Raw genomic sequence first — 142,869 nt, 5'->3', positions numbered from 1 at the left:
ATACCCTTTATGAACCAATCAGGTGGTGGTTCCTTCAGCCCTGCACATAGTGTATATTCCAACCATATGAGCGCTTGATATGTACCGGATACTACAGGAACAAATCGAAATTCATAAGAGCCGTTGCGATGATCTATTTTACGGACCAGACTCGATGCGGAGTAGGGTCCTTTGATTTGGACACGCCAGTGGTCACCTCCAGATTGCTTCAAATCAGCTTTTTTGTTTTGTGTTTGAAGTGTTATAATACTGAATTGGTACACAGGCTTGATGACTAGATTGTGAACGATCCCACGAGTTGGATCAGTGTGATTGGCAAGTTGAAACCATGGTAACGCCTCTTTAGATAACCAGTTGAAATCAGGACAAATTTCTTCATATCGGTGATAATCGACACGCCATTGGTTCCACTCTTCCCAATATCTTGCTGAAGCTTGACTCGATGTTGGTACATGAGATGTGAATATGTTAACCACTCTTGAAACACGTGGAAATTTGTCTGCAGGTAAAACATAACTAAGGAAAACGTAGCTCAAGATTGGACATATTAGACAAGGTAAAACATATTTTGTGGGTGGTAACAATTTTTTCATATTGGTCGAGCGACAACAATGAAATAAACTAGAACAAAGGAGGGTCATATCAGTCTTATCTAAATTTGTGCATTTGCACTTTATACACGATACGCATTCCCTATATCAAAATAAATTTCAGGGATGCACGCAATAAAATTGATCAGATAAGTGACGTAATGTAAAGCACAAGTTGCGGATCGTGTTGTGCCTATTTTTTGATTCGTACTCTTTTAACAATGAAATACTCATGTGCTTTTGATTCAATTTCTTACCATTAAAGTTTGCGTTTTAAGAACAATGCTGAAAATGAGTAAACATGATCAAAGGTCTTGTTAGACGATAACATTCGGTAACATTTTTGTGTAACATTTTCTAAAAATAGCAAATGTTGTACAAAATGTTACTGTGTAACATCGATTAACATTCAGAAACATTCAAATGTTAACGAATGTTACGCGCAGATAGCAAATCAAAAAAAAATGATTTGCTCTCGATGGTTAACATTTTGAATCAAAGGATGCCGCCATTTAAAGGGAATTTAAAAGGATACTTCAAGTGCGCACGTGTTTTTTCGCCGATTTTTCTCTCTTTTTCTCTCTTTTTCTCTCTTTTTCTCTCTTTTTTAATAAAAAAAATCAAATGTTACACACAAAATGTTTGCGTGTAACATATGTTAACATTTCTTGAGCACATTTTTGAAATCTTCTATTTTTAGAAATGTTAGCAAATGTTACACAAAAATGTTACCGTCTAACAAGACCTTAAATCATGAAACCAAAACAGAGCAGTTTTGTTGTCTGTTATTCTAAAAAAACTTCGGTTCGGCCATTACAGATCAAAATGGTTTCACTCAACTATTTTCATCGGAACGGAACTGCTCCGTTTTGTAAACTCCAAAACGTTCCGAAATCAGGATGAACACTTCCTTTCCGTGGAAAACATCATACCGGAGCGACATGAAACGCTAACATCGATTTCATGGTCTTAAACTAAAAATGTTGGATTTAGAATTCGACCAGTAGGCTGCAATGACGGGGCAAGGACCCTCTCGGATATGTTTAGATATAGGGGAAAGTTTATCGTGTACAAGATTCCCGTCCAAGAGCTATTCGTGGGTAATCTCTTTGTGTGAGATCTACTTTACCGAACAGGCCGAGTGAACGTTACGCTTTCTGTGTGTCTTTACTCAAAGCTCTAGTTTAGACGGTCCACTTTTCGCCCTGCCTATTCTAATTGTGGATAAAAGCTGGCAGAAAGTTGGCTGTCTAAAGTCAATGCGTTGCCCTCTTTTGACGTCGATGCAATGACTTCTTTCAATCTTTTTCAAGCAAAGATTTTAACTCCCGACTGTCTGTCCCCTTTTTGCCTACTCTAACAATCAGAAAAGGCAGGTCATAAAGTCGGCCGTCTAAACTAGAACAAAGGAGGGTCATATCAGTCTTATCTAAATTTGTGCATTTGCACTTTATACACGATACGCATTCCCTATATCAAAATCAATTTCAGGGATGCACGCAATAAAATTGATCAGATAATTGACGTAATGTAAAGCACAAGACAAGAAAGGTGCGGATCGTGTTGTGCCTATTTTTTGTCTTAGAAGTTTTTGTAAACGTTTTATTTGCTCAAGTCTGGTTGTAGGTGAATAGTGACCGCTTACAGCAAAAGCTAATTACCCAAGAGCTAGACCTAAACTGTATGCTGACCAAATCAACTATCTTTCCAACCGTCTACTTACCTTTATAGCTTTTTCACATACTTTAGTGGGATAAACTTTCGCGGGGATTAAATTTCGCGGTTGGGCCTATCCGCGAAATTCAAAAGTTTCGCGGAGACTTAATTTCGCGGGTGGCACTATTTGGTGTCAATATTTTCACGATTTTTTTACTTTCACTGTCAAATCATACATGTTGGTTGTTGATATACACATTATTTGCGCCTCTTTGATGCAAGTAACCATTCAAAAAGTATTTATTTGACATATTTTGAGTTTTGTTTAGAAATATTTCGCGGAGTATTGAAAAGATATAAAATCAATTTTCGTATTTCATTTGATATTTTCATTTCCTATGCTTTCCAATGTGTATCCAAATTATTATTGATAAAAACTTACTATAGAAGAACGTGTTTTACATTTTTTAAAGTGAAAAGCCTTCTACTAAAATCAGGATTTCTATTTAATATTTTGATGCGCTGACCGCATGCAATATAATATAATCTTTTATAAAATTTTCGTTTCCTGGAGACCGTGATAGTCTTGTTGATCTCCATCTTGTATAAAATAATGTAGAGAAATAACTTATTTTATTGATTTTTCCCCCGTTTTTGGTAGTTCGCGATTCTATCAGTTAATGTCACCATTTCATTTCATTATAATATTTTAGTCTGGTTCAGCTTCAGTTTTCACCAAAAGCCACACACAGGTGGTGGTGGTGTCAACAAAAGTCATGCCTATCCACTTACTAACTCTCCACAGAGTCAAAAGGTTAATAAAACCATTATATGAGCTTTAAGCCTATAATAAAAGTGCGTCGGGCCAACAAAAATGAGAAATTTCGTATCACCTAGCCTGCGTTCGTTCATAAAATAAAAGATATGGAACACAGCCTTGTTGATGTTTCAACACCTGCTGAACGTTGACCGATTTGATTTGGTTGTCGTCGAAGTGGACCCAACCAAACGGGTTGCCATGGTGAACGCATGCGGTATAATGGCCGCCCGCTGCATGTTTGCCATGATGATAAACAACTAAAAGAGACGGAATAAATTAAGTTATTTTTTTAATTACATCTTTCAGTATTAGGATTATTTTCTCATGTCAATATGCAGTGATTGTTTTGAGATCTGTTGAGATCTCTACCTAATTTTGTCACCGTATAAATTAAAAAAAAAGCAAGTTAAATAGAATATAAACGCTATAAAAAGGTAAGTTTGACGACACTTCAAGTCTTGTTGGTAGGACCTTATTGCACTAGAGGTTTATTCACGACTTTCAAAAATCATTCGAGACTCACCTGAACATAACTTATAATTTCTAGCAGCTGAAGGTATTTTACTCTTGGCGTTGACAGAAAGGATATCTGAAGATAGAAAATGGAAACAAGTTTGTATTTTTGAAAGTATAAATTCAAATGAGATTTGATACAGTAGAGCCAGTCTTTTCAGCCATATCTGATAAGCTTTTTGAGTAACATGAATAAAAAAATTACTGCTAATATCTAAAGTTTTAGTAGGGGATGGGGTGGTCAAAAATTTCAATTTTTGTCAGAAAGTAGTAACTCTGATCAAGATAAATCTTTTGTCTTCAATCACGATCACGCAAATCAGCAAAAAAAATGGACGATCACGCATCCCTTTGATAAAGCTCAAATCACGTATCACGGCTCAAAAATACTTCAAATCACGATCACGTTTTGACCTCTCATCTCGCAATCACGAAGAAAAAATTTCCAAATCACGTAATCACGCTGCAAAAAAGTCCCCATTACGTCATCGCGAAAACCGCTTGGGGGGGGGGGCTCGCTACTTCTTTCTTCAGTTTTTTCTTTTCAAGATTGGCAGACATTTTTTTCTAAGCTAAAAAAGTAAATTTTTGACCTAAACAGTCCATTTTTCCAAAAAGGTTAAAAATTTCTAAAAATGTGGGTTACTTCCTTTGGTCAGAAAGGGGTAGAGTTTAAAGCTTGCGTTGTATAAGGTACCTATATTCTGTAGGACACTCTTAATGTAACTGAGATGCAATTTCGTGTCCTTATAAACCCTATCAATGACTAACTCTCTGGAACTCGAAATCGGGTAATTTAACTGATTTAAGGTTCCCTGTGAGCATTTGAAGAGAGCGGATCATATGATTGCCGCTCAGGCTACATGTTCTTTATAAGCACAACGTTTATAAGCATACCGAGACGTAGAATTGGTGAATAAATAAGCATATCATTAGGGTATCAGAGAGCTTTGGTCATTGGTCATGGGTTGTGTACTCGGGAAGGTTCATTTTTCTTTTCTATTTATATGCATTTAATTTATAAGCATTTAACGAGCATAATTTAAGCTTGATTCCAATACATAGCTGAAGCATAAATAGAGCCTGTTTTCCAAAAAATATGCTTATAAATAAAAGAACATAAACTGTAAACTAACGTAGACGACAGGTAAGATGAAACGATGGATGCCTGGCTATTTTTTTGACAACACTTTTAATTAGATATCCTTGAATAAACTAAATAAATCATATCTCGCCATGACTGCGACCCGGTATAGTTGATGCAGATTGAATAGAACAATATCATCAATGGAGAGAAATTTACAATATTTATGTTTTCAAACGGAATATGATAAATATTAATCGCGGTATAAGAGAGAATTAGGGTCACATAGAGATTTCATTCTGACAGAACTGAAAATTTTGCAAAACAGTAAGTTTTTTCATGAAGAACATGCGAGAAGCCAAGAAAGCTACAACAATTCAATAGTTTACACTGAAGATGAGCAAAACCAAACCAACACACAATCAGAGGGAAAATTATGAAAATGGTGAGTGCTAAAATGCATGAGCTAAGGAAAGGCTCATTTTTCAATTCAAAAACACTGGAAGGATCACTTTGAGAGTGTCAATTCACCTTTCAACACTAATGCTTTTGAGGGGACTGGTAACGAAAATAAAAGGAAATTTTTTCTCGACGGTGGTGTTGAAAGCACAGGTGTAGGAACGCTCTTGTGAAAAATGTAAGAAAACGTCAATATATTAAAGTTATTCAAATGCTAAAAGAAGTTTGCACTCTACCGCGGAGACTTTGGAAAAGGCCTCTAGAATATTGGCAGGAAGTTGCTTTGTTTGATTTATTTGTATTGTAGCCTAAAAATGCCGTGCGCCGAGAACAAATATTCCTTGTAAATTCATTACCAGCCCCCCTAAAGAGCCGACCGCGCCGCTAATGGTTTATAGAAGTAGGTTATGTTCAGATTAAAACTGGTTATAATGAACTTAGCAATTAGAAGGAAAGACGGCCGTTGTTTTCATATTTATCATTCTTTTTAAATTTTACCCTTCAAGGTCTAAACAGACTTGTTTTTCGTCTAAAAGCAACTTTGTATTTTTTTTAGATTTGGATTCAACAAACGACAGGCCAGTTATTGCTATATTAGCACAACCAGATCGCACAGAGGGAAGCAAACGTTCGTACATCGCTGCGTCCTATGTCAAATTTGTCGAAGCGAGCGGAGCACAGGTAGCGCCAGTCCCCGTTGGAACATCTGATGAACATGTCGATCAAATATTTGATAGTGTAAATGGGGTCTTATTCCCGGGTGGCAGTATGGGTTGGGATGAAGAAAGCCCTGGTTATTATCGACACGCGATACGATTTTGGAATAACGCAAAGATGGCGAATGATCGCGGCGATCATTTCCCGATCTTGGGAATCTGTCTTGGGTTGGAGACGATGTGTGTTATTCAAGCCGGTAAAAATCCGAAAATTCTAAGCAACGAATATGAAACAAAAGATGTTGCCTTGCCTTTGGATTTCCGGAAGGACCTGAAAGAAAGCCGGATGTTTAGGGATTGTCCGGAAGACATTCTGACAGCTCTGGTAATGGAAGAAATCACATACAACAGCCACACTTTCGGTGTGTCGATTGAAGATTATGAGGAACATGCATATTTGAACGAATTTTTCGACTTGCTTTCAACAAATACGGATTCCAATGGCAGAACTTTTCTCTCCACTGTGGAAGGTATATACTTATCTTTGTTTTTGAATTAGAGATTTCATATTACAACAACCGCCGAAAGAGGAAAACTTTCCATTGATTTTTATCGCGAACAATTTCCTAAGGAAAATATAAACTTCTTCACGTTTAAATCATTATCAAGTTTGTACGTTGTACACGACAGCAAATGCTGCCCGAAAAGAGCTTTGTTTTGTATCAGCTGTTATAATCAAAATGGTACGATTTGGTACATCCGTGTCACGTCCCCGCTGGGACAAACTTTACACACCCTTACAATTTTAGTCCCATCCAACATCCTCGGAAATCTTTTTCTCATAGTAAGGTATTTACTTTAATGTATTTTTCTCAACTCTAGCCAGGAATTATCCATTCTATGGTGTACAGTGGCATCCAGAGAAGAGCGTTTTCGAGTTCCAAAACAAAGAAAAGAGAAACATTCCGCACACAACAAAGGCTGTCCGAGCAGCGCAACACGTAGCTAACTTTTTTGTCGGACAAGCCAAGAAAAGCAAACATCGATTCTTGAGCGAACAAAAGCTACAAGAACTATTGATTTATAATCATCAGACGGAATACACGGGAAAGACTGACGGAAAATTGAAAAATTTCGAGCAGTGTTACTTTTTTGGCTGAATAGCACGCACTTTTTAAACTATATCCGTTTGATTATTCGTTAGGTAGATTGTAGGGTAATTTTGGAAAGATATTTAATAATATGAAATTTAGAAAAGAACGAAAGAAATATTATGGAGAATTTGTAAGATTTAGACCCTGAAATCACAAAATGTTAATGAAGTCAAGCTCGTTATTGGTGTCACCTCTGCTTTAGATGCTTTAGGTAGGGATATGATCAGAGAATGGGAGTCCCTGAGAACGATGATTTGAAAAAAGTTTTGATACCTTTAGAAATTTCCAACTGCACAGGGATATCGAGAGGCTTGTGAAGCTTCTGACAACCACCTTGTCGATCGAATACGAAATATTTCAAATGGAAAATCAAGATCAGCGGTAGCTCCTCTAATGACGTGCGTCGAGATGCCTCCACCTGCGTTGTAAAGATATTTTAGAAAAGTATACATGAAAAAATATGAAAACATATGGAACAGAGGTAGACTTGAGAAATTTTTAAGGGACTAAGAATTTCCTTTGAATTATAGAAAGATTCGGATAACGGTGAGTTTTGTTTACGACTTTCAAGCTGAAGGGGGGCTAGCAATATTTTAGTTCGAATCACAGACGAAAATTCGAATAATAGATAGAGGTTAGAAGAATCCCTTCGAAGAAGGGTTAGTTGACTGTATTGAAAAAATCTCCAAATGATGCTAAGCGTTTTGGGGGTTAAGCAGTCCCATGACATTCAATTGATAAATAAATAAAGTCCTTTATGATGCGGAACAAATGCGGTACAAATAATTTCAAAGCAAACACAGGAATGCTATCGGACATTTTGATAAGTTCAGTGTTCAAAAGTAGAGTTTTTCGCTAAGTTTTTGGTCGAAATGCCATTCCAATGAACCGGACTGAGACAATAGAAGTTTGCACCATGACATTGTGTAGAAGTGACCAAACAAGCATGAAATATCAAAAGTGTTTACAAAAGGATAGAATGTCTATACCTCAGTATTGGTCGTTGTACAAGTAAAGCCTTGTAAATTTTCTTTAACAAAGTAAGCCTCCAGGGCGTCTTTTAATGACCAAATTTTGTCACCCTAAATATGAGTAAAATATCGATGCATTATTAGTCTAACCTCATAACAGGTCATCCATTCTAAACACACCACGCTCTGCACAAAAGGGATTTGGCGAATGTGATGATCTGACCTGGTTACAAAACATTCTAAACCGATTGGTAGTGTGAAGGTTTCGATCACAGACTGTTTCTGTTTCTATTTCTATTTGATTGAGTCACAGGAGACTTAGAGGCCCATTTTCGCAACTATAGACGCTTTCAATTAGCGCCCCGTCAGCAACTTGAACTGACTACCCAATTCCCCTCACATGGCATGGGTTGACCCGGGCGAAGGTTTATTCACTTGCCAAGTGAACCGCTGCGAGTGGGAATCGAACCTCAGTCGCCTGTGCAGCAACTAAGGTTAATGACCACTATAACATAGCGTCCTTGCTCCGCAATGGACTGTGTTCAAATCCCAAGCACTTCCAAAGTATCAGAGTTTCGAGCAGTATCAGAATCTGCTTGTTTTTGAGTATGTATCTCTTATCGGTTCTAAAATTTTGAGTAATTTGTGCATGAAATATGTATACAATATCTTATAGACAGAAAGAGTCAATCTTTTAACGTGGATTAGTCTAGTAATCTAGGACTTTTAGACAGTCTTGATGATTGTTTTCGCGGGTCCATATCCAGATGTCTTGGCTATTTTTTAACCATCTTGACCGTAAAACACTCTTACTTGTATATCAAGTTGCAGGGTGAAGAAGGGTTGTAGTGTAGTGGATTCTTTCTTGCCCTTTTGGTGGACGGAGGAACGAAGCACACCGCCAAAAACGTGTTTGATTAAAGACTCCTCTATAACAGCCTGAAAAAAGATCGAAATGCAGTGATAATAGTAATATACATATTCACTCGACATGTAGCTATATACCAATGTATTGGCTCTCTTTAAGACAAATCATATTTGTATTTAAGTCACGAAATAACAAGAAACTGGTTATCGAAGTAAATTTAAATTCAAAATTTGAGGTATCAAAGGTATCAAAATTTGAGGTATCAAATCTATCAAAATTTGAGGTATCAAATCTATCAAAATTTGAGGTATCAAATCTATCAAAATTTGAGGTATCAAATCTATCAAAATTTAAGACCGCTTGAAGTATCAATATCAATATCAAATCATCAACATAAAATCTATAAGAAGCTATCCACCTTTCTTAAAGTTGAAGATTTATTTTTCTTTCCAACTTGTTCCCAGGACTCTTCTTGGTCCTCGTCTACAGGCTTTTCAGCCTCGTTATCAGAATGGTGTGCAGTACCACCATTGAGTATTTGGTTGGAGGTATCCTCTCGGTTAGTGATGAGTTTCTTCAGGTCCACTAACTCGTCGTGAATACCATTCAATAAGAATGATAAAAACTCTTCTGCATCCTCTTGTCGACCCTATAAAGAAACAATTTGCCTGAGTAATCAAAGCTCATTTTCTTTATTTTCAGTATAAGTCACAACTTAGGTATTTTCATAATGCTTCACTTTTCCTTTATTCTATTTTTTATCTGTTCGTCTGTGAAATCCCCCAGGGATATAATTTTAAGCTGCCTAAAAACTAATGTTTTTTTCAGAGCATGTTATACTATCATTAAGTGAGTAGGAGATGATTATCATTGGATTAGATTTTTGATGAGGAAATAACAAATTAGCTTTCTTCAAACTCTCAAAGTTCAACGCAAAAATATTGATATTGATAAATACTATGATTGATACTAATATTGAGTCCTTTTAAATTTCTAACTGAGTTGAATCTGTACAAAATGATACTTTTGGAGCTTTTGGATACTTTTCTTTACCTTCTCAGAAAGAGTAGTCTTCAGAACCAGGAGAACATCGTAAACACATTTCGGTTCAAATGCGGTACCAGCCCTTAAATCGTCAGATTGCTTATCAAGAGATATCTTTGGGTTGATTGGTTCGAACTCATTGAAAAAAGGTGATCCTAAAAATGATAAAAAAAATTTCATTCCAGAGATTATTCATAATATCTTGTCAGTCACTTTTTTATTCTGCTACTGGCAGTTTCATGCCATTTTCGTGACAATCTTCAGATCGTTCATAATATCTTGTAAACTTTGGTAATCTTTTAAACTTATCAGTTTCATCGGCATACTTGTTCAATATTGAAAAAGGCTGCAACTTTGGCTGGGTTGCAGCCTTTTTCAATATTGAACAAGTATGCCGGTGAAACTGATAAGTTGAATAAAACGGCTTTCTGTTATTTCTAATTTCACCTAAAGCCATAAATGCACACTTGCAAGTTTATATCTCATCAGACCAATTAATCATTTGGTAGAAAGAGAAAATAAATTTTATGATTTAAAATTTTATGCAGAAGTATAACTTTTAACTTTTAAATGAAGACAAATCGAATGCAAGAAAAACTTACATGCTATCTGTGAGAGGTGTCGAAGTGGAATGTGCGTTTGTATTCATGAATATTTTGAGAAATTTATAAAAGTGAGTGATAGCAGGAATGCCAAGTAAGGCTTGAAGCGTTGTATTGATATAACACCAGTTACCACGATTTACCAAACCACGCAGTTGAAGTTGATGACGTTTGAAATTTGGAGAAAACTCAGCGATACTTTCTAAAAAGTTAAAAAAAAAAAAATGTTCAATACTGTATTGCCAAACATACATCTTTTCAAGTGCACTTTCCACCTCCTCTGGACCTTCTTATATGACCCGCCATTATTAATTTTCGAAAGTGCTTTCAACTGTCAAAATAAGAGTCACCTATTGTACCTGATTGTACTCTTAATAGCCCGACCGAAGTCTATAATTGCATTATTTTTGGGGTAGTTAGAGGTACAATTTCCACCCCATGCAATAAGTTCCCCTTGTTTTTTAAATTTGAAGGTTTTTCCAAGCATCCCCCATTTATTAGGCACCCGAGACAGGAAAAGCCAGTATAGGAAAATACATCTCTCTTGGAATTTACAAAAGGTCCAAATTTAGTAATGGCAACCATTGCAACTCAAAATGGACTTAGACAAACCTATACTCTACATATTTAAATTGCTTCAATCAATCTGGATTAATAACAGGATAACTTAAGGATTATTAATAACGAACCTGCAAGTTTTAACGCTCTGTCATCATTAGCCATTGAGATAAGTGAAACAGATTGGTCATTCTTTTTAGCTGTATTTTCTTTTGCTTGTTCCTCTTGGATGGATAAGATACCAGGTGCATCAGTTTTTCCATTTCCGGTAGAAGCAACATTGGAGTTTGTTTTTGGTGCTGATCCGCTGAAAAGGGATGCCCAAGAGGATGGTTTTTTCTCTTCTATGAGAGGTTGTGGTTGCTGAGTCGCTGTCTTTATTTTTGTGTCTTGTGAAGCAGGTACGGATTGTGTTTCTAAAGATTTTTCTTTCAAATCAATCTGCTCCATATAACTGAAAGTGTGTTTGCTTCCTACAAGGGAATAGAAAAGAAAATTAATTTTGAATACAATAAACTGTATAAAGAAGTGATACTGTAGCTAAAAAAAATCCAAATATAATTTTACTTTATCAAAGTTATGGAATTACAACTCCCTGATACGTCTCTCAAATATAAAACCAACTAGGAAAACACACCCAAACTCTGACGAAAATATTAATAGTTACCTTCTTCCACCCAGCATTTTGTGGCATTGAATGTATCACAAAGAAACTATATAAAATAAAAGGTATAAAATTATGCAAACATTTCAGACAGATTGAAGAAAAAAATTTTTATTTCTTTATGTCATCGTCCTTTGATCTAGGTCTTTAAAGACCTAGGTCGGAAATTCTTTATGTACAAAAAAACTTTTACAGAGATAACTCATTGGATAAGAAGTTAAAAGTCCTCTTGTGGTTCCCAAAATGTCCAAAAAGGTTTTAATACATGTATACTAAAATACCACTGAGGTCTTCTGAGGTTGGTGGGGTATTGCCTCCCACCTGTAATGTTGTTAATTTGTTTTGAGCAATTATTGGGCTTTTCCAGAAAAAATACCCCCACTGTTGAGGATATTGATTTTTCGAAGTATCGAACCCCCTGGATATCCTACTTTATTAGTAAAGACTGGTTATCCACTCTTAAAGATATGCTTAACTCCCTGGATATCCTCTCTTATTGAGATGCTTACCCCTGGATATTGTATTTTTTATTTGAAAAGACACTTTACCCCCCTGGATATCCGCTCCATTGTAGATATTTAACCCCCTCCACTCCACTCTACTCCACTTTTGAACAAAAATTGTTAAATCCCTGGATATCCGATATCCTCAACAGGGGGTGCACAGACTATTGGATTTTACAGCAAGGTTCACAGTCTATGAATATAGCTTTGGGCGTTCTTTAGTTTTCAAGAGGGATCACTTTGAAATAATCAAAAAAAGAAAAGAAGATACCTCAACTCCAGTAGCTTTTACACCATTGTAAGAAAAATATTCACTTGCGTCTACAGTTGAAAAGTTACCAAATGTTACATTCTAAAAAATAAAAATTTAAAATTTATATAATCAAAGATAAGAAATTGGTTGTAAGAAAAATGTTAGGCCTATCAGGCGATTTTTCATCCCCTTTTATTCATAGAATTATATTTCACAGGTCTATATCGACCTCTACTTTTAGCCAGGGGTTTTTCCAAGCACCAAGCACTTCTTTATACTTTCAAATTGAGTTTTTAACAAAGGTATAGGCCGCGATATCCAGCTGAAGGTTGGATAACAGAGGCTGGGGGCCTTGAGCCCACCCCCCCTGTGAGTCCAGGGCAAGTTCAGGGGGCAAAGCCCCCAAAAGCTTAGCATATTGAAAAAAAAACTACATAAAATGATGTAAAAACTGCTGCAAATGATAAAAAACTCCACTAGGCAATTACTTTTTTATTTTCTGGTTTACGGAATCGCCGACGTTTTTTTTGCAAAATAAAATAAAAATAAAATTGGACTTTACAAATATTTTATTTATTTATGATCTTCCGACCTTGTACTGGACAGCCATAAAAAGGAAACTTTATAGAAAATTACATTTATAAAAGCAAGAAGGGCAAGTAAAAGGGAGGGTCAGTGTGTCCAGGTCTTACTACTAATAACGTTCTTTAAAGTATAGATGTAAGTCTTCTCAAAACATATTTTTTTAATTTTCTCCAACATTAAAGTTTGAAAAGAGCAATTTTATTTTTATTTTTTTTCCATCCTCCGGTCCAAAAGATCATCTTTGAATGTCCGTAAACCAGAAAATAAAAAAGTAATTGCCCTAGAATTATATAAAACTTTTCAAAAGACACTCAAAAAGAGTGTGATTTTTCAAAAAGCTGAGCAAATTTTGTCTCAACTGGCACTTTCAATCAGCTAAAGTTGAAAAATTTATCAATGATCAAAGTTAATTAAATTACTGAAAATATCTAAATCACAGCTCTTTTTAAATGAAAAGATGATGAAAAATTTCACATTTTGGAAAATTAAAAAATGAACTACAATTTTACAAATGATGGAATCACTATTAGCAAAATAGGATAAAAGAAATACCAAAAAAGGAAATGGTGCTTCTAAACCAGCACTCCACTTAATTGAATGAGCTACTGTAATGAAAAATATAGATCTGTACCAAAACAATAAAAAAATAGGTTCCAAATAAGATGTTTCTAAAGATAGATATGGGTTTCATTTATTTTAATCATTTTAATGGGTTTAAAAAAGGGGAGAGAGGAGAGACTAAACCTACCCAAAAAAAAGGCATAGGCCTCATAACTGACTATGAGGATCACAGCGCATAAAAATAAATTACTAAATTTGATCTTTTACTTTTTTTCTTGTAAGGCAATTACTTTTTTATTTTCTGGTTTATGGACATTACAAGGAGAAGTTTTGGACAGGAGGATGAAAAAAAATTAAAAAAAAATTGATGTTTTAAATTTTTTTTATTTTCTTTTTAAAAATCTGAAACCGGAGGAAATAATAAATAAAATATTATGAAATTTCCTAAAGTATCGATTTTTTAGATTTAAAGACAAAAGAATAAAGTGCAACGTGTCGTTATAGATAGAGTCTATGGATAAAAAACACTTAAAATAAACTGAAACATAAAAATGCACACACAAAGACTGATAAATGTGTATATGTAAGACTGGCATAGGTTCCCATTTAGGGCTCACCCTTAGGTTCCCTCATCCAAGTTTTCTGGTATGCCTATTTTCATATCTACTCTTTAATTTTAACAATCACATATAAAAGACTTTAAATAAAAGTGATTACAAAAGAAAGAAAAAAACGAAGAAAATCCATTGTGTACACAAAGAGTTAATATAATTTAGTTTGTTTTTTGTGGATAGGGAAATTCCATGTGGAAAGTCCCTAACATTAAGGGAAGGATCAAAGTATCTTTACCGTAAACCAATAAATGTATTTATTGAAAAAAATTATTTGCCTAAAAGAAAATAATAAACTCTTTCAAATTGAAAGGGGATGAAAAACTTCAATCTGTCAATCATTTTCTCAAGCGAAGAGTAGGGGAAGCGATTCTAGCTTTACGATAGTGCCGCGGTAAATCAATGGATAGTATTCAATTATCATTATCCCTTTATTTTCATTCCTAGCACTTTTGCAAAAAATAGGAAAAATAGAAAAGTTGTATTTTTTACTGCTCTATTCACATACTGAATTTGAAAGATCTTTGAAAGAAATATTTATGTAGTCCAGCCATAGAAACAATGATAGAGCCATGCATAATTACTGTATCATGCATATTGTAATAATTATGCATGGTTCATTGTTTTTCTGCTGGACTACATAATTATTCAGCAGGGTGGCCTCTTTGAAAACGACCCTCAACATGGCCCGAGAATTCTCGGGCCTCTTCGGGCCATGTTCGGGCCGAGAGACCCTATCAATTCTTTTGGCCCGAACTTGACCCGAATCATTCGGGCCACGTTCGGGCTTTGACTTAAGACGTAAACTGTTCAACCTATACCTTTGTGCCTGTGTCAGATGATTCCATTGATTAATCCAGCTTGTCCAGTCATAATGAAATTAAAACGTGAAAATGACGTTGAAAATGTGTGAAAATGTTAATTTTAATTTATTTCGTCGCGTTTCATCCAGTTCATCTTGCTAAATAAATTTAACAAACTCCTCGTGGACCATGCTTCAAAGTTTAAAACCAGGACCAGTTTAATAGCAAATATTTGGGCGATTCTACTCAAATTTGTACATTGTCCTTTCCGCAACAGTTTTTGATATAGCTATTCAAGGAGACGATCTGGCAGGGGTTTTATTGGCTTAAAGCTTCTACTTTACATGTGCCCCCATGGGAAATTCAGTTTTAGTTGGCACCTGGACCGTCATTTTCAAAAATTTGAGTCCAAAGTTGAAAAAAGCCAATTTTTGGCATTTTTTCAAAAAAGTGCCCTTTGAACTGAGCCTGAAATGTACCATTTATAAAGGGTTCTATCATTACAGTGACTTGATTTCATACTCTAAAGGTATGGGGAGGGTAAATTTTTATATGATTTTTTTTCCTTCTTTGCTTCTAATAAAATCATATGGTATTATACTTCAGGTTTCATTTATGGCTCCAAATTTTGTCCTTTCCGCAACACTTTTGTTGTTTGAGTCAGAAAATTGTTTCTACTGTTGCTATTCCACCCAAAACAGGTTTTTTTTAAAAGCTCTTCTATCTAGCATTGACAGAATCTTTTTTAATTTTAAAAGGATGCTGTACTTGATCTAGAATTCATACATCTTTGGATGTCAATAAGCCATGGTCCCAAAATCTGTCCTTTCCGCAACGCTAAACATTTGTAAACAATTTTTTTTCCATGGGGTGTCGGGGCTTGAATTCTTTATTCAGTTTGCTAGCATTCTTATAAAGAAATTATTTTTATAAGTTTGGTTTCTGAATGTTTGTGTTGTTGTCCACAAGTAATCAAGGTTCAAACATGATGTCCTTTCCGCAACACTAATGTCCTTTCCGCAACACTTTTTTAAAACTGAATTTCTGAGTTAGTTTGGTATGTTTTTTCGATGTATTTAGGTTTTTTGGACTACTTTTAGTCCTTCCAATGTTATTCTTTTAATTTTTAACTTTTCATGAAGACATTGCATTGCTTTCTGATTTGTAAACATTCAATTTTGAATGGAAAACGTTTGGCGTGCAGAGATAACTTTTTGTAAACAATCAAATATGAAATTTGATGTTGTGATGATAGTTCATTTTCTAAAGGTTTTAGCCTAACACAAATTGTTTCATATTTAAAAGTGTATCTTTTTCTTTAGATTAGATATAATAGTAAAATGGGTAAAACTAGCACAGAGAGATCAAGAGAAAAAAGAGCAATTATTTATCAGAACTAAAGGCTACATGGAAAGTTAAAGGATCAAGATCGCAAAAGAAAGAATGCTGCAAACAGAAAGGCAGCTTAAGACAGAAAATCTAACGAGAATGAAGTTGTTTAAGGTTGTTAGGGTTAGGGTTAGGGTTGGCAAAGAAAAACTATAGAGCAAAACAGAAAGAGTTGAAAAGGTTGCAAACCAGAACTGATAACACTTTTTTCCACTTCACAAAAATCTATTGTTAAGAATAAGATGAGACGCTTGAGAAGATCTTATGAAAAAAATAATACAAGCACCGGTGAACAGTCATCTTCATCAAATAATGAACACTCCTCTTCTTCAACAAGCTCCAGTACCCAAAATGAAGCTGTAGAGCCCAAGTCCATCTCAGAAGAAGAAAGTAAAATCTAAACTGGTGCATGATGGTCTCCCAGTTGGGCTTTAACACCAAAACGAGGCAAGAGCTTGGGGTAAATCTTTTGAACGTTTCATTTAACTCAGAAAAGGAAGCTTTAACTGAGTTACAAGAACTAGTAAGAAAGTTTTTTCTACGAGATGATGTCTCACGTATGTGTACGGATACAAAAAAATGAAGAAAAACCCTGCAGATCCCGACAAGATCCTGTCCCTCAGATATCATTTGTGTTCAATTTCTTCATTATTTGAGAAATTCAAGGCTGAAAACTCCACCGAGTGCAGTTTATCATATTTTTCACAAAATTGCCCTTTCAATGTGGTGAAGCCTAACCCAAACGATTGGGGAACCTGTCTTTGTGTAATGTGCTTGAATCCCAAAATAAAACTTGAGGCACTAAGCAAATTCACAAAACGCACTGACATAAGATGGAATGACACTATGGATTATCGCAATATTGATGAGCTTGTCAGAAAAGTTAAGGATCTTAACTTCAGTGCGCCTATTACATTTTCAGAATGGCAGAAAATTGAAACCACGAAGAAAAAAAAAAGAAGGTTAAACCAAATTCAAAAAAAGACTTCTAAACGAATTGAAAATAATGCATGACCACAAGTCTCGTGTTCACTCGCAATACAAAGCATTTAAACTTGCAAGAGAAGAGGCCCAATCTAAGTCTGACGTTATCACCATTCAGCTCGATTGGTCAGAAAATGCCAAAATGCGACAAAGCCGTGAAGAAAAGTCAGCGTATTATCATGAAGATACAGTTTGCCTTCACCCAATGTACATATGGTTCGAAATAAGCAGATATTCTCGTTGCGCCATCAGTGATTGCACTGACCATAAAGCTCCTGCAGTCATGACAAGCATTCCACCAATTCTTGATGAACTAGTGAAGACTGGTGCTAAGAAAATAAACTTTATTTCTGATTCGCCAACATCTCAGTACAGAAACAGAACCATGTGCTGGTTATTACATTCATATTCTGAATAATAAAAATTGATATTAAATGGATTTGGCTTGAAAGTGGACATGGTAAAGGTATCCCAGATGGCATTGGGGCAACAGTAAAGAAAGCTCTTAAGGACATCTTATCATTCAATCCAGACCAACCAGTCTACACCGTTCACGATCTTCTTATTCTGTGTAACCTTGAAGAGTCTGTTCCCTCTAATTTTTGTCCTTTCCGCAACATTATTTGAGAACTAATTTATTTTATTTAGGAATACATAAAAAGTCATACTTATGATTTTTAAGCATTTTAAAAGTGTAAAATTGAATACTAAATACTTTAAACCATGAATAATTGCTTTCTTGACAGTTTTTGAAAACAGTTGCATACTTAAAATTTCAGATTATGTCCTTTCCGCAACAGTTTGGTAAATTTTGATAGTGATAAGTAGTTTTAAGAGCAGAAAACAGTTGTTCTAAGTTGGTAACCAAGCTGGTCTTTATTTTGACCCAGTCTTGATGTTCCCCATTCAACAGGAAATTTTAAATGAGCTAAACTTGGTTTCAATAATTTCTTAACAAAAATTGATGACTCTACGAGAATGGTAAGGAAAGACTTAAAATTATCAGAAATCTTTGGGGCAGACTTCAGATTCAAGTAAGACAATACTATAACTAACTTTTTAGGGCAAAATATTAGTTCCTAAACCAATTTGAAATTTGGCATTTTGGTACCCTGTTGCGGAAAGGACATGTACAACTTTGAGTAGAATCGCCCATTTAAGTGAAATCAAGTTTTTCTAGAGAAAATATTGAAAAAATGCAGTCCTGAAATTACACGCGGGTTTAAATCATGATTTCAAAAGTTAGCCCGCGTGAGGCCCGAAAACTCGGGCCATCCTCGGGCTTTATGCACATTCCAATAAAAGTTTTGGCCCGAGAATTCTCGGGCCATGTCGAGGGTCGTCTTTGAAAAAAGGTCTATAATTATGTACTCCAGCATAAAAACAATGATACAGCCATGCATAATTACTGTATCATGCATATTTTAAAAATTATGCATGGCTGTATCATTTTTTTTATGCCGGAGTACATAATTATTCAACATGGCTGCCTCTTTAAAAAATAGTCGAACGTGCGCAACGCACTGGGCTCAACTTCAGTGGCTTCAAATTATTCATAGGCCCAATTGTAGACCACCAGATATTTACCCAATGAACAAGTGTGCCAAATTTCAACCAAATCCGACCATTTTGGAGGGCTGTAGGCTGCTTCAAAGCTTTAGCCTCGTTTTGGTAAAAAACTCGTCCCCAGGCCCCAAAAATCTAAATTTTTGAAAAATGCAAAAAGCACCCCCAGATATTCACCCAAGGAACAAGTGTGCAAAATTTCAGCCAGATCGAACAATTTTTGAAATCTCCAGGCTGCCCCAAAATTTTAGCCTCGTTTTGGCGAAAAACTCGTCCCCAGGCCCCAAAAATCAAAATTTTTGAAAAATGAAAAAAACACCCCCAGATATTCACCCAAGGAACAAGTGTGCAAAATTTCAGCCAGATCGAACAATTTTTGAAATCTCCAGGCTGCCCCAAAATTTTAGCCTCGTTTTGGCGAAAAACTCGTCCCCAGGCCCCAAAAATCAAAATTTTTGAAAAATGAAAAAAACACCCCCAGATATTCACCCAAGGAACAAGTGTGCAAAATTTCAGCCAGATCGAACAATTTTTGAAGTCTCCAGGCTGCCCCAAAATTTTAGCCTCGTTTTGGCGAAAAACTCGTCCCCAGACCCCAAAAATCAAAAATTTTGAAAAATGAAAAAAACACCCCCAGATATTCACCCAAGGAACTAGTGTGCAAAATTTCAGCCAAATCGAACAATTTTTGAAGTCTCCAGGCTGCCCCAAAGTTTTAGCCTCGTTTTGGCGAAAACTCGTCCCCTGGCCCCAAAAATCAAAAATTTTGAAAAATGAAAAAAACACCCCCAGATATTCACCCAAGGAACAAGTGTGCCAAATTTCAGCCCAATCGGACCATTTTTGAAGTCTCCAGCCTGCCCCAAAGTTTTAGCCTCGTTTTGGCGAAAAACTCGTCCCCAGGCCCCAAAAATCAAAATTTTCAAAAAAAGAAAAAAACACCCCCAGATATTCACCCAAGGAACAAGTGTGCAAAATTTCAGCCAAATCCAAGCATTTTTGAAGTCTACAGGCTGCCCTAAAGTTTTTGTGACAGACAGACAGACACACACACACACACACAGACAGACATTGTCAGATTGTAGCTCAACTGAAGTTGAGAATGGTCTATTGGTCAATCATTTGCTCCAGACCCCCGCGCTCGATAGGATCGATCATCGGAACGGCTCGATGACGGATCGATATGTGATCGATGGATTACTTATCGATCCGGATAGGAGATCGATGGAAGATTCAGCCATTAAAAAGTCTTGAGTATCGATCCTTCGTTGATCCATTATCGAGCTAGTATTTCAATCGAGTATATCGATTCGTCATCGATCATTAATCGATTCGTCATCGATCGTTAATCGATTCGTCATCGATTATAAATCGATTATGCATCGATTATAAATCGATTATAAATCGATTATAAATCGATTATACATCGATTATAAATCGATTATGCATCGATTATAAATCGATTATGCATCGATTATAAATCGATTATGCATCGATTATGCATCGATTATAAATCGATTATGCATCGATTATAAATCAATTATGCATCGATTATAAATCGATTATGCATCTATCATGTATCGATCATGTATCGATCATACATCGAGCCCGTAAATCCTCGAATAAGCTTATTAAATTTTTCAGGCTCTAAGGGGGGGGCGCAACCTCGTTCCCAGGGCCCGATTCTCACTTTTTTATAACTTTGATGGTCGTTTCGAATCGCCCTGGCAAAAAAGGATTGAGATTCGCTGACGTCAGCCTTTAAATAATCTATTTTTAATTTTTTAACTGGTAAAAACTAATACGGTCCAAAAATTTGTCCCGTCCGCAACGGCACAAAAAGTCTTAATTTCTCTTTTTTTGAGACAACTTTAATGTTCTAGCTGTATCAAGCCAATGAACTATAGGGAACCACATGCTTTTAGCAGCAGTATCATTTTCTTGACTTTACATGTACTAGCTATGAGTGCCTGATGCGGACAGGACATTGTACTATTTTTCTGCAATTCACCCAACTACACTTTTACCATAAATCACATTTATTCTTTACAGACTGACCATATTTGTATATATCAGATTGGCCAAAATTTTCAAACCCCCTTTATTATTTTAAAACAAACATGTTGGATTATGTCCTTACAAAAGTACAGTCCCACACCAACACAACAACCAAAAATTCAGTTGCAATTTTAATGAAAATGCTGGGCAGGGGATAAACAATAAAATTGTATAGTGGATACACAATAAAATTGTATAGTCAACAGGAAGCTTTTCCACATCAAACATTATAAAGAAAAAGACCTACCCAGTCTTTAGTACAAAAATAACAAGATAACATTTTTGACATTTCATTACATATTGACTGAAAGTTCGAAAACTGTTTTGTTTTTTAGCAGGCAGACAGTCAGCACTTCACATCGATTTACATATAGACGCCCACAAGAAAAAAATGCTGACTCTGTCATAATTTACCGTGTCGGCGAATAACAATAGATCAAAGGGAATACTAATGTTGTTTGCCAGGGCGATTTGCTACATCCTATATAAAAAGCAAATCGTCATGGGGACGAGGTTGGGGGGGCGCTTATTATATTAGGTACCCGAGAGTACCATATCGGCCATTTTTAAGCCGGCCCCCTCCGCTTTTTTAAGTTCGGAGCTAGGGCTCAGGCGAAATTCCGTAATCTAAACCTTCCAGCAGATGTTGAAAGTTTCCCCGACCTTTTCCCAGAGCTTTCTTCTTAGCGTGGGAAAGAAAATTTCTACATCGGGTGCCAGATAAGTACCGATAAGTAAATCCGGTTTGACGCCATTAGATCGATATGGATCGATAGACCTTTTCGCCTTTGCGTCCGCCATATTGAATTGTATGCAAAAATTATGGTTGCCGAATTGCCGTGGTGAAATTCCCTTAGAAAGTATGCAAAACATATGCAAAAAGAAAGTATTAAATAAAAACTTACATGCATAATTGGCATTATATTAAAGTGTAATCTTGTAGAAGAAAGATTAAATTTGCTTCTCTTGAAAACTAGAAACAATTATATTCGCTCATCTCTTAGAACAAGCACTTCAAAAGACCATAACATTAGACAGAATCTCAAACTGAAAAATCACCCGCGAAGGTAAAAAACAATCCTTATTCGGCTGACGGCAAATTATTCTCCTGGGAATAGAGCCGCCAAATGATCAAATCAAAACATTGATAAAGTGTGACGTCATAATTACTGCTTTCAGTTTGCGTGTTTTGAAAGTTTGATGTGTGTACTCCGTCTTCGTGGAATTTCTTAATGGCATGAAAACAGAATATGCAATGTCTTTAAGAACAAATTCCTAAAAGGCTTTTGTTGTTCTGTAAATATTTCCTTTTGGATTAAGAAATTCCATCTTTTATTGTTCTAATGATTATAATATTTATTTATAAGATGCTTTGTTGTCTTTTTAATCTTTGTGTAAACTTGCATATGTTTTGCATACATTCCAACTAAATCCAACCACGGCAATTCGGCAACCATAATTTTTGCATACAATTCAATATGGCGGACGCAAAGGCGAAAAGGTCTATTAATCAATATAAAAAACGGTCGATATTTTGATTGGATCGATAGAGGTGTCGATAGGTAATCGATAGGTGTCGATAGGTAATCGATAGCGAGAAAGATCGATTAATATTAGAGCTCGATTTTTAGAAAGAGTCGATAGGGTCGATATAAAGATCGATGATAGATCGATGATAGATCGATAACTAATCATAAGCTTAAAAAAATCTTGAGTATCGATCCTCTATCGATCTCCTATCCGGATCGATAAGTAATCCATCGATCACATATCGATCCGTCATCGAGCCATTCCGATGATCGATCCTATCGAGCGCGGGGGTCTGGTTTGCTTGCTGAAAGTTTGAAAAAGTTTTTCCGACGCAAAAAATTTTTTCAGCCAATTAAAAGCACAGTGTGCTTTTATTTACTATGTTTGCTACATTCTCTAGGCTAAAAAAAAGTGAATAGACACGAACGCCATTTTTTAATGAGTGTTGTTATGATCTTTTTTACTGTGGCCAATGTTCCTAACTGTATTTATTATTAACTATCCATATCTTCATTCAAACTCATCTCTGACTAACTGATTATCTATCTGACTATGGTTATAACTAGAAAGGGAAAGGTGTCATTTGTTTTATTTATACCTTGCACTGCTGTGATTCAAGACCATCTTCAAGATTTTGTTTATTATGTTCTTTCCTAGAATTTTGTTGTGAAAAATTGTCCACCATGTTTGCCTTTGAAGCTCAGAGCTTCATTAATTCGAAAGTATTTCTTTGTGCAGATCCATCGATGAGAAGATGTGTCCAAATAATATAAATAACAATGTTTGAGACTCTGAAAAACGTTATGAAAGTTCTGTTGCACGCTCGCGATACGACGCCATCTTGGTTTTGGAAGAAATGGAACTTCTCGGAAAAGTCAATTTCAAAGAGGGGAGCTTTGTAAACAACTTTGTAAAGTGATATCTAATGTATAATCTCTCAATTGAAGCAAATGATTTTCTCTTAGATCAAAATGAGCGCAAATTTTGCATAGAATAAAGATTTTGGGAAAATAATCAGGAGCAGTTGTAATTATGCTTCATGAAATTAAGTATATTTACCCCCTGAAATTTGAGTATGTTACATTCTCCGTGCTGTGTGGCTTCCCCTCCCAAAGACCACGGAGACCAACAAACCTCAAGGTTCCGAGCATCGCACGTAGTAAACATCAAAAAAAGAAGCTGACTCTGCACGATCTTGCATTTTGGACTCTTCTGCTCTTGATGCTTTTGAAGGAAGGAACACTTTTTAAAGTTTTTCCAAACCTAAACCGATAGCCACTGATAAGAAAAATTTTAAGAAGCTGATACACTAAACATCACAAGAGAAAATGGCCAAAACATACAAACTTGAAGAAGTTGCAAAACATAATGATGGGCGGTCAACTTGGATGGTCATTCACAACAAAGTTTACGATGTAACTAAATTCCTTGAAGAGGTATATTTCCATCTTAATTTTACTCCTTATAATGGCTTAACAATAATTGAAACCTTCAACTATAGTGTAAAACTTGTGTTTAATGGGAGATTCGCCGTCATTCTGGGTAAAGCAAATCCCATGACTATTCATATTGGGCCATTATTCCAGAATTTGTCTGTAGCAGGGGGCAGACGACACAGCACAGGATTTCCGAGGGCAAAAGTTTTCACCAAAATTCGAAAATTCTAAGGGGAGAGAAGAAAATGTATGAATTTCCAAGGCAATTGAATTTAAAAAGGCAAAAAGAGTGGAATTTCCAATGCATTTTGCAAAAGTACATCGATTTTCATCGGATATTCCGACCACCACTGGAAAAGAAAAATAATTATCGAGGCGTAACTAAAATAAGTTTTTTTTATCTTCTAGCATCCAGGAGGAGAAGAAGTTTTGTTAGAGTTAGCAGGTAGGTCAAAGATAAAGCTCAGTATCACTCAAATAAAATTATGAGCACGAGTCTGGTAATGTCACCCAAAAAGGTGAAAAATTTTGGAAAAAATAAAGTTTTGAATTTCAGTTTTATTCCTGGATAATTTTTTTATTAATGACCTCAATTTTCAGAAAACATAAGTATCAGGGCTTAATCAAACTAGTTTGGTCCAGAAATTTGACCTAGAGTAGTTATAATCAGACAAATTTGGCAAAAAACTCTTTGTAGTTTACACTTCATTTGAGATAAAATATGCATAATCTAATGCTTGTCTTAGATTTCAGTTCATGGCTAATATATTAAGCTGCATTGGAAAGCAATTTTTACCGTCCAGTATAGCATATTTTTCAAATTATGACACTTTTTTCAAAAGAAAATCGAAAATACTAAAAAATATTCCCATAAAGTTTGACTTCATGAAAAGAAAACTGGCTATGGTCAGGTAATTTTATTCTAGATTTGAAGGACTCATCATAAGCCTTCCAAAAAACCAAAAGTTTTCTATAATTCAGTTATTCAATAAAAAATTAGAAAATGAAACCTTGTTGGTTGCGGACATAACTTTTTGTTAAATTTGGTTTAAAATAAGCAATAAACATTAAATTGAGTTTATATTTGGCTTTTAATACTTTGCTGTACTTGAACCAAAACTTAATCATTGAAATTTGTTGTCTTGAAAGATCTTTGTAACTATGATTTCCTGAAAATTGAAGATTCATTTGTAAAAGAGAATCCAATCATATAAAATCTTTTGTTAAAATCTTTTCTTAAAAGTTAAGATTCGAGCTTGACATCAACTGTTGTACATCTTCATAATCATTAAATATGATTTTTCCTTGAGAGTCACTCAACTTTTTCGATAGAAAGGATTAAATGTATAATAATGCTGTGTTGCGGACATAACTTTTTTTCTTCCAGGGTAGAACCATAGGACATTATACATCATTTATTTAAAATTTTGGAGTGTCTTTTTCTATTGCCAAAATTTAAGGAATATTATAGAGACTAAATCAATATAAAACCAAAAGATTTGGTTTGGTTTAATGTCAGTTATTACATGTTTTTCTTCGAAAAGAACAAAAGAAGACTTATTAATGATATTAGAGCTTTCTCATATTTCTAATAGAAGAACGACCCTAGAGGACACAAAAAAATTGAAAAAAAGCAAGGAAATGCATGGTTTTTACAAATGTAACTCTTTACCGTATTGCCAATGTGTTAGCATAACTGCTTTAAGAGGGTTAAAAATCTGATAAATACTTTAAATAGTTATGTCCGCAACATACAATTTGCTACAGAATATGACTCTGTTTTGAACTATTGGAGCAATTCTAACCAGTCTGTAAGTGAATGTGTAGTAGGTTATGTTGTGTGAACACTACAAAATGAATTTAACATGCAAATTAATGCATGATTTATCCTTTATTCAAGCTCGTAGGCTCAGAACCATCATTTTCAAAGAAATAAAAAGGTTATTTTTCTGTTAAAATTTTCATTTTGGACCTCAACTTGGCATCAGAGTATTTGTTTTCTATTTCTAATAGCCTAAGCACTACTTCCATATGATAAAACATCATGCCAGCTTGCAAAAACACTTTATCAGCAACATTTTTAGATGAAATAGTTATGTCCGCAACATGAAATACATATGATATGAGGTGGAAAAACTGAAATCTTGCCAATGGATAATTATCAGACTTTTTTCTGTTTTTTTCCAACTTAAAATGACCTCAAATGCAATAATTTGTCAAAATAACCTAAAAATGATGTTTGGGGGCTGAAAAAACTTCATGAATTGTTGCGGACATAACTTTTTGTTGCGGACATAACTAATTTTTGGAGAAACTGTTTTGTTTCACCGTCTCCCAACAAATAGCCTTTGAGACTTCAAATTTGTATAAAATGACCCCAAATATGACCCTTGATATAGAAAAATGATTCCGCTGAGTAAGGATAACTCCTTTGAAAATTTAAAGGATAAAATAATGTGCGGACATAACTCAAAATTGTGAACGGAAATCATACCCTGTTCACTTCAAAATGGATTATTTTTCAATGAAGGACAACTGGTATTTTAGTGTTACTTGGTTTGGTTCTCTAATGGATGGGAAGGGTTAAAAATCAAATAACTATAGATATTAACACTTTCACTTCTCTAGAAAATCAAATGTGTGCGGACATAACTTTGTGAACGGAAAAATTTATGTCCGCAACTTTTTGCATTTATTCTGGGAAAAACTTCATTTTGAAAAATCTTTTTGTAGATTTTGTTTTTATATCCATTGGCTGTAATAAAAACAAAAATCAAGTATGATCAGAGATGATTGGCCTAGATTATTAACTAATGAATTTAGACAATTTGCTAAAAACCTTATTTTCCGTTCACATTTTGATGTAAAAAGCTGTCCTGAAAAAATTGCGTACTTTGTAAAGTGAAAAAAATGACTATTTAAGCTTGCCAGTATCAAGACTGATAAAAAACATCAGCTTGTATCATTATTACATGCACCTAGATTTTTCACTGGGGCCTTAAAGTTGAAAAGTTGACAAAACCGAAAATGGGTGACATTAGCAGACTCATGCTCTTATTTATTTGATAACATTAAAAAACAAAAAAAAGCTGAAAGAGCAGAAATTTTACCTTTGTGAAAATAAATACAAACAAATTCTTCGAAATCAGATTCAGCGTAAAATATATTGTAAGCTTGCCATTTTTGGCAAAAAGTTTTTGAATATATTTTAATGCTTTTATACTATATAGGTCAGGATGGCACTGAACAATTTGAAGATGTGGGTCATTCTACCGATGCTAGAAGTTTGTTAGATGATCATTACATTGGTGATTTGCATGAGGTGGGAATGTCTTGGATATTTAAAAAAAGGTCTATTCGTTTCAGAGCCACTTTTAAAACTAATTTTAGGTTTTTCACCAATAGGATTCAAGTTTATGGTATACAGTATATGATATCCTTACAACTTTTTATTTTTATAGGATGATGTTGTAAAAGAAGCTACACCTAAAAAGACTCAGGTGAAAATCTTTATTCTGAAAATACTTTACAGTGAAAAGCTCAAAACAACTTTAAGATTCTGCTGTAGAGATCTCTTCAGATTTAACTTTTTATGGGATAAAATTTCAGATTTTGCGGAATGGAAATTAAGAAAGTCCCTATCCACAAAATATTATTAAACAAAACTTAAAAAAACGTCAAAGTAAGGCAAAAATAAAAAAATGTAGTGTTTCCGGAAACCGGCCGGGTGAAAAATATAAATCTTCTGACCCGGCCGCAGACTATGGGTTCATCATAAAGAAAATCGAGTTGACCGTTCAAACTATCAAACATTGTTTAGCTAGATATTCCCGCTTGTAAATCAAGTTCCTTAGTAGTTGATACATTAGTATTCAGGGCTTACTTCTTACTGTTTGTACATAAAAGTTATCTTTAAAGTTCTATTTCAATGATCTTAAGTGATTAAAAATAGCAACAAAAAGTTTTTTTCCGGCCGGTTGCATGAGAGCTTTTTTCCTTCACCTGCATCCTGGGAACACTACATCTTTCTATTTTCGCCTAACTGTATACTTTTTAAATGTTTGGCATCAAAGAAACGCTAATAATGCGTATGTATTTCAACAACTAACATGCAAGGTTTGGCTGGGCAGTAAAAGGCACAGGATTGTGAAAATATTGTCTCCCAACAGTGAAATTTGCAAAATTAAGTCTCCGTGAAAGATTATCCCATTAAAATACCATGGTAGTTATAAATAAAGCAGTATATATTTGTGAGATTTTTTGAAATTACGAATCCGCTGATTTCTTCATTTTTTTAGGTCACAACATCAGACAGCGAGGGAAGGTATCCAACATTTAGTTTTAATTTCTAACCACAATTAAGAGCTTACAATTAATTTACTGTACAATTTTACACAATTCACAATAATGATAATTATTTTGATGCCCTGCATACAGTGTGTCCCAAAAAAGTTGACAAGTTTTTATATAAATTAAAATCCTCATGGTTTATGTGTAATTTTATGACTTGTATACTTGATATTTCATCTTGGGACTTGATATTCATTGACAAGAAAATTTTAGTCTTATTTCAATTATTTTAAGCTAGATAATGAGTTTTTTACTTAATATAAAAATATTTCTACTTTTTTGGGGCACGCTGTATTCGAGAGAAATTTGAATAAAATCTACTAATCAATGTAACAAATTGAAAGTTCGAACAAGTTTAAAAAGATATATTTCTCCTTTTTTAACAGTGGATGTACCTTATCGTGAAAACACATGCTTCTGTATTCACCCCTTGTTTTATTGTATTCGCCAAACGTTCAGAAATTTATTGACATATGCACTAAAAACAGTCAACCAAGTTAAAAAACTGTCCAGTGAATCCAAAAATCATCCGTTTCATTTTCAGTACTTCATCGAATTGGTTGCTAATGGTTTCCGTAATGGTAGTAGGGGTTGCTATTGGATGTTTCCTCTACATGCAATCTACAAAAAGCTGATCTTTCATAACAGACGTTTTTGGATCGGTTAGATACGTAGAAAAGTATTAGAATGGTGTGTAAATTATGGAATTGATATGGTGACAATAATTCCAGGTGCCTTTAAAAAAGCACGAGACCAATGGTAAAATGACATTTTCTAATTTTGAAGTTATAAGCACATAAAATTTTCTCTTTTACTAATTATTGTAATATAAACTTAGGAAATCTTTCCTTCTTGTAGCACAAACATCTATCTTCGACTTAATCTTTGCATAAGTCCTCATTTCTTTGAACCATCCATATTTTATTTTAGTGTTAGGCCTTAATAATAAACTTTCATTATTTTTATTTAGACGGTAATTTTTTATTATTTTTGTTATTGTTATAATTTAAAATGCTAGGCAATTGTAGCTGGATATAGTAAAAATTAGAATCAATTCATTTTTAAAATATAATGTCAAATTATTTAATGATGGAATTAAATTTGATATTTTAAAATTTTATCCTGAACAATTCAAAATAAACGTTTCAGTAAAGCTATGTTATATGGAAATTAAAGTGTAATTTTTTATAAATATATTTCCAGCGGCATCATCAAAGTAAGATAACAGGGTACAGTTCTACATATCGGACATTTTTGGTTAAATATTTATCTTCTCGAAATAAACTATTTTACAAATTACTATAAGAAATGAAATAGCATATTAAAAATACTACATACATAGAAGGAAAAACATAACGACTAAGTCGGTCTAAAGGGTGTCCAGATTTCGCGTCTTTCTGTACATCATTTTGTCCAGATTTGTAATCAGTTTCTTTTGTATTAAGAAGAGTCGAACCATTTTCTTCTGTGTCATTCAATTCGATATTTTGAATGTTGCGTCTCGAGCCTTTAAAAATCTGAAGGATAAGTTCATTTTCGTTTTTAAGAAAACTTGTCCGAAGGCCCCAGAAATAACACATTTCGGAAGTTCTTAAAAAAAACCTACAAGTACCTTAAATGAGCACTGGCCTAAGGGATCGAAATGAGCTAAAGAAACACGCGACAGTGCGCAAAATTTTTTCAGCTTTCAGGATACGTTCTTATGAATACATTTTAAAGGAAGAAATTTTTTTGCCAAATTTTGACCTAGATAATCTAGAATTTGGTTTTCAACATAAAAATTAAATTTGGCGGTTGTAGGAAATTTAGGGTCAATAATGATCCCTAAATATCCTACAACCGCCAAATTTGATTTTTTCGGCCGTCCGCCATATTAAATTCCCGCCTTTAATGTATACGATGTATTTTTTACTCTAAAGAATAATTTGTGGGCAAAGTAACAGTTAGAGTTATGTATTTGCTTGAAGATTCAAAATAAAATGCTTGTTTCAACTATTCAACTTTGAATTTTTGCGTCGTACATTTCACAATCACATCGCAAATGACGAAATGCGATACGTTAATTCAATCCCTGGACCTTGACGGCCGACGGGGATGTGCAAAAAGTCGACCTTGTCAGATTTCAATGTTTGGTAAATTTGGAACCCTGTCAGAACGAAAATACCAAATTCCCATTTGAACAAAAATGACTAAAAGCAGACGAAAAATTGGAAAAGTTTTTGTGAGATACACATTCTGAAATTTAGTTAAATCAAATTTTTGGAAAAAAACGAAAATTTAAAAAAAGAAGAAAAAAATCGTGTTGGACGGTATTGGATGAAGTTTGATCGCCATCAAACATTTCATCCAACATTTGCGTTATCTGATATTCCAATGGCGTATTCGCAGCCGCCCACGCTAAAGCTCTAAAGGAGCGGACCAATATACCATCGGAGACCTATAGTAGTCATCGTTTGATGTACCGCATCACAGTCGTGTCTAGCTGTCCTTATACTTTTTGATTGACTATCGGTTGCACCCGATTGAATTTAGCATGAAAATCTCTGCTGCCTGAGAAACCTTACAGAAAAATGAAAAATGGTAACCCAAAGGTTCCAGATGTTAAAATTTTCCCAACCTTCAGAGCTTTAGCGTGTCGGAAGAAAATTTCTACATCGAGTACCAGATAAACATTTGCGGCGAGATCAAAGAAACTCTCTCGTTGAATTGTGTAATTTTTCGTGTTGGATTGGTTTGGTGGTACTTTTTTCTTTATTTTTTTGAATTTTCATTTTTTTCCAAGTCATGTCGGATGAAATGTTGGATCGGCCTTGATTTTTGCTTCATCCAACGCAAGTTTTTCCATCAAACATTTCATCCAATATTTGAAAATCATGTTGGATGAAATGTTGGACTGGTTTGCCCTGGCCTTAACAAAAAGAACATTTAGTGAAAAATAACACCTTTTTATTATATTTTCAAATTTTCAACCAAATCCGATAATTATAGACTAAAACCAGTACTCAACCTCGTCCCCGTGTATCCCAGGCTTTATTTACGTTACTGATTGACGCCAGAGAATATTATCTAGCGCCATCAGTAAGCATAAAAAAGCTGATAATGCGCAGGGAACGAGGTTGACCAGTACCAGTACAAAGAGGAAGAAAATTCCGTTTATTTTGCTTGTTTGCCAAGATCGTACTCATTTTTTTTTTTGACAAAAACTTACAAATTGAAATATAATACCTTTGACAAATTGGGTGTTTGAATGGCAGCGATGTATTCCAGCATGACGGTCAAAATGAAAGTGATATTGACCAGCAGATAAACCTCGATTGCTGTCGTGTACGGAACCTTCGTATACATCGCACTTGCTCCTAAAAGTGAAAGTATTTCTATTGTCTGTGGAAATTTAGTAACTCACACTTGGTCCTAAACGTAAAAGAAAATTTATGATTCCATCGTGCAATGGAGTCTGCATAACTAAAACACGTACGGGAAAGACACACATTTGTTCGAGTTGAGGAAATTTCGAGTTATGGAGTAAGGGTTACCGTAACTTGGTCTAATGTCGACATCCCTTATCTAATTCCGACACCCTTTTTATCAGCTGAAATTGATAGAAAGGTTGAAACTGTTTTTCTTGGCTTAGTGGTCACAGAGGAATAATCCTTTTTCCATCAGTGACTCAAACTCTCATATTATTCCTGTCTCTAAAGAAGGGTGTCGGAATTAGACGAGAGATGTCGATACTAGACCAACTTACGGTATAAGGTATTGCTAACTGTGGGGACAATAAGATTTGTTCAAGTTAAAGAGACTCCATTGTATTCGCACAAGTGATAAAATAATAAGTTAAAACTTTGAAATATAAGAGACAAACGATTTAAAACTCAGAGTTAAAATCTATTCGTCTAACCTAATTTAGAGCGCTTCCAAAATACTTGTGGTTATAAGATTTCGTGGGAATTTCCCTTTTGTCTCAAATATTATGGCCAGGATTGTAGGTACAAATATTTAGAAACATTCAAAAGTGTTATGTGTTATAATTTCTTGAAGGTGACTTGAACAGCTTTTTTAAAGTAATGTTTTCAATAGCCGAAATTTGAAGTGTTTGGCAGGAATTATAGAAATTCTGTTTGTCATTAATATGCGAAAGAGTATCATTTTAGAGCAAAAACCTTCCCAAATTTATCAACGCCAACAGAATAGTTCAACACTTGAATTTACCTTGTAAGATGAAAGCACTTGCCAAGAAATTCGTAACGATGATACCAACTCGAGCAGGATAAGTGTTGACAGGTAACCAGAACGTACCCCAAGTCATAATCACCAGAAATGAACTTGGAACGTACGAACGAAAGATGTAGTAAGAGACAGTTCGTTCCACGTGTAAGTATATGTGGAGTAGTTGGAAGAACTCTGAATGAGAAGCAATAAAAGAAATCAGTCAGTCTTTGAAATACTTTGTCCGGTGTTTATACAAAGATAGGTGCTGGGTATGTGCAGACGGTAAAGGTCGTTTTTAACCTTCTCAAAGCCTCTCAAAGTATTACAAAAAACAGCACAAAGTAAAAAATAGTTTTTCACAAGGTCGGGGTTTTCCTTTTTTGATCTCTTAGCGACCGTAGTGCAGTGGTAGAGCATCCGGCTACGGTTCGCAAGGTTGTGGGTTCAACCCCCAGCCGGGTCATACCAAAGATTTCCAAAATGGTACTTGATGCCTCTCTGCTTGATGCTCAGCAACTAAGAGAAGGATCAAGGGTAAGTGGAGAAATCCAAGGAGAAAGAGTGGCGCCCTCCCCTACTTTCGGGTAGATAGCTATCGAAAGAGGAGCCTTCGGGTCGCCTCCGACTGCGGTCGCAGACTTACTTACTTTTTGATCTCATTGAGAGTACGAAAGTAAGTAAGAAATCTCTCCAAAGTTAGACAGCTTTCAAAAATTTTCTGTCAGGGTCATTTTTTTGCTGATTTTGTCACTTTAAAGGTCGTTTCCCTTAAGCCACGTCCACACATTCCCAAAGTTCTCCAACCCTAGTACTCCCAGAGCTTTGGTTTGTTGTTTGTTTGTTGAAGAGATATCGCACTTACAATCCAAAAGTTCCCCGAACAATCAAACACGCCGGTGTTGCATTTTAAGGAGTAACGGCCGAGTAGTCAAGACGTCAGCGTCTAAAACCAGGAATTCCCGGTTCGAGCCCCGCTTCGCTTCCGTTCAGTTCGAAGATAGCCGAGCCGACTGGCCGTGGACCCCGTGAAAACAATCGAATCACTGTCTCTAGAAATTGGGGCCTTCAATTTAAAAGTACTCGGGTAAATTAATGCGTGTCCAAATTTTCGTTAATTCTTCGGACCCATCGTCACCCCTCCTAGCATAATAAATTATACCTTTAAAGAAGCGCATTACGATGTAGAACATGAAAATCGGTGTTACTTAAATTTAGGCTTTGCCAATTTTGCGAAAAACCGCAAAAACCAAAAAATGCTAACGTCAGCAAAACTTGTTTTTTAAATAACTCCAGTTTGCCTAATGGTATGAACATGAAATTTGGACCAAAGCTGCACATTATTAAAAGGATCATTATGAAAAAAGATTTTTTTGAAATTTTGCTGATGTCTGCACTTTATTGCAAATTTTCGTATTTTGCTGATTTCTGCTGACGTCAGCAAAATTTGAAAAAAATGATTATGCAAAAATGTTTTTATTACTGATATGCAACTTTGGTCCAAATTTCATGTTTATACCATTAGCCAAACTGGAGTTATTTAAAAAACAAGTTTTGCTGACGTCAGCATTTTTTGGTTTTTGCGGTTTTTCGCAAAATTGGCAAAACCTAAATTTAAGTAACACCGATTTTCATGTTCTACATAGTAATGCGCTTCTTTAAAGGTATAATTTATTATGCTAGGAGGGGTGACGATGGGTCCGAAGAATTAACGAAAATTTGGACACGCATTAATTTACGATTTACCCAAGTAAAAAAGTACGAAAGCCTCAACCTCGTTCCCTGTGCATTATCAGCTTTTTGATGCTAACTGATAGCGCTAGATAATTCTCTGGCGTCAATCAAATAACGTAAATAAAGCCTGGGATACACGGGGACGAGGTTGCAAAAACAACATCCTTACCACCAGTCATATAATTTGTCACATCAGAGGAAGCATCAATGCTGGTCAATTTGTAGCCTTCAACTTGAATGTTTTCTGGTTTATATTCAATGGGTGCTTGGTGCCAAGAAATGTTCAACTCGTTACCTTGGTATGCGTCTGTAGAAGATTCAAGAAAAAAATTTAACTTGTACACAACCTTGGATAAACGTTTTTTTATATAAGATCAACCAAAATTTTTGACGCCTTCAGCCGTTCTTAACTTTTTGAATTTAAAGCCTCAAAATGTTCTTATTTTCATCATTTTGTGAGTATTTTTATCCATTTTCCTAAGAAATCGGGTGTTTTGGAGTCCGCAAAGTCTTAAAATGTTCTTAACTTGTTCTAAACATTTTGGCCATCGAAGCTTTATGTTCTTATATAGTTTGTTCTTATAAAAGAAAATATGAATTGAAATAAAAAAGACTTACAGCTCTCCATAGAAAGGGCACATGTTTGGTGATCCATCGGATAATTCTGTAGATTCATGTTACACGAACAAATTGAACTTATTCTATTGTAAAAAAAGTGTAAAGCTGACTCTCTCTAATTCGATCTTCAAGGGAGCAAAAAAATTATCCGAATTAAAGAAAAGTTCGATTTACAGAGAATAAGTTACATGTTTTTTTTTATAAGCAAGTGTCTGCCCCTTGGTCAGGCTATCGTGTAAGCTTAAGTTCTCAAGCATCCAAGCATAGCTTATGCTTATTACATGCTTATGAATCATGATTATGATTCACCTTGAGCTAAGTTTTAGTGAAATTTTGGGAGCAGTGGAATGTAGGAAACCACGGAAAGTCTATTTTTTTACTTGACCTCTACCAAACCTTTTTAAATCGATAAAAATGACAACTTGAAAAATATTCCAGGCTGACATATATGCTTATGTTATAGTTAGGAATTTTGCAAATCTGAGCCTTCATATGCTTATAAGCGTTATGCTTATAAAAAAAAATGTAAATTTTCTCCAGCTGAGGGAGCCAATATTCTAGTTCGAATTACAGAGAGACACAAGTATCAGATTCGAATTAGAGTGAGTTAACTGTAATTTATAAAATGTAAAATTAATTATAGTCCCCTCTTTCGTACGCTCATAAAGGAGGTTCGAAAAATTGTTCAACTTTATGGAGAGATTGCATCATTTGTAGAGTTTAGAGTTTCTGAACTGAAGGGGCAAAAAACTGTATTTGTGTTTTGGATGGAATTTCAATTTTGATCTGGTAAAACCAACGACGATACTAGGTCGACAGTTTCAGTCAATTTAACCAGAATCAGTATATCAAATTGATGTAACTTTTCGAAACAAAGGAATGATTTGTTAAAAACATCGAGTGAGTACAGACCTATGAAAGATTTTCTTTCTAAAGTTGAATTTTCTTTTTCATAAGCGGTATCTCATGAGGCCTCCCTGTCAAGCTTTTGTTTTGTAAAGATCATACCATATGTATCAAAATGATAACCCGAGCTACGAAAATTTTCAATGATGTGGCTCCCATAAAAAAACATACAAATGTGTATTTCAATTTTTATTTTAGAGTTCTGTTCTCTCGCATCTCTTACCTTGCGCTCATGTAAACGTTACCATCATGATTTATAGTTGTTCGAATGGATTGTTGAAACGATTGGTGCATCTTGACTTCTTTCGAATTCCGAACAAACAAATCCGGTAACCAAATCAAATCTTTTGGATTTCCTCCAAACGTTATCTTCCCTGACAGAAAAAATTAGATAGTCTGTCGGAAACCTTTGACACGTAGTTCCTGAATTCGATCTTTCTGCAAAGTCTTCAGGAACGGCTTGGGTCAGCAGGGCAGACCGAACATACAGTTTTCTGTGATCATAATTTGATAGCTTAAAAAATGTCGAGAAAACAATTATTTCGACGCTGAAATTTGGGAATTCTAAATATCACGTCTAAAGATATGGATGTTTTAGAAATGAAAAGACGGGCATTTTTTCAACAAAAAGTTCACACTGTGATTGTGTCACTTCTGAGCGTTACGAGAAGGGGTGTGTAGGTGTTATCTGACTCTCCCGCCAACAGTACAGGATGTCCCGGAAAAAAGTCCTATCTTAGAACACTACACGTTTTTTTTTAAGAAACTAGTTTTACCAAGCAGCCTCAATGTTTCTTAAGAAATCGACCTTTTGAGCCTTAAATGTTTCTTACATGTTTCTAAACTTTTTGAAAAAATCAGCCACATGGAAGGCTGGATTGGAAGGTTCTTAAGAAAAACCGAATTAAAAAATGTTATTTTCTCTTCTCAGCCTCAGCATGTTTCTTAAATGTTTCTTAGTTTTTAGGCATTCTGAGCCTCATGTTTCTTAAAAGTGTGTTTCTTGAAGAAGAAAAAAAACGTGTACTACAAGTAGAAACATTTTTGTAGTCATTTTCTGACATACGATTTTTTTCCGGTGTCACAGGAAATAAGTACTCCCCGAAAAAAGTACTCCCCAGTACTTATTTCCCAGGAGATAAGTACTCCCCAGTACAAATTTCCTAGGAGATAGGTACTCCTAGGGGTACTTATTTCCTAGGAAATTCGTACCCTCCTCAGGAAAAAAGTACCCCCTGTTCTCAACTTCAGTCGAGCTACAATCTGACAATGTAGTATGTCCTAAATCTTTGGGGTAGCCTGGAGACTTCAAAAATGGTCGGATTTGGCTGAAATTTTGCACGCTTGATCCTTGGGTGAATATCTGGGGGTGTTTATTTCATCTTTTGAAAACTTTGATTTTTGGGGCCTAGGGACGAGTTTTTCGCCAAAACGAGGCTAAAACTTTGGGGCAGCCTGGAGACGTCGAAAATGGTTGGATTTTGCTGAAATTTGGCACACTTGTTCCTTGGTGTGTTTGTATGTTCATTTTTTTTCAAAATTTTGATTTTCGGGGCCTGGGGACGATAGTTTATTTGAGCCCAGTGTGGTTCGCACGTTCGGCTATTTACTACATTTTTTGAGATTATACCTTAATTTTAATGACTAGATCAGCAGATATTTTAATCTTAATATCGTGAATTATCAAGAATTTTTGCTGACTCAGCAGTTTTTTGGTGTTTTTATCGACCTAAAAGGCGAGAGATCGAGACAAATTCTAGAAAACCACACAATTTTGAATACTATTAAGTCAGGACTATCCGATTGGATAAATTGCGATGGATAGATTGCGTCATCGGAAATTACCACAAATGTCGATTTCTTTATGCCTAAAACTAGCCATTTCTTGGCACCACGTGGTCGAAATCTTAAAAGTGACCCCGTTTTCTTTATCTATTCTCCAGACTAAATCCGTTGGAAGCATCAAATATATCATTTTCAGAATTCAAAAGATCTTTAGTAAAGGTAGAGGAAGGGGGCTTGATGACTTTTGTCGAGTATATAAAATTTTGAATAATAGTTATTAAAGTGCAATGCAGAGTCTTCTTTTTTTCAGATTCTGCAGGAAATATAAGTACTCCCTTACTGGGGGTACAAATTTCCCAGAGGGGGTATCAATTTCCTAGGAAAAAAGTACTGGGGAGTATGTTTTTCCTGGGAAAAATGTACTCCGGGAGTACTTTTTTCCAGGGAGTACTTATTTTTCGTTACACCGGGACACCCTGTATGAAAGAAACGACTTAGAGCCAGATTTTTTAGCTAGCATACTAGACTAATAAACTTGAAAAATGAATCTTACTGAAGGAAGAAATAGGCCTTTTCATAAATAATTTGAGTACATCGACTGCCTCTTTTTGAAACCATAACCAAGGTGATCAGATCCCTTGAGGCGCCAAGTGCTATGTTTTAAATAGAGCCAACTACGTTTGAAGAACTCATCAGGGAATCAATTAACATAGCAATATTTTGAAAACGAGGCAAGCGTTGCTCGTGACGTAGTTTATGAAAAGGCTCATAACTCAAAAGGTTGGCAGAACCCAGGGGGGGGTGGCTACTCGATTTCGAAACGACAGTATGTTCCGCGCAAAATCTGCTTTTCAAAATCGTACTCTTATTACAGTGCATTTTTGGATGCTGAAAAACCCCACCCTTAAGCGCAGCACATGACGTAGGCCAGATCATATGAGTGACACCCCTCCCGGGTAGCAGAATGCCTGCTAAATTTGAATTTTAAGCCAAGGGTCGCCACTTTAACATCGTGAAACTATCATATCGAAATTTAAACATAATGAAGTATAGAGGTCCGAAAGGCTAAAATGCCGAAACCTAAAAGCTTGCATTGTACAAGGCTCTTGCAAAATTAGGTCAAAGTTCGAAAAAACCTTTTATACGCCTACTTTCTAGAAAGGTAAAATGTGGGTCGAGACTCGGCTGTTGTTTGTTTGTTTCTTTTTTTCCCTTTTTTTATAAACTAGGCCATAGAATATACTTACAATGAAATTGAAGTTTGAAATTTTTAATGAAAAACATAACAGTTGACGCTCTCGCATTCGATTTTCAAGGGAAATTTTCATGAAATAACAGAACGTATCGAATGGTAGAGCATTATTTTTGAGAATATTCCTATTCGACGGTAACTTTCAATACTACATGTTTTTTTTATAAGCAAGTGTCTGCCCCTTGGTCAGGCTATCGTGTATGCTTAAGTTTTCAAAGCATCCAAGCATAGCTTATGCATATTACATGCTTATGAATCATGATTATGATTCACCCTATGCTTATAAGCGTTATGCTTATAAAATAACATGTATATCGAATAATAGTACGTGCCGAAGAGTAGAACTTCGAATTAAAGAGCATCATCAAATGTACCTTTTCTTAAATAAAAAATACAGTTGACTCTCGCTAATTCGAACTCGAACGGGAAATCAAATCTGCTCGAATTACAGAGAGAATTCAATTACAATTTCAATTACAAATAAATTTCGAATTAAAGAAAGTACTATTTTAAGAGGGTTTCTCTTTGACGGGGACTGGGAATATGCTCGGATTATAGGAAGGTTTTAATAATAGAAGTTCGAGTGAGCGAGGGTATACTGTAATAATGTACCTTTTTCAGGGAAGACAAGCCGCTCATCCACCCACCATTGTCGCAAGTAATAATCCAATCTGAAGGTCTGGAAAGGAAAAAAAAGGGGGCCGTTTACTCTAACAATGTTGAACTTCTTCAGCTTATACAAAGACTGCCTCGTTTTGAAACCATTACCACGGTGATTAAATCCATTCAGTCTTCAAGTGATACTTTTATAAAAGAGTATATTTCTTGCCCCTTGGTCAGGCTCGTGTATGCATAACTTATGCTTATGATTCACTCCGAGCCAAGATTTTAGTGAAATTTCAGAAATTTTGTAAAAATCTGTTCAGATTTCGGGAGCAATGGAATCTAGGAAACCGTGGAATGTCTTTTTTTACTTAACCTAGATAAAAAATGACAATTTGAAAAAGATTTCAGGCTGACATATATGCTTATGTTATGCTTAGGAATTCTGCAAATCTGAGCCTTCATATGCTTATAAAAAAAACATGTAACAATATTTTGGAAAACGAGGTAAGCGTTGCTCTTGACCTTGACGTAATTTATGAAAAGAACTATTCTCGTTAGAAAGAAGGAGGTTCGAAAGAAGGAACTTCGTGTGAATTGCCCCAAATGTTTTCCTCTAATGGGAAAGTGACCTTACTATTAAAAGGTCGCAAGAGAGTAAAAGAACCGAAGATTCCCTTAATGATAGGTTTTTTAAATCCGTTCCCGACAGGCATAGACGTCAATGTTATGTAGAAAATAAGTTTATACTTCAATTCGATAATTTGGTTGATCTCTAAATTTAACTTTATCCACTGTTGTTCATATTCTCATCAAAAGTGACCCTTATCCTAAATTTTCTTTCGGAAAAAAAGTTTTTTCCATATAAGGTTAAGGTAAGGTTTGTTCTTCGTGTTGTTAGACGAGATGATCGAAAAAAAGGCTTGTAGACCAGATGGCTTACCCTAAAGTATAATACCATATACGTTAAAAAAGAAATGGAAAAATCGATGTTTATTTCGGAAAGCGCTAAGCGACTTATAAAAGTATCTGTTTCTCTAGCTGATTATTTTGTTGTTGTAAAACACAAGAGTTTTGACCCCACGCAACAGAAAAGTTTAACAGGAGGATTGAAGGATTTGAGACTCAAAAGATTTTGAGAGCCTGTACTTGTTGTAGTATACTTTTTTTGCTCAGAATTTCATGCTCCATCGGATGATAACAATCATTTCTGTTGAATTCGACTTTTAAAAATGGTCAATTTTTTACTCATTTTGGGGGTTAAGAGTTTTAGTTTTGCCTACAACGTCAGTTATTTTGGAAAAAAAAACTTTTTCCAGGCCTAATTCGCGGGCCCCTCTCAAAAAAGTTTCAAAATCCTATCTACTTTCGAACAAATCACATGTATTTGAGTCCCACGAAAGGTGCTACGAATCCTAAGGGTTTGCCCCCCCTACTATATCGGGTCTGTTAATAGAGATGAGGATGAAATGGATTTGATTAGGTAGCTTCTCGAAAAAGGGACTTCTGCTGGAAAAAAGTTTTCTGTTTTTTCCCTTGTCTTCTTAATTTTCCTACTTAGATTCTCTATAGCTCTCCACTAATCAAGCAGAATCTTGGAAAATTTAGCAAAGTTCGACCATTTTCAGGGGTTTTACTGTGTTTTTGGTAGGCTGGCGAATAAAAAAATTAACTCTAGCGATTTCTAGATTCTAGGCCGGCAAATTCTTAGCAAGTGCAGTGTATTGATTAGCGTAAATATGTACTTGAGGCGGCGAACCGAAATTTTCAAACGGCGAATTGTAATTTTTTTGGTGCCTTGGACCGGCGAAATTCGCCGTTCAACGGGCCCTACATTTTAATTTGGATAATACCCCTCAAAGACAAAAAACAGGGGTAACTGTCGGACGGAATTTCATACACGATACGCATCACTTTTATCAAAATCAAACGAAAAAACGAAAAAACTGACAAACGAAAAAACAAATCACTTACAAAATCTTTTTCGTTGATTGGACCAACTGCTACCACTGATATTTGAACTTCCAAATCGAGTGTCCCATCTTTTAGATGTAAAAATAAATTAAAGCTTAGAGTAAGCTTAGTTAAATTAGCTCATTTTATTCCGAATTAAAAGACTTTGAAAAAATAACACCAGATATCAACTAGGATTTCTACATCAATTAGCTCATTAACACAGTTAGGGCGTGTCTAGATTTTTTAGAAACAGAAATATCCCGAATCCGCGATTCACTTATGGATTTTTAGATAACCTATACCTTAAGGTCTCAGGACCCGGTTGTGACGTAATTAAATATTAACCTAAAAAATAATCATCAAAGAAAGTGTGAATTATGACGTCATCAAATTATGACGTCATAAATCGTAAAAAAACTCTCTAAGTACACGTTGAATCTTTGTCAAATTTGGACCAAAGATGCATCTTAATGAACCGAAATTCAATCGCACAATCCTTTTCCTCTTAATTCAAAAGTCGTGAAAGTTATTACTTGTTCTTTGTAATTGAGTGTAATTTGCGTGCAAGCGTAATAAACGCAAAGGGTGATGGGGTTGAATTTCAGTCAAACTAAAAAATCAATGTCTATTTTTAGATTCGCGACGGTATGCTATTCGATCAAAGTATTACGTCATGATTACAATTTCTTTAATTATAGATTTTGGGGGTGATATTTAATTAGGTAACAACCTGAGTCATAAACTTCAACATATAGAGGTACTTTAGAGCCCTAAGTGGATATCTGAATGGCTTCTATTGGTAGCGAAAACTTAGGGTAAACTGTTAGGTTTTTGAGACTTGCCCTAAGTCACTCGAGAGAACACGTGATTTGGTGGAAGCCTGTAATTTAGACAAGATCGATATCAACGTTCGTTCCCCGCGTATTATTGGCTTTTTGATGCTTACTGATAGCGTCAGATAATTTCTTCTGGTGTCTTATCAGTAACGTAAATAAAGCCTGGAATACACGGGAAAACAAGTCTCAAAGTGTGCAAATTTCACGACCGAAGTAAGAGGAAATAAGCTACACATGCCTCATTAGAGATAAGCATAAAAAGTTTGATTATTCTATGAGGACTACAGTTCTCCGCCACAGTTATTTTCAAATAAATTTTAGTTTTTCCTCAAAAATATACCTACTTCTGCCAAACGGTTTGACTCTTTTATCATATGATGTTTTTAGAATCTTCGTCAAAGAACTTGAAGCGACTCCGTCATCTGGAATATAAAAGAAAATGTGTCAGTGTTTTAGTGTTCTAGTGTGTTAGTTTCAACACCCCGGGGGCACCTAGGTAAGCAAAGGGCACGGTTGTGCGCCGCTTTTTTACCCTGGAAGTACATGTGAGGGTTGGAAAAATCAGAAAATTATTCACACTTAGGGTCAGAAGATTAGGAACAAACTAGAACAAGGACATAAAGCTCTGACGGCAAAAATATCAAGAGAGAACATTTTAAAGTTTTGCAGATTTAAAACGACCAAATTTATTTTAAAAATTGCACAAAAACGCTCTTAAAATGGTAAAATTAGGGACATTTTTAGAGTCAAACCTCAAAAAAATTAAGAACACCCGAAGGCTTCAGAAGAATTTTGGAGTAATGTAGTAGCGTAGTGTAGTAATTCTCCTGTTCAAAAGATCTGGTTTTATCAGAAAGATAAAAAAATAGGTATAAGATCACCTCCATTTGTTGATAACACTTTGCAAGCAAAAATGAACCAAGAAAATAATTCGAAGTACAACATTGTAATATTCTTGCAAATCAATGAATGGTGAAGAACTAAGAAAAGTTGTTATAGATCCAATGTTTTGAAATAAAGGAAAGTTAGACGAGAGACAACTTCAAATATTATTTTGGTTTCCCACTTTGACTCTATCAAAAACAATCTTTATAAAAAATTCAAATTCCCAATTCCGAAATTTTAAAATGTTGATATATAGCATGAGAAAATTATTTTTTAATTAAAATCTCCATAGTCAAAAAAGAGCAATCAACAGGCAAACAAATTATAGCAATTAAAGTTTAGACTGATTTATTCTTAAGTTCCAAAACCACTTCACTGTTTGAACATAAATGTGCGACCGCGTTTAGCCGTTTTAAGGAGTGTTTCAGAGACAATATTTTTCCGATCTTTAGTTCAAGTTAAGTTTAGTCCCTTTTATCAAATTCATATCGATTCATCCCTTTTTTATTTTTAAATTATTTTATTACTATCCTCGTGATAAGAAAAACAGGTCTAATTTCTTCATTTTATTTAAAAGATTGTGTTCGTTTGAGAAAATTAAACGAAATAATCTACAAACCCAAAAAAATTTTAATCATAATCAGGAATTCTAATCTGCCGAATTCTCCCTTTATGAAGACTTTGAAATAGTAATTAGGAAATTAATCCAAATTTTTAGGGTGAATAATTATGGCAACTATAGGATATTTGAAGAAAAAAAAATCGAAAATAATTTGAATTGGTCAACCAGGTCAGCCGACACAACAAAAAATTTCTATAAAGCTATATCGGCCGTTAAATTTAAAAACCTTTTGCCTGGGTTATAATGTATTTATTTGTGACTTAAATTTTCCCTAAGAATCGCAATCCAAAACTCCCCCCACCCACCAAAAGAAAATCCAGACAATTTTCAATAAAAAAATTTCCATCGATGATAATATTTCAAAATTTAAAAATCATTTGTGATGATGTATATACATTTTTGGTTTTTGTTTATGGAATAGATAGATTTTGAAAATAAAGCAACTACTCTCGGGTACCTAATAGCCGGGGGGTGGGTTGAAATACGCGGGGGGGGGGGGGTTGTAAAAATCTCAAAACTTAATATGTGGGGGAGGGTTGGAATAAAAATGTCCTGGGCGGAAAATTTTTGAAAAGGAGGCTACTACCTTAAAGGAAGAAATTTTGGCGGGAATTTAATTTGGCGGATGGCCAAAAAACTAAATTTGGCGGTCGCTTAAAAATTTAACCTTAAGATGGCGTCAAAACAGCGAAAAAATAGCAAAAACACCTTAAAAGAGATCATATTTTCAAAATGTTTAATTTGGCGGGAATTTAATTTGGCGGGAATTTAATTTGGCGGATGGCGGAAAAAGAAATTTTGGCGGGAACTTAATTTGGCGGATTTCAGTCAAATCCGCCAAATTTTCTTTCCGCCAAAATTTCTTCATTTAAGGTACAGTAAAATTAGGACAAAAGAGGGAGCTTTCAAAAACATTCTCCCAATTAATAAGCGGGGAGGGGAGGTTGGAAGAAGAATGTCCTGGGTGGAAAATTTTCGAAAAATTAATTAGCGGGGGGGGCGGCTATTAGGTACCCGAGAGTAAATGTTTCTACGAGAATTATGTTATCACTTTATACATATTTCCTGTCAATTGTAGCCTCACAATCTCGTTAAGATTTATCAATTGTCAGAAACCAGAGGGGGAGGTAAGACAATTAAAGGTTACGGGTATGTGTAGACAATAAGGATGCCTTTCTGCAACCTGAAAGATTAGTCCCGCCAAGGGTTGGAAAAATAAGAAAATTCAACTTTTTGCTCCTTTAAAAATAAAAATTTGGTCAAATTAGCCTCAATAAGGATCGTACAATTCACAAAATTTGACTAATTTCATTCATTTAAGTCCCGCTAAGACTCCGAGGATCGAAAGTCGGTCTCGCAACGCTACCCACGGGCTCAGGTCATAACTGAAAAAAAATGAGTTTGTTTTTTCCTACTATCAAAAGGAAAGGTGGAAGGCGTGGGTAAGAAGCTCAAGGTGTTACACTAATGTTTTCCATTCGGTAAACAGAACCGAAAAAGTTCAAAAACACAATGTATATTGTATTAAGGGAGTACTTAAATGTGGTAAGATTTGTGAGAGGAGATCTGAATAAAATCAGGTTATGAAACTTTCAGTGAAAAAATAATATATGTTTTATGATAATAAAGTGCCAAGTTTTTACCTTTTAATGTGGGGGATGGTGTTTTAATATATCTGGTCTTTCAAGAAAGGGATACAAGAAGCTGTGAAAAATTTTAAGATCCGTTATCAATTCCAAAGAGGAGATTGGAAACCTGTGAATATACAAAAACAACAATGTATAATATACAATGATAATAATATAATAATTGAACAATATTAGTATTACACGTTTTTTTTTTTATTAGAACACCTAAAATTTGGCTGAGCCTGGATGTGCTTATTTTTTTAGCAATTTTCAGCCTAAAATGTTCTTAAATGTGTTCTTAATTTTTCAGACAACTCTAAATCGACAATATGATACAAAATAAAGAGCACTTAAATTTGGCAAAATTTGGACAATATTTGACTCTCGACTTTTGAAGATCCACCCCTAAATTCGGTTAAAACTGCTTAAAAAGAGGAAAAAATTGTAGTTTCTTGTCATTTTTTTCAAACTGAGGCTGGGCATGTTCTTAAGATGTTCTTAATTTTTCGACGAATTTCAGCCTATATGTTCTTATAAACTAGGTTCTAATAAAAAAAAACGTGTATAATGAAATAAATATTAAAAATCCGATAAAGAGGCGCAAAAGAAGTGGATGAAAAACAATCCGACCTACATGTTTTTTTTATAAGAACAAACTATACTGTATAAGAACGTAAGGCTTCGATGGCCAAAATGCTAAGAACAAGTTATGAACATTTCAAGGCTTTGTGGACTCTAAAACACCTAATTTCTTAGGAAAATGAGCAAAAACTCACAAAATGGTGAAAATAAGAACATTATAAGAACTTTCTTAGGCTCGAAGCCCGAAAAGTTAAAAACATCTGAAGGCTTCAAAAATTTTGGATGTTCTTATAAAAAAAACCTGTAATATTAAAAATACGATAAAGAAGCACAAAAGAAGTGGGTTGAAAAATAAATCCCGACCTACGCTCTATTTCTATTTTATCCGTGTAAAGGAATGTGTAAAAATTTCGATTAATTTTTAATATATTATTTTTTGGAACAGGTTAGATAACCAAGGACAGGATCCAAACAAAAGAATAAACGGAATAATATACACGTTTTTTATAAGAACAAAATATAGAAGAACTTCGGTGGCCGAAAAATTAAAAACTGGTTGAGAAAATTTAAAGGCGATATAACTCTATCATTATCAAATCAATCCTATAACACCCGATTTCTTAGGAGAATGGACAAAATACCTCACAAAATGGTAAAAATCAGAACATGTTTAGAACATTTTTGACGCTTGAAACTCAAAAAGATTAGAACATCCCGAAGGCTTCAAGAATTTTCAAAGATATTCTTTTAAAAAACGTGTATTCTTTATAAGTTTAAAAAGATTCATAAGCATATGAAAGACGTTTTTTTTATTAGAACACCTAAAATTTGGCTGAACCTGGATGTGCTTATTTTTTAGCAATTTTCAGCCTAAAATGTTTTAAATGCGTTCTTAATATTCTTCAGACCACTCTCAATCGACAATATCATGCAAAATAAAGAGCACTTAAAATTGGTAAAATTGGGACACTATTTGACTCTCAATTTTAGAAAATCCATCCCTAAGTTCATTTAAAACTGCTGGAAAAGAGGAAAAATTGTAGTTTCTTGTAATTTTTTCCAAACTAAGGCTGGGCATGTTCTTACGGTGTTCTTAAATGTTCTCATAAACTGGGTTCTAATTAAAAACGTGTATCGCACTTTGTTTCAGAAACCCTAACTAAAAAGGGGGGTTTTTAAGGGTTTAAGGAGGTACTCGATTCTGACATTTGTTTGATTTTTCCGCCGATTTTCGTGAATTGTCAAATTGAGAGACAAAATTCCGCTTCTTAAAATTTCTTTCAAATTCAGCATCAGCCTTTTTTCTAAACTGTTTTTATTTTTTGAGATAATTTTTTAAAAGCTCATTGTTCTTTTAAAATGTTTCTCCCAAATAAAGAGTATACAAGTTTTTTTATAAGAACAAACTATAGAATATAAGGTTTCGATGGCTAAAAGAACAGGTTTAGAACATTTTATGGCTTTGGGGACTCTTTAGAACTTAAAAAGTTAAGAGCATCGAAAGGAGATGTCTTGGAGTTTTTACAAGATACTTAACTAATTGGTCATTTAAAGTGATAGAGATGACGCGTTCTTTAGAAAAAGTAATAAGATTCTTTTATTACATCTTAACGACCAACCAAATCAAATAAGAGCTTGTAAAAACTCCAGCTTGTCCCCATCGAAAGAGGCTTCAAAATGTTGGATATTCTTATAAAAAAACGTGTATCTTGAATAAAAATGGTACATCCTTTCTACCCTGAGCCAAGAAGACTGAATCTGAATCAGTAACAGAAATGTCATCAAAAATGATAAGGTGAAAATCAGGTATAAAGAAATAAAGTCTAAAATGACTCATAACAGGCTTTTCCATTTAAAATCCCCCTGTATGGGGAAAAACCTTTTAAGGTCAAAAATAATTCTTGAAAATGTGTGGATACACTCTGGAAAAAAAACTCTTGGAAAATCATTCCTCATACCTTAAAGTTACTGTGAACGGTCTAAAATCAGTTTTTTACACCCTGGAAGGTTTAGAATAACATTTTACCCCCAAGAAAAATTAAAAACTTTTCCTTAGACCCCCTCGAAATTCTTCTTCGGATTATCCCCTGGAAATATTCGTCCACTCCCCTGTATGGAGATAAAATGGAATGCCCCAATAGCAATAGGAAAAAAGCACAATTCGACTAAAAAAATAAAAAGAGCGGAGCCTTGATAAAAAGATTTACTACAAGTCTTCTTCTCCAAGCAAGTGTAATAATTCTTTGGTTCCCCGTGCATGTTCGAGTTATGGAGACTATTTGGAGATTATTTTTTTATCATTTTTATGAGTAAAAATTTACAGTCCTGTGGAGTGAAAGAACTTAAACAGCTAAAACAAAGGTTAAATTAAAGGACCTCCAAGCTCCAAGGTAGGTCCAAAATGACAAAAATGGCAAAAATAGACCTAAAAATGGGAAATTAAAAAATTGCTGAAAAAGCAGCAGTTTGGTTAGAAAAAAATAATGGTTTAAAATAAAAGCAACCAAATATTAGGCTCATTTAAGGGGACAAATTTACACGTTTTTTTTTATTAGAACACCTAAAATTTGGCTGAGCCTGGATGTTCTTATTTTTTTAGCAATTTTCAGCCTGAAATGTTCTTAGATGCGTTCTTAAATTTTCAGACTACTCTAAAAAGACTACGCAAAATAAAGAGAACTTAGAATTGGTAAAATTTGACAAAGGAGTTTTTTCCGGGACACCCTGTATAGTCACTCAAGAAGCTAGAAGTAGTGCTATAGCAGCTTTTTGTGCGGGGGGAGGCGTACGAGGGTCCTGGACACCGAAATACCGACAATTTCTCACAAAATCACCGCAATACCGAAACATTTTTTACGAAGTACCGACACCGACATTTTTCAGTTTTTTTTTCAAAATTCTAATATGAGATAAGAGGATAAGAGGAATCTGAGAAATAGCCCTTGATTTAGTACCGTTTCTCCGACGTTTTAAGCAAAATTACCGTATCACCGATTGAAAATTTAATATTTTCCGTCACCGAAAAGCATCTCAAACACCGAAATACCGACGCAAAAAAGGTCAATACCGACACACCGACAAACAGGTACACGCCCCCCCCCCTTTCACAGGTATCGTCGTTTTAGATTCTAAAATATGATTTATTTATTGAGGCTCCAAAAAGGAATCCAATCTTTAAAAGCCAAACGATGTCTTCTAACATTACATCATGGACCCGACAGCTGATTGGTTGTAAGTGACGTATTGACTGATTTTAAGTCACTTGCAACCAACCAGATGTTAGGTCCGTGGAAGATATTGCAATGGTGCATATCATGAATAATTTTGAATGTTCATTTCACAAGTTTGTAAAACTTCGCGAAAAATTAAACCACAATTTCCTCATGCGTGTAATATATCCGTGAAAAATCAAACACCAGTCAAATGGCAAATTAGTCTTTCTTAACTAATTACGTCAGTATTCATAATCAATATCTTTGAGCAACAATTATCATTATTTTTTCCTTCTTTCTTTTACTTTTCCTGTTAATGAAATACTTGTGAATATCTGAGGAGTATCAGGTTTTAGAAATACCATGAACGATGATTCGTTCGTTCGTTCGTTCGTTCGTTCGTTCGTTCGTTCGTTCGTTCGTTCGTTCGTTCGTTCGTTCGTTCGTTCGTTCGTTCGTTCGTTCGTTCGTTCGTTCGTTCGTTCGTTCGTTCGTTCGTTCGTTCGTTCGTTCGTTCGTTCGTTCGTTCGTTCGTTCGTTTCGTTCGTTCGTTCGTTCGTTCGTTCGTTCGTTCGTTCGTTCGTTCGTTCGTTCGTTCGTTGAATTTTCACTCATTTGTTCACACCACTAACTGCAGTAAAAACTTAACTGAAAGTTTTGATCTTCAAAATGTAACTTCAGTGGTAAATTTAAAACCTAATAAGCATTTGAACTCCGCTCTTTTAAATAAAAAAGCCTAAACAGGATGTACCTCCGCAAGGTTCCCCCTTTATCAAAGCTGATAGGGTATCTTCATTTACACCCCTGTGTCACAGATCCGCTGGGACCACTGGAAAATCTGGCAAAAATTTCGTCCCAGTAGGAAAATACCCCGGAATTTTAGCCCCACTGGGAAATTGACTTATATTTCATCCCCACTCGAAATTAAATGTTTGAAAAATTGCACTCCAAAACCATCCCCACTGGATTTTTTTACCTTTGAACAATAGAATTTCTATCCCCATTGGGATTTCAATAAAACATTTTTATCCTCACTGAGGAAAAAAGTTCCACCGGGGCTGTGAGACAGGGGTGTTCATTTGCAGATTTCAGGAAATGGCTCTGCTACAGGGTTTTTCGTCTTTACCCCCCCCCACCTTCTTTTTCGATAATTTTGGGAATTTTTTTCGGGAATCTAACAGGTTCCAACACTCAAATGACATTGGTCAAAATTCCACAACAAAGGTTGTAAAAGGATTTCAACCCCGAATACAAACAAGAAGTCGTCGTCGGACAAATTAGAATAAAAACCGAAAATAGATAATATGAACGTACCACTAGCTATCTATAGATAGGTTAATTTTTTCAATCTTCCCAAAAACTGTATTAATATCGAAAACGAGTACTTTTCATATAGTAAGAAGTCTCTCTAATCCGAAAACACAATTTAAAGAATGCATCATATATTAGGTAAGAAAAATTTAAGCGTGGCTCGATTTTTTGGATTTAGAAATTCAGTCCCAAAGCTTATCGAAAAATTTGGATTTAGAGTGCGTCAAATCAAGGAACTTTAATGAAACTTATCTCTTTTATTTAAGTTTCTTGGTCAAAAGTATGGTTCTACAATGGTATGAAAATACATGCTTCTGAGACAGCAATTGTTTAAATCAGTATTTAAAATATAAGGAGGCTGTTCAAACGATTTTGAAAAAATGAAACCAGGAAAGTTCTTTGTTTTTTATACAAGGAAGTAAAAACTGAAGGAAAACTCGATTTACTTATCAAAATTATTTGAACAGCTTAAGCAGTGATAGCCCACAGGCATACAAACAAAAAATATAGTTTGCTTAAGTATTGCGTCCGCCCAGCCACTTCAAAACTATATTTCGGAGAAAAATGATAATCGATATTTAAAAAGAGAAATGTTTTAATAACTACGGGGTTTTATAAACATCGAAAAAAGGAAAAAGAAACCGAAAACCAAACAACATGAAGATTCAAAAGAAGGATCTAAAAATTTGAAAAATTATAGCCCAGCGTCTATTCCGTCAGTAAATTTTGAAAGATTGACCTCGACTTTTCTTTTTTTGGCATTTTGAGCTTAAAATCGGTGTCACGGTGTCGAAGAAAAGGCCGTGGTCGTCTGGTACAGGCAAATTTCGCACGCCCTGCTCGAGGACTGATCATAGGGAGCGGTTAAATTACCATCCCCCTTTCATAATAAACTCCCAAGAGTATAAATAAAGCAGGTGATAAAAAAACCTTTAAGCCTTTCCTTGCACTGAGTTTAAAACTAAATATTCAGGTGTTCTTATAGTCTAGCTATCGCTAACGTTAACTCTCTCTAATTCGAACCTTTATTACTCGAATCTTTCTGTAATTCGAACTAAATTCACATTTAGCCAAGAAATACTCTCTATAATCCGAATATTTCTATTCGAAGAAAATTCTTGGTTCCTTGACGATCGAATTAGAGAGAGAGGGAGTTAACTGTGTATGGTTTATCTGTTTGGGATGAGATGGAGTTTTTACTTCAAAAGCTTCTAATGAAGTATGTAAGTGAAAGTTGACATTTGGTTAGTAAATTTGCGGTTTTCAAAATACGCGCCTTTTTATAAGAACCAGTAAACTTCAGTTTTAAGAGACTTTTATACAAATTTTCAACCTCGTATTCTAACAAAATTGTTTCTTATAAAAAAGTGTGAGTGAGAACGTTTTCGAAGAAGAAGTACGGAAGAAAAAAAAACGTTAATCTTCTTGCAATAAAAATGCCTTATTCTATTACAGATTTCATATAAATAATTTATCAAGTTTAATTCTTTCGTGTAGTATTTGCTATTACTACTGAGGTATTCGTCCATGTAATCTACCTAGGTTAAAAACACACAAAAATGCCTAAATTTGGACTTAAAAAGACAAGTCTAACCTCATGACCAATACATTACAAACTGGTGTCTAATTAATTCTATAAGTCTTAATTTCACCGATAAAGCAGTAAAAGTAGTAGATTTGCTTTAATGTTTGACCAGAGGAAAAGTAATAATAGAAATTGCACGGATGGGCTCTTGCAGAAACTTTTTGTACGTGGGGGGGGGGGGGGGGTGTGGAGGATATATTAGATATTTTGTCCGGGAGGGGTGTAATTAAAAATCGGCAAAATGTGCCATTTTTTTTAGGGGCAAACTTGCTTTGATTAGGGGTGATTTTGAATGTCCGGGGGGTCAACTGATGCTAGTCCGGGGGGGTCAAAATTCACAATGTCCGGGAGGTAAATTTCCAAAAAATGTTATATCCTCCACTTTTTTTCTGAAAGAGCCCAACTCCATGTCAATTCACAAGATCTTGAGCAAATTTAGCCAATCTTGCCAATTCTTAAAATTATTTCTTAATTTTTTAAACCAAATTTTAGCCTTATGAAATGGATTCTAATAAAATTTCTTACCATATCAAAACAGCCAAACAGGAAAAAAAAATCCCCCAAATTAAACACAAATGGTGTATTAACATAAAGGAGTGTCAACTCCACCCACCATTTTAATTCGAGAGAAAAAAAACAAAAAGTCGAAAAACTGGAACAGCCAATCAAAATGAACAATGTTTTGTTTCATTGTTATATACACAAAAAAAAAAAAAACAACAATACAAAAACTATTACATTATAATATTCGTGTGAGAGAGTATCATCATCAAAACAATAAGAAAGCTAATATATTCATTATTTATGAGAACATTATGTTTATAGTCTTTTCGAATAAAAAAAAAACATTAGACAATACATGTAAAAGTGCGGCGGAATAAGTAAGAAAAAAATATCATTTAAGATTGTAGTTTATGCCGTTAAGATTTAGTTCATAAAAAGCGATTCAAGTAATCGGACGATCATTCATCGACTTAACTTGATTTAAATAATCGCGCACTGTACCAGAATTTTGTAACTGACAATATACAAAATGGCTACATCAAAAACCGAAGAAATTGCACTGCGTTTATGGAAGCTGAAGTCATCGACATTGGAGCTTGACATTATGAGGAAATACCCTGCCGCAAATGCCATGAGAGCCCCATCATCGGATGATGATGTTTCAATGAGCGATGTAAGCCCTGTTAGTGAGATACCATCTAGGAAACCGATGTTCCCTGGAAGAGGAAGATGCCAGTCAAATACTGGAGGGTGCCAATCACCTACCTCTAGTATTGAGGAGGAAGCTAGCAGCAGATCAACAAGAAAGAGTAGCGAGACTCAACAAGGGAAGAAGGAGGATGTCAAACCAACTCAATCTTACATTGCTCTGATCGCGACTGCCATCTTGAAGTCCAAAGACAAACGGTTGGTACTATCAGACATTTATAAATACATCTTAGACAATTATTCATATTTTCAAAGCCAAGATAAAAGTTGGAGAAACAGTATCAGACACAATTTATCCTTGAACGAATGTTTCATCAAAGTGGGACGTAGCGAACAAGGGAAAGGACACTACTGGGCTATCCATCCAGCAAATTATGACGATTTCTCGCAGGGAGATTTCCGTCGCCGACGTGCTCGGAGACGAGTCCGCCGTAGCTTCATGGATACGCACCCGTACACTGGATATCCACTACGCCCGTATTCTGGAATTAGCCGTCCTGCTCAAGGATACACGGAGCGCGAGTTGAGTGAGTATCCCGCTTCTAGATACTTACATGACGAGCCTACTACTATGTACCGATCACAGTTTTACAGAACGCAAAAACCGAACTTCGACAGTCTGTTCACATGCTGGAAATATCAACCTTCAAAATATCAAACTTTCGATAAAGTGAAAATCGATAAAAAACCGATTAACGCCGTGTCACCGAGAACAGCACCGAGTATGAACGAAGATGAGATGCAAGTACCAAGCCCGACGACTTTGAAACGACAGTCTCCGAAATCTGCCGCGTTTAGTATTGAAAATATTCTCGGTAATAAACTAAAGAGCAACAATGAGAACAGTCAGACGAAGAAAGAAACAATAAAGAATAAAATGAATTCTATGTATAGCTTTCCATTTTATCAACCCGTTCGGGGTTTGCCAATGGAAACACGGGACTTAGATTTATATTTACCAAAGAGACTATCGCATTCAGTTTGAAAAGATTTTGTGAAATAGTAATATTAAACTTAATATAAAACGATATTGTACATAGAACATTTTAAAGAAGACATTTTAAATAGTAGTAGAGTTAACGTTTGAGTTTATCATAATTTTAAACAAACATTTATTTTTCAGTTTCCTTTTTTTGTCAAAATTTTTAAAAATTTAAAATTAATTTATATAAATTTAAAAGACGATACAAACACATTTGAAATCAGATAATTTGTATTCACTTTATATAAAATCGTACACAGAAGGTGAAGAATGGGTCTCCAGGATTTATATACAATCAATTCTCTCTCTAATTCGAACCTCTATTATTCGAATCTTTCTGTAATTCGAACAAAAATATTGGTCTCCTCAGCTGGTAATACTGAAATACTTTCCTTAATTCGAATATTTCTCTAATTCGAAGAAATATTTTGATCCCTTTGAAATCGAATTAGAGAGTCTACTGTACTATTATTATTCGAACAATCTCTATTAAAATAGTAAATGATGTACTTCTCATGTACCTGAGGTCATGTGACCTTAAGACTATGCTATGATTCATAAAAACTAAATTGTTGCATTTGAATAATCTTTTTCTTGCTCCTCCATGTCCTAGAGTGTCTCTAGAAAAGCACTTCAGACCAAAATTTTACATAATTAACCCTTTAATAGTACCTTATACCAAAATTAGAGCACATAATTGAAAAGTTTCTAAAAGACAGACACTTTTGATTAGCGGACACTAACCCTATTCCCCGCCCGAACCCTATTCCCCGATGATGTTTGCTAATTGGAGGTTCCACTGTGGCCCATTTCTCTGAAAAATCACTAAGAAAAAAATGAACAGGATTGAGAAGCTCCCATTTGTCTAATTTCGGAAGTTGTCCTGATTTTTTTTAAACAAGCTACGATTTTAAGCTCCCCCAGGGTCTACCTGACATCAATGTATGAAATTTGTTTTAAAAAGCGTTTATCCCACAAAAAAAAGCAATAAAATGTTTCAATTATCCCTAAAATAGTTAAATCTCAGACCCCATGGTATAAATGCTTGCAAGAAATATTTGCATGAGTAGTGTGGGAAAAGGACATGATGATAAATTCGAAATTAGCCTCATTAAAAAAATCGTATCTAAATTAGTACGGTTTATTGCAGTATGAAGGTATATTAACCTAATTAGTAGGCTTCTGGTCATCCTCTAGCGAAAAAAGTTTCTCATATAGGAAGTATATCTATAGAGGTCTGCGATTCAGGCTACCTAATTAGGAAAACTTTGTTGCAAAAGATCTTAGTTAAGAGAACTGAAGACAGAAATGGAAACATTATAAAAAAGATTTAGCTGACAGAAATGAAAACAGAAAACATAAACCGGCTTAAAAATGGTACACTGCTACTATGAAGAATTAAAGTCGGAAAAACTTATGTTAAGACTTCGAACTAAATTTGGTAAAAAAAATTAAGAAAAAAGGGTATGTTTTTTTGTCACAAATTCCCATTAAATATTTAGATCATTTTTAGCATCTGATGTTAGGATAGGGTGTGGGTATGTGTTAAGAGCTGGTGTTTACTTCTATACGCCGACTCGAAAAGTTGGATGCGGAAGAATCTACAAAATACAAAACATAACACGCGCTACTTAGCATATTACATATCATTATGGTTGTTCGCTTTTTTATAAGAACAATCTGAAAACAGCACCAAGCCTGGAATTGCTAAACTTTAAGAAAATCAAGGTTTAAATCAGGTATAAAAACGCCTCAATCAAGAAAATGTATCCATAACTATCTGGTGTTTAGGTTAAATTCCCACTCTCGGGTACCTAATAGCATAAAAATGTCCTCGGTTGGAAAATTTCGAAAAAGAGGCTAATACGGAAGAATTAGGACAAAAGAGGGAACTTTCAAAAACAATTTCCCAAAAATTACTAGGTGGGGGGGGGGTGGAATAAGAATGGAAAATTTTTGAAAAATTAATTAGCGAGGAGACGGGTATTAGGTACCTGAGAGTAAGAAAGAGAGGTGAACGCTTGTTTTATGTACATTTTGGCTGAGTCTGAGATTGTTCTTAAATTTCTATAGCTCCAAACAATAGAGCTATTGTTCTGATGAAGTTTATTTTGAGACAGTAGGTAGGTGTTCTTGTAAAATGGTTCTTATAAATAAAAAAGCGACGTATAAGAGCAACATTTCAGGTGTTATAATAAAGATTTAGGTTAACTAAGAAGAAATAGATAGTGACATACTTTTGCCCGAAAAAGAGCAAGTTTTGGTATAAAGTTTAGCATATTAAAATGTTCTCTAGAACATGAAAAAAAATTCCATTGCATGGGGACATACATATGTTTTTGATGGCGTTAAAAATCATTAATAATGCACTTTCGGTATTTATACAAGTTAATCAAGAAAAGATTTTTCAAAAAACACCTAGATAATTATAAGGGTGCTTCATTTTTCTTCGATCAGGAAAAAAAATGGTTGTTTTGAAGTGAAAATAACAATGCAAAAATAGTGTGAACGTTGGTTTGCTATCATGTATACAGTTACTGTATGAAACTAAGAGGAATGCGGGGGACAAGTAAGCTGTGAAACTCAGTTAAAAATCAGATATATTTTTTTCTCATGAGGCGAAAATAAAAAAATGTAGTGTTTCCGGAATGCAGGTGAAGGTAAAAAGTTCTCATGCGGTTAGCCGAAACAAATTTTTTGTTGCTATTTTTGATAACTATAAGATCATTGAAATAGAACTTTAAAGATAACTTTTATGTACAAACAGTATGAAGTAAGCCCTGAATACTAATGTATTAACTACTAACGAACGAAACTTGATTTAAAAGCGGGAATATCTAACCAACCGACCTTTGATAGTTTGAGCGGTCAACTTGATTTTCTTTATGATGAACCATATAGATGAACCCATAGTCTGCGGCCGGGTTAGAAAATTCTATTTTTTTCACCCGGTCGGTTTCCGGAAACACTACATTTGTTTTATTTTCGCCTGATGGAGATTTTTTTTATTTCTTTTATTTTAAGCAAAACTCAGCCTAATTCACTTAACGGGGTTTAGGGTAATAAACAATAAACACGTGTAACCTTTTGTTTCAGTAGAAAAATATCAATTTAAAATATTTAACGCCCGTATCACCCTTATCAAGAAAACAAGCAAAATAAGGTACTAAATAAAATACTCGATTAAGTAAACTTGATTATTATACTCTATTTTTATATTAGAACCAGTAATAAGGTTCGGTTGTTGTTATTCTTTGGCAATTTAAGTTTAAAATTGTTCTTATCTTGTTCTGAATTCTTGAATTTTCTTGAAATTTCTAATTCACCCTATTTCGAAATTCTTGAGAAAAATTAAAAAAAACTCGGGTTATTACAAAAAAATACCGAAAACCGTACGAAAAAGACCGTTCGATAAGATTTTGGGTTGATTGTTATCAAATCGGACCTTTAAGTCGAATATCAAAAAATTTCAATAAGTAGAAAACTTAAGGAAGGGTTTAGAAATAGGGAAAGTTCCAATATTCATTTTTCAAAGAAGGATTCCTTTGTTAGTTAAGTTGTTAAATTTCTTTCAAAAACTATGAAATCTTTCTTAGTTCAGTATAACACTTTTTAGGAAAATTATGATCGATTTTGAAATTCAATTTACTAATATATCCTTAGAAAACTGATACATAGGGAAGTATTAATCAAAAGAAGGAGAAAAAAACGAAATGAAATGTGTCATAAAAATGGGCAGTAGTTTGTTACAGCTCCGATAAACAAAAGGCGTTTATATGTTACCGTATTAAGCCCGCCTTACTGAGAGTATTATCACGCGCAAAACGTTATATGAACGTCAATAAGACGTTTACATCACATCGAAAAAGTGTGTAAACAATTAATAATGTTTGAGAAACAAATCAAATGAATCAATATTAGGATATCCTCTCTCGTACATACTATTATTAGGCTATTATCAAAACAAAAGCCGTATCCCCGCCTAAATTACGCTACATTCGATCAAAGTGGTGAAATTCACGCAAAACTTATACATTACTTTTTATAACAACTCTCTCCTACGTAGAAGCAGGAGTACTAAGCTTAAACATTTTTTATATAAGAACAAACTATATAAGAACATAAGTCCTCGATGGCCAAAATGTTAAGAACAAGTTAAGAACATTTTAAGGCTTTAGGGACTCTTAAAACACCCAATTTCTTGGGAAAATGGACAAAATTGCTCAATAAATGGTGGTAAAAATTGTAGATGCTCTAATAAAAAAAACATGTATGATTCAAAAAATTTTAAGCTGAAAATCAGCTTGGAAAAAATGTATGAACGAAGGAGAGAATAATGTGAAGAGTTTGTATATTAACAGACAAATCCCTTCACTCCATATACAAATTAAAAGAGGCGGGACAAATTTCATCAAAATTTCCTTGTAATACAATTGCCCCAATTAAATTATATTACATTATTATCTTAATACCCGAATCAATATCATGTTATCTTTTATAATGTGTAATTGTGTTAAAATAAATGGGCATGTTATAATTTCGATTTGGACAATTTTGATTGTTTAGAATAAAAAGGTGTCAAAAATGTCTGATACAAAACCGTAATGGTTAGTAGACACAAAACAATGTTGCTAATATGTTTTTTTCCAGCATCAAATATAAAATAGTAAAAACATATTTCATGTTTGACAAGGGGCGGGTTAAACGCCCTATTGTGAATTTCATGTTATTTAACTTATGTGAAAACAAGTTCATTAAAATTTTTCTTCATTTCCTATATGTATACATAATGATGAAAGCGTGTCTGAGATTTATTAGCAAAAAAAGTTATATTGTACTGACCTTTGATAATTACTTGATTGGTGTCCTGCCAAATATTTTCTTTCGTAATCTTTCACACCACTCATGAAGATTTGATGATAGATTGATATTAGATACTGGGAAATTCATAATGACAACCTGGAAAACCGAGAAAAAAATGTGCCAGTTTACTGATTCCAATTGAGTTACAATTGATACACGCTTTTTTTTATAAGAATAGTGTTTTTCAAATTCGTCATGAATATTCTTAGCTTTTTGGGAAGAATAATCCTGAAATATTCTTAGGATATTCTATTCTTAGGTTTGGAACCAAACTCAGCCAAAAACTAACATGCAATACATACCTCAAGCAAAAGATTTGGCATTTTTGTGGAACCTTTCAGCATTGCTGGGGAATAATTGGCAATTTAATGGTAAAATGCTCTAAAAATGACATTCTTAGGTTCAGTTACTAAATTCCATGATGGTGGTATTCTTACCATATTCTTAATTTTTTCGCCAATTTCATCATGAATTTTCTTATAAAGTATATTCTTATAAAAAAACGTGTGATCGGTCGAGATAATTGATTACTACTCTGGACGACCGAACCAACCAACTACACGAGCCAAAATAATTCAGTGGAATTTCAAATTTCATTTCTAGACTAGGAAATTTTTATAAGAGCACCCTCCTAGCAGACCCAAAGTTCACGCATTTCGCGCAAATCCGATTTTTCAGAGTATCGGAAAATCTTTCAAAAGGAATGGGGAAACATGAAGATCGGGAAATTGATAGTTATAAAATATGAAAGAAAGAAATTACAAAGATACCTTAAAATTTGCGTTTGATGAGGTTTTCACGACATCTTTTCCCAATTCCATTCTATTATTGTGTTGGTCAATTAAATCTTATTCTATTTATGCTGAAAATTTGAGAAAAAGAAGTTATTTCATTTCATCGGACTAAATGCTTCTCATTTTCAATCCGTCTTCATTTCAAATGGGAATACTCTTTTTTTAAGGAAAATATATATTTTTTGAACATTGTCAGGAACAATGCACAGATGGGTTCTATACGTTTTCTGAAAGAAAAAAAAACAAACAGTAAAATACATTATTCTTGAAAAGATACTTTTTCCAGATCACATTTAAAGGTTTTTTTTTACGCAAGTATTCCCGTTTCATATCAGACACATATTTCATATCAGGACAGTGTCTGCCTATTGTTATATTACCTGATACAAGCAAAAAAAAATTTCTCTTTTCCTTTTTCTGACCAATCTTACTCCACATCCGAGTCAATCCAATGCGGAAAAAGCTTGTGAATTAAAATTGATGAGTAAGAAGTAAACGATATCACTCTTATTTAAAAAAAACCTTTAAGATTAAAGAGTGAACTTGACAGTGTATCTGAAGTTTCGAGCACCTCAGCCCCAAAAGACTATTTCATACCCTCTGGACTACAGGGGCAATAAGATGACCAGCAAAAAAAAACAATGGAAAACAAAAGAAAAACTTTGTATTATTTTATTTTTATTATTATGTCGTAAATGACAAATAAATATATTCATTTTGAAGCTCAAAAAATACTATTGTCTATCTAAAAATGTAGTTGTTGTTATATTTTTTAAGATAAAGTTTATAAACTTAAAAGTTTCTAGAAATTTCTTCATTCTACCTAAAAGTTTAAAAAAGACTGTAAGATGAAAAGTAAAAATTCCTTCTCTGGTAGCATAAAAAAAGGCTTCAGGCTAAGAGGACACGTACTTATTTGGCTTTAGAAAATGGCATTTTCTCTAAAAATACTTGCATTGATATCAATTTTGAAATTTGATTAGAGTGTGCAAAAGTTTTGAAACATTTTAAAATTCACATGATGAATATAAAACTTTCGGACGAGGCTCAATAAAGAGTGGCGATCTAGCAGTGAAGAATATTATGGAAAATCTCTTATTGTATCCAGCAAAAAAAGTAAATTTAACTAGCTAATGAGTTCAGGAAAAGGAATAAAAATATTCTCGTGATAATGGATTTTAGGTGGAAGTTGTCGAAAGAGTAAAAATGAGAAAAATTTCCTAAAATATAAAATACCATACCAACCTCATTCCCAAATTAGGTAAAGAACTCTTCAGAAAGGTTAATAAAATAGATAGTAAAAAGTAAAAACATCGTTTTACCTTTGCTCAAAAAAAAATGTTTTAAGCCTTTTTTTTTCACACTTGCAGATGCTGCTTTACCCATAATTCTTTTCAGCATAAAAGAGTTACATATTTGGAGGAGTAAGCAAATTTATCCATGCAAATACGTGAATGTCATTATCCAACTTATCTAAAAAAAGATAAAGGAAATATTAACATCCGTTAATGCCATCATTTATCAAACACCAAATAAAAATGAGTTTCAAACAGGGGGGGGTCGGTAGTAAAATCTCAGACATAATGACGTTTACTACGGTGGTGGTGTTACGAAAAGTTTTTACTACCCAGGGTAGTTGAATACTAAAATGGGTGGTATCTATGTGTTAAATATTGAAAAAATTTTACTACCTGGGTAGTTAAAACTGGCAAATTAATTTTTTGGATAACTTTTCTGAAAAAATCTGAAAATTTTTATAATTTGAAAACATTTTCTGTTGGAAAGTTGTTTGTTGCAAACAAAAGATTGTTGTTTGCTCAGGTTTGCTGCAAACAAAAGGTTCTCGAAATTTTTTGTCAATATAAAAAAGACTTTAATTCTAAGGGCAAAACATTAATTTTTGCACTAAGTGAGAAATCTGTCACAGAAATAATCATTTTTTAGCTTTTTTTTAAAATCAGTCCGAAAAGCATCCAAAAAATAGGTGGTCTCAATGACAAATTATCCCAAAAACTTTTACTACCAGGGTAGTAAAATACCTCTTCCAAGAGTCCGGGTGGTGATAAATAAAAATTCGATTTACTACTCATTATACATCTAAGATTTTACTACCGACCCCCCCCCCTGTTTCAAAGGTATTGTATATCCAGGATATCTATACTGTGAAGATTGACTTCAAAACTTCGAAGGGGCTAGATCCGAAACTCAAGGATTTCAAAACACGTAACATGTGTGTTTTTCAAACAAAATTTGTAAATGTGGAGCAAACTTAAGGATTCACTATTTCTTGCTTGACAAAGGTTGAAGATTCATCTCTAGTCTCTGTGACTGTGAAGCCCCTCAGTCTCTACCCCTTCCATTTTTTGAAGTTAAAGGAAGGATAAATTCTCACACTTTTCTTTAAAAACCTCGCCTCCTTTATAGCCCTTTCCTTCCGATGCTCCCTTCCTTCTTTTCGTAATTTTTAGCAAGGCTTTGGCTTAAGGGGACGTGAATCTTGCTGCTGGCCTTAAAAGGCCTCCTAGGAAATCTCACAATTTGCTCTCTTATTTCTAAAGCAGTCTAAGTCTTTGACTCTCCCCCATTCTAAAACGCCTAAGTTCAGGCTTCTCGCCCGATTCTAAAGTTCATCACCCATATTTTATGACAGTGCCACGTCATACACCCTTAATGAGGCCTATAGAGAGTTGATGTCAGTGAAAAAAAAGCTTACTAAAAAAACAGCAAAAGCAGTGAAAAGTCCCTCTTTGACTAGCTCTTGTATACCACCAAACTCGTCTTCGTCAATTTTACTTTGTCTACTCACATATAGGAAGACTATTGCACAATTGATAACAAAAAACCTACGCAAAAAATAAAGAAAATATTATAGAAGACAATAGGAAATTTTATATTCATTTGACGAAATGTCTTTTTTTGAGTTTTACTGAAGGAGTACTTTGGTTGAGAAGAACAATAATTATAGATTTTTCAAGTCCCCATAAAAAAGAAAAAAATATCGCAAAATTTTGTTACATTTACAAACGTTCTTCTTTACGAAGATTTTTTAGTCAGACAGTTTAATGAAGTTTAAGCTTTATTTTCATCACCTTTAAAAAAACTCATAGGTGTTCTGACACCTGACATCAATAAAATGTTTTTTTTTTTTAAATGAGCACGTTTTTTGAAGTTATTTTCAAAAGATTAGATTGTGATGATTTAAAATCTCTTAAACGAGTTTGGACACATTCGTCGAAGAAACTATATATTTTGCTCATGAGTATACATTTTTGTTTTATTAGACAAATTTTATGAAAATAAATAACCTCAATAATACAAAAAAACAAGAACAAGATAAGAACAAAACCTGGACCTGGAATGGTTCAAATGGTTGGTTGAAACGACGATCAGACGAATGAACAGGATAAGAACAATCCGAACCTCGTCAAAGAATTAAGAATTTTTTTAAAGGCAAAAAAGGGCAGTTTTTTTTTAGAAAAAGTACAAAACCATTTTAAATTTAATAAAAGCATATAATACTTACAAAGCTAATCCAAGTATTCCTGTTAAAGGGATAACTCCCCATGCCAATCCGTTGAAAAGAGCAAAAATTTGTCGTACCCAGTAAATGACATCTAAAAATGAATCCTGCAATGAAAAGAATTTAATGAGAATGTTACAAGAAATCCCAGGAGAATAATGATACTGATTGATGCAATTCCCGACTGTGGAATTATTTGTTGTTACCAGCCTTCTTATAAGCTTCTTATAATAACTTAAGTAAAATCATGCACATATTATATTTTATATTATAAAACACTAGAGGTAACAACTCTATGACTCCATTACTATTTTAAATTTAATCTGTGAAATTACCTTATCCTCCCAGTTGGAGTCTGTTGTTAAAGATTTTTTTATTATACTTGAAACACTTGGTTTATCCTCTGTTTCAACATTCCCATTTGTTCTTCGACGACTCATTTTGATTATTATTCTATATTTATTTTTTGTCTCTTATTCTGAAAATGAGAGAAAACATGAGTATCATTCAATGCATCAAGAGAATGTAGAATAATTATTTCACTGATTCACTGGAGATTGCCATCCTGTATGGCATGAAACTTTGAGTATGACAGAAATCAACGTTTTCTTTACTCAAAGCAGTAGATTGACCATTACAGGATAAAAATTCGAATGCCTTGCATAAGTTCACTACTCCCTTATTAGTGAACTGATAAGAAGAAAAAATTGTCAGTTTTCCAAACTGGAAATTAGAAAAAGGTATATATATTATAACTTCATCAGGGTTCACGAAAAAAAGATTAAAGAATACAATAAAAGCAAAATTATAATTCAATTTTACAAAATATAACCTATATCAACTTTCTCTTTGATGCAAAATACAGTTTCCATGGCAAAGACCAATGCTTTCTATTAAAAGCAGGATTGTTTATATCAAAGTTAGTTTTTTGTAAGTGATTCAAAAACTGTTCACACGTGATATGGGGTAAGAAAACATTTTTAATTTCTTTGGAAGCTACAGTATCTTTCATGTAATTCTTCATACCGTCAATATGTAACGAAGCTTGGCTTGCAAGATCAAACATAATTTCAGAAAGCTGTTCTTGTTTCTGTCCTCTCAATATATCTTCTTGTGAAATGTCATGTTTAACACATAACTCAGTTGGCAGAATAACAGAACCTTGTTTTATGTAATATGGTGATGCCTTGATTAGTGTTATAAGTGAATTGGCAATCCCCAGATGACTTGCTGCATAGTAAATGTCATTATTTGTAACTTGGAGACTCTCAAGGATTAAATAATATAAAGAAGATACAGCATATTCCCCGTAATCTTCCTTATCATCCAAAGACATGAATGCTGCATTGTTCAAATATCGTTCCCTGACATCGACAACACGCTGAAACCATTTTTCTGATAACCATTGTTTTTCGAGACACAATGCAAGTAAGATTGTAACTGGATGATTGGGAGGTTGACCTTGAAATGTACTTTTGATATTGTGCCGCCAAAACTCAATCCTCATTTTTGCAGTCTCTTGAGTTGAGGTGGATTCTTGAATTTGAGCTATTTCAATATTGAAAGCTCTGACTGTGAACCCAACATGCTGAGATAAGCCTTGAAGCAAAGCTGTTGCCAAATAATTATCATAATCTCTAGATTTAACAAGTTTTTGGCAATACTCTAAGTGTTTATTTGGTTTGTGACTAGTAGTGGAAAATGAAAAGCTGTAATATTGCTTTAAAAACATTCTTGAAATTCTTTTCAAATGAAATCTGTTCATGTTTTACAGTAAACTATAATGAAGTTCAAAAAAGATAATGAGTTAATTTGAAATACCTTACTTAAATCTATCTGAGGTTTGTGATCTATCCTCATAAAAGAAACAGCCTCTACTAGTTGAAGTAAATACGACTCCCCAAAAGCAAGTACCTGAAACAACTGGTCCAGACCGGTCGGCCGAAAAGCTGTAAAATACCGTCAACTGCTCTAACTTGGGACTATCTGACAAAACATGGGATGGAAATTCGGCCACCATTTCACCGAACCTCCAAAGTCATTTGATTTGAGTTAATAAACCAACTGCCCCAAGACCGACCTATGCGTTTGCCGGCGCCGAAAGAATAAAAACATTTTTGGAAGCTTTATTCCAGTTTATTCACAGGAATTTTCCACCTTTTTTGAGTTCTTTCTTTTAATACAAAGATAAAATTGATACCAATTATGTTCAATTATTGATCTGCATTACAAATAATGTTTTATGAGAGCAGATGAGAGAACTTAAAAATTTCAAAATATAATGGAGATAATAATCCAACCGGTTTGCAGAATTGTGTTGTTATCTCCACAGTCATAAAAACAGAGATATATACCGACCGCATGCATTTGAAAAAAGAGGGGCCCTATAGTGAAATCCAAGGACTGTGGTGACAGACCACCATTACCAGGAAATCGGGTAACTTGCATCAGTGGAGGGAAATGTGCATAGTTTGATACTTTCATGTATCCTTTTAAGTTGACAGAAAAGTTTGATGCCATTGAGAAATTTGAGACTTACAAACGAACAAAAGAGAAGAAGATACGAGATTTTCTAACAGAATTTGACAAAAGATATTATAATATAAGATATATTAACTATCCAGATGATCTGCTAGCATATCGGCTTCTAAAAGCTGCCAATCTTGACAATTCTCATGAAAGACTCATAAAAGCAAAATTAATGGATTTAGTTTACAAAGATGTGAGACAAACGTTGTTACTAAAAGAGGTAACGAGTGGTAACGAGTGGTAACGAGTGGTAACGATGTGGTAACGAGTGGTAACGAGGTGGTAACGAGGTGGTAACGAGTGGTAACGATGTGGTAACGAGGTAACGAGTGGTAACCAGTTGAAAACGGTGGCCCTAAGTCTCCAAATTTGAATTTCTCGATTCTGGTGGTTTTGCAACAGATGCCGATGGCTCTTGAGGTTCTGCAGCAGGACCTGGCAGATCTGGTGAATATGCAGTAGGAATTGGAGATTTAGGCGTATGTTATAGTGGAGTTGATGGATCTGGTGAATGTGATGGTAAAGTTGGTTGTTTGGGTGAATGAAATGGTGGAATTGATGGTTCTGGTGAATGTGAATCAAAGATTGATGGTTCTGGAGGTTCTGCATCAGGAGTTGGCGGTTCTGGGGAATGTGCATCAGGAGTTGGTGATTCTGGTGAATGTGCAGCAGGAGTTGGTGGTTCTGGTGAATGTGCAGCAGGAGTTGGTGGTTCTGATGAATGCACTGGTGGAGTTAGTGGTTCTGGTGAATGTACAGCAGGAGTTGGTGGTTCTGGTGAATATACATCAGGAGTTGGTGGTTCTGGTGAATGTACAGCAGGAGTTGGTGCTTCTGGTGAATGTACAGCAGGAGTTGGTGCTTCTGGTGAATGTACAGCAGGAGTTGGTGGTTCTGGTGAATGTGCAGCAGGAGTTGGTGGTTCTGATGAATCCAATTTTGGAGTTGGTGATTTTGGTGAATGTGCATCAGGAGTCGATGCTTCTGGTGAATGTACAGCAGGAGTTGGTGGTTCTGGTGAATGTACAGCAGGACTTGGTGGTTCTGGTGAAGGCAATGGTGGAGTTGGTGGTTCTGGTGAATGTACAGCAGGAGTTGATGGTTCTGGTGAATGTACAGCAGGAGTTGGTGCTTCTGGTGAATGTACAGCAGGAGTTGGTGGTTCTGGTGAATGTAAAGCAGGAGTTGGCGATTCTGGTGAATGTTCAGCAGGAGTTGGTGGTTCTGGTGAATGCAATGGTGGAGTTGGTGGTCCTGGTGAATGTGCAGCAGGAGTTGGTGGTTCTGGTGAATGCAATGGTGGAGTTGGTGGTTCTGGTGAATGTGCAGCAAGATTTGGTGGTTCTGATGAATCCAATGGTGGAGTTGGTGATTTTGGTGAATGTGCATCAGGAGTCGATGCTTCTGGTGAATGTACAGCAGGAGTTGGTGATTCTGGTGAATGTACAGCAGGAGTTGGTGATTCTGGTGAATGTGCAGCAGGAGTTGGTGTTTTTGGTGAATGTACAGCAGGAGTTGGTGGTTCTGGCGAATGTACAGCAGGAGTTGGTGGTTCTGGTGAATGCAATGGTGGAGTTGTTGGTTCTGGTGAATGTAAAGCAGGAGTTGGTGGTTCTGGTGAATGTACAGCAGGAGTTGGTGATTCTGGTGAATGTGCAGCAGGAGTTGGTGATTCTTGTGAATGTGCAGCAGGAGTTGGTGTTTTTGGTGAATGTACAGCAGGAGTTGGTGGTTCTGGCGAATGTACAGCAGGAGTTGGTGGTTCTGGTGAATGCAATGGTGGAGTTGGTGGTTCTGGTGAATGTAAAGCAGGAGTTGGTGATTTTGGTGAATGTACAGCAGGAGTTGGTGGTTCTGGTGAATGTACAGCAGGAGTTGGTGATTCTGGTGAATGCGCAGCAGGAGTTGGTGGTTCTGGTGAATGCAATGGTGGAGTTGGTGGTTCTGGTGAATGTAAAGCAGGAGTTGGTGGTTCTGGTGAATGTACAGCAGGAGTTGGTGATTCTGGTGAATGTGCAGCAGGAGTTGGTGGTTCTGGTGAATGTACAGCAGGAGTTGGTTATTTATGGTGAATGTGCAGCAGGAGTTATTGTTTTTTCCTTCCTTCATTCATTCATCCATTTTATACATAAAATACGCCAATACGAAGAAAACAAATATAGTTATTCAAAGAAGTCGTTCTATTCTTTTAAATAATTAATGATTTTTTCTTCAAGTTAAAAAAAAAGGATGCTTCGATGATTTGCACATTACATTTACAATTATACACCTCAGAACACCCCTTAGTTTATGCTCCAGTGGAAGAAATAAACACAGTGCATTCAAATACAAAACTTTAGAAGCCACTGTGTTGGGTTAAATTGTTTTTTTTTCTAGATAGGTCAGAAACTTTTTTTGCTTTTTCGTCATTATTTGAGAATTTATTTGTTTTACCACTGGGATTGGGATTGAAACAGCATCCAATTTTTCAATGGTTTGACCATTTTGCCAAATGACGTAAATCAAATGGGACTTTGTTTCAGGAATATTTCCACTAGAGTGGGCGATGGGAAAGATTCTCGGTCAAATGGACAAAAGCGTATAAGATAACAAAGAGGTCATGCAGCGTCAGACAATTTTCGGAAAATTAACAAGGGGGCGTTTATTTGGAACCTAAGAGTAAGCTCAAAGTCTTCAATTAATAATGTACATTTACCAGAACCATTAACTTCACCATCACATTTTCCAGAACCATTAAATCCACCATTGCATTCACCAGATCCATCAACTCCTAATGCACATTCAACAGAATAATCAACTCCACCATCACATTCACCGTCCCCACCATCCCCACCATTGCATTCACGAGAATGACCATCCCCACCATTGCATTCACCAGATCCATCAACATCAGCATTATATTCACCAGAATCATCAACTCCACTATCCCATTCACCAGAACCACCAACTCCTGCTGTACATTCACCAGAAGCATCGACTCCTGATGCACATTCACCAAAATCACCAACTCCACCATTGGATTCATCAGAACCACCAACTCCACCATTGCATTCACCAGAACCACCAACTCCTGCTGCACATTCACCAGAATTACCAACTCCTGATGCACATTCCCCAGAATCGCCAACTCCTGATGCAGAACCTCCAGAACCATCAATCTTTGATTCACATTCACCAGAACCATCAATTCCACCATTTCATTCACCCAAACAACCAACTTTACCATCACATTCACCAGATCCATCAACTCCACTATAACATACGCCTAAATCTCCAATTCCTACTGCACATTCACCAGATCTGCCAGGTCCTGCTGCAGAACCTCAAGAGCCATCAGCATCTGTTGCAAAACCACCAGAATCGAGAAATTCAAATTTGGAGACTAAGGGCCACCGTTTTCAACTGGTTACCACTCGTTACCTCGTTACCACATCGTTACCACTCGTTACCACCTCGTTACCACTCGTTACCACATCGTTACCACTCGTTACCACTCGTTACCACTCGTTACCTCTTTTAGTAACAACGGAGACAAAAGCTAATAAAAGTTTTTGCAGAAGAGTCTATCGAAGGAGATTTAGAAAGCAGTATGTCTTCTGTAAAAATCAAGTCAGAGCCTGCGTTTCATACAAATGAGGCCCACCCAGACGGTTACCAACCAACATCATCAGATGAAGAAGGTGTGTATTATGTTAAACGTAATTACAACCAAAGATTTTCCTCATCAAAATTCAATAAAAAAGGAAATAATTGGCGCCAGGAGAAACCTGCTGTTCGAACTAAGGCAGATTATTCGAGAAAACCTGGCAAAAATCCACTTGACAAGAATGGCCGTGTTTCTAGATGTGTGATATGTGAAAGCGTATACCATTGGCAACAAGACTGCCAAGAGAAACAAAATGATACGTACTTGGTACAACATGAAATCGTCCTTCATAATGAAAGCAACAAACCAGGTCAACTGGTCAACTGATGTTTAAAAACATCTAGTATCAGAAACTTGGAATTGTGGCTTGCTCGATTGCGGTGCCAGCAAGACGGTTTGTGGAGATGTTTGGCTTGAACAATATGTCAACTCTTTATCTGATGAAAAAAAGAGAGAGGTAAAGCATCATCACAGTAAAAGCCTATATCGCTTCCGAGACGGAGAACAAGTCCAGGCTTGTAGAAGAGTCTCAATCCCTGCTATTATTGGCAACACAAAGGTCACGATAAACACAGACGTCATACCAAAGGACTTAGTTGTTACTATCAAAATCATTCATGAAAAGAGCTGACATGATCCTGGATTTTCAGAATGACAGTGCAAATGCATTGGGGGAAACTGTTCACCTAGCAAAAACTTCAAGTGGACATGATACCATTCCTCTGACCAAACCACGTCAAATAATTGCTTCAATAGACAAGCCTTTTGAATGTAATTTTGTTTTCATTTGGAAAGAGGACAAAAACATGTCCTCGATTGCTGAAAAACTTCACCGGCAGTTTGCTCACCCATCTCTCAACCAAATCTTGTCTCTTATCAATAAAGCAGGGGCACCATGGAGTAACAACAAGAAGTGGATATCAGAAATTAAAAGAGTAGACAAGGAATGTACAACATGCCAAATCTACAGAAGATCACCACCTCGTCCTGTTGTTGCCATGGCATCAAAATTTCTCGAAACAGTTGCCATGGACTTGAAATTCTACGATAAGAAAATAATTCTCCATCTTATCGATATGTGTACTCGCTTGTCAGCTGCAATGACTATAAAGGATAAAAATCCAACCACAGTTATTGAGGCAATACTAAAAACGTGGATATCGGTCTATGGCTCATGTGAGAAGTTCCTCGTGGATAATGCAATGGAGGTGAGTTTGCAAATGAGGAATTAATCAATCTAGCAGAACAGTTTGGAATCACGATAAAAACTACTGCGGCTGAATCTCCCTGGTCAAATGGCATTGTAGAAAGACATAATCAAACACTTTCCAACATGCTCGATAAAGTACTAAACTATACAAAGTGCAGCTTTAAAATTGCCCTTTATTGGTGTGTAAATTGCAAAGAATTCACTGCATAACGCACATGGATTTACCCCATACCAATTATCCATTAGAACGAATCCACAGTTGCCTTCACTAATGGATGATAAAGCACCAGCTTTATCAGGGAAACCAGCCACACAAATGATGAAAGAAAACCTTGAAGTACTTCACAAAGCAAGAGAAGCCTTTATTGCAAGCGAACACTCAGAGAGGATACGTCGCGCTTTAGCCCACAACATTAGGACTTCAGGAGAAATCAAGTACCTTACAGGAGATCGTGTATACTACAAGAGAAATGATAGTAAGGAATGGAAGGGTCCTGGAACTGTGCTTGGTCAGGATGGTCAGCAAATTCTATTCAAACATGGGAACGTTACTATGTTCGTGTTCATCCTTGTTGCGCTAAATTGGTACATGAAAACGACAAACCTATTCATTCAGAGGAGAAAACGGAAACAGAGACAACCAGTACCACTGAAGAAAGACTCCCAAGATTTAACATTCCAAACGTGAGCCATCAATCATCAGAAGAATCAGAATCAGACGTAGAAGATTCTCTAACACCCATCAATAATGATCCACCAACTACACCTACCCAGCAATTACAAACTCAATCCACTTCAGTTGAGACACACAATCCTCCTCAAAAGGAACAACTGAAACTGAAACCGACTTTGTCTCAAGTATAAAGACAACGATGGAGAGTGGCAAAAGGCCGGTATCCTTTCAAGGGCAGGAAAAGTTGGGGGAAAGCATGAAGGCTGGTTTAATGTAGAGACAGAAACTGGGATGAAGAGATCAATAAACTTTGCAAAGATCAAAGACATTGAAATTGATAAAGGTCCCGAAGAAGTTACTCTGATTACCAACAATGATGAAATACTCAAAGCAAGATCAAAGGAGCTGCAATCATGGATTGACAACTCAGTATACACTGAATAACCATCAGCCTAAGATGGGTGGTAACACCAAAATTAGTTGATGGACAACCTCCAGTCAGGCAAATACTTTTTTATTTATCGGTTTACGGATCCGCCGACATTATTTTTGCCAAAATAAAAAAAATAAAAAATAGAGATTTCAAAAACTTTCATTTACTTTTTCTCCTCCAACCTTAAAAAAAGAAGAAAGAAATAAAAAAAACCTTTACTTAAACAGGAAAACAAAAGAAAAGAAGAGAAAGAGAGAGGGATCTAACACAGCTGTGCCCTATTCTGCCAATGTAAAGATACTTTGATACTTTGTAAAGATACCTTCCCTTAATGCCAGGGAACTTCCCCAGGGAACTTCCCCATGGAATTTCCCTATCCACAAAAAACAAACTAAATTATATAACTCTTTGTGTACGCAGTTGATTTTTTTCTTTTTTTTGTAATTGCTTTTATTAAAAGTCCTTTATGTATACTTTAGAAAATTTCATAAAATTTTATTTTATTATTTCCTCCGATTTCAGATTTTAAAAAACAAAATGAAAAATATTTAAAACATCAATTTTATTTTTATTTTTTTTCCATCCTCCTATCCAAAACTTTTCCTTATAATGTCTGTAAACCAGAAAATAAAAAAGTAATTGCCTCAAGGCAAGGCTTGTGGCCCGTGGATTCGAGGAAATACAAAACTTCAAGACAGAATAGTCCTACCTGTTCAAAGGAAGGATTACGATTAGCATTGACGATTATTGCATCAAACAATTGGACACTCAACTCCCTAGATGTCAAAACTGCCTTCCTTCAAGGGAAGGAAATTGATCGAGAAGTGTTTGTTCAACCACCAAAGGAAGCCAACACCAAGTACCTTTGAAGACTTTCCAAAACCGTATAGCTGGTATTTAAAATTAAGAAGTGAGCTTATCAAACTTGGTGGAAAGCCAGTCGATTTAGATCAAGGGATTTTCATCTGGTCATCTAATACATCATTAATTGGAATATTAGTGTACTTTGTTGATGATGTGATTTGGGCAGGAAGCACTACCTTCACAAATACTATATCAAAGCTAAAGGGTATCTTCAGGACCAGCAGCGAACACGTGCAACACTTCAAATACATTGGTATTAATCTCAACCAACACGAGGATGGAACTATTACCATCAGTCAAAATGATTACGTCACAGAATTGGAACCAATCACTCTAGAATCAGAGAGAATGAAGTGCGTAAATGATGATCCAATCAATGAAATTGAAAGGACTAAATTGAGGCAAACACTTGGTAAGCTCAATTGGTTGGCATGTAAGTCAAGACCAGAAATCAGCTTCACGGTAAGCGATTTGTCATCAAGAACAAGAACAGCCACAATATCTGACATCAAACTTGTTAACAAGACAATAAAGTTCGTAAAAGCTCACACCTGTCACATGACGGTGCCAAAACTGAATTTGGATAGCTTGAGCATCAAGGTATTCACTGACGTCAGCTTTAACAACATTGAAGGTGGTCAGAGTCAAGTTGACTACATTGTCTTCTTAACTGATGGCTCGGAAAATCATCACCGATTTCCTGGAGCTCAAACAAGGTTCGTCGAGTAGTCCGATCAACTTTTGCAGCCGAGACACTAGCTTCTGTAGATGGTGCAGACGCGGCGTTTTTCTTTGCAAAAATGATTAAAGAATTCTTGTTCAAGACACCAGAAGTTGTCTGCCTAACTGATAGCAGATCACTCTTTGAATGTGCCGGTTCAACAAAGGCTGTGACTGACAGACGACTCCGTGTAGAGATAAATGCTCTACGGCAAATGATCAATACTGAAGAAATCATACTGCAATGGATTGGCGGAAGTCATCAACTGGCCAACGTTCTGACAAAGAAAGGCGCATCCCCCTTTTCCCTAATGGAAGTGCTTGAATCAGCGGATTCGACATCGGTCGTAATTAATGGTGAACAATAACCACAGCACCATTGTTCGTGTTAAAACAAAAAACAAAAACAAAAACAAAAAACAAAACAAAAACAAAACAACGGGTAGAAGTAAAGTTATCACGCTATAAGTGTTAGACATTTGATACGATAGACATTTGAGATCAATGAAGAGCCATTCGAGATTGAAGAGACATTCACTTTCAGGAAACAGCAAACCGTGAGACTGTGGCCTGATATTTTATGAATGTAATTTAATTGACATGGTTCAAGAATTACTATCGGTCCAAGGAAAATTAAAGAAAAGAAGAAAAGAAAGCAGATTGATACTTTTACCTTTAGACTATCAATAAACTACTTTAGGCGTACAAACTTTCACGAGCCGAAACTTTCGCGATTTTCGCGAATTTTGGCCCTTTTCGCAAAAGGACATGTCTTTAAAAATTCTAGGAAGGGCCATTCGCGAAAGTTTATGCTTCCGAAAAATTTTTGACGAAATAGAAAGTCTGCAAAACTTCAAACTTTGAAAAAAATGTAACTTTTATGGCACTTTTTGGCCTGCTAAAAGACTAATAAGTTAAAGGACAAATGTTTCGAGCCACTCAAAGAAGTATTTGTCCCTCTAAGCCACTTTTTCATGTGAAAAATCTCAGTTTTACGTCTTGATTCACTAAAGTTTATGCTCACGAAAAATATTTTTCCGTTAAATTCGCGAAAAGTAAATGTAGTGAATTTCGCGATTTTTTGTCCTCGCGAAAGTTTCTGCTCGCGAAAGTTTGTACTCCTAAAGTAACTAAATAATCGCTGTGGAGGAGCTTGGAAATAAACAAGTGAAATTGTACATTGTTTGTTTTACTGTATGGTTTCATTGTTGAAGTTATTTATATTGAAGTCGTGTTATATTGTTTAGTGGTTAAACGTTACTCGTGTTGTGGAGTTAATAATTGTTTAATTGTTTTATTGGAGAAATATTGTTTATTGTTTTGTTGGAGATATTGTTTTTATGGTTACCAACAACAAGGTAACTTACTTCAATTTTCATAGTTACTAAATGCCTGACATTGGTCGACCAATCAAAGCAGCAACATTGAGCCATTCCAAAATTTGTCTGTAACAAGAGAATGGACAACACCGGATTTCTGAGGGCAAAAGTTTTCACCAGAATTCAAAATATCCAAGGCGAGAGAAAAAAATGTATGAATTCCAAAAATTAAAGAATTAAAAAAGGCACAAAAGAGTGGAATTTCTGACAATTTAGTGAAAGTACTTGGATTTTCATCAGTATTTCCAACCTCCACTGGAAAAACAAAGTTATTTCCGAGACTAAGAAAAATTACAATTGACATTATATTGCCAGGATTTCTGTGACTGTCATTTAATTTATCCAATTTATCACATTTATCACCAAGAATCTGATTTCTCTTCTAAAAAAATCTGCTAAAACATGTTTATTTTGGTTTTAGAATTTGGATAATTCGCGCGTCCCGTAGTTACTTTTTACATGATTAGCGCAGGGAACGCTATCGCATTTTATATCACGGAAATCATGCACCGGAAGCAACAGAACGTTCCGGTGCAGCTCGATTTGGAAAAATCTTGTACCGGAAGCACCGGAAGTGCACCGGAACGTTCCGGTGTTCCGGTGCACGAAAAAAACGGCACTTTTTGCACCGGAGGTTTTCGGAGCGCCGGGAGGGTCCTGGTATATAAAGTGACCCCTTATTTTTTCGCAATTTTTACCCTATTTCAGATGGGCCTATTTTCAAAGTGATTTGATGAGTTTGAAATTTTGACCTGGCCTCCCTGCACTAATTCCAGGCTGGCCCCCATCCATCCCCCATGGCCATGATGCATGGGAAAACGTAAGATACAAACCTCCGAAATGTGATCCTTATCTCTGATCCCGTCTTTCTCTTTTCTGACTGTCTGAGTTTCTGAGTTTCTGAGACTTAATTTCTCATTATTTCTGACTGAGTTTTCATACAATCATTTGTCCATCAATTTCGACCAGTCTAATTTTCGTACCGAGTGGGATTCGAACCACCACCAAAGAAAGACCTTCAGATTCGGAAGCTATTCTCTCCATCCATTGAGCCATCGCCGCCGCACAGCAAAATCACGCAATTCATAACATTTTATACCGAACTGGCAAAATACGGGGGTAATGTTATTATAAGAGCCTGAACCTTTCATGTCAAAAAAGTCCCGAAAACACTGAAAACACTTTTACCTGAAACACCTTTTCTGAACCTTTCATGGTTTTCTGGGTGTTTTTGGCAAAAACATTTTACCAGAAACACCTTACCTCTCGAGGTGGTGTGTTTCCAGCATTTCCTGTGTTCCTGGTATTTCCATAAATCAACTCTCAATTTTCTCCCCTAAACTCAGGCAAAAATGCCATTTCCCAGAAACACCACCATTTTGTGAACCATTCAGTCTTTTTCCTGGTGTTCCTGGTGCTTTTCAAGACGATTTTGAAGCTCTTGCAGTGTCCTGACTGAACCAATCATATAAAAATCGGGTTAAAAATCGGGCTAGAAAATCGGAAAAAAAACGGGGAAATGGGACTTTTCGATACCGTTTCAGCCAGTCGGGACTTGTTTTATAGCAGTCGCCTTCGACAGGACATTTGGTGTTTATGGTGTTTTTAAAAATTGAACCTTTCATGCTGGAAAGTGTTATCTGCAAACCAGGTAAGCAAGGTGTTTTTAAAAACGTGAATGGTTCAGGCTCTAATATGGGTAAAAGTATACCCCTTTTTTAAACCTGACTGAAATTCGAGCCGTTACTACTAGCAACCCTGGCCCTGCGGGGCGGGCCCAAGGTAGGGTGGACAGGCCAAAATTTTTCCCCTCAATTTTTAGAAACCAAACTAATTTTATTTGAAAGTCCTTACCTTTGTGAGAAAAATGAGGGGTCATTTGTTAAAATTGGTTAAGTAGTTCCAAAGTTATTCCATTTTCAAACCACAAAAAAACCACCTTTTCAAAGAATCGCCTCCTTACACCACGCCAGCAAGAAATAATTTTCGGAAGCACCAAAATCGCGCCAAAAATGGCGGATGAAATCTAGTCTTCCGCGTGGCGGGGCGTGAGAAGTTTTGCTGGCGCGGTCTGAAAATCGGCCCGATGACTGTTAAACTTTAGCTTATCGCTAATGAGCTGGAAATGATAGCTAAAAACAAATTTCACCACTAGAAAGCTGAAATCCTCAGCTTTCAGATGGTGTAAGCTGCTTTTAAATGAAAAAATCCGCAATCTTGTTAAAAAATCGCAATTTCTTCTTATTTTTCGAAATTCCAGACGGCCTGTAGATTTTCAAATAAAGCAGGTTGTGATAGATTGTAGCCTAATCTTACCCTGGGTTTACTAAAAAAACCGCGATTGAAAAGATGCACCAGCTCAATATCGACAGCCATTTGTTTCAATGTGGGTCGAGAATTTTCCGGTGCCGTGGTCAGCGCTAAATCGCGTTTTCAACTTGACGTCGAAAAACATGAATATCTTTGGAAAGAAAATAGATACCTTGATGCAGTTTTTTTTACTTGTTTCCCTGATAATTCCTGATTGATTTGAAAAAAAGAATGAACACATTTGGATGATTTAAAGGTAAGTACTAATGCCTTGAAGTTCATTTTTGTAAATTCTTCCTCGTTCCGCGCAAAAAATCCCGACGAGTGCGCACCCTACCCAAGGCGCCGAGTATGCACCCGGCACAGTGACAAGCCGTTACTAGCAACCCTGACCTAAACAATCCCAAACAGCAAAACCCCCGGAAAATTTAAAATGTCGGAATGAGCAATAGCCGATCACATTTTGGAGGTTTGTATTTTCGACCGCGGAGCGGTGTATTCAGAGACGTTTTGTATGGTGAAAAATCTCGCATATTTGCGCGCGGTAATCCGTTCTCTAAAGTCACGGAAAGCTGACGAAATCAACAATCTCGTTTCTCTATCTTTGAAGTCTCTGAATAACACTCGCTCGGAAAAAGTAATTATCTTCCTTAGATTTCTGTATTTGCAAAGTATTACGGAGATAAAATAGTTTTAAAGGAAAAAGTACAATATACTCCATAGTTTTTCGACCCGACTGTTACAAACAGCATGAAAACAGTGTTTTTTAGGGCTCAAATTCGTGACATTTTCAGATCGCGAATCACTTCGATTTATATAATTCTTAAAAAACTTGGAAAACCATCTGGTTAAAACTAACTGTAGTCAAACCAAACTTTCTATAAGATTTAAGGATTTTTCGATGTACTGTTCATAATGGTAAATGGTGTACAAATTCATAAATTTCATAAGATTTGACCGCGGTCGCCTCAGTGTGTTACACTGTGACCTAGTATGTTTTCCTGATGATGCATGATGGTTGATGCGCAGAATTGGAAGAATGCGCGCCAGACCTGCGCCAGACTGATGTAATATTTTCCCAAGCTCAGCCGTTTTAATAATGATTCAGACTTCAACTAACGTATCGTTAACGCGGCTTTAAAGTTTTATCCCATACTTACAACTTGTTCAAATTGTTCATTAAAAGATTTTTAAAAATACAAGTTTTTGCATCTTCAAGCTTTTGCACACACGGATTTTCACTTTCACTTTTACCAATTGCTTCACACTGACCGTTTCCGATACAGTTAAACCGTCTTACAGCTGAAAAGATCAGGAAATGCTAAACAAGTGTAACAAATTACAGACTGAATAAAATTTCGAGCTAATTTTATTTGAATTTCTATCAAATGGATTTTTTATCTTCATAAATTTGTATTAAACATTTAAAAAAAGATAATACTTAAACTTGATCAATTTTTTTCGTGTTAATGATAAGAAATTGTTCTTTTTTGTTAGTATGTAGTTTATACACTTTGAAACCCGGAGATTTCGAATAAAAATGGTGGCTCGGCAGCGTGCCAAAAAGAAGCCTCCAAGCAGGTTTTGAGTGCTTTACGCATTCCACGCATGCGCTAAAGAAAAACATGACACGATGTTATCGCACAGATCTGTAAAGCCCGAAGCATTGAGTTTCAAGCCGAAGGCTAGAGGTCAATCTCCTTGGTAGGATTTGAAGCCAACAAATCCTACCAAAGTTGCGCGGCCTTGAGCGACCCGCCTGGTTTTTACACAAATGACAGATTGAAACTAAAATTTACCGCTTCATTTTGAAAAATATATCACTCGAAAACAAAGGAATTGCTAGATTCAATCCGTCATCAAAAATACGGCGCATATTTTAAGGCTTCAATTTTTCTTGCCTGAGAAAGGTTAGAGATTGACCTCTAGCCTTCGGCTTGAAACTCAATGGCCCGAAGGGCTAGACTTGCGGCTTTTATCGAAAAGTGAAGCCTAGTTTTGGAAGGATTTCCTACCAAAGTCACGTGACTAAAATATGCAATTTCCACGGTTTGAGAGATGTGAAATAGCGTTTGCCGCCTACTTTTTTTGATCTCGCGCTCCGAAAACAATTAAAATGCTAGATCCTATCCATCGGCACGAAATTTAAAAAGTCAAATTTTTGCTTCACTTTTTTTTGCTGGAGAAAGCTTAAAGTTGCCTATCTAGCCCGTCGGGCTTTACAGATATCTGTGTGTTATCGTCCGTTATCGTCCGTTACAATACCGAGTTTATGTATTTGCACTTTTGAGGACGGTAGAGTGACTGAAGCGATTTGGAAAAACCCGCAATTCCGCCCCGCAAAATCGAGGACGGTAAAAGTGCTGATTTACCGTCGTCCTCAACTGGTCAGGATCTACTCAAATTAGAACCTTACCGTCTCCGTCGCTGAAAAACACACATACATAAACTCGCTAATGATAGTAAAGGCGGGGAAAATATGGCGGTATGATGGCGTTATGGCGGTATACGGAAGAAAAAAAATCGGCGGTAGAGTTTCGAAGAAACGGACTGGCAACTCTACCGACTGTAAACTCTTTTCGGCAAAAAAAACCGTCTGCGAATTTTCTTCGGCTTTCGGCTTTTTTCTTAGATAGTGTGATTCGTCTTAGACTATAACATAGTCTAACCTTATCGGGGAAAACTTCGTCGGGGAAAAGTGACGAAATTTACGACAAGTGACGAATATTTTCCCGCCGACGAAAATTTTCCCCGGCCTTAAAGCGTTTACCAACTACCAGCAAGTGACGAATTTTTCCCCAACGAAAATTTTCACCGAAGAAGTTTTCCCCGATAAGGTATATATCGACATACATAATATAACTACAACTAGACAGACACTGTCATGATACGAAATATGTGCCTGATATGAAAGGGGAACACTTATGTAACTAGCCGTATTGTATAAGGGTTGCGAAGCGATCCATTCAATTTTTTTTGAATTGTATGCAAAAAGATTGAACTATCTAAAAATGTTCGTAAAATTTTTCTAAATTGATGTAATGTATCAAAAGTTATGACTCTTTTTGTACGAAAAATTGGGATGGAAAATTGGTCAAAAGCCACTATTTTCCGAGAATCTATTAAAGATTCTCGGAAAATAGTGCGAATGACACCTCAAAGATTTCATGTTTTGCGGAATTAATTAATACAAGGACACTTGTATAGCGTAGCCAAAATCGCATTAATTAATTCCGCATTAATTTATTCTTGCATTAATTTATTCCCTTAAGGTAGTTTGGTTAAAGATACGCCATCTGGTGCAAAAGTTTTTTCAGAATTTTCCAGTTTTTTCTTCACCGAAAATAAGGTCCTCAAAGCTAAAATAGTTGTCTTCGCAAAAGTCTTCATTTTCTTCCTCATCAAATTTTTTTCAATTCAACTTTTGATTTTTTTTGATTCAGGAATAGTTGGCCTAACAGAAAATGTATGACATGTTTTGTTGATTACATCAGTCAGAAAAAACACATTTTATACACAACTATTATGAAAAATTCACTATAGTCAGAGCCCTTTTGTAACTGACCACCGTTGCTAAATGTCAAACTTTCGATGAAATTCAGTGGTTAATGTATTTGAAGCTTCTTAAAGGGATTATACGGTGTTATATACACCCGACTCGTCTGAAACTGATGTCAGCAAAATTTTAATAAAAGAGTCCTTTCAAATTTGTAAATAAAAGGAAGAAAAAAATCTTGCTCCACATTTTTCTTTATTCATTACAAAAGATTCTATTTATTTCAAACTGCTGAATCAACATACATTATAACTATGTAAAAGGCCAATGGCTTTAAAATAAGTCATTAGTAGTGAACATGTCAACTTTTCAATGATATTTTTCAAAAATTTATACTTTTTCTCGGAGTTCTTCATAAAAAGCTTACTATAAAAAAGACGCTGATATACAAAGAAATGAAACAAAATCAATTGAAAATTAACCCACTGCTTATTTTTAAGTACATATTTTTTCTAAAAACATATCCTTCCCTATTAAAAGCAAAAAACTTAACCCTTGCCAATTTTTTTGAAGAAAATTAAGAAGATACTTATTGCCAGGGTCTAACACGTGGTATTGATAACGTGCTAAAACTGTACATTGAGCATATCTCATCAAAGTTATATCATAAAGTAAGTCTCTCTCTAAATCAGTGATTTGACGAACAGATGTATATCCTTGGTAAAGTTTTCTCATTTTATGAGTGAATTCATTTTCGTCCAGAGTCAAGGATAAATGCATCAAAGAGGTAGCTAAGTCAACGATTGGAAAAGACCAAACAGCATCATCAAAGTCAATAACGCCACCAACTTTTCCACTTGAGTCTAGTAGAAGGTTTACTTCATTTATATCACCATGAATGTAAGATTTCTTGACATTCTTTTCAAGTTGAGGTAAGATCTGTGTTTCGAATTTCTCAATGATGTCCGTGAAAGTTTGTTTTTGTTTGGCATCCTTAACGGCTTCTAGATAAGTGGATTTCAAATATTTACCAACGGTGATTAAATTGCAATATGATTTCTCTCGGTCAACACTCTCTGATTTTGGAACCTCCTAAAACAATAAATATAATTAAAATTTAAAAGGATAAGCATAATTTAGCATTCTTATGGAAAATCAGTTAAAAAATTGTCCTTTGTGCGAATAAAGACCCTAAAATTCGAGTTATAGAGAGTTTATAAACTATGAAGGTTTATCACCTAAATGGACCAAAAAAGTTTTTCGTGTGAAAGAGACATTTGAATTTTCAGGATCGTTAAATAATAATGAACTATTTAGGCTCCTGAGGTGGTGAATATTCTATTTTTCAAAGATCTCAACGTGGACATTCCGATTTTGCATCCCCTGGTTTTGCTTTTAATTTCAAACCTCTATTTTGACATAAAACTTTTAAACACTTTTGCACATTTAACGCAAGCGAATCGAGAAAAACTTATTGCAGTACACCTTTTTCCGGTTAGCTGCTTCGTATAAAAAGTCACCAAAATTTCGAGTAAACAAGCCATCTCATTGGCTAGAATCAAACAGATTAACAAAAAAATGTCCAGAGTAAGAACACAGAAAGCACATTTTTCTCATACTCTGCACATTTTTTTGTTCATGTTTTTGCTTTTAGGCGAGACCAATTTAATTTATTGTTCTACGGGCAGATGGTAAAACAAATATGGGTCGGTCGGTCGGGATAATAAAAATAATAATTTCGAATTTAAGGGTCGGTAAAACAAATACTAAAGAAAACCCTTTACCCTTGCTTTCGATTACCGAAAATCTAAGTCTAAATGTCTCAGACGTTGATTAAACTGGGTTAATTGATTGATAAATTGGAGTCGGTAAATATTCGTTCAGAAGTTAGATAATACTTTCTTTTTTCAAAAGTTAACAAGTGGTTTAGAATTAAAATGCATATATTATTATTTTTTTCTTTTTGGCAAGAACAGGTTGGGTTGGGTCGTAGAACAATAAATTAAATTGGTCTCGCCTTAGCCAATGGAATGGTTTGTTTACTCGAAATTTTGGCGACTTTTTATACGAAGCAGCTAACCGGAAAAAGGTGTATTGTAGCAGAGTCGTTTTGGACGAGACCGGAATGGCCAGGAATGGCTGGTATGTATTAATATACATTAATATTTTTTTATTATTTATTTTATGATATACGATTAAAGGATCATACCTCTAACACATTACAAAGTCGACCTGAAGTGGCACCCCAATCTCGAGCAAACTCATCTGTCACTTTTTCTTCATAAAAATTGGGAGCTCTTCCTTCAAGATAAGTCAGCAATCGAATATTATGGCAACAAGTCGTTTGTCCTATTGGACCAATATGAAGTAATCCTTTTTCAATCAAACTTGATTTAGTACAATTATCATATGATGCGTTTGGAAGAATTGTGATATCATAGGATGAGATGTATTTCATATTTTGGTCACTTGAACTGATGGATGGTATTGGAGTTTGAACAGCAAAATGTTGAGAGCATTTAGATTTGCTATATAAAATCAAATTGATAATATGTTCCAAAATGTCTTTATTTGAAGTTCCCCTGTTAAATATTTTCATCACAAAACATCTTGAAACTTTTTCGCCTATACATCTCCCTGTAAAATAAGATAAAAAAAACATAAAAAATAATTTAATATAAGGATACAGTGAAATACATATTTGAAAATCACCAAGTAAAGAGCTACATACTGTACACTAATCAATATATTATCAGATAATCTATTGGCGAGTACCGGCAATATTTTGTAAAGAAAAGATGTTTGCAATATTGCTTACAGAAAGAAAATCCTGTTTTTATTGGTATACCTGTTACCTAAAGGGAAGAAATGTTAGCAGGAATTTAATTTGGTGGAAGGCTTTGGCGGGAATTTAATTTTCTTACTGCCAAAATGTCAACTCTTAAAGGTATTAACATCGTACATTACGGTTCCCTAGCCATTTTGTGGAATGTTGTTTACCAATATATTGTGCCCTTTAAAAATTAAATTTTCGAATATCAAAATGAAGTACGTTTATTTGCAAGAATTTTTAGAAGAGAATAGATTAGTACGAACTTCTTGCATCCTCCTTTTCCCTAAGTGTCGTATAGGCCATTTCACATACCTTAAGGGAAGAAATTTTCGCGAGATTTAACAATTTTGGTGTGTTTCGCGGAATTTAATTTCGCGAATTACGCCCCAATTCGCGACATTAAATTCCGCGAAAATTTCTTCTCACGAAAATTTCTTCCCTTAAGGTAGTCGAAAGGAATCAGGGGTCTCTATCTATCCATATATTTAAGTAACATCAGGCCCAAGCCCCATTCTCGCTACAAAAAATACAATGATAGTCATATAAAAATAATCAAGACCAACACGCTTGGATAACACTTTTGTCAAAAATAGTCAATCAGTCCTAATTACTCACATGATTTATTTCGACCATGAAAAGGACTGCTATTAAAAAAATCCTTGTTGATATCATATTTTTGTTGCCAAAGTCTTGTTAATTCAGCTAGAAATTCAGAAAAAAAATAAAATGAGAATCATGCTTGCAATACCTTGAATTCTAAAGTTTCTATCATCATAAGATACCATTTCCACCGGTTCAACTCCTTCATCCAGTTCGAAGCCAAAACATTTCAATGCAATATCCTTCAACTGACTTTTGTTGACATACGGTCGAATCTTTAATTGATCATTCACTAAAGCTATACTTTGTTTCTCATTCATCTAAAAACAAAAATGTTTCATCCAGTAAAAACAAATAAGATATTGTAGCTTTGCTCAAATAAAAGTTTTCTTAAGGGATCTTAATCTTGGCAATAAATATGATGAAGCAAAACAATACTATTAATGAAAAAGAGCTAGATACCGTAAATCCTCAAATAAGCGCCCGCTTGAATAAGCGCCCTGCTCGAATAAGCGCCCTCCTTTTAGTTAAAATAATATTATAACCGCCCCGCTCGAATAAGCGCCCCCCTTTGAATAAGTGCCCCTTCCAGGGAGGGGCGCTGATTCGAATTTTGTTATAGATTGAATAAGATATTGAGTAGATACTTGTGTCTTAAAAAGAAAGAAAGTGATTAAGAATAAAATGATAGAAATTGTCAATTGGATTTTTCCAATTTTTCTTTTATTCATGCTTTTTTGAAAAATCAACCCTTTGAAACAGTTAAGTTTAAGCAGATTCCGAATTTGTTGATATACAAATTTCTGAAATAAAAAAATAAACGCCCCGCTCGAATAAGCGCTCCGCTTGAATAAGCGCCCCCCTCAGAGCCTAAAAAATTAAATAAGCGCCCGGGCGCTTATTCGAGGATTTACGGTATTTGGCTCTTCCAGAAAATGTTCGTACACTGGGGGGTGGAGGATATAGCGTCCAGGGGAGGGGGTAAACTTGCTCTGTTTGGGGTTAATTTTGCTCTGTTTGAGGGTAAGTTTGAAAGTCCAGGGGGTCAAGTGATGCTTGTGGTGCAGGGGGTTAGACCCGCTGTCCGGGGGGGGGGGGGGGTCAAAAGTCACAATTTCCAAAAAATGTTACATCGTCCAACCCCCATATTCAATTCTTTTCTGGAAAGCCCATTCACAGGAAAGATCTCAAGATCCCAAGGCGTGTAAAAAGCATTTTCACATGCACTTATAGTTGTTTTATTATTGTTTCATTACACATGATTGACAAAACTCAACTTCAAATGGGCAGGATATTTAAAGATTTTTTATTGTTACATACCCAAAGGAAATGAATAAACTTATTACAATTAGATTTTGGCAAGTTTAGACAAAATTATTTTGTCAATGTTGGGTAAGTCCTAAATCAATTACAAACTTCCCCATAATAGGAAGTGAAATCCTAAAAATGGAATATAACACCTTTGGATTTTTACATAACAACTGGAACAGAAGATATGAGAATGAAAAAAGCCATAAGAGTTTGCAATTAAATTATGCATTACTTTATTTTGGAAATTTAAGAAAAACTAGTACATGATTCTAATTGCAAAAATCATTAAGTCATCTTACTCTTAGGTTCCAAATAAACGGGACAGTTCAAATAAAGGGGGCGTTGAAAAATGTTCGAGATCTTAATAAACGGGGGCTAATTGCCAGAGGGTTATAAAAATAAGGGGCCTTCTCTTTGACAGCTGAAAATATTCTTAAAAATTTATAAATGAATAAAGTCCGAATAAGGTCCTGGGGGTTAGAAAATTTTCGAAAAATTAAGAAGCGGGGGGGGGGCATTTATTTGGAACCTAGAGTTAAACTTGGATTAATCAAACAAACAATGTTAGTGAAAAGTTTGAGTAATTACAATGCTTATCATGTTTATCTGTGTTTATACATATTTATCACATAGCTTGTGCCTATTATGACTACAACAAGCTATCTGGTTCTTTTAATTCTGATATTAAAGTTCATTGTTTTTTACCAGATTTCAGAGTTGATCTTAGTTTTGATCTTTACTAGAGTAATATCAGTATCTTCAAGTTCGCAATATCCCTTAAAAGTTTTATGAATTGATAATTTCATCCACCATTTGCAGAGCCATCGGTCCATTGTCAGAGGGAACCATATGACCAGCATTCATAATGTAATATAAGCTAAAATTCTCATATGTTTTAACGAAAGCTTGTGTGTTCTTGCCACTTTCGGGTAGATAAATAGGCTTTCTTGGTGTTGATTTGAATGTGGAAAGTCCTGGCCATTTGAGTTTATTGATCCATTTTTCTGCTCCTGGTGTATCACAAATCATATCAAGTTGGCCTTGAAATACAACAACCTTAATTCCATAATTGATTAGTCGATCAACATAATCAATGACAGGTTTCATAAAATCAACGGATTGATATTTAAAGACATCACCAGATTGGGAACCCCATTCAACATTACTAGGAATTATTCCAAGTTTTTCTCGTACAGGACCATTCATGAAATCAGCAAGACTTTGTTGTTGAAATCTTCCTACGTGTGTTTTGTAAAGCCGTTGGAGATTTGGGCTCAATTTTGAATAGGTTTGCTTCAGTGCAAAATCAGAGGGAACATGATGTTGTAGAACATTATAGACATTCACATCATCAGTTGTTTCACTGATAAGACTTTCAGTCTCACCCCATAGTTCAGTTGCATAGGCAAACCTGCCAGCATTGACAGCATCAATTGTGGCTTTGGAAATGTTGTTGACTTTATCTAAGTCAGCTTGATCAAGAAGATTGTATTGGTAGAGGTATGGTCCCCATGTTTCAACAGAATCAACAGCTGAGATCCAAGAATCACCTAACGCAACTCCTTTCAAATTGCAATGAATTTGTCCTGCTTTTTGAGCTCTAAATAAAAGCTCCGCAAAGACTGAAGTCATCTTTCCACCATATGACTCACAGAAAATATAAAATGGTGTTTCTGCAAAGACTTCATATTTCTCCATAAACACAGAAAATACACGATATATACAAATCATCTGCAATTTCAGTAACATTTTTAGTGAACGCATCATCAGTGCTTGCATAGCTAAATCCAGCACCAACAGGGTTGTCAATAAAAAGCAAGTTAGCTTTTTTAGTCCAAGCTGTGTCTCTTGGTTTGAGATTGGTGTCCACAGGTCCAATTTCTTTGAAATTACCGTAACCAGCACCAGAGGCTCCAGGGCCACCTTGAAGCCAAAGAATTAGTGGAAGATTTGCACGAGTTGCACTGTTTTCTGCACCAAAAAACCACCAAAACATGTTTGCATTTTCCCGAACGTTAACATAACCCCAATCCTCATCTTTTATACTTGAAGATCTTGGTGATCCATTGGCCGGTATAGCAAGGAACAACAACAAGGTGAGAAAAATCATCATTTTTACCATCAAACTCACAACTAGTGAAAAACTCACACAAAACTTTCAGCGTATACTTCAAGAAAATGTAAATGATACCTTTTAAAAATAGGTTCGGTTTTGCAGCTGTCAAATATTGTGATTAATTGAACATCACATGAGTGATGATAGAGGAAAGAAATACACCTTTCCCGTAATTCGTAAAACTAATGCGCGCGCATTATTTTGATGCTCTCCACCGTTTGGTCTCTGGAGGTAAACAAACCCGTTTTTGCCTGCGTTCCCTTAGGGAAAGTTGGTTTTTTGAGCTTTTCTTAAGTTCTGTCGAACAAAATCCCCTCAAATTTTAGTATGTTCAATCTATTCATGATATTATACCACCCTGAAAATATTTTGCCAAAAGAAGGTTGCTGTCAAAAGTTAGAGGCTCAAATCCCACTTTCCCTAACCCCTCGCAGGCAAAAACGCTTTTTTTACCTCCCAAACAATTTTATACACAACGGTGGAGCGCACATTTTCCCGGGCCATTTCTGAGAAATTTGAATTACGGGAAAGGTGTATTGATCAATAGATGCAGAGCTTCGTGAATCTGGTTCATCAGCAGAGAATCACATGATAATGAAAGCGAAAGTACTTTTTGTTTACTTCGTAGGCGCGAGAACCACTTAGCGTCCAGTCTTTTTTCCCGAATAGTCGGAACCACTAATCAGGAATGTGACCTCTGCGCACTCCGGAAATGGTCGTGGAAGGTAAATTTTATTTTATTGTAAAAGAGGGTAAATAAATACCTTTTACTGGGTAGTTAAGAAATCCACCGGGTAATCGCTTCTTAATTCTACTTTCCCCATTCCCAATTAAAAACTTCCCTCTTTTCTTTGGAAACTTCTTCTCGAAATTTTCAATCTGGGAAACAGTTTCCTTTTTGGGTTATTTTCACCTTCCCGTTCTGGAAATATTTCCCGTTAAGGGTCCCTTAAGGCAATAGTTGCCATTTCTTTGCAGTGGTTCCGACTGCCGAACAGGATGCTGCAAATACCTTATCGGCCCTTTTTACGCCGGCCCTTCTTCTTGGCGTTATTTTTGGGCTCGTGGCGTTATAAGGGCCGGTGTTAAAAGGGCAGGCGTAAAAAAAAGTCAAAACTGAGCAATTTTACCTAAAAGCGCCGTTAATTTTTGACCATTTTTTCTCGTTTTAAGTATTTTAAGCTTGATTAAAAGATTAAAACTATCCATTTTTTACTCTATCTTATATCCAAAACTTCACGAAAATCAACGATTTTCAATGGAATTTTCCACACTTTATTTAATACTGAAAGATGACATTATAATTTAAATTTTAATATAATGTTAATACTTGCTGTTTTGAAGCCTGAATAGCAATTTTTATATGTTTTGAGTTTTGGCGTTATTTTCGGCCCTAATTGGCGCGTACGCCCAAAATTAGACTGTGGTGGCAGAATAAGGGCTGGTGTATGTAAAAGGGGCCGATAAGGCAGTCGAAAGCATCCAGCAGTGAGGACCTTTTTTTAAACATCTGTTTCCCAGGCATAGCCTTCCCGTAAAATTTGATCTGTTGGCCAAAAGTGATTTCGCAATTTAAAGGTTATCTTTTTAAATAAGAGTGTTATCATTTGCTCAGCAAATTTAATTAATTTACAAGTTTTTTCACGGATGTGGAGCATGATTGGTCAAAATCCAAAAATAGCAAAAGAAAAAGAAAAACTTTCTTTCTTTGCTTGTATCAACATAATTATAACAATGACACCGTCCTGATATGAAATGAGAAAAATAAAACCTTTAAGAATTTAAGATTTTTAAGTGTGTGATCGCGTGGTCGGAGGAACCAACGTGATCGTGATAGAAAGGAAATTTAACTACTACTCATGTGTCATGATATATTTTTTTCGTGTTTGCGTGATTTGAAAGGTGACTGGGGGACCTCATTTATTGAAATTTTCGGCAAGTAACTTCTTTATTCAACTGAGCATAACTTTGACCAAATGAACCAAATTTATGAAATGACCCATCATAAAATTAAGGCATGCGCAATGAATTTCTTCACCGTGTCAAAAATTAGATTTCAGAGATGTGGTACTCACAGTAAAGGAAAAAGGATGACATCGATTTTAAATTATGTGTTAAATTCTGTAGTGATTGACAAAACATTTGAGAAGGGAATTGAAGCAAGATGACGGCGCTTACAACAGGTACTCTAATTTCTTTGCATATAAAGGGCAATTATTCCCACATAAAAGGAATAGAAACAATCTCCGAGTGAATTCTGAGTACCTTTTGTAACCGACCACCGTTGCTAAATGTCAAACTTTCGATGAAATTCGGTGGTTAATGTATTTGAAGCTTCTTAAAATAGGTCATTAGTGAACGTGTCAACTTTTAGATGATCTTTTTAAAAAATGTATACTTTTTCCCGGAGTTCTACACAAAAAGCACCATGCAATGAACCCTGATATACAAGAAAAAAAAATTAAACTAATCAAATTTTTTGAGGCCTGCACTTTGACAATTCTGACAGATTATACCAAATCACAAGAAATTTTGGTTGTGGTTTTTTAATTAGAGATTCAGCTGCTCAAAGTCAAGTGATTGAATCGCGCGTGAATCGTGTGTTTTAATTGGCCGGCCGAAGTAAACTTGGATTCAGATTATTTTGATGCGCTACTACTTGAAACATATTTGATAAAATCGAAGGCTGGAAAGTACTCAATACAATCAAAGGTATTCAATATGATCAAAGGTAATCAAAAAGTAATCGAAATGATTGTACAAATCGAAAATGGTCGAAGAAAATGCCATAATCTGGAGTCAAGTGAGTATTCGATCACCGATAAAATCGATAGGTGGTTACTGACCACCTTCGATTACTATCGATCATTATTGATTACTTCGATCACAATCGAACGTTCGATTAGTACCGTCTGGAATCATCTTATTGATTTGTCTTTTACAACACACTAGTTACCCAGGGACAAGATAAGTTATCCCAATTTGTAGCCTGGATGATGAAAAGGGCCGTTCCAGAATTTGTCTGTAACAGGGGGTGGACGACACGGGATTTCCAAGGGCAAATATTTTCACTAAAATTCAAAATTTCCAAGGAAGAAGAAGAAACTGTATAAATTTTCAAGGCAATTCAATTTAAAAAAGGGTAAAAAAGAGTGCAATTTCCGACACATTTCGCGAAAGTACATGGATTTTCATCGGAATTTCCAACCACACCTGGAAAAAAAAATATTTCCGAGGCTAGAAAGTATTTAAAAATGTACGTCTTCCGACGGGGGTAACGAAAATTTTCTGGAATGGCCCTAAGTAATACAGTAATATGTAGAGTAATACAGGATGATATTGCTCCTTTTTTTGAAACACTATTGGAATTCTCCATCGATGAATTCTCCAAATGGGGGTAAAAGAAGCTCTCCTTCTATACTCTAAGCAATGTTATTCTTGGAGTACTTTACAGACAACCGACTAACAAAATTCACAAATTAGATGGTCCTGAGTTCATTCAAATGCTAATTTATAAAAAATATGTGAATATCAATCCCCGTCGAGTTTTAGTCCGATAGCGCGCCCTTTTTAACTTTTTTGTTTTCATTCAAAATGACCGGACGCCGATTGGAGAGTTAGAAAACGCCCGCCGCCTAACCGCCTATTGCCCGATGGGATTAACAAATAACGAGTGTGTAACTTGCCACGCGAGTGACGTCAAATGCTCCATCATTTTCCTATAAATTAACCGTTTTGCAATGCTCAAAACATGACCGAGTTTGATTTTTTGCAATGCTCAAAACATGGCTGAGTTCGATTTTTTGAGAAAATACTTTTTCCGTCCGAAAATGCCGGAAATATGCCATAAATATACCTTATTTATAATGTTCATCTCTGTTCTATCTTTTCAAGCCTTGGCAATTTTTCTATTTTTATCTGATTCTCATTGTTAGGTAGGTCCATTTAGCATGTGGCTTGTTCTTCTTCGTTCCAGACATTCGCGTTGTCCCACTACAGATTTATTTTCATATTTCAATTCAAAAGCCTACTCAGTGCGAAAAAGAAATCGTGTATTTTTTAATACGCTGTTCATTAACTAAAATCAAATGACTTTGGAGGTTCGGTGAAATGGCTGAATTGCCGTCCAATGTTTTGTCAGATAGTCCCAAGTTAGAGCAGTTGACGGTAGTTAATGCAGAGCTAAAAGTAGCGAGATATGACTGGAGCTGAAAGACCACCACAAGGATATAGTAATAGTGTAAAGTAAAGCGAGATGCAAAGGTGATAATGTAGACCTGAAAAACTTGTGATTTGATAAAACATTGAAACATACATTTAAACACAAAAGGCTATAGGCAAGGATAGGTAGAAAGCACACATATGTCTACATGGTATTTTCAGTTCTTGACGGAATAAACACTGTGAAAACGGCACAGACAAAATATGTACAGGAATATGAACTGGGAAAATAAAACAAATGATTACAGGAGCACAGTATAGTAAATAATGACACAATACAAACATATAGGTATATAAAATCAATGAGCCATAGTATAGACTGTAAAAGAAACGGTTCACATAAAGAAAATCTAAGAAAAATATCAAAATATTCGGTGACCTAAGCATTAAATAAAATTGGACCTAAGAAAGCTTCCACCAAGATGCTGGGGAGGGAGGCGGAGCAAAAAACAGCAGTCTGCACTGAAGAACTGAAGAACTGAAAAAGGCCCATGTGGAAAATCTGAGGCCTTAAAAGGGGCATGAAAGTGAGGCTAAATCAAGAGTCCGGATTAGGACCAAAACAAACCAATTGCATCTAAACCCTGATATACAAAAACATATATCAGACACTTAAACACAAAAGGCTATAGGCAAGGATAGGTAGAAAGCACACAGATATGTCTACATGGTATTTTCAGTTCTTGACGGAATAAACACTGTGAAAACGGCACAGACAAAATATGTACAAGAATATAAACTAGGAAAATAAAACAAATGTCCAAATCCAATGTGTGTATTAGTTGTTAGATAGAGAAGAAATATATGAAGAAATAGAATGCTGGGCATGCAAACGCTGCGACAAGGGCATATGTAGGTAAAGATACATTGCATCAGACTTCCAGTCACCCATAACTGCAATGGAGTCAAGAGGCACACCAGCCTCCAAAGCAAAGGTAGCACCACCACGTCTGAATGAGTGTGACCCATATTGACGGTGTGAGAGCCCAGAACATGAAAGGTGTGCTTGAAGAATGTACAGTTAGCCCCCAGGAAGGAATCCCTCAAACAAAAGTACAGTTTTCGAGATTAAGCGTGCAGCTTTCCTCTGGACTATTTCCAGCTTATAGATGTTGGAGGCTGAGTGAGGGTCGTATGGTTCAATTGTCAATAAAACTGATTTTTTAAGCCGAAGCTTTCTAAAAAACGCTGGAAAAACGGTTTTTTTGAATTTCTCGATACTCTATATTTTTTTATGAAATTTTGCACACTGATGCAAAATGAAAATACCTAAAATGTGACGGAGCCTGATTTTTGAAGAGGATTCGTTTCCGGCCGGAAATATGCCGGAAAAACTTGTTTTTTGGCATTTTCTCGAGATTTCATCATCAGTTTTTCCTTAATTTTTGCACAAAGATGCGTTTTAGCAATGCTCAAAACATGGCCGAGTCTGATTTTGAGAAAAATTCTTTTCCGGCCGAAAACGCCGGAAATATGCCGGAAATCGCCGTTTTCCCAATTTTCATTGGACTTTTTACTGATGTTTCTTTGTTTTTTCACGCAAAATCATTATTTATGGCAATGTTTACTATCTAGCATGATTTTATTGTCAATAAACCCGATATTTGTAACTGAAACTTTCTCAAAATCGCCAGAACAGCCGAAAATCGCCGGAAAAACGGTTTTTCTTGAATTTCTCAAGCTGTACTTTAAATTTTTCATGAAATTTTGCACACTGATGCAAAATGGCAATGCCTAAAATGTAAAGGAGCCTGATTTTGGAATAAAAAAATTCCGGCCAAAAATGCCGGAAATATGCCGTCGAAACCGGTTTGTTGTCATTTTGTCGAGATTTCATTATTCGTTTTTCCCGATTTTTGCACAAAGATGTGTATCAGCAATGTCCTAAATGTGGCCGATTCGGATTTTTGAGAATCATGTTTTTCTGGCCGAAAATGCCGGAAGTATGCCGGAAGAATAATATGACCATTGGTGGTTTATTTGTGTTTGTATATATTATATTGACCCTGACTGAAAATACAATAAGTATTATAGATTAGTAAGGAATATATTATCATGACCACCATTATCAAAAAGGTATATTGAACTTGATGATACATTTAAAAATAACTATTTATAAAAGTAAATAGTGTAGACAAACATAAAAACTCGAATAAGGGAATGAATGTATTATAACGGTAAAGAAATTATTTAAAGTCATTATCAGAGGCATTGATTGAAATTGCATCATCGCTATGCACTTTATCTAACACCTCCTTGGTTGCTTCATCTTCCTTGGCTGGTATTGGTTTTTCCTTAAGGACGACCCTCCGTTTGTCGACTTGGGTTGACATCTTCTTCTTGCTTTGTCGAGCCAAGTGGCGGTTGTATTTCTGTTGTTTCTTTGTTCTTCTGTGTAATTTTGTCTTCCCCATATCTAAGAACAAAAGAGTAGTTTAGTCAACACATCTCAATGTAGCGTTTTCGCGTCTTTCGCACCCTTGTTGATACCCTTTGTGGAATAGGATCCATCCTTGTATCTGGTCGGACAGGGATGTCATTTGGTAAAGGATCATGTTGGATAATTTCTCCGTCGTCTTCCTCCTCGATGAAGCTTTTTGCTGCTTCTTCTAGATCTCCAGTGTTTGGTATTTTTTTGTAAGGGGCTTTATCCTGTACGGGTTCATTAAAAGAACAGTGATGTTGCTTGACGTCGTCAAGGTGCCTTAGTAGAGTTCTTGTCGAATTTAGATCTTTTAATAGTACGTTCTTCATTTCTTCGTTTCGTTCCTGAACTAGAAATGGTGAAGGAAGAAATATGGGATCGAACTTGGACCTCCTTGTCCAGTCTCTAACAAGGACTAAATCCCCCGGAAGAATGGTAGACTTTTTCCTGTATTTTGAGGCGTTAGTTGCTTCCTGTCGTTTGCTTTTCTTCTACTTGTCCACCTCTCGTGCATTGTGCACCTCCTCGTTGGTGGATGCCTTTCGGGGAAATTTGTGTTTCAAGCCATCCCTGAAGAGCATGTTTGCTGGTGGTATACCTGTTGCTGGGTGTGGTGTTTGTCTATATGTTTTTAATGCCTCTCTCAAAGCTTCTGCCTCGTTTTGTCTGGAATGCCTGTTTATTTTCATTGTCTCTCCTACTGTCTTCATAAAGGTTTCTGCATGGTTTTGGCTAGGGAAATATGGCGTTGAGAACCTAGCAGCTGTCCCATGAGTTTCATTGAATTCCTTCATTTTCTTGCTGTTGAATGGTGGACGATTGTCCGATATCTGATTTTCCGGGTAGCCATACTCATCAAATATTTCCTCGAGCGCTGGAATGACCTTTTCTGCTTTAGTGGACATTACTAGCTTAGCAGTCGGGTATCTGGATCCTAGGTCCTGCATGACAACTATGTGTTTCGAAGAAGGCATAGGTCCAAATAAATCCACAGCCACTGTTTCCCAGGATTTGTTAGGCACCTTATGGCTTGTTATGGGCTCTTTGGTTTTTTTTGTCAACAAAGATTGCACAGTCTTTGCATGAAGTCACGAACTTTTTAACCTTGTCATACATTTCCTGGAAGAAGAAGAAGAATCTGAGCCTTCTCTCGATTCCGCTTTGTCCAGGATGTGAGCCTCGATGTGCTAGTTCTACGGCCAGGTTGTGTAACGATTCTGGCAGAACAATTTTGTCATCTTTAAATATAATGCCATTCTTAGACACCTTTGAATTTCATTTAGGTTTCTATCCGCACTTGTTTCTTTGGCTATTCTTGCCAATGTAATGTGGTCCATTACTTGTGTTGTATGAAGTGTATAGAGTAGATTGTTTATATCATTACACTCCTTTCGTTGTGCAATGGGTAGGCTTGAGAGCCTCCTTGCATGTCTGCTCATGTAGTCAACTTGGTTGAGTGAGCCCTTCTGATATTCAACAATGAAGGGAATATCTTGGTGATTCAATTTTATCCGCCTGGTCCTGATTGAGCCATGACGTCGTCCGTTGAATATGTGTATCAAGGGTTTATGATCAGTAATCACCTTGATAAGTGCCGGCGAACCAACAACATATTCTCGAAATCGTCTAAGCCCAAAATCAAGACTAGCCGCTTCTAAATCTAGTTGAGGGCAACTTTTCTCTGATACGTTAGTGGTTCTTGAGGCTAGTGCTACTGGCTTTGCGTCTTCCAGTGTTGGGCCTTGTGCTAGTATTGCTCCTAATCCAGTCTTATGTCCATCAACGATAATGAATGTTCGGGCTTCTGGGTCGAAGTAACGCAGAAGTACATCCTTACGGAACGCTTCTATTAGAGTGTAGAAGGCGTCATTATGTTCTTTTCCCACTTGAATCTTACTCCTTTCTTTGTGAGCTCCCTGAGTGTCGATGCTTTTTGAGAAAATCCCTCGATGAAATCAGCATTACTCTGCATCATGCAAATGAAACGGATTAACTCCTCTTTATTTCGAGGAGTGGTCAAGTGATTTAAAGCTTCGACTTTCTCAGGATCAGGACGAATTCCCGAGGCTGAGACGATCATGCCCCAAAATTTAATCTCCTTTGCACCGAACTTGCATTTGTCTTTATTTAGTGTCAGACCATTTTCGTGGAGTATGCAGAGGACCTTTTCTATTATTATCACGTGCGATGATTCATCATCTGTAGCAATAACGATATCATCGTGTATTACATGGACTTCTGGAAGGTGAGAAAATAGGGGTTGTAATGCTGCGTTCAACTCCCCTTGTGATGGCTTGAGTCCCATAACCAGTCTTTTGTATCTATAGAGCTTACCATTCACATGGAACACTGTCAGGTTTCTGGCTTCCTCTGCTATTTCGAGTTGCCAGAATGCTGATTTTAGATCTATTTTGGAGAAGATATTTTTGCCTGAAAGTTGTGCTTTAATATCCTCCGGCCTTTGGATTGGGAAGTTTGATGATAGGAGTGCTTTGTTGACATTTTTGGCATCAAGTGTGATCCGTATATTCCCGTCATCCTTGGGTGCAATGACAATGTTATATATCCATGGGGTTTGTTGTCCAGGAGGGAGCTCCTCAATTACATCCTGGGATTTCATGTCTGCAATAGCCTCCTCAATACGACTTTTTAAGTGGTATGGAATTCGTCTTGGGGCTTCCGCTATCGGCTTAACCGATGGATCAGCAGGAAGCTTAACAACGTAATTCTTTAACTTACCAATTCCTTTGAAGACAGACGACTTTGATCCAATGATTTCTTGTAAGTTCTCCTTTAATGGGTTGTCTTTGAGCTCCACCATTTTGATTGGGACTAGTACCTCGGGTCTGTGGTTAAACTTGACAATATCCAGTTGCATTGCCTTTGGACCGGAGAGTATGGACTCACACGGTTCTTCAATGATTGCACTGGGACTGTTCTATCCCCAAATGACACACTACATGTGCTCATCCCTATTGCTGGTATGGCTTTGCTTTTATATGGCTTGATCTTGAGGGTAGTATCGCTCATTCTCTCAAGTATGTTCCATTTGCTGGCTGTGTTGCGACTGCATACGGATATTCTTGCCCCAGTGTCTGCATACTTTTGCATAGTGGCCCGTTTTATTACAGTTACTACAAATGGATGTCTTGGTAGGACATTGTCGTGCGTGTGTCATGATGTCCTGTCTTTTTCTTGTTAAGCCACAGAAGAAACATGCTGTGGATTTGTCTTTGTTTGATGGTTGGGATTCCTTTCTTCTATTATGATTCTGGTTTTTTCTGGAGTATTTCCCTAATACTTTATTAACTTTCCCTTCGCCGGAAATTTCTGATGCACTTTTAGCTGCACTTTCAAGGCGCATTCCTTCTTTTCGAAGTGAACTGAGCTCCCATGAGTTTTTGAGGGCTTCTTCACGGATTTCCTCGCTTGATAACCCGATTACTACTTGGTCTCGAACCGCAGTTGACAAGGCTGTACAATCCGGGCTGATACATTGAAACTGACAATGCGTTGCCTCTTTTTCAACTCTGTTGCAGAACACAATGAATGCTTTACCTCTTTCTTGGCAAAGAGACCTAAACTGGAAGTGTTTCAGTGTCAGGTTCTCAGTAGGTTTGTAGTATGCCTGCAAGATGTCTTTGAATTGAGTCCATGTGGCATCTTTTCTAGCTTTCTCATTTGGTAAAGCCATTGTCCAGTCACTGACAAGGCGTCTTGATGAGTAGATACCTAAGAATTTGGCGATCATATCCTTTGCTTTCCGTTGTTCAATCAGGTCGTCGTACTCCGTCATTGTGGGGTTTCTATTGTTGTTTCCCAGTTTCTATCTCTGGAGCGCAGAGTCCAATGAGACTTTGGGAGGGTCCGGGTACATTGCGGCATAACGCAGTTCGTAGTCTTGAGTGAATTCCAGGAATGATTTAAGAGTATCATCTGGATGGCAGTCAGGGTCAAAAAATATTTGCGATGCGTTATTAGAACTCATTACTAACAAACCAGCCACTCGGGTCTGGTAGTTCACCGTTAGATGAAAGCTGAGTGTAATATAGAACAGGAAGGAATAGTTTGACTTACCCTTGAGTGTGGATACCGTCAATCTTTTAGAAGCAAGCTGACCAGTCAGTGAGGCTGGTAGTTCACCGTTCGGTGAAAGCTGAATGTATTAATAAGCTTGACTTACCGCACTGTATTGAGTGAGAGATCGAATGTAAGAAACAAGAACAGGTTACCACTTGGAATCCTTGACCTTGTATGCTATTGATATTGTGTCTGTTTTGTGGTGTCCTGTGTACTTTCTGATGTGGTTTATCTTCGTCTCCAAGAATAATATGACCATTGGTGGTTTATTTGTGTTTGTATATATTATATTGACCCTGACTGAAAATACAATAAGTATTATAGATTAGTAAGGAATATATCAGCCGGGAATCGCCGTTTTTTGCAGATTTGAATTGGGCTTTTTCTTTATAATTCTTTGTTTTGTCACCTAAAAAAATTACTGATATCAATGCCACCATCAAGCATGATTCAAATGTCAATAAAACTTTTGCAATTTTGCAACCGGAACTAGCTATTTCCTTTTTCCTTACTCCCCTTCCCTCCCCCCCCATCAACAATCAATGATGAAATTTAATGCATTTTCGCTAACTGCTATATTTTCTTAATGATTGTTTTTACATTTTTCTCCTTATTGCTATCTAAGTTTCATCATCAGGTGGGTCCATTCAGCATCTAGCTTGTTTTATAAGAATTAAAACCTAAAGAATAAGAACAAACCAAGAAAAATCTGAGCTTCAGATTTCAGAAATTAAGACAGTACTTATTTCAACAGATTTTAAGAATGTAAACCTGAGAATTAAAAATTTAAAGAACAACCCAGAGTGAAAATTTACTGGGTTCTTATAAAAAAAGTGATTAATAGTAAAGTAAAATCTCGCGAAATTACTCAGATTAAACGATTTCCATGAGGAAGCCTAGAAATCATATGGAGTGGGTTTACATCTGTAGGAGAGAATCGATAACACTCCCTTGTTGATAACAATTCAGAACATAAACGAAGCAAAAGCTCAAAATCACTTTTACGAATTCTTTTATAAACATAATCGATCTTCCCTCATTATTGTAGACTGGAGTCGTTTACAAATTCATGTAATACTAATAATAAACACAAATAATAATGATACGGGATTTAGTTTGTATAAACGACTGGAAGAATCCGGTGTTCCAGCCTTATAGATACCGGGCCTAGCTACGCAGAAACTTGCGTAGCGAAAAAACAATTTATCAAGCAACAACAAACTCTCAAAATAAAATCAACTCAAATGAAACATTTTTAACACACAAATCCACACTCATTTTATTTTCAAGAACTTTTTTTGAGCGGGAAAAATTTTTATTGGCGATATTGACACTTTTTTGTTTGTTTGGAGTGAGTCTGCTAAATTGCGTGGGTTGCGTGGGTGCGTGGGTGCGTGGGTCGATATTTTTGCGTGGGTCATTTTTTTGCGTGGGTGCGGGGGTCAAAATTTTTTTTGCGTGGGTCAAATTTTTTGCGTGGGTCATATTTTTTGCGTGGGTCAAAATTTTTGCGTGGGTCATTATTTTTTGCGTGGGTCATATTTTTTGCGTGGGTCATTACTTTTTGCGTGGGTCATATTTTTTGCGTGGGTCATAATTTTTGCGTGGGTTATGATTTTTTGCATGGGTCATATTTTTTGCGTGGGTCATTATTTTTTGCGTGGGTCAAAATTTTTGCGTGGGTCAAAATTCTCACTGTAATTCGAAAAAATGCCTTCCCTTGAAATTCGAACTGGTCACATCCAAATGTACTTAAATCAAAGAAATTACAAGTGGGGTGGACGAAATAATTGACAACGATTAAATTGTTTAGTGATCAGTCGCCTAATGAATATAACTTTTGTAGAAAAATTTTCAGATTGTGTCGCCATTTGCTTTGTTCTTTAACACTGAAAGGAAACCCAAAAGATTAAAGTGTGCTATAAGAAGCTATAAAGCTTCTAAAAAGATTCTTAAAGGCCAATTTAAAAAAGTGGACGAAATAAAAAGACGCTGTACTTTTTTTCAAAGCCCGGGGGGGGGTACTTAGGCAAAATGGGTGCCGGGTATGTGCGAGCCATAAGGGTACCTTTTCACATTCCTCAAAAGTCTCTCAAAGGGGTACAAATTCAAAAGTTAGTCTCTGAAAGGGTCCCAAAATCACGAAAATCAAAAATTTCTCTCTCAAAAGGTCACGATTTCCAAAAATTTTGACCAAAATTTGATGAAAATCAAACCAAAATTTGGAAAAAATGGACCAAAATTTAGGAAAAAGTCTCTCAAAGGGTCCCAAAATCACCAAAACTTTGTCTCTCAAAGGGTCGATTTTCGATTTTCGGCTCGGACATACCCGTCACCTCGCAAACCTAGTACCCCCCGAGTTTCAAAGCAAGAGAAAAGGGAGGAAAAAATTCCATAGAAATGAAAGAAGCGGTCATATCTCATTTTTTTACTTAAAGTTATAGTGTTTATTTCCATGACACTGGAATCCTGAAATATAGCATGCTAAAATTCAAAAGTGTGATCCTGAAGTGTGTCTACAAAAATTAGACGGGTGTGTGTTGATTCTGTATAATGTTGTTATAGTAAATAAGTGCAGCTATGTAAAATAAACCACAAGGTGTTACTACATAAAAACTGTGTGCTTTTGTTTAGTTTTCGTAGATATATACACAACACATTTTTGTATAAGATAACTTGAAAATTTTAATTTGACAAAAAAAACGTCTTAGCTAACTCGAAAGTTTTAATTATTAATTTGGTAAAAAAATCGAGTTAGCTAAAAAATCACCAAAAAAATAGTGACCCACTAAAAAACTTTGACTCACGCAAGAAATAATGACCCACGCAGAAAATATGACCCACGCAAGAAATAACGACCCACGCAAAAGGAATATGACCCACGCAAAAAAAATATGACCCACGCAAAAATTATGACCCACGCAAAAAAATATGACCCACGCAAAAAATAATGACCCACGCAAAAAATATGACCCACGCAAAAAATATGACCCACGCAAAAATTTTGACCCACGCAAAAAATTTGACCCACGCAAAAAATATGACCCACGCAAAAAAATTGACCCATGCAAAAAAAATTTTGACCCACGCACCCACGCAAAAAAATGACCCACGTAAAAATATTAACCCACGCGAAAATATTGACCCACGCACCCACGCAACCCACGCAATTTAGCAGACTCGTTTGGAGTTAGTGCACAAAGGTTTCTAGACGACTAAAATTTACTTTTTTGCTTTATTTGTTTATTTCTAATATGTCTGAATTAGTCGTCTAGCTTGCTAGACTATCATTATTGCCATTTTTACAAGAGGTAGATTTGGGTACCTCTTAAAAGAAAGGACGGAACGAGGAGAAGATTCATTAAGAAACGAAATCGTATAAACGATTTTTTCAATTCATTGATTTTAAATGAGCAAAAAATCAGAGCATGATTTCGATGATGTTTTTTAATGAAAAGTACGCAAATACGCAAACTAGAATGCTTGGGAAATTTGTCTGAAATAAAGTTTGGTTTCAAAAGTAGCATGGTTGTTTTCCTTGTTTTGATAGTGAAATTTCTAGAATCTGATTCTATCGTGTCATAGTCAAGTAAATCCGAGACAATATTTGAAGTTCTTTTTTTACAAAAGTAATAAGGTTTTCTGAAAATAGGTTTTCTGTCTTTTAGCTGTTTTGGGGAAAATCTCCAGACTATTTGATTCGGTGTCAATGGTTTTGTCTTTTAGGAAAAAATGGTAATTTTCATTGAAGGAAAATGCTCTTTGATTCGGTGCCAATGATCTGTTTGGTGTCACTACTATGCAGCAAGTTGGAATATACAAACCAAATAATAAAACCAAAATGGAAAACATCATATTCAACTTGTTGATAAAAAAACTCTTGTTTGACAAATTGTTGAAGCGAGATGATTATCGAAAAAAACGCTCTCATACACCTTGTTATCCTTACCATGGAAACAATTTAATTTAAAAGTCACACAAAGAATTAAGCATCACAAATATCAAACAATTGATTCGGAGTGAAAAAGTCGAAGAAAAAGTAGAAGAACAGAGGAAACAATCAAGAGACGCAAACATCATTATCCACGGTGTAAAAGAAATTGAAAATGAAAACATACATGATTTTGTAAATGAACTGCTGGAAGATGTCAATATTAAAACTCAACCAGCTTATGTATCCCAAATTGGAAAAGAGTGTAAAATTAGATCGCGCCCAATAAAAGTTGTCTTCAATGATGGACACGTGAAATACAAATTCATGAGGAGATTGACGGATTGAAAAAACTTCAGAAATACGACATGATCAGTATAACAGATGATTTGACTAAAATGGAGAGGGATAGAGTAAAAGAGTTAAGAAAGATATCTGATGTGAGAAATAAAAGCACTGTTGTCGGACAGTGATAATAAATGGAGAGTGCGAGGCAGTCCTCGTGATGAATTATACATAAAAAAGATTTACAGTATTGTTAGACCGGTTTAGAGAGGACCTACATGGGCCTGAAACCGTATTCGTTATAATTTTTGTAGAAATTTAAAAGACTATAAGTAAAAGGGACATTATGGGGACATTATAACATAGGGAAATATAACATAAACATATTTTCTAAATCAACATTAATGATGCTTAAGCTTTTAAAAGCATTAGTTTCATATAATATACATCATTCCGGGGGTACTAGGGTCGCAAGCTGACGGGTATACGACGCCCGATTTCCGACCATCGGAAAAATATTGGTTTTACAATCGTTATTGGGACTAATCTCATCAATTTTTATTTTTAGGGACAAAAAGTTCCCTGACCCTTAAAGGGAATAAAATTTCATTTTCTAATTTTTCCAACCCTTTATGAGACTTTGGAAGTCCAAAAAAGGTACCCTTAAGGGCGGCACATACCTGTACCCCCATTTGCTTAAGTACCCCCTCCCCCCGGACATCATTATGGCATAGTCATAGTCTGTATGAACCGGAACGAGTTTCCAGTTCGAGTGAATACTAACTTTTCACAACAAAGGGTTTTTACGATGATTTTTTACAAGACCAAGTACCATTATAACCGTCATCAGTTAAAGCGCTTTCATCGTCAAAAAATGCGTATCCATCTGACATCAAAGATCTTTGTTCGTTCAGCTCGTTCTCTTCGTCAGTTTCAAGCTCTTGGTTGTCAAGGCTACCATCTGGTGACTTGAATTCGAATATATCCTGAAAATTGAAAATGAATTCTTAATTTACAGATACCTGCATTCGTGTTCTCTTGGGGGACCTCTAGTCCATCTTAAACGTCTATATGACGTTAGATGAACGTTGAAAGAATCTTTTGTATTACTTGGAAATAAGACAGTAATTTTCACTAATAATTGCGCAAAAACCTGCTGATATTTTACAACCACCAACCCAAAAGATATTGCAAAATTATTTTTTTACACGAATTCTCTGGAGAAATTTCATAACCAAGGGTAGATTTAGAAAAAAATCATACATCAGAGGTTAATTCATCCAACAGCGATTCCATATGAGCGACAAGTTCACTAAAAGACGGTCTTTTTGACGGCTCCTCGATCCAACATTTACCCATAATTTCATAACTGTAAAAAGACGGAGAATGTATTTTTTGTGGACATTGTGAAAAAGTGTAAAAAACCAGGGTGGCACGAACCAAAGCTGGTTTGAATTTGTAAACAGAAATTTAACTACCCATAGTTAGGTAAAAGTAAGGTTGAAGATGCCATGCCCCTGTCCCTTCCCCATCGACTGGACCAATGCCTTCTATGTTAGTAAGGATAAAACCAGAGTTTTTGTTTCACACTTACATTAGAGGAGGGCAACTTTTCGGTCTTTTCATTCGATATCCGTCTTTTAACACTTTATAAAGATCTTGAACCGGTATTCGTGGGTAGGGTGTTCCACCCAAAGTGAAAATCTCCCATAACAACACGCCATACGCCCATATATCTGATTGCGTACTGTATACACGGTCTAAAAGTGCTTCAATAGCAACCCATTTGACTGGAAACCGACCCTAGAACAAAAAAAATTTGAAAAGTTAACTCAAATTATATTGAAAAAGTTCTTTTTCTAGAGAAATTTTTTCTTTTTTGCTGATTTCCGTGTCATTGCCCCGCAAGGTGCTTTGTTGCGTTGCAGTAGGACGTCTCAGCAAAAAAAATTTCGAGTTCCGATATTCCTTTTATTTTTATACATTATTGGAATCAATGATACAAGGGTGTGTTTTACTTACGTTTGTAGTCTTTTGGTAATAGTCTGCATTATTAAGACTTCTAGCCAATCCGAAGTCTGCAATTTTGATGACGTAATATTCACCTAGTAAAACGTTTCGTGCAGCGAGATCGCGATGTATACACTAGAAATCAAAGGCAAGGAAATTAATTTATTTTATAGATTTTCTACCATCTTTATGTCGATTATTGCATCATGCTGTTGAAAGTGAAGAATATTAAGAGTAAAATACATGAAATACGAATCTTCTGAAATTTGAATGCGAATTAAATAAATTCAAAGCTCGCGAAAATAACTTTTCGCCAAAATCGAGTTTTTTTCATAAAATTCAAAAATAATTCCTTAATTTTCTCTTACATTACTATAATAGGTCTTGCCGAAATGCTGCAAATTGTTGTCTTTTGCTTGAAAGTGAAAACGACTAGGATCTAATGCTTATGCTTCCGATTGACGTTTGTTTTGCTTTTGCCAATCACCACGCTCAAAAACAAATTCAAAATATTTGTCCAAAACCGGTCTGCCGACATGAAGAGATTCTTATTTGTATTCATGGCCTTTATAGTGCATACGTGCCAGCGCAGAGTAATCAGAATGTGCTTCGCGAAATCTGCGAGATTTTAACGCATAAAAGTATGTGGACACCTTTTTGGAAGCAAGAAACTCCATTCCTTGGGCCACTTGTGACGAGAAAGATATCAAGTCTTTGGTCGTTAGAAAAGGTTGCTGGTCCATTGCTAAAGGTCTTTTCGAACGAAGGAACATACGTAAATTGCCGTGAGGTGCGTATTCAACTATGATGTAGATAGGGTCTAAAAAAAGAAATGAAAATGTATCTTTTATTAGCAGTATTCGGTTCTACAAGGAGTGTAAATGCTATGCAAAGCAATAATGTATAAGATGGGACCTAACCTATTCTAATATGAGACATACCAACAGATTGGACATACCTATTTCAGTGCAACATCCAAGAAAATTGATGATATGTTTATGCTGTCCGATATGCTTCAACATTACTAGCTCCAAGAGGAAATCTTGTCTTTTGGCATTTTCTGAAGACAAAATTGTAATATATCTTTGAGTTCGAGTGGGCAATTTTACATTTTTAGCCATAGAGGGCAGAAATATTAGGCCCTAAGCATAGTTTACTATCATACTAAAACGAAAATATGATTTTTTTCAAACAAAAAAAGTCTGTGTACTGATTTGTATGGCTAATATTTTTTAATCTGAATCATCACCTTTGGGAATCTTGACAGCAACAGTTTTCCTTTCTCCATGAACAAGTCCACCTGGTAATGTAGCCTTCATAACAATACCAAATGCTCCTGAACCAAGGGTCTGCAAAATGATCAATGATTTTCTGTCCACTTCCCATTTTGGATCAACAGTGTTCAATAAAACTAGGAACAAAATAAAAGTAATCAGAAAGAAAAAGAAGTTTGTCAGGCAAATGGTGTTTTTTTTTAGTTCAGGAGCCAAATCCTATATCTCCTTAAATAAACAGGTTTTTGCTTAACCCAAGATTCTACAGGATAAACTATATATTTTTGGAATCCTCAACTATCCTAGTTTTAGAAATGGTCGGTCCCCAACACTAACTCCTGGTCAATTTTTCATACTTGGTCCGAGTTTAGGGGGTACTTTTTACCCTTTGTAAGGATTTGTTAAGGAAAATATATTTCTATGTATGATATAATTTGCTAAATCTCATGAAAAATTTGACCAATTCCAAACTTTGCAAAAAGTTCCATGATAAATTGGTGATTATCATAAGCAAAAAAATCATCAAAAAAAGATTTTTCGGGGTTTACCTGGGAAAAAATAGGGAAAATTTGGTATTTCCACTGAATTTTGACACTTTTTAAGACTGGGACCTAACAAACTTTGTGTTTTGATAAAATTTGCTGCGATACACCAGAAAAATTTCTCGTAAACTGTATTTACTCTCGGCTACCTAATAGCCGTCCCCCCCGCTAATTAATCTTTCGAAAATTTTCTACCCAGGACATTCTAATTCCAAACCCCCCCCACTTATTAATTTTTGGGAAAATGTTTTTGAATGTTCGCCTGTTTTGTATTAATTCAGCTGTATTAGCTTCCTTTTCAAAAATTTTCCACCCAGGACATTTTTATTCCTACCCCCCCCCCCCGCTTATTAAGTTTTGAGATTTTTTCCAATCCCCCCACTTATTCCAACCCCCCCGGCCATTATTTACCCCGGAGTAGTATCATTTTCGGCACCTCATGGGAACGGGGGAGGGTACTCGATTTTGAAAACGACCGTACGTTCGGCCAAAAATCAGGTCTCTAATAAAATCGGACTCTTACAGTGCGGGAAAAATCTGGCTGAAAATCGACCCTTATAGGGGGGGGGGGGTTTCAAGGGGTACCCGATTCCGCATTTCCGTCAATTTTTTCTCCAACTTCCGTCAAACCGTCTTAAATTGAACCAAAATTCCGTCACCGAAAATTCCTTTGAAATTCAATATTTTTGTCGAAAATTCCGCAAATTTTGAATATCTTTTACCAATTCCGAAATTCCGCAAATTTTTTTGCTAAATTCCGTTTTTCCGCACTAAAATTGTCTAATTTTCCGTCTCCGTCAGAGAACCCAATTTCCGTAATTCCGTCTAAATTTTCGCCAAATTCCGCCACTCCGTCCGAAAAAAGGGCCGATTCCGCTCCTCCGCCAACCATGAAACCCCCCCCTTATAGTGCAATTTTCGAAATTTTTCCAGGGCAAAATCTTTTGAAATTTCTCAAATTTTACCTCAAAATTTGGTATTTTCTCAAATTTTACACCTGCTACCCTGAGTATCAGAGGTTAAATTTTTAAAGAATATATTAACCTCTGAAGACCAATAATAGAAATTTTATCGCGCATGTGTCAATCTAATCACTGTAGAAAGAATCAAAGTTGAAGTGCAAATATTACCATATTAATGTCTAGCAGATTGTATCAGTATACATGTTTACAATTGACGAATTCCCCAGAAACTTCCAAGTGTAATTGAAATGAGTTTCTCTCAAAAGAAATCTTCTACATGATTCCCAAATGTATAACAGTAATTACTAGATTATTAATTATGGTAATATTACTTCAATGGAATCGAAATAATAGAGAGATCTTGTGTTATGATTCTCTATCACCATGCGTTTAATATAGACACTGGATAAACAACGTATAAAACGGTGGAGAGCGAAGCATTGTCTTTCTTTTGTTTAAGAAAACAATCAAGGATCTAGCTTTGTCCGCAAAGGACAACTGTCATGACGACTCGAAGTTCTCAGATTTTGAAAAACGATTAATAATCTCATTTCTAAAAAGTCTATCTTTATCTTTTTGTACTTTTACTCGCTGTAAACAACTCATAGCCCTCTTCTTCACCAAAACTACAAACAGCACAGGTATGATCTTTTACGATCTTTTTTTTCCTTTTTTCACCAGATAGTTAGGTGTTTAATGTTAACCAGTTGTGACAAACAGTCACAGTAAAATCTCGAAAATGTTTCATGACTTGTCCCTTCCCCAGCTTTGCACACATTACTTCAATGTCTATGTAAAATTATATTATCCGTTGAATCAACGTTACGGATGGGATACGTCTAAAGTTTTGTGACGAACAAAGCAGATAAATAAATCCAGAAAAAGATTTGCGTTTTACCGTTAGATTTAAGGGTGGAATCCCGGTTTTGGCGTAGAGTTCCAGTCTCGTTTTCCAAAATCCGGATACCCCCTAAAAAGAGGTCAAAAGAGCTCATAATAGAAGAGGTCTTCAAAAGAGCTCTTCAAAAGAGGTTTTCAAAAGAGCTCATAATAAAAGAGGTCTTCAAAAGAGCTCTTCAAAAGAGCTCATAATAAAAAATGTCTTTGAAAGAGGTCTTCAAAAGAGGTCATAATAAAAGAGGTCTTCGAAAGAGGTCTTCAAAAGAGGTCTTCAAAAGAAGTCATAAAAAGAGGTCTTCAAAAGGGGTCTTCAAAAGAGGTCTTCAAAAGAGCTCATAAAAAAGAGGTCTTCAAAAGAGGTCTTCAAAAAAGCTCATAATAAAAGAGGCCTTTAAAAGAGCTCATAAAAAAAGAGGTCTTCAAAAGAGGTCTTCAAAAGAGCTCATAAAAAAGAGGTCTTCAAAAGAGGTCTTCAAAAGAGGTTTTCAAAAGAGCTCATAAAAAAAGAGGTCTTCAAAAGAGGTCTTCAAAAGAGCTCATTAAAGGAGGTCTTCAAAAGAGGTCTTCAAAAGAGGTTTTCAAAAGAGCTCATAAAAAAAGAGGTCTTCAAAAGAGGTCTTCAAAAGAGCTCATTAAAGGAGGTCTTCAAAAGAGGTCTTCAAAAGAGCTCATAAAAAAAGAGGTCTTCAAAAGAGGTCTTCAAAATAGCTCAAAAAAAGGAGGTCTTCAAAAGAGGTCTTCAAAGGAGGTCATAAAAAAAGAGGTCTTCAAAAGAGGTCTTCAAAAGAGCTCATAAAAAAAGAGGTCTTCAAAAGAGGTCTTCAAAAGAGCTCATAATAAAAAAATTTCTTTAAAAGAGGTCTTCAAAAGAGGTCATAATAAAAGAGGTCTTCAAAAGAGGTCTTCAAAAGAGGTCTTCAAAAGAAGTCATAAAAAAAGAAGTCTTCAAAAGAGGTCTTCAAAAGAGGTCTTCAAAAGAGCTCATAAAAAAGAGGTTTTCAAAAGAGGTCTTCAAAAGAGGTCTTTAAAAGAGCTCATAAAAAAAGAGGTCTTCAAAAGAGGTCATCAAAAAACTCATATTAAAAGAGGCCTTAAATAGAGCTCATAAAAAAGAGGTCTCCAAAAGAGGTCTTCAAAAGAGCTCATAAAAAAGAGGTCTTCAAAAGAGGTCTTCAAAGGAGGTCATAAAAAAAGAGGTCTTCAAAAGAGGTCTTCAAAAGAGCTCATAAAAAAGAGGTCTTCAAAAGAGGTCTTCAAGAGAGGTCTTCAAAAGAGGTCTTCAAAAGAGCTCATAAAAAGAGGTCTTCAAAAGAGGTCTTCAAAAGAGCTCTTCAAAAGAGGTCTTCAAAAGAGCTCATAATAAAAGAGGTCTTCAAAAGAGCTCATAAAAAAAGAGTTCTTCAAAAGAGGTCTTCAAAAGAGCTCATAAAAAAGAGGTCTTCAAAAGAGGTCTTCAAAAGAGCTCATAAAAAAGAGGTCTTCAAAAGAGGTCTTCAAAAGAGGTCTTCAAAAGAGCCCATAATAAAAGAGGTCTTCCAAAGAGCTCATAAAAAAAGAGGTCTTCAAAAGAGGTCTTCAAAAGAGCTCATAAAAAAAGAGGTCTTCAAAAGAGCTCATAAGAAAAGAGGTCTTCAAAAGAGCTCATAATAAAAGAGGTCTTTAAAAGAGGTCTTCAAAAGAGGTCATAATAAAAGAGGTCTTACATAAAGAGGTCTTCAAAAGAGCTCATAAAAAAAAGAGGTCTTCAAAAGAGGTCTTCATAAGAGCTCATAATAAAAAATGTCTTTAGAAGAGGTCTTCAAAAGAGGTCATAATAAAAGAGGTCTTCAAAAGAGGTCTTCAAAAGAGGTCTTCAAAAGAGGTCTTCAAAAGAGGTCTTCAAAAGAGCTCTTCAAAAGAGGTCTTCAAAAGAGCTCATAATAAAAGAGGTCTTCAAAAGAGCTCATAAAAAAGAGGTTTTCAAAAGAGGTCTTCAAAAGAGCTCACAAAAAAGAGGTCTTCAAAAGATGTCTTCAAAAGAGCTCATAAAAAAAGAGGTCTTCAAAAGAGCTCATAATAAAAGAGGTCTTTAAAAGAGGTCTTCAAAAGAGGTCATAATAAAAGAGCTCTTACATAAAGAGGTGTTATGGCAGCTATGGCGTTCCATAGCATTGTGTTATAATTTTTTTTGAGACTGCTAATACAAGTTTTAATTACAAAAAAATAAAACATGATAGTTTTCGAGTGTTATATATATTTGTGTAAAGCCCAATTATTCTACTTTTTCGAATGCTGTGTCATGCAATTTTTTTAACAATCAAATAGAACGGTTTCTTTTATAGAAAAGAACATTTCAAAAGAAAATCAAAACATAAAAATCAAAAACTTTGTAGAACAATAACAGCATTCAAAGGGGGATAAAAAGCAAGAGAAGAAATTTCTATATCTTTCTTCATATAAAAACATTCAAGTGGTTGATACTGTTAAAAACTGTGTACGTTATTTTACATGTTTAAATTCGAAAAGTTATGACAAGGGTTTAAAAAAAGCAATTTAGAATTGACATATTTATTTTTTTAAATCTGATAAAAACAAAGTTGCACTATTCTTTGTGGCTTTCCCGCTTTTTCCTGAAGAATTATCATTTCTACATTTCACTCCTCTTTACCATGACATTTTCTCAAATTGTCGAAAACTGGACGGCGTATTTAATGCAAGCGAAGCGAGAGAGGTCTCCGGGGGAGGATTATAGTCAAACTTTGAAGATATCTTTTTATTCATTTGATCGTTTTTAAAGCCAGCTTCAACATCCAAAGGACTTTTAGTGCGTTCAGCTACAGCTTAACCGGCGTGTGACGCCGGGTACCGGCTAGTATGATATAATATCAGAGAGTGAATTTTTCAGAAAATGAGTTAAAATGCTAAGCAACCCCAGCCCTGACCCGACATTGGAGTCGCTTATAAAAAATGTGTAAAGCACCAATGGTTAATACCTTGAGGGTCGTGATACAGTTCCTCTTTCGTTTTCTTAAGGTTCCTCTTTTTAGCCTGCACAATAGCTGGAGAGGAGTCTATTATATGGACATTTTCTTCGTGTGGAACACCTTGCTGATCATTTCGATGGATTTCAACCAATCTAATTTCTTCTACTTCTTCTTCTACTCTCTGCTTATCACCTCTAAGTTTAATTAATTTACATACGGCTATGATGATTATCCCAAAGATTAGCCCAACACCTAAAGCGATCAGAACAACTTTCAGGATGTTGATCCTTGGAAATACTGAAAAATAGAAAAATTAATCTTTAATTTAGACTAGAAAAACATACACGCAGTGGTTATATAGATGAGTTTATGGTCCGAAAGATTAGTGAGCGTGGGATGATTATGGTGGGAAAGGCGTGTAAGTGTGGATGTTGTAATCGTTTAATGGAAAAAGTGAGAAGCCACGGCGGGAGTAATGCAGGATTTGTGATATAGTGATATATAGAATGTCATTCTTGATATACACGACAAGTTTTATTCCTATTAACCTTAAAAGCAATGATATTTTCCAGATATAATCTTTTACACATAAACACCTGAAAAAATACAGGGAATTTCCGTATAAAAGATTACATCATGAATACCATTGCTTTAAGGCCCCTTTAAGGGCTCTGGTCATAGTGAAAAATCAATTTCAGAACTTGAAGATAAAAGCTTATATTTTCACTTCTTTGACATGTTTAAGAACAAACTACTTTTGAAAAAAATGAATTAAAGTAATAGCATCATGAGTAATTAAGGAATAAGTGTGGAATGGACCTTAATAAAACGTCATAACGACGCTATTCATATTTTTCACAAAAAAGCCTAATCTCCTTGGGGAAATCATTTTATTGTTTCAAACCTTTTTTAAGTTAATGATAAATAATTTCTATATTTAGATTTTTTCGGAAAAATTTTCTATTTGGCTACATCCCAAGTTATAGCTGTTTTCGTATGGAAATTTAGTGGAGAATATTGCCAAAAATGAGCTTTTTTGGAGATTTTAAAGGAAAGATACTTCCACAAAAATTTTCCGAAATTGTATTTTTAGATACTAAATAGATACATCACCTGAACCAAAAAAAATTCCAAAATGTTTGATTTTTACCGAGATTAGGGCTTTGAAAGGTGAAATACTCTTCTTCGAAAAACTCTTCGTTTTCTTCTTCATTTAATTTTTTCATTTCAATTTTTCGATTTTTAAATTCCAACAAGGTAGGTTTAACAGGACATATAAAAAAAGTTATACATTAATCTTTTTAAAATGCAGAAATTGCCATTTAAGTTGGTGTAAAATCGAAAAATTGGGTATATCCAGAGTCCTTAAAAACAACTATTAAAAACTTTTCATGATGAAAAACTAATTTACCTTTGTTGACAGCGACATATCTTGTCAAAAAATCAAAACCAAACGAATTACTCGCTACACATGAGTAATAGCCCTGATCATCCTCCGTAACTTGAGACAAGGTAAGATCGGAGCCGTGAAGTTTGCTGAATCTACCTTTATTATCATATTGCATATGGATAAACACTTTGTATTCTGAAGATGGGATCTCCTCAACAAAGGGGTAGTTGGTAAAGTGGAGTTTATTTTTCACAATGTCACGCCCAATATTTTGAAGTTTCGTTGGGTTAAAGTTCTTTTTCCAACGAATCCAGCGAAATTTGGTTCTGTAGCCATAATTTGATTGTTCGTGACATTGAAGCCTGACGTGCTCCCCCACGTCAATACTGGTTTGACTGTTAACGTTCGGATTTGGACCGACTTGTTTAAATATGTTTGGAATTTTGGTTGGATTTTCAAGATGAATTCTTTTTGAATCTTCATAACTTCTTTCACGCGCAACACATAAATTTGTCCGAAAACATAAGATGTAAAAAATCACCAATAAGAAGACATAATGATTTTGCTGGTGGTTCATTGTTGGATTGATCCTACTGGCGAATCTACTCTACTTGTAACCAAAATTAACTTTGTAAAGATTACAGCAAACCAAACGAACACAGCTATCAGATATTAATCATGGGTAATAAGTGATTGAACATGTTACTAAAAAATTACTATATAAAAGCAAACAAGACTTATAACCAAAAGAAAACATATTACCATCGTTTCACCTTAGTTATATCCGATCAAGTCTCGTGTTATTGTTTTCCGAATACACATTTATCTATAGGGTTTCCGCATATTTGCAGAACTAGAACAATTAATTTGCCGAGTCAACATAATTACGCCCCAGGTGCGTATGTAATATATGCGCACGCTGTAAAAAATAATTTTCTAGAATGTAGATAAAAATTCTTAATACTAGATCAATTATCCCTCTTTCAAGATAAATTTTCTATTCCGAGAGATAAGAAATTTTATCTCGATTAGAGATGGCATAGAACCTTCTCGAACATTCTCGAAAATCCTAAAAATCGACTCACTCGCTAAGATAAAATCTAACGTTTTGTCTGTCCGCAAGTATACGTAACCAAGCATTTGTAAACATTGCTCGTTTTTAAATATGGCGGTTTTCAGCATGCTGTCAGGCGCCACCCTCGACTCCATGGCTTATCTAACCCCCTTACGCTATTGATGATTCTGATGGACGCGTTGACGGGGGATATAAGCCCTGGTACACATAGAAAACGAAAGTGATTTCAGGGGTGTACGCGAATCGGATGTTGATTAGCAAAGTCCCATAATGACGGATAGGAAAAAAAATCTTGTCCGAACTACGGATGGTTTATATCATTTTTCAACAAAAACAAATACAAACTAGCCACAACCAGACTGTCAAAATGTTTGTTGAGCCAAGCTGTTTCTCCAAAGCAAAACAGAATATGCAAGAGGATCACTTGTCACTTTCTTGATTTCTTTATTCTCATTGAATATGAAGAATGTTCTTCTGATCAAGCAAAATGCCATTGGAATTTCATACTGCTAACGAACACTATAGAGGGAACTAAACAAATTTGATGCTGATTTTCTACTGTCTGCTGCTGAATGAATAAAAAGACATAAGGACAGAAGAACTATGTAAAAGGTCCTATGTCTACGTATAAATATATCTCTGGTACTGATGTCAGCTAGCACTCAATGGCTGAATGCCAATTGTGTTCATCGATCTGGTTGGATGAATTGGAAGTTGCCTTCTTTAGAAGTGGGAGTTTTAATGACATATCCATAAGATGAAATGGACTTATATGGATTGAATAATAAAGTATTATAAGATTATAATCTGTGTATACCTACAACTGAACTTGGCTTTACTTTTTATGTCCTTGTATAACTTTGTGTGCGTAACCTGATATGCCTTACCCAAGTGACAGTACAAATATGGATTGACGTGAAATGTATATAATGAGATATGGATTTGAATAGCGGTAAATGATAATGACTGAATGATATTTGGGGAACGTCTTTTGACGCCTGAGTGAAACTACCTGATACCAATGACTGACAGTGTTGAACGTTTAAATGGGAATGGTGACTACTAATTTTTATCATTTTGGCACTTGAGAATATTTTTCAACATTTTTTCAAAATACACCTGAATGATAATTATATAAACAGATATAAACACAATGCCATTATGTACATTTTGGACTGATAATAAACTTGCCAAAATTGGAAATAATATATAATTTCTATTTTGTACAAACTTTGAATATTTCAACCTTTTGGCAATAAACAAAAAGGCAATAATCATCAATCATGTTACTCAGTACAATTTTAAACTTTTATGTTTGTCAAATGTTTTGAATATTTCTAAAGATCGAACAAATTTTTCAAACAAATTCAGAAGATTGAATCAAAAATGAATTTTCAGATTAGTTCAAGCTCTTTTTTTTGATCCAAATGATTTGGAAATTTATGACAAATAACCTTTTTGTTTTGGAAAGTACAAACTTCTTGACTTTCTACCAAGATTTCTACATTATTCTGTTTTTTTTTAAGGAAAATAAGTTTCTTCCATAGAAAATAGAAATTTGTTGACTTTTTCTTGTATTTTTAAAGGAAAATATCTCTGTGCTTTTCATCTTTGTATTAAGGATAACTGTTCATGTTTTGAAAGAAAATGATTTTTCTGCATTTTTCAAGAAAAATGTCTCTGTATTCTTATAGGAAACTCAATTTTTGTATTTTTCGTCTGACTAGCAGTTTGCTTTGAATTGTGGTAAAATTTGAAAAATTGAAAGACATTTTTTTTACTTTTAATAAAAAGTGATCCTCTCTTAGCAAATTTTCTTACCAAACTTTTTTTCTTTCAAAGAAATAGAAATCATTTTCTACACTTCCCCCCTTTTCTATTTTCAGACTGCTCAAGAAACTAATTTCTTATTTCTAAATTTCTAAAGTAAAAACTTGCTAATTTCCTACAAGGTTGGTCACCCAGAAAGTTTTACAAGAATGTGATGAGATTTGTTAAAAATCAATCAAAGTTTGCTGCCCCTTTTCATGGTTTTCCTTAATTTCCAGTCTCCTAGGAAATTTTTTTATCCTTTTTTCAGGATCTTGCTTGTTTCATCCAAAAATCCTGCAACAAAAAAAAAAGAATATAATATTGCCAAACAACAGCATAAAAATTTTACCTGAGGACAGGATATCGCAGATTTGGGTTCCACTTGAAAAGTTTTATTAGGTCTTTTAAAAATCAAACCTATTAAATTATTATTATTAGTTTGTTGAAAGATAAAGATTGACATGGAAAGCTTCAAATAATAAAAGGGACACTTTAAATATAAAATAAATAAAACTTTCATTCTCTAGTAAGATAATTCTTGTTAGCTGTTAGCCTTAATGAACTACAATTTTGAAAAATTACCTTGTGCAAGGATTATTAAAATGGATTAAAATACAATTACAAACAACAATCAATATTATTATGTTGTATAAAAATTCCTTTAACACCTCTTTTACACTCAATTTTCATATTTTGGATAATTTCATAATTTTGTAAAGAGATCCTGTGAAAAGTCAATTTAAAATTTCTGTGCACTGTTACGCATACATTAAAGAAGAAATTTTGGCCGAAAAGTTCCCGCAAATTTTAAATTTTCTCAAATCGATTTTTCATCACTATTAGACGTCATAAAAGGGGGTATTTCAAACATTTTCACCTTAATTTTAATCCTTGAAACCCATCATGCCAAATTAAATTCCCGCCAAAAATTCTTCCTTTAATGTAATTTCAATATTACAATTTTTTCTATTATCTGTAAAAGATTACCTGTTACCATTACGGTATATAGTATTATTTTTTTTTGTTCAGTATTCTTGAATAGAAAAAATCTAATCTTGATAAAATCAATTCCAGCAGAAAATCTTACTATTTCACGAAATTATAATTTCCATCATCATGCAAAATTTTTGACTTTGATACAAGATTCTTGCAGAATCCCTCCAGTAGCGTAGACAAGAGGGGCGCAAAATTTGTGTAGAAGAGCAGACTTTCATGGCATAGTAATCTATTCATAATATAAAAATATAATTACTGTGTCATAAAAATCTGCTCTCCTACACAAATTTGTGCCCCTCCTGTCTGCGGTACTGCCCTCTAGAAAATCTGGAAATAACCCAAAAACTTGAATTTTTTGGAGAATAATTATACTTTTGGGCAAAAATTAGTATTTTTAATATAATTGATGTAAATTAGCATGCAAGATCTGAAGATAAACTTACCGTCAATGGCTCTAACTTGGGACAGTCTGATAAAACATGGGACAGCAATTCGGCCATCATTTTACAGAACCTCCAAAGTCATTTAATCAACATAGTCGCAAATCTCATAGAAAACAAACTTTGTTGTCAAGAGAGATTTAGCAGTAAGTGAAAATACAGACCAGAAAGTCAACCATCCCATTATATGACCACTTGTCCCAAGTTAGAGCCGTTGACGGTACACAGGAAAAAATTCAGAAAAATTCCTTGTGACTTTTTGGTGAATTCACATTGAATCTAGGTGAAAAGTTGCAACCTTTCTACAATTCACAGCTTTTTTGAATATATTGAATGATTGCAGCTTTTCACCATGAATTCACTAAAATGTCACGGTGATTTTCTCGTAAATCTTATCATTTGATGTCCACAATATAATATATAAACAATGGCCATATTATTGCAAAAATCCTTTCAGTGTCTTTGGCTGCCAAATGTATAAATACTACGATCCATGTACTCTTAGGTGCCAAATAAACGGGGGGGGGGGTTGGAATAAACGGGATGGTTGGAAAAATTTTCAAATTTTAATAAACGGGGGGGACCTAATTGCCGGGGGGGTTGGAAATTATACTTCTGAAAACCCCAAAACAGGGTAAATATAGGCAAAAATCAGGCTGTTTTGAGCAAAAAAAGGGACCTTCCCTTTGACAGTTGAAAATATTTCAAAAATCAATAAACGGGGGGGTCCTAATAAGGTCCGGGGGGGGGTTGGAAAAAAATCGAAAAATTAACAAGCGGGGGGCCCCGTTTATTTGGCACCTAAGAGTACAACTGTTTGCAGGACAAAAATGTCATTCTAAAATTTTAAACATGTACGTTAACACCAAATTATTGAGCAATGTTAATTTTAGCAACCAGAAATACCAGGGCTAAAAAAACACAGTAATCTCTCAGAGTTTTTTATAACTCAATTCAACGAAAATGAAGTTTATTCCATAAATTGGTCGATGCTACGTTAAATCTCATCTGATAAATTCATTCTTCAGTTCGCCAGTGTTGCACATCTTTCACAGCGGCAAGAAAGCAGCTGCCATGATGTATGTGATTTGATAAATACCCTTTTAGGTTTACTCGGTTGACATTACTGCATGGGCTATCTGGTGGGGCTGGTTATATAAGACATAGTAGTCAATCAGCTACTCTTCAAATTGCCATTGGAAAATAATAAGCATGAGATTTGTTTTATTCTAACAACTTCTCTAAAAATAAAGAACAAAAAGCTCATAATTAACAGCAACTAAATTCAGGCTAAATTAGGACCTGCTGTCTGAGTCTAAACATGACTAAAGTCAGTCAAAGGGAAATATAGGCAAAAGTCAAATCAGATAACCAAAACAACACACCATCCACATCCAGAAAAACATTAACATTTATGATGATTTTGACTGAATTAGATAATTTTGAGCCAGTAAAAAAAAAACTCACACAGACAGTTTATTGATATATAGTGTAAATTTTTATGAGAGAAAAACAGTCAAAGTCCAGGCCAGTTATTAGCCAACACTCCAACACTTGCTTCCCATCCATCAAAAACGAGAAACCAACTTTTCAAGATATTGGTTTTCATTGCCGTGGTCGTACAGCGTAAAGCTATTCACAGTATTTTGATGAAAATTATCCTAGTAAGTGCGTTCGCAGCTCGATTTTCTGTCTTCCCGAAATCTTTCTCTCACTCACTCAGCCAGAGTCCAAAGGTCGAAAAATATCAAGAATCTTGATATTTTTCATTTAACTGTACCAGGGCCCTAAACGATTCCTCCAATTATACGGTACTGGCCTCTTTAAGTCGCTTAAATCGTTTATCGGCCCTGGCTCGCGAGGGTGGTCAGGCGCTGCTGCTTGTTTAAATTTTGTGTACTTTTTGTATTTTTAGAGTATTTTAAAGAGGTTTTTATTTCTTTTAGCATAGTATTTTATGTTTGTGTAGTTAGTAAATGCACCAATAAAGTAATAGGAATCTTGCAATTAAAGAGTTGCTCTTGAACATCACCACATCACTACAACAACACCAGGTATGATATTTTTTACGTAGAAATAGGTGTGGGATTTAGTTAGTGTATAACAGATTATCAGTTATTAAGTATTTCAAAAGAGGAATTTATGGCAGGGGTTATCCGGATGAGGGGTAATTGGGCATTTGGGCATTAATCAATATAGGTATCAATAATCTAATTAATGACGTTAAGCCAGACCACCCGGATCAATCGAACTTGTCGAAAACCATGAACAACAGTTGAACTCCATCTATCATTGAACGAATAATGTTCAAGTAAACAAATTAATTGAACTCTAAGATTTTAAAAAAATTAACAGTGTTCGTTTCAAGTTTGATCAATGAGTTGCTGTTCGATCAGTACAATTTTTCAATTTTCAGCAGGTTTGTTTCATCAGGTCTGGCCTAGCTCATCAGGTTTGGATGGGACCAAGAAAAGTTCAATTACATACCGTGAAGTCGGGTAACTTGCATCAGTGGAGGGAAACTTGCATAGCCCTCAAATGACTGACCAAACAAAGCAGCAAAATTTCAAAACAAATGAACTACGCAGCTCCGCTCACAGCTCTAATCTGCCATTTTCGTTTTGATTTAACTTTGTATTTGAATGACCAGACAGCTCATTCATTTGAGGGGTATGCAAGTTTCCCTTCACTGATGCAAGTTACCCGACTTCACGGTACCAGCTGATTGCTTATTCAACGGTTGGCTTTGAGCTCTAATCAGATTGACCAATTGATTGGTTATTGATTTAAAAACGTATTAACGTCGTTTTGCATAAGATTTTCATTTCCGCACTAAGATTCCTTTGCCACTTTTCTAGTGAAAAAAGACCAAGCTTCTGAAAGTTGGGCAATTTCATATTAAAGATTATCATTTCTGGTTATCCCTGGTTATCCCGGGGAAAATTAAGTTTCAAAGATTCTGGAAAAATGACAAGAATCTTAGTGCAGTAATGAGAATCTTTTTAAGGGAAGACATTTTTGCGGAAAGAAGTTTTTGAAGAATTTAATTTCGTGGCTCACAGCTCAAAATTCTGAAGTTTCGCAGAATTTTGTTTCGCGGTTGAGAGAATTTTTTGTTTAAAATATGGCCCATTCCCCCATTCCTCCTTAAATAGGGGGGGGGGGTTGTACTTTTACGGTGTGATGGGATTGGCCCTTTTTGGACCTACCTTAAAGTAGTCCTTTAAATTAACCCTTGACCGTTCGTTCGTCCGTTCGTCTGTTGCCAGCTTTCCTCGGGATCGGCTAATTAGTTTTTCTCTAATTTTTTGCACAATGATGCAAAATGGCAATGCCCAAAATGTGATGGAGCCCGATTTTCGAAAAAAAAAGAATTTCCGGCCGAAAATGGCGGAAATATGCCAGAAGAACTGCTTTATTGGCATTTTCTCGAGATTTCATCATTACTTTTTTCTGATTTTTTGCTCAAAGATGCGTATTAACAATGCCCAAAACATGTATTAGTCCGATTTTGGGAAAAAATTTTCTTCGGCCGGAAATATGCCGGAAATCGCCGTTTTTCTGGATTTTCATTGCGGACTTTTTCCATATAATTGGTTGTTTCTTCATTCAAAAACATTATTAATAGCAATACCCACCATCAAGCATGTTTCAATTTTCAATAAAATTGATTTTTGAAACCGGAACTATTTAAAAATCGCCGGAACAACCTATTTTCGCCGGAAAGACAGTATTTCTTGAATTTCTCAAGCTTTACTTTATATTTTTTATGAAATTTTTCACACTGATGCAATATGACAATACCTAAAATGTGACAGAGCCCGATTTTCGAAAAACATTTTTTCTGGCCGAAAATACTTGAAATATGCCGGAAAAACCGTTGTTTTTTTTATATTTTCTTAAATTTTCATCCTTAGTTTTTTCTGATTTTTTTTGCAGAAAGATAAAACATGGCCGAGTTCGATTTTTGAGGAAAAAAATTTTCCGGTTAAAAATGCTGGAAATCGCCGTTTTTGCAAATTTTCATTAGATTTTTTCCTTGTACTTCTATGTTTTTCACACAAAAACATTATTCATAACAATGCTCACCATCAAGCATGATTCAATTGTCAATAAAACTGATTTTTGCGACCAGAACTTCCTATCTATTTTTTCCCTACAACCCTTACCTCTCCCCCCATCAACAATCAATGGGATTTGACGAAAAAAAAAGTTGGGAAAACGGTATTTTAAAATCAGACGGTGACGGTATTTGGCCTTATTTATTGTCATTATGCCGGTATTTGAACCTGTACAAATCGGTGTGACGGTGTTATTGTTTTTTTCAATTTTCGGTAACCCCTGAAATTCATCAAAATTGCTCAAAATAAGGCAAAATAGAACAGAATTTACGCTGTCATTCGCCAAAATAAATTCCCGCCAAAGTTAAAATTTTTTAAGATTTTCGCCGCTCGCCAAAATTAGTTCCCGCCAAAATAAGTTCCCTTAAATGTATTACGTAGGCCATAAGCATAGTACTCAAAGGAAAATATATTTTTTTAACCAACAAAAGTCTGCGTAATGATTCATATAATCTAAATCATTACCTATAGGAACCTTAACAGCAACAGTTTTTCTTTCTCCATGGACAAGTTCACCTGGTAATGTAGCCTTCATAACAATACCAAATGCTCCTGAACCAAGGGTCTGCGAAATGATCAATGATCAAACTTCCCATTTTGGATCAACAGTGTTCAATAAAACTGGAAGAAAAGTAAAGATGACCAGAAAGTTTGTCAGATTAGATTTTTTTTCTCCGGTGAATTGGATTCTGGAGGTCAGCGAATCAAGAAAATGAATGCAATAATTTCTTCCCATAAAGTAAAGCGCTCATGACTATAATACCTTCTTGAGGGTCGTGGTATAATTCCTGTGTTCTTTTCATATTCTTAAAGTCTATTATATGGACATTTTCTTCGTGTTGAACACCTTGCTGATCATTTCGATGGATTTCAACCAATCTAATTTTTTCAACTAGAAAATCTCTCTGCTTATCATCTCTGGGTTGACATTTACATAATTTACATACGGCTATGATGCTTATCCCAAAGATAAGCCCATAACACCTGAAGCGATCAACAACTTTCAGGATGTTGATCCTTTGAGGTTCCGAAACAATATTATGTAATGTGATTGATATGATATTGATATTTTTGAAGCTATTAAGACATAAATCCTTAGTTTAAATTGAGAAATAATGATAAAAAATTAACGCTACTTTTAAGTAAAATCTGCAAAATTTTGGCTCTTTTTACATCGGCCCTTATTACGCCAAGAGCCTAAAAATAACGCCAATAAGGGCCGGCGTAAAAAGGGCCGATAAGGTACTTTATATAGACCTAAGTGGCTTTTCGGGCCTCTACGGGTCAATATGGACAGAATTTTTCATTGCAATCACTTCAAGTGGATAGAGCAGGGGCTGAACTATCAGAAATTATTATTTTGAGCAGGAACCAACTCCCCTGAGACAGTAGTCTAGCAAGCTAGACGACTAATTTATACATAGTAGAAATAAAGCAAAAAGTAATGAATGGAACAATTTTAGTCGTCTAGAAACCTTTGTGCACTAACTCCAAACAAAAGAAAAGTGTCAATATTGCAATTATAATTTTTTCCTGCTCAAAATAATTCTTGAGAAAAAAAATATGCGTGGATTTGTGTATTGAAAGTTTTTCATTTGAGTTGATTTCGTTTTGAAAATTTGTTGTCGCTTGATAAATTGTTTTCTCGCTATGCAAGTTTCTGCGTAGCTAGCCCCTGTATCTATAAGGCTGGAACACCGGATTCTTCCAGTCGTTTATACAAACTACATCCCGTATTTTTATTATTAGGTATTGGTATTGGTATTATTAGTATTACACGCATTATAAACGACTCCAGTCAACTGAGACAGGCCAGATGGATTTAAAGCCATGTGGATTAAAAAAACTGGTTCTTAAGCCGTCAAAATGTCTCTTTAAGTCGTAAATCAATAGCGTTGCTCTAGCAACATCATTACGATTTAGTTATTTAGTGATGTCGTTACTATGACAACATAATTGCCTGTAAGAGGCAAACTCTCGAGTGTCGGAGCGCTCTTTGATGTAATTATCTGAAATAATGAGATCAAAAGGAGCCGCAAATCATTACCTTATTCCATCAGATAAATAGCTTATTCCATAAGCTTGTTCAATCTAAGAGAGAATAATGGGACTTGTCAGAGAACGCGTTTAAATCAATTACAAACTTCCCTTAATAGAAGTGAACAAAGAAATCCTAAACATTATCTGATATTCTGATGGCGGATTGGCGGCCGCTCACGCTAAAGCTCTAAAGGTGCGGGCCAATTTCCCATCGGAGAGGAATGATAGTCAGCCTTTGATGTGCATCCCCAGTCAGGTTCAACTACCCTCGCGCGTAAACCTGAGATTGTTTCAGTTGGACCCGCCAATCCCCGAACACAAGGGCTGGGTTGCCAGACCTCAGGCTGCAAAATCCTTGACGCGGTCTTGCAAAATTCCATAATCTGGATTCTAATAAAAATTCCAGATGTTGAAATTTTTCCCGACCTTCATAGTTTTAGCGTGTCGGATGAAAATTTCACCATCTGGGTGCCAGATAATCCTAAATCCTAAACATGGAATATAACACCTTTGGATTTTTACATAAAAATTGAACAGAAGATATGAGAATGAAAAAGAAATAAGAATTTGCAATTACATTATGCATTACCTTATTTTGGAAATTTAAGAAAAACTAGTACACGACTCTAATTGCAAAAATGATTGAGTCATTTTACTCTTAGATTCCAAATAAACGGGACGGTTCAAATAAAGGGGGAGCGGGTGTTGGAAAATATTCAAGATTTTAATAAAGGGGGGCTAGGTGTCGGGGGTTATAAAAATAAGGAGCTTTATCTTTGACAGCTGAAGATATTCTTAAAAATTAATAAACGAGGGGTGTCCTAATAAGGTCCTGGGGGTTGGAAAATTTTCGAAAAGTTAAGAAGCGGGGGGCATTTATTTGGAACCTAAGAGTTAGCGAAAAGTTTGAATAATTACAATGCTTATCATGTTTATCTGTGTTTATACATATTTATCACATGCTAGTGCTAGGAAATGTGCCTATTATGACTGCAACAAGCTATCTGGCTTTCTAATTCTGATATTATAGTTCATTATTTTTTGACAGATTTCGGAGTTGATCTTAGTTTAGATCTTTACTAGAGTAATGTCAGTATCTTCAAGTTTGCAACACCCTTAACCCTATTAGCCCCAAGCTTTTTTTACTTTCGTATCCCCAGGGGGGGGGGGTAGAATCTACCACCCTCGATTATTTTCGATCTAGAAGAGCTATGGCCATGAAATTTGGTACAGATGTTCTCCATCATGATACAATTTTCCAAGAAGAAAAAAAAATGATGTCGTCATTCAAAAACTGATGACGTCATCACAAAATTTCCACCTGTCGAAAAAAAGCCCAAATATATGGTTTACAAAAATGTCTATTACAGTCGAACCAATAAAGATATTTCGATTCTGTTTGAAGATTCTGAAAGGTAAAACACTGTTCTTTAACATGATTGCCGGTTTTGCAATTTCCATGAAGATTTTTTCTTAAAATCTATGCTGAAGATGAGTGACGTCATCATTTTCAAAATTATTCTTTAAATTTTTTAAATTTGTATTATCAATGCCTATCACGTGTCAAAATTTGAAAATGATTGAATAAATAGTTTAGAAGTTATCAGCACTTTAAAATTTTGAGTTTTAAGGATTTTAGTTGGGTTTTATGTTATGTTTCACAATAAAGTCATAAAACCTGATCTGGACAACTTATGACCCTAGAATTTTGTACAAGTACTCTTAATAAGATTTTATTAAAAGTCAGAAAGTTTCAAGTCGTTTGAAAAATTTTTCTCCGAGATATAAACAAAAGAACTCCAGCGTGGTAGATTCTACCCCCCCTGGGGCTAATAGGGTTAAAAGTTTTATGAATTGATAATTTCATCCACCATTTGCAGAGCCATCGGTCCATTGTCAGAGGGAACCATATGACCAGCATTCATAATGTAATATAAGCTAAAATTCTCATATGTTTTAACGAAAACTTGTGTGTTCTTGCCACTTTCGGGTAGATAAATAGGCTTTCTTGGTGTTGATTTGAATGTGGAAAGTCCTGGCCATTTGACTTTATTGATCCATTTTTTCTGCTCCTGGTGTATCACAAATCATATCAAGTTGGCCTTGAAATACAACAACCTTATTTCCATAATTGATTAGCCGATCAACATAATCAATGACAGGTTTCATGAAATCAACGGATTGATATTTAAAAACATCACCAGATTGGGAACCCCATTCAACATTACTAGGAATTATTCCAAGTTTTTTCTCGTACAAGACCATTCATGAAATCAGCAAGACTTTGTTGTTGAAATCTTCCTACGTGTGTTTTGTAAATCTGTTGGAGATTTGGGCTCAATTTTGAATAAATGTGCTCTGCTAAATCAGAGGGAACATGATGTTGTAGAACATTATAGACATTCACATCATCAGTAGTTTCGCTGATAAGACTTTCAGTCTTACCCCATAGTTCAGTTGCATAGGCAAACCTGCCAGCATTGACAGCATCAATTGTGGCTTTGGAAATGTTGTTGACTTTATCTAAGTCAGCTTGATCAAGAAGATTGTATTGGTAGAGGTATGGTCCCCATGTTTCAACAGAATCAATAGCTGAGATCCAAGAATCACCTAATGTAACTCCTTTCAAATTGCAATGAATTTATCCTGCTTTTTGAGCTCTAAATAAAAGCTCTGCAAAGACTGAAGTCATCTTTCCACCATATGACTCACAGAAAATATAAAATGGTGTTTCTGCAAAGATTTCATATTTCTCCATAAACACAGAAAATACACGATACAAATCATTTGCAATTTTAGTAACATTTTTAGTGAGCGCATCATCAGGGCTTGCATAGCTAAATCCAGCGCCAACAGGGTTGTCAATAAAAAGCAAGTTGGCTTTTTTAGTCCAAGCTGTGTCTCTTGGTTTGAGATTGGTGTCCGCAGGTCCAATTTCTTTAAAATTACCGTAACCAGCACCAGAGGCTCCAGGGCCACCTTGAAGCCAAAGAATCAGTGGAAGATTTGCACGAGTTGCACTGTTTTCTGCACCAAAAAACCACCAAAACATGTTTGCATTTTCCCGAACGTTAACATAACCCCAATCTTCATCTTTTATGCTTGAAGATCTTGGTGATCCATTGACCGGTAGAGCAAGGAACAATAACAAGGTGAGAAAAATCATCATTTTTACCATCAAACTCACAACTAGTGAGAAACTCACACAAAACTTTCAGCGTTATATACTTCAAGAAAATGTAAATGATACCTTTTAAAAATAGGTTCGGTTTTGCAGCTGTCAAATATTGTGATTAATTAAACATCACATGAGTGATGATAGAGGAAAAGAAATTGATCAATAGATGCAGAGGTTCATGAATCTGGGTCATCAGCAGAGAATCACATGATAATGAAAGCGAAAGTACTTTTTGTTTACTTCGCAGGCGCGACGAGAAACCATAGCGTCCAGTCTTTTTTCCCGAACAGGATGCCGCAAAAACAGCTCTCCTAAACTATTCCCTTTTTAGTGATCTTGTGTAGACGATAGGATCGTCTAGCACATACCGTAGCCTCCATTTGCCTAAGTACCCCCCCCCCCCGGGCCCGCCCAAGGAAGATGGGAACACCTTCAAATCCATAAATGGTGGACATGGTACTCTTTTCTACTTTTTTCTTTGTTCATTTTCTTAACTCGATTATTGAAAATTGAATATTACCATCGAAATTCAATTTTTGATGGCCGGCGTAAAATGGCCAAGATTTTGCAATTTTACCTTTATAGGGGGGGTTTCACGGTTGGCGGAGGAGTGGAATCGGCCCTTTTTTCGGACGGAGTAGCGAAATTTCGTGAAGATTTAGACGGAATTACGGAAATTGGGTTCTCTGACGGAGACGGAAAATTAAACAATTTAAGTGCGGAAGAACGGAATTTACCAAAAAAATTTTCGGAATTTCGGAATTGGTAAAAGATATTCAAAATTTGCGGAATTTTCGACAAAAAAATTGAATTTTCGGTGACGGAATTGTGGTTCAATTTCAGACGGTTTGACGGAAATTGGAGAAAAAATTGGCGGAATTGCGGAATCGGGTACCCCCTGAAACCCCCCCTTTATAAAAGCGGCGTTAGTTTTTGACCATTTTTTCGCGTTTAAAGGATATTAAACATGATCAAAATATTAAAACTATCCATTTTTTACTCTATCTATATCATATCCAAAACTTAATTAAAATCAATGATTTTCAATGGAATTTTCCCCAGTTTAATATTGAAAGATGGGCCGGCATAAAATAGGACGGCGTAAAAAGGGCCAATAATGTAGTCGAAAGCATCCAGCAGCGAGGACGTTTTTTTAAACAACCTGTTTCCCAGGCTTAGCTTTCCTGTAAAATTTGATGTGTTGGCCAAAAGTGATTTTGTGATTTAAAGGTTTTGTTTTTAAATAAGAGTGTTTTTTGCTCAGCAATTTTAATTAATTCACAAGCTTTTTCACATTGGGGATTGACACGGATGTGGAGCATGATTGGTGAAAATCAAAAAATAGGAAAAGAAAAACATTCTTTGCTTGTATCAACATAATATAACAATGACACCATCCTGATATGAAATGAGAACACTTATGTAAAAGTAAAACCTTTAAGAATTAAGATTTTTTTAAGTGCGTGATTGCGTGGTCGGAGGAACCAACGTGATCATCGTTATTGTAATAGAAAGGAAATTTAACTACTACTCATGATATATAACGTGATTTGGAATTTTTTTTTCGTGATTGCGTGATTTGAAAGGTGACTGGGGAACTCATTTATTGAAATTTTCGGCAAGTAACTTCTTTATTCAACTGAGCATAACTTATTGACCAAATGAACCAAATTTATGAAATGACCCATCATAAAATTAAGGCAAACGCGATGAATTTCTTCACCGTGTCAAAGATTAGATTTCAGAAAAAGCTAAAATGTGTACACACAGTAAAGGAAAAAGGATGACATCGATTTTAGCGAGGGGTAAATAAATTACTCGAAAAAATCTCGTACACTTCTTAGAAAAATCACAAAAAATCACGCAAAAAATCAAAAATCACAAAAAAATTACAAAAAAATCAAAAAATCACAGAAAAAAATCAAAATATCAAAAAATCACAAAAAATCACAAAAAAATCAAAAAATCACAGAAAAATTAAAAAATCACAGAAAAATAAAAAAATCACAGAAAAAAATCAAAAAATCAAAAAGAAATCACAAAAAAATCAAAGAAAAATCACGAAATCAAAGAAAAATCAAAAAATCACAGAAAAATAAAAATATCACAGAAAAAAATCACTAAAAAATCAAAAAATCACAAAAAAATCACAAAAAATCAAAAAATAACAAAAAAATCACAGAAAAATCACAAAAAAATCACAAAAAAGTCACAGAAAAATAAAAAAATCACAAAAAAATCACAAAAAAATCAAAAAATCACAAAAAAATCACAGAAAAATTACAAAAAAAATCACAAAAAAATCAAAAAATCACAAAAAAGTCAAAAAATCACGTAAAAATCAAAAAATCACAGAAAAAGTAAAAAAATCACAAAAAAATCAAAAATCAAAAATCATTTTGTACGCTTTTTTCGAAGTGATTTACCCCTCGGATTTTAAATTAGGTGTTAATAAATTCTGTAGTGATTGACAAAACATTTGAGAAGGGAATTGAAGCAACACTAGATGACGGCGCTTACAACAGGTACTCTAATTTCTTTGCATATAAAGGGCAATTATTCCCACATAAAAGGAATAGAAACAATCTCCGAGTGAATTCTGAGTACCTTTTGTAACTGACCACCGTTGCTAAATGTCAAACTTTCGATCAAATTCAGTGGTTATTTGAATAGCTTCTTAAAATAGGTCATTAGTGAATGTGTCAACTTTTTGATGATCTTTTTCAAAAATGTATACTTTTTCGAAGGAAGGAAAACGTTGATAGTGTCGAAACAGTCCAACACAGAGAATCTATATTCAAACAAAACTTGGCTCAATGGGAACATGGTGTAATGGGATTTCCGATACCTCCATCTGAACTTACTAAATTTCATGAACGGATAGAATATACATTAAAATAAAAGGGACACGAGTACAGAATGAACTATGAGACAAAGTTAGTTCCCTACAAAATTAATCTTTAACATAACCAGCTCCTAAAGATATATAAAAAATGTTACACCCTTACATTGTGAAAATAGGTCGACGAAGGTTGAAAATAACTTCACTTGTCTACTTGTCTACATACAAAGAAAATAAACTATAAACTATATAAACTAAGTCCCTACTCCTAAAATAAATGTTAATTGCCTGATTACATAATGGGTTGGGGTTAATGGCGTTAGCATATTGAAATAACAAAATCATAAAATAAAACATAAGAAAGTCCTAACAGCACGTAACAGGAAGGTAATTAAATAAGGAGTTTGAAAGTAGGGGTCAAACAAAAGAGGTAATGTCATATAGCCTTCTGAAGAGCAAATATAATTTGATATCGACTCCAACCATGCGAAAATGGGGAAACGGGGAAGGTGATAAATGGCTTCCTGAGATTATGTAACCTCGGGTGTCTGTACGAACCAAGGTTTAATTTGGTGATGTGTCCAGAATTTAATTGAAACACGACAGAGGCTAAGTCGAAAATGAGCAAAAACGACAAAGTCCAAATGAGTGAAAAATGGCTAATTGACTTTGCCATTTTGACTTCATATGACTTTAAGTCCAGAAATCAGAGTGCCTGAGGTCAAGTAGACCATGAAATACAATATGAAAATCTGAATATAAGAGCTATGAATGAGTATATAAATATATAATGTCTATGTCTACTTAACCTTAACGTAAATGTGAGTGAGAAAAAAAAAGCAAAAAAAAGATGGCTGACGTACCAGTTAGGCCATGAATGAAAACTGTGAAGGTGTTGCCATACAGGTAAATGTGAGAGAAAAACAAACTTAGACTATGACTTGCCTTCAGTTGTTAAATGATTTGAGTTTATGATATTTGAATTGACTTGAGTGACTCCAGTCTGGAGCTGAGGTCCTTACTCCAGGGCTGTGATGAGTCAAGTGAAGAGCTGAATGCCTTTTAAGCCTTTTTAAGCCTTAAATACACTTGATGCACCAAGTTGTCAAGGCAACAAAAAACAGCATGGTTTTGAGAGCATGACCTCAGTTGGCAAAATATACTTAAATGAAAATGGTAGCTAAGCTGTTAAAAACGTAAACAAAATGTAAACAAAAATGGTGGCTAAAGCTATGAAATATTTTACGATACAAATTTTTATGAAACTTTCTTTTTATAATTTTTATATTTTGGTTTTATCAATAACCTTACAACCACTTATTGAGTGCATACTTTTTCTAAAAACATATCCTTACTCATTAAAAGCAATAAACTTAACCCTTGCCAACTTTTCTGAAGAAAATCATGAATATATTTATTGCCAGGGTCTAACACATGGTATTGGTGACTTGCTAAAACTGACCATTGAGCATAGCTCATCAAAGTTATATCATAAAGCAAGTCTCTCTCTAAATCAGTGATTTGACGAGCAGATGTATACCCTTGGTAAAGTTTTTTCATTTTATGAGTGAATGCATTTTCATCCAGATACAAGGAAAAATGCATGAAAGAGATAGCTAAGTCAACGATTGAAAAAGACCAAACAGCATCATCAAAGTCAATGACGCCACCAATTTTTCCACTTGAGTCTAGTAGAAGGTTTACTTCATTTATATCACCATGTATGTAGGATTTCTTGACATTTTTTTCAAGTTGAGGTAAGATCTGTGTTTCGAATTTCTCAATGATGTCCGTGAAAGTTTGTTTTTGTTTGGCGTGCTTAACGGCTTCTAGATAAGTGGATTTCAAATATTTCCCAACAGTGATTAAATTGCAAATTGATTTCTCTCGATCAACTTTTTCTGATTTTGGAACCTCCTGAAATAATAAATAGAATTTTTAAAGCATTGAAATTTAAAAAGGATAAGCATAATAGAGCATCCAGTAGAACTTCTTATGAAAAAATCAGTTGAAAAATTGTCTTCGGTGCAAATAAAGACCCTAAAATTCGAGTTATGGAGAGTTTATAAACTATTAACAAGGTTTATCACCTAAATGGTCCAGAAAACCTGTTCGAGTGAAAGAGACATTCGAGTTTTCAGTATTTGAGTTTATAAAAAATTAACAATCCACTAAATCATCAGAGATAAAAGGGATTTACACGTAGATCATAATCTGGCTTATATGTTTTATTTCAGCAACATCGTAAATATCGTGACCCTTTGAGAGGGAAATTCCCGATTTTAGTGATTTTGGGATCTGTTTGAGGTATGAAATTGGGTACCCTTATAATTCGTACATAATAGTCACATGTCTTTCCCTGGGTTTATTTAATTGTTTTATTTTTATAAAATACATGTATCATACCTCCAGTGCATTACAAAGTCGACCTGAAGTGGCACCCCAATCTTGAGCAAACTCATCTGTCACTTTTTCTTCAGAAAGCTTGGGAGGTCTTCCTTCAAGATAAGTCAGCAATCGAATATTATGGCAACAAGTCGTTTGTCCTGTTGGACTAATATCAAGTAATCCTTTTTCAATCAAACTTGATTTAGTACAATCATCATATGATGCGTTTGGAAGAATTGGGATATCATAGGATGAGATGTATTTCATATTTTGGTCACTTGAACTGATGGATGGTATTGGAGTTTGAACAGCAAAATGTTGAGAGCATTTAGATTTGCTATATAAAATCAAATTAATAATATGTTCCAAAGTGTCTTCATTTGAAGTTCCCCTGTTAAATATTTTCATCACAAAACATCTTGAAACTTTTTCACCTGTACATCTCCCTGTAAAATAAGAAAAAGTTAAAAAGAATTTAGTTGTTAAAGATACAACATTCGAACCTTTGCAACAGAAAGGTACGAAATGAAGAAACTCTGTGAAATATTTGAATATCGCTAAGTAAAAAGCTACATACTTGACACTAATCAATACATCAGATAATGTATTGGCGAGTGCCGGCAGTATTTCGTAAAGTGCTCACAATATATTGAAAAGATGTCTGCAATATACCTCAATTTCCAATATACAAACAAAATGGGGGGATTGTTTACAGATAGAAATTCCTTTTTTTTATTACAGAACCTGTTACATTAAGAAAAGGTATTAACATCGTACATTACGACTCCTTAACCATTTTGTAGAATATTGTTTACCAATATATTGTGCCTTTTAAAAATTAGATTTTCGAATATCAAAATAAAGTACGTTTATTTGTGGCTATTTTCGAAAGTGGATGGATTAGTGCGAGTTTCTTACGTGGTCGTTTTCCCTAGTTCAGTTTAGGCCATTTCATAGTCAAAATGAATCATGGGTAATCAGGACCAACATGCTCCGAATAGAATTTTGTCCAAAATTTTGGATTTTTTTACTTGTTACCAACGGGAAGTCAACATTAGGGCGTAATCAGTCCTGATTATTCTCGTGATTAATTTTGACCATGAAAAGGACTATCAAATAAATCCTTCCTGATATCATATTTTTGTTGCCAAAGTCTTGTTAATTCAGCTAGAAATTCAGAAAAAAATTGAAATGAGAATCATGCTTGCAATACCTTGAATTCTAAAGTTCCTATCCTCATAAGATACCATTTCCATCGGCTCAACTCCTTCATCCAGTTCGAAGCCAAAACATTTCAATGCAATATCTTTCAACTGACTTTTGTTGACATACGGTCGGATCTTTAATTGATCATTCACTAAAGCTATACTTTGTTTCTCATTCATCTAAAAACAAAAACATTTTATCCAGTAAGATTTTTTTGCTCAAACAAAAGCTTTCTTAACCCTATTCGGCCGAGGGGGAGGGGGCTGTTTAAATTTTCTGTAAATTCTGAACTTTTATTTAGCTTAAAAATAAACAAAGTTTTGACACCTAAAAATTCTCACACCTTGAGCATGTTGACATTTCTGACAGTAAGGTGGCACAAAAATTTACACTTTGCAAATTGCAAATTTATTTTTTATGTCAAAGATATCGTTTAAACCGTAATTTATTGAATATTTAGGATAAAATAAGCATTTTAAACTCAGGCAACTTTTTTCTAAAGCCTTTGTTAGAATACAATGGCTATTCAAAGGAACAAAGGAAATTTTCGGTTTTTGCTCACTTTGGTAATGATAAGTTACGTCATCAAAAAAAGTTACTTTTTGTGACAAGGATCTTGCGTGTCAAATTTCATCCAAAAAGACCCACTAGATCAAAAGTTAAGGGGTGGTACAGGAAAAGCCCCCCCCCCCTAGTTCTGAACCACCCCTAAAAGCCTAGGTTGAATAGGGTTAAGAGATCTTACCATCAGCATGAAAATATTAGCAATCTGATCGGCTAAAAACGCGTACATAAATGTTTATGAAATGATGTTCCCTAGTTTTTTTGCATGAAACTCTTACCAAAATTTAATGAAAGAAAATGAAAGAAAATTCTCAGCCCTTGTTCTAAAGATAAGATATGCAATTTCCTTTAAAATACGTGCAAATATTTTCTTTTGAAATACAAAACTTGGTTTGGTCAAACACAAACAACGTTAGTGAAAAGTGTGAATAATTACAATGCTTATCATGTTTATCTGTTTTTTATAAATATTTATCCCGTAGCTAAGTAGAAAATATGCGAAGCACATGGTGTTCTAAAGTAACTTTAGAACACCATGGAAGCATAAATACAACAAGCTATTAATAGTTCATAGTTTTTTTTGCCCTATTTCGGAGATGATCTTAGTATAGATTTTTACTAGAGTAATATCAGTATCTTCAAGTTCGCGATATCCCAGTTTTTTGAATTGATAATTTCATCCACCATTTGCAGAGCCATCGGTCCATTGTCAGAGGGAACCATATGACCAGCATTCAAATTTTCATATGTTTTAATAAACTTGTGTATTCTTGCCACTTTCGGGTAGATAAATAGACTTGGTGTTGATTTGAATGTGGAAAGTTCTGGCCATTTGACTTTATTGATCCATTTTTCTGCTCCTGGTGTATCGCTGATCATATCAAGTTGGCCTTGAAATACAACAACCTTAGTCATATTTGATTAGCCGATCAACATAATCAATGACAGGTTTCATAAAATCAACGGATTGATATTTATAAAGACATCACCAGATTGGGAACCCCATTCAACATTACTAGGAATTATTCCAAGTTTTTCTCGTACAGAACCATTCATGAAATCAGCAAGACTTTGTTGTTGAAATCTCCCTACGTGTGTTTGTAAAGCCGTTGGAGATTTGGGCTCAATTTTGGATAGGTTTCCTTCAGTGCAAAATCAGAGGGAACATGATGTCGTAGAACATTATAGACATTCACATCATCAGTTTTTCACTGATAAGACTTTCAGTCTCACCCCACAGTTCAGTTGCATAGGCAAACCTGCCAGCATTGACAGCATCAATTGTGGCTTTGGAAATGTTGTTGACTTTATCTAAGTCAGCTTGATCAAGAAAATTGTATTGGTAGAGGTATAGTCCCCATGTTTCAACAGAATCAACAGCTGAGATCCAAGAATCACCTAACGCAACTCCTGTCAAATTGCAATGAATTTGTCCTGCTTTTTGAGCTCTAAATAAAAGCTCCGCAAAGACTGAAGTCATCTTTCCACCATATGACTCACAGAAAATATAAAATGGTGTTTCTGCAAAGACTTCGAATTTCTCCATAAACACAGAAAGTACACGATACAAATCATCTGCAATTTCAGTAACATTTTTAGTGAACGCATCATCAGTGCTTGCATAGCTAAATCCAGCGCCAACAGGGTTGTCAATAAAAAGCAAGTTAGCTTTTTTAGTCCCAGCTGTGTCTCTTGGTTTGAGATTGGTGTCCACAGGTCCAATTTCTTTAAAATTACCGTAACCAGCACCAGAGGCTCCAGGGCCACCTTGAAGCCAAAGAATCAGTGGAAGATCTGCACAAGTTGCACCAAAAAACCACCAAAACATTTTCCCAAACGTTAACATAACCCTAATCTTCATATTTTATGCTTGAAGATCTTGGTGATCCATTGACCGGTATAGCAAGGAACAACAACAAGGTGAGAAAAATCATCATTTTTACCATCAAACTCACAACTAGTGAAAAACTCGCACAAAACTTTCAGCGTTATATACTTCAACAAAATGTAAATGATACCTTTTGAAAATAGGTACGGTTTTACAGCTGTCAAATATTGTTATTAATTAAACATCACATGAGTGATGATAGAGGAAAGAAATCGATCAATAGATGCAGAGTTCATGAATCAGGGTCATCAGCAGAGAATCACATGATAATGAAAGCGAAAATACTTTTTGTTTACTTTGTAGGCGCGAGAACCACTTAGCGTCCAGTCTTTTTTCCCGAACACGTTGCCGCAAATAGTTGAAAGCATCCAGCAATGAGGACCTTTTTTTAGACATCTGTTTCCCGTGGGAGGGTACTAGGGTTGCTAGCTGACGGGAGGATGGGGGTGCCGCCCGACTTTCGAACTTTGGACCCTCACCGGGACTAAAAAGGAGAAAGCAAAGGAAACATTTTGAGAATTTTACGACCCTTAGCAAGACAAATTTGACCAATTTTGACCAAATTTCGATCTTTCAGAGGGTAAAAAGTTGAAATCATCCTATTTTTCCGACCCTTAGTGACTGAAATTTGATTTTCTGTATTTTCCGACCCTTTGCAGGACTTTGGAAATCCAAAAAAGGTACCCTTAAGGGCGGCACATACCGTACCCTCCATTTGCCTAAGTACCCCCCTCCCTGGGCTCCAAGGAAGATGGGAACACCCTCAAATCCATAATGGCGGAAATGGTACTTTTTTCTACTTTTTTCTTTTCATTTTCTTAGCTTGATTATTGAAAATTGAATATTACCATCGAAATTCATTTTTTAACAGAAAATGTCGTCAAAAATTGAATAAACGAAACATGCACACACGTACAAAATACTGAGGTTAAGCATACCAGGATAATCACGACGACGGACGAAAAATGTAATAGGCTAGTGAAAATACGAAATTTGATTGGTTGAAACTCACTAGCCTGTTAAATTTTCGTTCGTCGTCGTGATTTTGCCGATTTACTTAACCTCACTAATAAACCCTCTAGTACATACTTGTCAACATTTCTCTCTCAGACTTTATCATCGAAAGCACAATAACAAATAATGAAAGCTCTGAATGCTGGCCATCTATTCAAAAACGAGCTCTTAGCAGTTAATTGAAATCTGTCTGAAACGATCATATTAAACAATAGAAAAAGTGACGTATTGGATGGAACAAAAACAGAAAAGCTGCATAATTTCGTATATTCGTATAATTTCTTTTGCATCATTGCAGTGGTGCATATCATGAATTGACAATCTTGAAAATTACAATTATGAAAACATCCGGTTATATCACATAAAAAAATCCTTTCTCTTTTTGATTGAGGCATTGAGGTATAAAGAAAAACAGGAGTTGAATGTGTCGATAATTGGTCGTTAAGTCTTTTGATTTCTTTTATGAAATATGTCAAAAGAAATTACAAACTCGCCCGACAAAATACCAATTAATTTACCTCTGCTTATATAGCTGTTGTCATTATCTATGTGACCACTTCAAAAAATGGAAGAAAAAATCCTGAAGTCGAGGAATCACCTGTTTTAATAAGCGAAAATAAGACTTTTTCGATAGCAAGTCTTATCGTAGTTTAAGAGAATTCCTTTATGTTTAAATGAATACATTTTTTTATAAGCATAACGCTTATAAGCATATAAAGGCTCAGATTTGCAGATTTCCTAAGCATAAGATAAGCATATATGCTAGCCTGAAATATTTTTCAAGTAGTCAATCTCTTTCTATTCAAAAGGTTTGCAAGTGGTCAAGTAAAAAAAGACATTCCACGGCTAACCACATTATTCGAGATGCCTTGGAGTTTTTACAAGATACTTCACTAATTGGTCATTTAAAGTGATAGAGATGCCGCGTTCTTTAGAAAACTGTTACATCTTAACGACCAACCAAATTAAATAAGAGCTTGTAAAAACTCCAGCTTGTCTCCATTATTCCACTGCTCAAAAATTTAAATGCTTTTTGAATCGAATATTAACAAAATTTTCAAAACAAGATCTTATTAGAAAAATTGGTTGGGTGAATGAAAAACATAATAATTCTTAAGCATATAATAAGCATATTCTATGTCTGGATGCTTTGAAAGCTTAAGCATACTCGACCCTGACCAAGGGGCATACACTTGCTTATAAAGAAAAAACATGTAGGTCTATTTAAAATGGCGATTCGTGTTTACTTTTCAAATTTTGAAAATTTTGAAAAGATGTGCACATATTTTTTTGCACACGCCATTACACTGGCATACCGGATAAGTGGGATGGGAGAACCCGGAAACCTAAGTGGGAACCTAGAAAAGTGGGATGGGGGAACCTAAGTGGGAACCTAAGTTACGATTTCTTTCCTCATGAAGACCATGAAAAAGCAGACATCCTGCAAAAGCAATTCTGGTACACGAAAAGTCCCCCTCCCTTAGTTCTGAACCGCCCCTAAAAGCCTAGGTTAGTTGAATAGGGTTAAGATACCAAGTAATTTTTGATTTACAAGTACCTGAAATCTCCTCATCCGCTAAATTAAATCCCCGATAAATTATACAAATTCTGCCATCCGCCAAATTAAATACACGCCGAAAAATCAGATTTTAGCCGACCACCAAATTAAGTACACTTAAGATAGTAATTTAATGTACATAGGTACAAACCCAGTATAATTTCAAAGGTAATTTCAAAATTCATTGCCGTAGAGGTACTACGAAGCGATAAACGTGAGATACACTCTGGTACAAAGTAGAGTTAGCTATTAGGTCTCGGTTAACGTTTTAAAACGAGCAAATTGCTGTTGACGATTTATGAAAAAGGACTATTTACCTCATGGATTGCAGTGCTCTTGTATTCACACCCGCGACCAAGGGAGATATCTTGACTACCGCCAATACGCCCGACATAACTAAAACAGCTGTAATGGAAATAAAAAGTAAAAATAATTATAAGTATTAATTAGCTCGAATCATTATTTATATTTCACTGGATGCATTTTTCGCTGTGAAATTAAAAACGGGCGTCAGTCAGGGCGTACGGAAGGCGTTTTGACACGGGAAATTATTATGACGGAGAAAGCCCGTTTTAACAAATATTTCCCTTTTGGAAAACGGGAAATATTTAATTAACATTATTGCCCCCGCAGGAGCGTAGCGACGAGGAGGCACTCATAGTTTCACGCATAGATATTGGACTGGAATCTCGAAATTTTGTTGTTTGTTGTCGCGCAAGCATATCCGTAATTAGTCTCTTCCGTAAATGTTCGGTTTTTTTCCGGGACGATAGTATACATATTTTCATATTACGTTATAAGGTATTATCATTATTACATATTACAATTTTAGTTTTGATTTAGCTTTGAAAAGCTGAAGCGAGTGTTATAAATGCAAATCAAAACAGTATATGATATAACACGAATTTCAATATTACTTGTGCAAATCAAAACAAACAAAATGGCAGACTGGTTATGATGATGATGATGAGCTGATTCATTGACTAGAAAAAGTGTTTTGTATGTCAAATTTTGCTTCTTGTCTTTGAAACTGAATACTAACTACTGTAATTTAGTCAGAAGTTCACTTCAGCAATGATTTCAATTCTTTTTCCAGAATCTTTAAAGAAATTTGCTTAAGTTTTCAAATGTACATTTGATATTTTTGTTCAAACTCTAATTTATTTTTGTCTGTCATTTTATTGATAACTGCCTTTATTGTTTATAGGGCTTCTTGAGCTTTAAATACCATCATATGGTCGTAACTCGAGAAAGTCCTTCTTAACTTAGTAAAACAACCGGCAAAGTAAAAAAAAGATGAATGTACGCATATGTAAAGTTGAATCCAAATGTGGTTGACTTTTTCTTTTGGTCTTCAAAATAATTTACCTCACTTAGAGTGTTTTTACGTCTTTTCAGTGTGGTAAATCTTTTTCAAAAACCTGAAAAAGTTTTGTTTACTCGTTGAACTTTACATGCGCACGTTAAACTTTTTCATGCAGTTGTGATAGCCTAAATAACTTACCCTCCAGTGGTTTGGTGAAATAGCTCCAAATTCTGGCTTTCTAAGTTAGGAGAGACCTTCCCGAAGGCATTTAACGGTGGTTAGACTAGGTACACAGACAGTCATACAGAAACACCGTAAAGAGAAAGTATATCGCTAGCTATAAACTCAAAAAGTCTAGCTTCCTGAAGCTGAAGGCACCTCTCTTCATTGTCTGCAGCTTGGAGAAAAGATTGCATCATGAAAAAGGAACTATGCACTTGAAAAGAAATTTAGGCGCATTTTAACTTTTCTCGACTGTACGTCTGAATGAACCACAATGGCATTCCTTTACTTTTCTTTTGACCAACAACATAGAAGATTTTGCTTGAGAAGTGCAATCACAGCGTACGCTAGTGGAGCCCCAACTTAAGATGGCGCAGAACTTTTTGATAAATTTTATACGCAGTATCCTCTTGACTATTGTTTATTAGGCAAAGTAGCAATAGAGAAATGTTGAAATATAGCAGCCAATGAAAAAAAAAACAAGCTATTTCTGATTGGTTACCTTGTGGATTTATTCACTGCGTATGTCCATATATTTTGCCTACAATCTAAGATGTCTGCGACATTATTAGAAAAGGTCTATTTAGTGAATAATAATCATGACATATATCGTTATAAGAAAGAAACTAGGAGAAAAAAACAAACAAACAGGAGATGTGAAAATCAGTAAGATAATGATACCATAACTTTTTAAATATATTTTTGAGAGGCTTTTCTAGCTTTTCCTTAAATTTTATTAAGTTATCAAGCTGTATGAATTCTTCAAGTATGTATTTTTTTATAATGGAATATATTTTTTTTTTCAAGCAAACGCCTCAATCAATCAATCAATCAATCAATGATTAAATCAATCAATTATTCCTGATTATTTTTTAATGTTTAATCTTTAAAGCATTAAAGCTTCGAAGCTTTATAAGTGCATGACATGATCTTTATGTGGGGGCATTTAGTGAAAGCTATGACTAGTTTATAAAAATGTTCACTGAATCAGCAAAAACGGCAAATTCTGCTATTTTTTTGAAAATATAGGAGAGAAACTGGTTTTCTGAAACTTAACCCGTTAAGTGCCAATGTTGTATATATCAGGCATTGGCTATGTTATAGGAGTGCGAAGCCCTCCTGTAATGCCCAGTTTGAGTTATAAATTGTCATTTTTGGTCTAACTCGTAGAAATTAGATTGGGTTTCATGGCCAAGCAAAAAAAATCTCAAAAGTGAGTCTTTTCAGCGAGATTTTAAGCTAAAAAGTCAAACAAATGCAAAAAGATTTGGCCGTTTTTTGACCATTTTTGGTCAACGAGTGATCCAAGAACCTCCAAATTTGGCCCTGCTTTACTTGATTCTGTCCTCCAGCGAACTAATTTGAAGTTTTACCGCCCTTATTACCAATGGGCTAATGATTTTAAAAGCACCGCTACGTTTTGGGGGCCCCAAACCTGCATTTAACAACCAGGGGTATACTTTAAAAGTTTGATCAAACAAATTTCTGCCTAAAACCCTCTAAATCACATTTCCAAACTAATGGTCAAAATTTCATAGTCCTGTCTTAAAGAGATCTCGAGAAATCGCTAAATTTGCAAACCTTCGTTTTGGTGGGCTGTTAGAAAAAAGCTTTAAGCGATTGAAAAATATCGTTGAAATTGAAAATTTTGAAAAAGAATTTTTGGGAAATAAAGTAGAGATGTTAAAGTTTTGCATGCAGCAAAAATCTTTGTAAAACCTCTAGATTTTTTTCCTCTAGCTTTGAAAGGAATTTTAGATATGATCAACGTTTTCGTCGGACGTTTCGACGTTAAATTATGCATGTAATAATTGCCCAAGCTGTGCGCTTTGTTCGCCGACCATAAAAAATGTTGAGTGGGTAGCAGCCTTAAGATTATTTTTTGTACAGTAGTGATAAGATCGGTTAAGAGGTTTGAAGATAAAATCTTTGATTTAAATTCCTTTACACTTTTAACAAAAAATTGTCTTTATTAATTTTTTTGTGAATTCATTCTATCAAGAGTAATCAACATATTTTAATTACGAAAATGACGCTATTAACCTCAAAAGGACTTTAATAAATGCTATATTTTACCCTTTTTCACATAAGTGCTTAGTTTTAATGGGTAATTAATCTGTTTGTTTCAATTCTATTTTTTAATTGTCTGCAAATAGATTGAACTATCTGAACGTTTTCGGAAAATTTTTCTAAATTGATGTATCAACAAGTGATACTGCTTTTGTTATGGACCTACCTGATTATGTATTTAACACATATATAATTGACATTTACGTGAGCGTGACCATTAAATAATCATTCAGAACACAAATAGTGACGATTTATTAAAATTAGTCGTTTGTTTCTTATAAAAAAACGTTTAGAAACCAAAATTTCATGCTCTTGAAATATTCTTTCATATTCAAGACTTTGTTAGCAAAAAAACATCTATTTCATCGAAAAATTGAGCAATTTGGCTAAAAACATTGATGTATACTTATTAATAGTGATTATTATAGATAAAGATGCGTTTTTTGAGCTGAAAAATTCTTTTTTTACAAAAATCTGTTTGAGTCATCTCTTACCGGGGGGGGGGGGGGGCAAAAAATCCCCCCTACAACTTTTTTTTCAATAGCTTTTTAAGGGATTGTGATGTGGTCTTATGATTAACTAACTTTTATTTTGGCTCATTTTCTCACAACAATATTTTTTGTCAAACATCCAATCATGCTGACGTGACCAAATTAAAATTTATATAGTAATGCTATGAAATTGAAATTTTGACAGTAGTTTTGTATGGACAAGACTAAAAATTTACAGAAAAAAAAATTCTGATGACGTCATAATTTAAAAATGATGCGCCAAAATCAAAAGAATTAATTTTGGAGATTTTGGCGCCATAAAACTTTCCAAATCTGATTGAAAATCGTTAGTGGGGCGTTTTATTTGGCTACCAGAATATCAAAACAGAATTCATTGCGAAAATTTCGCTTTTGCTGGGCCTACACGCCCAGAACGGGCTTCTTGTTTGTCTTTCATTTTTGGTCAAATCCTCTGTAACTCGGTAAAGAAATCCTTTTTCTTTCGTTATTGCTTGCAACACTGTGTTCTTGTCCTCTTCGTTCGTAAATGTGACTTTGATTGGTCGGTATCTCGCTTCATCTTTCTTCGTAAATTTACCGATCGAGCCGCCAACCAATAATTTTCATCAGTCCCATGAGAAAATCCAACACAAAATGATCCAACGCAAATAAAATTTCAATTACTCCCAATGTAATCTTAAGTATACGAGGCTGAAAATGTGCCAAAATCTAAGAACAAATTAGGAACAATCTGACCCTCGGATTACAGAGATTACTAAGGAAGCACTGATTTTAACAGATCTAAATTCCATACTAAGCCTACTGTGAGAACATTTAAGCCTGAAAATGTAAAAAATTTAAGAACAGCCCAATCTGAGCCGAAATTAATTGGTTCTCATAAAAAAGTGTGTATACTTTTATATAAGAGCATTTAGACTATCGTCAAAAATGTAAGAAAAATCAAAGGCGAGCCTGGATTTCTTGAATAAAAAATAATTAGGGAAAAATTAGTAAGAATTGGATCTTACAAAGTATTGCCTTAATTTTTCCCTAAAAATAAGAACAGGAGAAGAAAAATGTAGCTTAAAGAACCAAAAAATTAATAGTTCTTATAAAAAAGGGTGTGGTATGCTTCTTACAACCTACTAGGGTCTGCGAAATACATCATGGAAAAAGTCTCACACCCACGTGTTAC

General features: G+C 35.2%; 12 protein-coding genes and 1 pseudogene across 13 annotated transcripts in view; 3 read left to right on the top strand and 10 right to left on the bottom strand.

Moving 5' to 3' along the window:
• The window catches only part of LOC136812565 (uncharacterized), a 9,644-nt gene extending 9,037 nt beyond the window's left edge, over window positions 1-607 (bottom strand). Inside the window, exon 1 of the mRNA XM_067069096.1 lies at window positions 5-607. Within this exon, the coding sequence (XP_066925197.1) occupies window positions 5-593 (589 nt within the window). The 5' untranslated portion in view covers window positions 594-607. The remainder of the gene's footprint in view (window positions 1-4) is intronic.
• A 2,005-nt stretch (window positions 608-2,612) lies between these two features.
• On the bottom strand, window positions 2,613-23,406 carry LOC136812608 (ubiquitin carboxyl-terminal hydrolase 10-like). The gene is made up of 12 exons (XM_067069140.1): window positions 23,081-23,406; window positions 12,414-12,494; window positions 11,643-11,688; window positions 11,107-11,448; window positions 10,422-10,619; window positions 9,825-9,970; window positions 9,190-9,420; window positions 8,717-8,842; window positions 7,922-8,014; window positions 7,206-7,350; window positions 3,590-3,655; window positions 2,613-3,323 (listed from the first exon to the last, which is right to left on the bottom strand). The coding sequence occupies exons 1-12, from the start codon at window positions 23,165-23,167 to the stop codon at window positions 3,136-3,138; spliced, it is 1,749 nt and encodes a 582-aa protein (XP_066925241.1). The 5' UTR covers window positions 23,168-23,406; the 3' UTR covers window positions 2,613-3,135.
• LOC136812533 (gamma-glutamyl hydrolase-like) lies at window positions 4,910-7,073 on the top strand. Its single transcript, XM_067069063.1, has 3 exons — window positions 4,910-5,108; window positions 5,679-6,308; window positions 6,661-7,073. Exons 1-3 carry the CDS (start codon window positions 5,060-5,062, stop codon window positions 6,936-6,938), a joined length of 957 nt encoding a protein of 318 aa, XP_066925164.1. The 5' UTR covers window positions 4,910-5,059; the 3' UTR covers window positions 6,939-7,073.
• Window positions 23,407-23,643: 237 nt separating the features above from the next.
• LOC136812550 (cytochrome b5-like) lies at window positions 23,644-30,263 on the top strand. 2 transcript variants are annotated; one of them, XM_067069085.1, is made up of 6 exons: window positions 23,644-23,918; window positions 24,327-24,363; window positions 27,149-27,240; window positions 27,380-27,418; window positions 28,217-28,242; window positions 28,655-28,806. In XM_067069085.1, exons 1-6 carry the CDS (start codon window positions 23,811-23,813, stop codon window positions 28,671-28,673), a joined length of 321 nt encoding a protein of 106 aa, XP_066925186.1. In that variant the 5' UTR covers window positions 23,644-23,810; the 3' UTR covers window positions 28,674-28,806. The 2 variants fall into 2 exon arrangements, with proteins under 2 accessions (XP_066925186.1, XP_066925179.1); XM_067069078.1 differs by lacking the exon at window positions 28,655-28,806 and adding an exon at window positions 28,813-30,263 and having other exon boundaries at window positions 23,647-23,918.
• On the bottom strand, window positions 29,513-43,225 carry LOC136812541 (glycine receptor subunit alpha-2-like). Its single transcript, XM_067069071.1, has 10 exons — window positions 43,046-43,225; window positions 42,509-42,586; window positions 41,347-41,414; window positions 39,382-39,448; window positions 35,956-36,106; window positions 34,827-34,909; window positions 34,378-34,515; window positions 32,478-32,669; window positions 31,494-31,624; window positions 29,513-29,785 (listed from the first exon to the last, which is right to left on the bottom strand). The coding sequence occupies exons 1-10, from the start codon at window positions 43,107-43,109 to the stop codon at window positions 29,558-29,560; spliced, it is 1,200 nt and encodes a 399-aa protein (XP_066925172.1). The 5' UTR covers window positions 43,110-43,225; the 3' UTR covers window positions 29,513-29,557.
• Window positions 43,226-52,880: 9,655 nt separating this feature from the next.
• On the top strand, window positions 52,881-54,398 carry LOC136812523 (uncharacterized). The gene has a single exon (XM_067069054.1). It carries the CDS (start codon window positions 53,023-53,025, stop codon window positions 54,184-54,186), a length of 1,164 nt encoding a protein of 387 aa, XP_066925155.1. The 5' UTR covers window positions 52,881-53,022; the 3' UTR covers window positions 54,187-54,398.
• Window positions 54,399-61,085: 6,687 nt separating this feature from the next.
• On the bottom strand, window positions 61,086-63,838 carry LOC136812520 (GEL complex subunit OPTI-like). The gene is made up of 4 exons (XM_067069041.1): window positions 63,696-63,838; window positions 63,364-63,467; window positions 62,554-62,683; window positions 61,086-61,313 (listed from the first exon to the last, which is right to left on the bottom strand). Exons 1-4 carry the CDS (start codon window positions 63,798-63,800, stop codon window positions 61,275-61,277), a joined length of 378 nt encoding a protein of 125 aa, XP_066925142.1. The 5' UTR covers window positions 63,801-63,838; the 3' UTR covers window positions 61,086-61,274.
• Window positions 63,839-64,090: 252 nt separating this feature from the next.
• On the bottom strand, window positions 64,091-65,487 carry LOC136812511 (NADH dehydrogenase (ubiquinone) complex I, assembly factor 6-like). Its single transcript, XM_067069010.1, has one exon. The coding sequence runs from the start codon at window positions 65,123-65,125 to the stop codon at window positions 64,193-64,195; it is 933 nt and encodes a 310-aa protein (XP_066925111.1). The 5' UTR covers window positions 65,126-65,487; the 3' UTR covers window positions 64,091-64,192.
• Window positions 65,488-80,970: 15,483 nt separating this feature from the next.
• Window positions 80,971-84,373, bottom strand: LOC136812501 (hydroxylysine kinase-like). The gene is made up of 3 exons (XM_067069003.1): window positions 84,202-84,373; window positions 82,830-83,257; window positions 80,971-81,712 (listed from the first exon to the last, which is right to left on the bottom strand). Exons 1-3 carry the CDS (start codon window positions 84,371-84,373, stop codon window positions 81,116-81,118), a joined length of 1,197 nt encoding a protein of 398 aa, XP_066925104.1. The 3' UTR covers window positions 80,971-81,115.
• Window positions 84,374-86,005: 1,632 nt separating this feature from the next.
• LOC136812474 (retinoid-inducible serine carboxypeptidase-like) lies at window positions 86,006-87,633 on the bottom strand. The gene is given in 2 exon segments (XM_067068977.1): window positions 86,006-87,086; window positions 87,088-87,633. Coding segments are annotated over 2 exon segments (1,335 nt in total). The 5' UTR covers window positions 87,487-87,633; the 3' UTR covers window positions 86,006-86,150.
• A 15,510-nt stretch (window positions 87,634-103,143) lies between these two features.
• LOC136812463 (fibroblast growth factor receptor 3-like) lies at window positions 103,144-113,189 on the bottom strand. Its single transcript, XM_067068966.1, has 9 exons — window positions 112,485-113,189; window positions 111,083-111,370; window positions 105,682-105,843; window positions 105,391-105,492; window positions 105,086-105,252; window positions 104,445-104,567; window positions 104,017-104,225; window positions 103,686-103,791; window positions 103,144-103,408 (listed from the first exon to the last, which is right to left on the bottom strand). The coding sequence occupies exons 1-9, from the start codon at window positions 113,038-113,040 to the stop codon at window positions 103,226-103,228; spliced, it is 1,896 nt and encodes a 631-aa protein (XP_066925067.1). The 5' UTR covers window positions 113,041-113,189; the 3' UTR covers window positions 103,144-103,225.
• Window positions 113,190-124,790: 11,601 nt separating this feature from the next.
• Window positions 124,791-126,315, bottom strand: LOC136812485 (retinoid-inducible serine carboxypeptidase pseudogene; annotated as a pseudogene).
• Window positions 126,316-130,207: 3,892 nt separating this feature from the next.
• Window positions 130,208-132,765, bottom strand: LOC136812493 (hydroxylysine kinase-like). The gene is made up of 3 exons (XM_067068997.1): window positions 132,569-132,765; window positions 131,374-131,801; window positions 130,208-130,884 (listed from the first exon to the last, which is right to left on the bottom strand). Exons 1-3 carry the CDS (start codon window positions 132,738-132,740, stop codon window positions 130,285-130,287), a joined length of 1,200 nt encoding a protein of 399 aa, XP_066925098.1. The 5' UTR covers window positions 132,741-132,765; the 3' UTR covers window positions 130,208-130,284.
• Window positions 132,766-142,869: the final 10,104 nt, after the last annotated feature.

Source organism: Clytia hemisphaerica, unplaced genomic scaffold (genome assembly GCF_902728285.1).
Source record: "Clytia hemisphaerica strain Z4C2 unplaced genomic scaffold, Clytia hemisphaerica genome assembly, whole genome shotgun sequence".
Classification (NCBI taxonomy): Eukaryota; Metazoa; Cnidaria; class Hydrozoa; order Leptothecata; family Clytiidae; genus Clytia; species Clytia hemisphaerica.
This window is presented reverse-complemented; position numbering and strand designations above follow the sequence as displayed.

Excerpts from the sequence above, each read along its gene's own strand:
- LOC136812520 (XM_067069041.1), bottom strand. The coding sequence starts at position 63,800 with ATGAGTCGTCGAAGAACAAATGGGAATGTTGAAACAGAGGATAAACCA. Across the intron at positions 63,468-63,695 it reads ACTCCAACTGGGAGGATAAG|GATTCATTTTTAGATGTCAT; the intron begins GTAATTTCACAG and ends TTTTCATTGCAG. Across the intron at positions 61,314-62,553 it reads CTGCTTTTGCTGTTTTTTTA|ATAAGTTGGATAATGACATT; the intron begins GTAAGCTTTTTT and ends ATCTTTTTTTAG.
- LOC136812523 (XM_067069054.1), top strand. The coding sequence starts at position 53,023 with ATGGCTACATCAAAAACCGAAGAAATTGCACTGCGTTTATGGAAGCTG.
- LOC136812608 (XM_067069140.1), bottom strand. The coding sequence starts at position 23,167 with ATGGTGGACAATTTTTCACAACAAAATTCTAGGAAAGAACATAATAAA. Across the intron at positions 11,689-12,413 it reads TAAAAGCTACTGGAGTTGAG|TTTCTTTGTGATACATTCAA; the intron begins GTATCTTCTTTT and ends TATTTTATATAG. Across the intron at positions 10,620-11,106 it reads CAGAGCGTTAAAACTTGCAG|AAAGTATCGCTGAGTTTTCT; the intron begins GTTCGTTATTAA and ends TTAACTTTTTAG.
- LOC136812511 (XM_067069010.1), bottom strand. The coding sequence starts at position 65,125 with ATGAACAGATTTCATTTGAAAAGAATTTCAAGAATGTTTTTAAAGCAA.
- LOC136812463 (XM_067068966.1), bottom strand. The coding sequence starts at position 113,040 with ATGAACCACCAGCAAAATCATTATGTCTTCTTATTGGTGATTTTTTAC. Across the intron at positions 104,568-105,085 it reads AGTTTCTTGCTTCCAAAAAG|TGTATACATCGCGATCTCGC; the intron begins GTGTCCACATAC and ends TTTGATTTCTAG. Across the intron at positions 103,409-103,685 it reads TGGATGAATTAACCTCTGAT|GATATATTCGAATTCAAGTC; the intron begins GTATGATTTTTT and ends TTCAATTTTCAG.
- LOC136812501 (XM_067069003.1), bottom strand. The coding sequence starts at position 84,373 with ATGAATGAGAAACAAAGTATAGCTTTAGTGAATGATCAATTAAAGATT. Across the intron at positions 83,258-84,201 it reads TAGAAACTTTAGAATTCAAG|GGAGATGTATAGGCGAAAAA; the intron begins GTATTGCAAGCA and ends CTTATTTTACAG. Across the intron at positions 81,713-82,829 it reads GACTTTGTAATGTGTTAGAG|GAGGTTCCAAAATCAGAGAG; the intron begins GTATGATCCTTT and ends TTATTGTTTTAG.
- LOC136812493 (XM_067068997.1), bottom strand. The coding sequence starts at position 132,740 with ATGAATGAGAAACAAAGTATAGCTTTAGTGAATGATCAATTAAAGATC. Across the intron at positions 131,802-132,568 it reads TAGGAACTTTAGAATTCAAG|GGAGATGTACAGGTGAAAAA; the intron begins GTATTGCAAGCA and ends CTTATTTTACAG. Across the intron at positions 130,885-131,373 it reads GACTTTGTAATGCACTGGAG|GAGGTTCCAAAATCAGAAAA; the intron begins GTATGATACATG and ends TTATTATTTCAG.
- LOC136812541 (XM_067069071.1), bottom strand. The coding sequence starts at position 43,109 with ATGTTGTACTTCGAATTATTTTCTTGGTTCATTTTTGCTTGCAAAGTG. Across the intron at positions 39,449-41,346 it reads CAATCAACGAAAAAGATTTT|ACCTTCAGATTGGATTATTA; the intron begins GTAAGTGATTTG and ends TTTCCTTTCCAG. Across the intron at positions 29,786-31,493 it reads AAACACCCAATTTGTCAAAG|ATTTTTAAAGGCTCGAGACG; the intron begins GTATTATATTTC and ends CTTATCCTTCAG.
- LOC136812533 (XM_067069063.1), top strand. The coding sequence starts at position 5,060 with ATGAGCAAAACCAAACCAACACACAATCAGAGGGAAAATTATGAAAAT. Across the intron at positions 5,109-5,678 it reads GAGGGAAAATTATGAAAATG|ATTTGGATTCAACAAACGAC; the intron begins GTGAGTGCTAAA and ends TATTTTTTTTAG. Across the intron at positions 6,309-6,660 it reads TTTTCTCTCCACTGTGGAAG|CCAGGAATTATCCATTCTAT; the intron begins GTATATACTTAT and ends TCTCAACTCTAG.
- LOC136812550 (XM_067069078.1), top strand. The coding sequence starts at position 23,811 with ATGGCCAAAACATACAAACTTGAAGAAGTTGCAAAACATAATGATGGG. Across the intron at positions 27,241-27,379 it reads ACATTGGTGATTTGCATGAG|GATGATGTTGTAAAAGAAGC; the intron begins GTGGGAATGTCT and ends TTATTTTTATAG. Across the intron at positions 28,243-28,812 it reads ACATCAGACAGCGAGGGAAG|TACTTCATCGAATTGGTTGC; the intron begins GTATCCAACATT and ends TTTCATTTTCAG.